General features: G+C 38.2%; 2 protein-coding genes across 3 annotated transcripts; one reads left to right on the forward strand and one right to left on the reverse strand.

Moving 5' to 3' along the window:
- Nucleotides 1-9,458: 9,458 nt before the first annotated feature.
- TDRD15 (tudor domain containing 15) lies at nucleotides 9,459-52,199 on the reverse strand. Of its 2 annotated transcripts, XR_014953552.1 has the most exons (3): nucleotides 51,920-52,199; nucleotides 20,638-50,299; nucleotides 9,459-20,542 (listed from the first exon to the last, which is right to left on the reverse strand). XR_014953552.1 is itself a non-coding variant. In XM_021525459.4 (2 exons), the coding sequence occupies exon 2, from the start codon at nucleotides 50,292-50,294 to the stop codon at nucleotides 44,415-44,417; it is 5,880 nt and encodes a 1,959-aa protein (XP_021381134.4). In that variant the 5' UTR covers nucleotides 50,295-50,299; nucleotides 51,920-52,199; the 3' UTR covers nucleotides 9,459-44,414. The 2 variants fall into 2 exon arrangements, 1 of the variants encoding a protein (XP_021381134.4); XM_021525459.4 differs by having other exon boundaries at nucleotides 9,459-50,299.
- Nucleotides 52,200-90,059: 37,860 nt separating this feature from the next.
- Nucleotides 90,060-125,114, forward strand: APOB (apolipoprotein B). Its single transcript, XM_021525334.4, is given in 31 exon segments — nucleotides 90,060-90,214; nucleotides 91,619-91,654; nucleotides 94,281-94,396; nucleotides 95,236-95,381; nucleotides 96,383-96,536; nucleotides 96,727-96,882; nucleotides 97,864-97,988; nucleotides 98,177-98,262; nucleotides 99,011-99,230; nucleotides 99,998-100,225; nucleotides 100,395-100,512; nucleotides 100,682-100,828; nucleotides 101,692-101,903; nucleotides 102,244-102,481; nucleotides 103,013-103,189; nucleotides 103,473-103,664; nucleotides 104,406-104,573; nucleotides 105,754-105,965; nucleotides 106,477-106,659; nucleotides 106,877-106,998; nucleotides 107,553-107,763; nucleotides 109,015-109,190; nucleotides 109,321-109,508; nucleotides 109,779-109,924; nucleotides 111,504-111,880; nucleotides 112,773-120,353; nucleotides 120,804-120,918; nucleotides 121,905-122,088; nucleotides 123,136-124,746; nucleotides 124,748-124,847; nucleotides 124,850-125,114. Coding segments are annotated over 31 exon segments (13,881 nt in total). The 5' UTR covers nucleotides 90,060-90,156; the 3' UTR covers nucleotides 124,948-125,114.
- The last annotated feature ends 19,065 nt before the right edge of the window (nucleotides 125,115-144,179 follow it).

Raw genomic sequence — 144,179 nt, forward strand, 5'->3', positions numbered from 1 at the left:
TTCTTAACTACAAAAACTTTGTGGACTTGAGTTTTTGTTTTGATTAGGGGTTATTTTCTTAACACATTTTTTCAAGGGAAATAATTTTCATTTTCTCATTAGTCCAAATAAGGAACATCCTGTGGTTTGAAGAAAAAGCATTTCATTTCTCATTAGTCTCTAAAACATGAAAATGTGCATTCTGTATCATTCTTCGATCTTTCTACTAATATAAGTCCAGATGGAGACAGGGGGAAACTGAAAATGCTGATACTTTAACTGAAGGAGAAAGTGCTGTGTTTGGTGTGAAAATAACATTTTATATAATATAATAGTGGTAGGAGTTTCTCCATGGTTTTGCTGAGGGTCCTTTGGAAGGCTATACTTATACAGCTAGGTCAAGATTTCACTTATATTTATTCTGAATGCATCCATATATACATGACAGGTAACACAACACTTCCATATTTTGCCGCGCTCCCGCCCCAGACCCTCGGTCTCTCTAGCCCCGGCTAGCTCTCCTTGGGGCGAGAGTGGGCAGTGGAGACACCCCCCGCTGCTCCTTAACAGGGTTTGGAGGGTGCCTTTGTGGGTTCACGGGAAGGCGCTGGCAAGCCTCGTCAGTTGGAAGGAAAGGCGGATCCAGTTGGGGGCTGAATCTTCTTTATTGAGGGCCAACGGGGCCAACCGCACAGAAGTGGTGCCAGCCAACTGGAACCCTTGGGAGGGGTCTGACACCAGGTTATATGGTCTCTGGGAGGGGAAAACCTTGGGGGAAGGATATTGAGGAACCAATGAGGTGAGGGAAAGGGAGTGGCTCCGGGATGGGGTGATCTGGCCTGGTCCAATGGGGTTAGGGAATGGGAGTGGCCCCAGGCCCTCGCCCAATCACTCGGTGCCCTAAGGAGAAGTTTCTGGATAGAGGGGAAGGAACACCGAGTGACGGACAAGGCACCTGGGAGGGGATAGGGGAGTGACTCAGCACTTTCCAGGTTGATGGATGGGTACTGGAAAGGCGGGAAGGGAGGACCAGGCGGGAAAACAGAACAAAAGGATGTACCAACTGGGTAATAGGGGGAAACCGGGACAAACCATTGGGGAAATACAATTGCATAAAACCATACATAAAATATATAAAAACACACCACCACATCTCCCCCTTTTTTGTTTAAAAAGAAAAAAACGGGAGGAGAGTAAAAATAAGTCTTTAAACTGGGGAGTTACAGTTCATGGCCTCGTCTTCGAACCATACGCTTTCTCCGTCGGAGAGATTTTCTTCTTGCTGTTCTTCCTTGGCGAGGGGTTTTAGTTCAGATGGCTCGGTCAGCGTGGCGTGATTGATGCTGATGGTAGAATTTATGGCTTTTAACAACAGTTTTTTGATCACGCCAAAGCCGATGATAAATGCAACGAGACCCAGCAACAGCATTAAACCAGTTTGTATGATGGATTTGATCCACCCGGAAAGTCCCCATCCTTCTAGAAGAGAGTCCAGCCATCCTGCAGTTTCCTTTTTTAGATGATGGATCATGTCCTGCATTTTAGTGATGGAGGTGCGGACATCTTCGGCTCTGGAACTCAAGTTCATACAACACAGGCCAGCAAATTCTTCACATTTATGGTTGTGTAATAACAAAAGGAAATCAATTGCGGCTCGGTTTTGAAGGGTTGCCTGTCTCGTGACTTCCTCATCTGTTAGGAGGTTGCTTAGGGCAGTTGATGTAAGGTTGGCTTGCTTAGCTACCCAGCATTCAAGGCCGGCCAATTCATTGAATGCTTGAGCGATTCCTATCCATGGTAAAAATGCAATGGTAGCAACACTCTTTGCTTTAGACCAATGGGTGACTTCATCATTACAATTTTCGTCCCAATCTGTGAGCCCAGTATCCCTCTTTTGGCGAGCCAATTGACCTGTTTGATTTAGATGTTTCCAATGTGCTATGTGTGTTTTATTGGGAGTAAACAAGCTCAACTGCCCGAATGCGCATGGCCCTCCGACTAGGTGAGGGGGGATGCCTGCCCAAGCCCGATTTCCACAAATTAAAAACACACCTTTAGGAAGGGAATGGGGCTTGTTGTCAGGGGTTGAAAAGTCTGAGATATAGATTACCTTTTTGCACCAATTTTTATCCTGGTATTCTGTGATTGTTTGTTTGATTATTCTTTTGGGATGGACATATGGGTTATAATCAAGGAAACGGAAGCAGGTATAGGCCAGGGAAGAGCCGAGTAGTTCAAGTTCCTCGGGCTCTTTTGCCATAACCGGGAAGGTTCTGACCCACGCCCTCCATGCATCTGGTGGGTCTAGGGGTTGGGAGATAAAGGGATTGGTGTCATTTTTTATGCGGAGGACGGAGGAGTTTAAAGGGAGGGTAAAAGGAAACTTAACTATAGGATATGGGATCCCCACGAGACAGGACAGAAAGGGATTGGCAGCGGAAGTGGTTGACAAACATAAATGATCTTGATTAAGGGATTTTGCAAGGGTGGTCCAAACATTTGCTGGCGGCTGTGGTACGATCCAGGCTTGCAGGGGTCTCAAGGCGATGATGAGGCCGAGAAGGATGAGGCTCAGAGATGACATCGTGCCGGGTGGTCTTTTGGCGGAGTGCGTGTCTGGGGAGTAACTGAAATATAAATTAATACTCGAAATCGGGGAGGTTTAGGTGGGAAAGGAACAGAGATTCCCAGGAGCCACGGGAAGGAGAGGAGAAGTTGGGTAAAGGGAACTGGGGATCGGGTGAGAGGGACTTCCTCCGCCGTCGGAGGGCGGCGTGCCCAACCTGAGGACTGATCGGTTCGTGTTTTTGGATCTTGGGGACATACGGCCGGACGAACTTGGAAGGGACCCATCTCAGGCCTGAGGGCGTGGATACGCAAGCGTATCCCCGTCCCCAGGTGACTAAGTCATAGGGTCCTTCCTGCCGCCAGGTCTCAGGATCTTTAATGAGAACTGGCGGCCTTTCCCTGACCTGGCTCTGTTCTGAGGAGTTGAAATGCCTAACAATGGGAGGGTTGAGGCATTCAAAAGAGCAATTAAGGAAATTTAAGGTGAAAAGGGCCCGCGATAGTTGAACCTGGGGGGACTCATTTTTTGATGCTGAGTGCTGTTGTTTTAGCATCTTTTTGATGTTCTGATGAGTCCTCTCCACCACGGCCTGACCTGATGGGGAATAGGCGATGCCGGTTTTATGTTCTATTCCCCATTGCTGCAGGAAGCCTGCGAGCTCCCTGGAGGTGTACCCGGGGGCGTTGTCTGTTTTTATTTGTTTTGGGACGCCCAGCATAGAGAAGGCTTGTATTAGGTGTTTCTCTACATCTTTGGCCTTCTCTCCTGTGTGGGCAGAGGCGAAAACTGCTCCGGAGAAGGTATCCACGGAGACGTGGACGTACTTCATCTTCCCGAAGGAGGGGATGTGAGTGACGTCCATCTGCCACACCTCGCAGGACCTCAGACCCCTGGGATTAGCCCCTGCGCTCACCGATGGTAGGGGGAGCGACTTACAGGACGGGCATGTGGCCACAATGGCCTTGGCCTGGTCCCGGGTTAGATGGAACTGCCGGACCAGACCAGGCGCATTTTGATGGTAGAGCTGGTGGCTGATCTTGGCCTGTTGGAACTTGTCCGGGAGTGGCGTCAGCTGTGCGGGGGCGGCAGCGAGGGAATCGGCACGCCGATTGCCCTCGGCCAAGAACCCCGGCAGGTCGGTGTGTGACCTGATATGCATCACATAGAATGGTTGCTCCCGGTGGGAGACTAGCTTTATCAGCTTAGAGAGCAACCTGTTAAGGGCATCGTTGGAAACACCTTGCAGGATGGCATCCTGTGCCCTAGACACTACACCTGCTACGTAAGCCGAATCAGTAACCAAATTAAAAGGTTCAGAGAACCGCTCAAAAGCTCTGACGACTGCGGCCAACTCAGCTACCTGAGGGGATCCCTCCACCTCAACGACATCTGCCTCCCACCGCTGAGTTTGAGGATCTTTCCAAGTCACTACTGACTTGTGGGATCCTCCGGACGCGTCTGTAAAAACTGTCAGAGCTTTTAAGGGTTTTTTGCTCTGGATTTGTTTTGTAGATAATGCAAATTGAACGTCCGAATTGAAAATTTTGTGGGCCGGTCTCAAAACAGAAATTTTCCCGGTGTAGCTGTCTAGCGCAAACTGCAACGATTCATTTGATTGCAGCAGGTGTTCCAACATTGCTTTTGTAAAGTGGCCCGATTCTAATTGTAAGGGAATGTGAATGCATTCGAAGTCACACCCTGCCAACTCCCGGATCCGCATTCTAGCTTTGCAGATCAGGTCCGCCACCAGCTCCTGTGGCTGCGTCATTCTTTTGGATCTAGAGTGACTCAGGAAAACCCACTCTATGATGGAGAGTGGGTCCCTTTTGTCATGATCCTTGCCCTTCTCCAGGGTGTCTGTCCACTGGAAAATGACTCCGTGGAGGTGTGGCAGTCTGCCCAGTATGATGAATTTGAAGGGCAGGCCCGGATTACACCTGTGGGCCTGCCTGGCAGACATCGCCTCTTGGACCCTCTGCAGAGCTGCTTTGGCCTCTGGGGTGAGCTCCCTGGGAGAACTAGGCTCGTCCCCCCCTTTCAGTAAATCGAAAAGGGGGGCTAGGTCTTCGTTGTTAATACCTAACCAGGGTCTCACCCAGTTTAAAGACCCACACAGCTGCTGCACGTCTGCTAGATTTCGGATTGAATTTTTAATAGCCAATTTTTGCGGAACAATGGTCCGCTTGTTTATTTCCAAGCCCAGGTACTTCCAGGGTGGCATCTTTTGAATCTTATCTTCTCGCAGCTCGAACCCTACAGCAACCAACGCGTTGGTTGTCAGTTCAAGCGCGTGTGTAAGTAAATCGCTGTTGGGGGCACAAATTAGAATATCATCCATATAATGTTGGATGATCACGCCCTCGGTGGCTGCACGCACAGGGGACAGCAATGAAGAGACGTACCACTGGCAAATACTTGGGCTGTTCTTCATGCCTTGAGGAAGTACTTTCCAGTGGTATCTCTCCATTGGGGCTTCTCGGTTGATGGAAGGAACCGAGAAGGCGAACCGTGGCGCGTCATCAGGATGCAGGGGAATTTGAAAGAAACAGTTCTTTATGTCAATTACCGCCAATTCCCAATTTTCGGGCAACATCGTAGGGGACGGCATCCCTGGTTGGAGAGGACCCATATCTTCGACGACATTGTTTATTGCACGGAGGTCGTGGAGGAGGCGCCACTCGTCTTTGCCTGGTTTTTTCAAGACAAAGACGGGGGAATTCCAGGGAGATGTTGTTTCCTGGATGTTCCCTTTGGCGAGTTGCTCCTTCACGAGCTCCCGGAGCGCTTTTAATTTCTGCTTATTGAGCGGCCACTGCTCTACCCACACTGGTGTATCTGTGAGCCAATTGAGCTTTTGGGTAGGACGCTCCTCAGTGACCGCTGCCCGAAAAACCTGAGGGGTCGGGATGTCAATTGTGACCCCCCATTGGGCCATCAGGTCTCTCCCCCACAAGGGTTCCGTGTAATCTAAAACGAACGGGCGTAAATAAGCCGATTGCCCGTTCGGCCCCTCAAATTTTACGATGTTTTTAGACTGTTTGGCCAATTGAGAACCCCCCACACCTTGAATTTTTCCCGCCACGTTTTGCAATTCCCATCGTGACGGCCAGTCTCGCTCGGGGATGACCGTCACGTCTGCCCCTGTGTCCAGGAGTCCGTTAAGATGTTTGAACTCCCCATCCTTCTTCATGTAACAGGATAACTTTGGTCTTTCCTTCCCAATGACCTGGGCCTGGCACACCTGGTAATCTTGCTTAGCTGATTTTTTCCACAAATCCTCAGGGTGTACCGGAGGCCCAGAGATCGGAATGGCTTGGGCGATGATTTGGCCCTTGGGAAGGAAGACTGGAGGATGGGAGCAATGCAGCCACAAAACCAATTGTTCGGGATCTCTAGATGTTAGACAGGGTGCGATGGTAATGTCGAGTGGCGTGAATTTTGTGTCCCCAAGAACGATATACTTACTGCGGATGTTCCTCCAGGTTCCTGGGTCCCTTGTGTCGACTGTGATGAAATGCCAGTCGTCGTCCTTCAGATACAGAGCCTCAGTCAGGGCCAACCTATATGGGGAGAAGCCAGAAGAGGTGTTAAGGACCGGCTTGGGATGGTCGGGGTCCCGGCCAAGCCAAGCGGCGGGGATGAAATCAACATCTTCCCGCATATAGGTTGGTTCGCCAGCCTTAGTCCGATGTGTCGCGTCCGGTAGATCGTCCTCAGGTGGGCTTTGATCACAATTGTCCCTCCCCTCCTCCGTTGTTAGGGAACCCACCACATTTGTGTCTTTGCGCAGGGAGGGACTGCGCTGACTCCCTAGTTTTTTTGTTTCCCCCCAAAGTTGGGGGCACTCCTCCCCTGCTGCTGCTGTTGGAATTTGATAAATTCTTCCCTCATTGGGCATCGAGAGGCCCAATGACCCCTCTGCCTGCATAGGTTGCAGGCCTGCTGCGGTTGGAATCCCCTCGGGGGTGCCCCTGGGGGGCGGCGGTCCGAGGATGGCGTGGCTGGAGGCGTCACAGCTTCTGCAAAGGCTACCCTCCTGGCTGGTGTTCGGGGGGCCCTTTGCGTGTCCGGGGCAGGAACCGTCACCTTCTTGGCGCAGACCTGTAACATATTCTGCAAGGTCGGCTCAGGTTCCAAGGGGAGGCTGAGGATCGCCTGTCGGCATGCCTCATTGGCATTTTGCTTCGCCACCGTGGCAAGCATGCCTTCCCTCAGCCTCTCATCCGGGACCTGAGCCTCCATTGCGCGGTGGAGCCTATCGACAAAGGTGACAAATGGCTCATACAGTTCCTGTTTAATAGATAAAAAGTCAACAGCTGTTCCACTAGGTCTTAATTTTAGCAACGCCTTTTCTGCCGCCCTGGTGCTAATTTGCAACGCCTCCCGCGGGATTTTCTCCGCTTGCTTCCCCCCTTGTTGCCAATCCCCCTCCCCGCACAAATGGTCTAAAGATATTACAGCCCCATCCTCATCTCTGGAGCTGTCTGCACTGGCCCAGAGGTCGGGTAAAACTTCCCGAATCTCCCGCTTCCATTCGGACTCCCAGATGAGAAACTCTCCATGGGTTATCAAACAGGAGAAGAGAGTCCGAATGTCAGCGGGGACATGTTCGGCAGAGGAGAGGGTTGCTTTCAGCAAACCCCTGAAATACTCGCTCTCTCTGCCGAACTCCTTCTGGGCTTTACAGAGCTCCTTGATCGTTTGTTGAGAGATGGGGGACCATTGTGCTAGGGGCCTGCCCCCCCGCCGCGGGGTATAGGTGACTGGTGCGGCTGAGAAGGCAGGTAGGGGTTGGGATGGATCAGGGTTCCCACGCTCCCCCCTTCCGGAACCGATGGCGTGGGAACCGGAAGTGAGGTCGTGGGAACCAGGGGGCGGAGCGGAAGAGGCGTGGCAAGGGGCGGAGGGAGTGGTCTGGTGGGAATTCCCCTCCCCGGGGGTGGAGCTGAGGGGCGGGGTGAACCCCGCGTCACAGGGGGCGTGGTCAGGGTAGGGTGGAGGAGGGACGTGGGCGGGGAGGTCCGGGGAAGGGGCGGAGCCTCGGGAGGCGGGAAGGAAGGGATTGTGGGAAGAAGAAGAGGCACAAGTGGCGGGAAAAACCATGCGGTCTCCGCCATCTTGTGCCCTGGGGAGAAAGGGAGAAGGGGAGCCATTTTGTGGGACTCGGGGAGAAAGGGGAGATGAAGGATTTTCAGGGTTTTGGGGCACTTTAAAACGAACAGAACTCTTACGGGACAGGGCTGTACATTGCGGGGAAGAAGGGGAAGGGGTAGAAGCATGGGCAGTGCCTGCACTGCCCCGCGGGGAGTCTAGGACATTCTCAGAGAGCCCAGATTCTGCCTGCGGACGACGCCGGGATGACTGTCTGAGAATGCCCGACTTTAGGGAAGAGGGAGAGGAAAGAGGAGTAGGATTTTTCGCGCTAGTCGCAGAACTGGGGACCGGTTTGTCATCGGCTGGCTGTGGCAGGCTTTCATAATGATTTTTAATAATATCTCTAATTTGTAAAGCCAAAAGGGTAAATTTGGAGAGAGAAAGATCATGCTGTCGCAAGATCTCTCTCCCTACCTGATCCCAAAAGGGGATTTGATATAATTTAGGTGCCGAAACGTTGGGAAAAGCCTGCGACAGCCACCGGACAAACTTTTTAATCTCAGATTTTTTAACTTTCACCCCCCCCATTAACAGGATGCCCACAACTTGGGTATATAAGCCTTTCTGAGGCACGGACAGTTTAGCACCCATACTGTCAGTTGGGAAATGTGCCTCAGAGCGTACAGTGGGGGAAATTAACAACTAAAAGGAGAAGACTGTCCCTCCCGCTCTCTCCCTAAACCTTCAGCCTCCCGCCCGGGAAGGGAGGCACCAAAGAAAAGGGATTCTTTCCCCACCCCAGGGGAAAAAGAAAACCCAACCAAAGAGGGAATAAACCCTCAACCGGGAAGGATAGGGGAGTGCCGGGGGAGCCCAAATAAAGAGAAACCAAGGGATCCCCAAGGGAAGGACAGAAACGAAAAATCCCACTGTATCTCACCAACGAGGGGGAGCCGACTCCAGCGGTGCTGTCTGGAGCTGCCGGATCCGTCCCCCGGGAGCGCCGCCCACTAAAACGCAGGTCTGCTCCCACCGGGGGTAGCTGACGGCCACGAGGATAAAATCTTCAGGTCCCGAGGACCCTAAAATCCTCTGACGAGGGGTCCAGTGCCTAAAAACGGGGCCCCACGTTGGGCGCCAGCTGCCGCGCTCCCGCCCCAGACCCTCGGTCTCTCTAGCCCCGGCTAGCTCTCCTTGGGGCGAGAGTGGGCAGTGGAGACACCCCCCGCTGCTCCTTAACAGGGTTTGGAGGGTGCCTTTGTGGGTTCACGGGAAGGCGCTGGCAAGCCTCGTCAGTTGGAAGGAAAGGCGGATCCAGTTGGGGGCTGAATCTTCTTTATTGAGGGCCAACGGGGCCAACCGCACAGAAGTGGTGCCAGCCAACTGGAACAATTGGGAGGGGTCTGACACCAGGTTATATGGTCTCTGGGAGGGGAAAACCTTGGGGGAAGGATATTGAGGAACCAATGAGGTGAGGGAAAGGGAGTGGCTCCGGGATGGGGTGATCTGGCCTGGTCCAATGGGGTTAGGGAATGGGAGTGGCCCCAGGCCCTCGCCCAATCACTCGGTGCCCTAAGGAGAAGTTTCTGGATAGAGGGGAAGGAACACCGAGTGACGGACAAGGCACCTGGGAGGGGATAGGGGAGTGACTCAGCACTTTCCAGGTTGATGGATGGGTACTGGAAAGGCGGGAAGGGAGGACCAGGCGGGAAAACAGAACAAAAGGATGTACCAACTGGGTAATAGGGGGAAACCGGGACAAACCATTGGGGAAATACAATTGCATAAAACCATACATAAAATATATAAAAACACACCACCACAATATTTCTCTTTAAATTTTAAAGAGAAACATTACATTCATGGTGAAGAAGCAATAACTGAAATATTTGCTCAGAAAATTATTAATTTAATAAGTTCTGCCTTTATGCTCATGAATGTAGTGGTCAGAAAGATTAAAGATGACCATATTCATACTTACTCAATAAAACAGTTAAATGACACCAAGCTCTAATAACTCTATTTCAATTATTTTATTTACAATTTGATAATATTTTGGTACAAGAAAAATCAAAAGCATTCTTCAGGATTCCAGAAGTAGATCACCTGAAAAATCAAAGAAATTTCTTCCAAAGGCTGTTTGATCTATATGTAATTGCAATGGTTGGCTTTATCAGCTTGAAAACTAAGACTTTACTGCTGCAGCTTCATGAATAGCTATCCATATCATGCAATAAATACCATTACTGCTTCCTGACTATGTAACCTAATTGTGCTAAACCTTTTCCCACGCTGGCAAAAGTAACAGCTTAAATTAAATAAACCTTTTGTAAAGGTTTACATTTCACCAGCTCTAAAGAAAGTTTTACTTGAAAACATTTTCCCAGAAAATAATGGGAGAACATGCTGAACTGAAATCTATCTGGACAATTTTTCAGCAGCAGATTTCCATACTACCCAGTCATCCCTGTTAGTTTGTGGCACACAGTGTCTGACAACTGAAAAAAATGTAAATTGCTCTATACTTGTTATGAACACTCCTCCAGATTTTGTTCAAAAGCTGTAACAGGCTGGGCTGCTCAGCATAATTTTTTGAAGCATTTGCAAAGCTGATACGAGATCCTGCCCTCTTTCCATATGTATATCCCTCATTTGATTTCTGTGGAAGAAATGCCCATTTAGCTACATGAAGAAAGTCATTTAAACTCAACTCCATTTCCCTCATCTCTATTTTTGTCCCATTATATACACACCCTACACAGAAATTTTCAGACTTGGTTATTATTTATGGAGAGCTTTCAGGATTACCTTTTACAGCTGATTTATAAAAGTAATCACCTGCCTCAGACCAAAATGTAGCACTTGAACTTAAAATGCTGCTTCTGATTTGAAATATGTCATCTGCTTGAATAAAATCCTTCATTTGAAGCACAAAAAATCTTTTTGTATATAGAAAAAAAATCCAAAATTAATTTAAAATTCAGAATATTTCTTTTATTGAGCTCACTTAAATATGTACACAGGTTGCATTGACTAAATATGCACGTTTTAATTAGTTTTATAATGAGATATGTTAATTGTAAAAACATATATGTATATATTATTCCATTAGTTGTTATTTGAGCCCATAATACTCAGGGTTCAAAGCAAATACCATTCTTCAAGTGCATGCTTATGAGAAAACTAGATTCCACTGCAAAGAGAAGCATTACACTATGCAAGATTGATTCAAGCAATGTGAAAAACATGCTCAAAAATCTGTCTCTGCGATATCAAGGGCAGCTTTCAGACCTTGCACAGAGCTCTGCTCTAATGCTCTCTGCTCTACACTGCCCCTGGCAGAACTGCAAACTGCCTGCCTGGGAGAAGGGACAAAGCATTTCATCTCTGAAACAGGCAATTTTTGATCTTCACTCCCAGCTTTTCAGTTGGTTCCTTCCCCTGCTAAACCTCCATGAGTGTTCCAATGGCCACACCTTAATTTTTACTCTATTATTGCCTACTGCTTTGGGATCTGAAGAACCATCCAAATGGTAGAAACAACCCCTTTGTCTTAAATCAAACAGGAGGTCTGACCATACAAGTTTTACATTGTGGTTTATTTTTCTTCTCTATAGACAAGTCTGCATTTATTATACAACAGAAGGTGGCATTCCAGATTGTTTGCAGGATGTAGACACAAGGGTTTCGTTTTTAGCACACTTCATAAGTATTTTGCATAGACAGATGAAGATACACAACACAATGTAAGCAAAAGCAACATTTCATGCCTTCATTCCATAATTAGGCTTAGCTCTTAACAAGTCACATTCTAATTCCCACCAAGCAAGTATGAAGAGGGCATCTGATCTCAAATACCTTATTCATGCAAAGAATAGGTTCAGCTAAAGTGCAACAATGAATAAAATATGGGGAACGTATTTCTGAAAGGTTATTTTACTGTGTTACCAAGTTAATTCTGGCACAAGATGACTCAAACCATCTGTAGCTTAAACAAGAAGAATTAAACATTTTGACAGGCCTGAAACCTCATACTTTGATTTTCCATTTTTTAAAATCCCAGTTTAATTCCACCTCACTCCTTTTTTTTTTTTTTCTTTTTTTCTTTTTTTCTTTTTTTCTTTTTATCCCCTAATGGTCCCCTTGCCATTATCTCTCCATTAAGTCCAAGTGCTGGAAACCCCCCACTGTGTGACACTTTCAACCAGGGGTTGCTCAGGTTGATATGAATACATGGTAGTTATTCACAGTCTTGCTCAGAACTCAGGCTCCAGAACTTTTTGCAAGGCTGACTTAGAGCAACCTTAACATATTACCCATGTTTTGTGTGGGTTTGAAATGCAAATGTTTACTTTCTACTGTAACATAAACATGATTTATTATGCAGGGCACTGACACTTCTTATCATACCTCTAAGAAATGGTATAACTGCTGCTCTTAAACACATTTCTTAACACCAGGATGCTTGAAATTTATACTTTGGATAACAACAATGTACTACAGTGAATGCATAAATCAATATGCACTGATCCTCACTTGAAAATTTAGGCTCTAATTCAGGAAAAAAATCTGCGTCATATTCTTCTGTTTAAGAAAGCATTTTAATGTTGTCCTCTATGAGGATGGAATTGCTAATGCACTTGTAATGTTAGAGTGTGTCACTGCATCCCACCCTTATGGGCTTTTTTCTTTCTTTGTCCCTTTTCCTTGCCATCTGCCTTTCAGTGTTAATTACATTTATCTGTCTAAAATTTTGCCACATGCTGCATTTTTTATTGAGCCAAATGATACAGTGCACATGCATTTCACTGGCGAATTTATGGCTAGAGGGCCCTCTCTCTTTTTCTGTCCTTTATGGAGAGGAACAGTTCTAGTTTTAATGCTTTGGCACATGAGCCTTAATAGCATCCATGCATCTGCTCCTGAGCTCCTCACTTAAGCTCCCTGTGTACTGCCCAGGATGGAAGCTATAACACAGAGAGAACATTTCTCACCACTCCATTTTCACACTTGCTTCCCAATCCTTCTCCTTACTGCTGATCACATAGTTCTAAAACCTGACAGTTAAGTGAAGATGCACAAAAGGCTTCTCCATCAACCAAAAGCTTTCAAACAGTGAGATGAAGCTCCGACATCAGACACTGTCCCACCCAAAATTCATGTCTGCATTAGGAGGCTTAGCCTTTCCTACTGTTGAGTTTCTGGGCTCTGCATGTGTGAAATTATTTCTTTATGCTACTGTACTTCCAACCTTTAAATGACAACATTATAAAAATGAAGGGAAAATAGGAATAGACTTAGTCAAACAATTATGGGCAAATAATTTTATTTTTCCATTAAAATCTGAATTACATTATTCTAAGGTTTATTTGGGGCTTTATTATTTTTGTGATTGTTGCTTAATTTGTAGCTGGTAGATCCAAAATGCTTTTCCAAATTGGATGCAATTTGTGCACTAAATAAAAAGGCAGCATACAGTTTAAAGAATATTCTTTAAATGCACAGACCAATCCAATAATAAGTTTTAAGGAATAAAGCTATTAATATTTTGTAATGTCAACCAATTATTTTATTTTTGCAAACTATTATATACTTCTCTTTGATTTAATCACTTGCTAAGCAACTAAATAATAATTTCAAGCTAATGAGAATTAAAGTTGTTAGTATTAATGAGACATCACCATATCCATATTAGTGTTGCATAGTACTAAATATTTGATACCTCAGTTCACATTACTGCTTGGAGGATACTAACAGTAAACAGAATTATTAGTTTCATTTTGTCAGATAAAGCACAAGTTTTTACAGTTTTTAAAAGCAAGTATTTTGAATGTAAAATAAAACTACACATCATTATGACAACAAAAAAACCCCAAACCAAACCAGTCTCCAGATTTAGAAACACAATGCTGTATGCTTGGTTTAAGTCCTTAAGAGTAGGAAGGACAAAATCATAAGAATTCAGTGGCAATCTGAAGCACTCAACACTTCCTAGGAGATTATCAGCTTTAGGCATAAGCTCTAGAGAAATTGCTTCTTTCTTTCATGCAAGATCTGCCCTATTCTTTTCCAAGGAAAGGAATGCATTTTTTGCACGTCTCAAGATTGAGCTCATCTTCCGGTTCATTGGAATTTTAAATCACTTTCTAATTTGTTGTTTTTGTAATGTATTTGGTGTGGTCAAACAGCTTTTCCATTAAGTTAACAAGAGTGATTAGATGGCACTTCACAAACTGACAATGATTTCACAAACCCTAGAATCTAAAAATTCTGGAAAACATGAGAATTAATGCTTCTGGTCCAAACAGTGTTACAAGGACATCACGGGAACACAGTGAGCTAAGTTCTCCTCTGTTTATAAATCACCAAAATAGTCACTGCAAAAGAAGTCTGTTGATTTACACCAGATGAGAATATCTGTAAAATGAATGTAACTATCTTTTCATAACGTTATACCTTTTCTTTTAATGTTCTATGACTTAATGATAAATGCGCTCTCTTCTCTTTCTCTGCAATCTGCAGTAGGTTATCCCTCAATATCAAATGATTCTCAACATACAGCCTAACAAAATTAATAACTTATTTTCTTGTGATCCAGACAACATGCCTGGGAGTAGTAATCTTGTAGTTTTTGTAACTTTCTGAGGTTCAGCTTATTCACCTCTGTGTTTCTCACATGTTATGAATGTACCATGCTAACTGTCTTTGGCAGTCCTAGACAAGCTTCTCAAGGCAGAATTTTCCAGGCAGTTTTTACTTATTTTTCAGCTTAGTTGTGGTTGCAGGCCAACTCTGGCCAGCAGCTGAGCACCCACAGCCACATGCTCATTCCCCCGCAGCAGGATGTGGGAGAGAATCACAAGGGTAAAAGTGAGAAAACTTGTGGGCTGAGATAAACACAGTTCAATGGGAAAAGTTAAAAATAAAGGCAAAAAGAAGCAAAGAAAAACAAAACCAGGGGAAAAAAAGCTGTGCTCAAACCCCAATCTCCCTCCTCCAGCAGACCAATGCCAGCCAGTTCCCACGTAATAGCAGCCCTGACAAAATCTCCCCTCTCTGCCTTTACTGCTGAGCATGATGTCCAGTGGTGTTTGGTCAGCTGGGGTCAGTTTTCCTGACTGTGCCCCCTCCCATCTTCTTATGCACCCTCAGCTTCCTCACTGGGAGAGCAGAGACAGAAGCAAAAGATACCTTGGTACCGTTCACTAATAACTAAAACTGTATTATCAGCACAATTTTCATCAGAAATAAAAAACACAGCACAATAAAAGCCACAATGAGGAAAATTAACTCAATCAGCTAAAAACAGTACAGTGGTACAATTTGTGGTTGGCATGGTTTTCTCTGCTTTCCTTGAAAAATTATTTAATGGTCTATCCAAACTCATTGCAAGGATGTTTTCCTTTGCTGTACTCTTCCATCAGTAATTCTATTCCCTTCTGAAAAAAAAATTCTTAAATTCTGAATGTCTTTCCAAGGTTCAGTCTATCACCTCTACACCCAAATAACCTAAATTTTATGTAGTCGGCACTTTTATCTGCAATCACACTTCCTGTGGCCCTACAACTATTTTGTTTCTTTTGACAGAAACATTTTCTACTTTGATATCCTTGGTGAAGATGAACTTGTCATTACACCTGACCTGGTCATGTTTTCTACAGAACTCTCAGCTACCCAGTCATTTTACACCTACATATTTCCATGGGTAGGCACTCTGTGATTTATCTAAGAGAAACTGTGTCCTATCTTTCTAGCACAGGATAATGTTGTTCTGCAATATTAATAAACAAACCCACAATAGTCCTCTCCATGCCCACAACAAAAATGCTCCCTTGCTCTCCAACACATTTAAACTGCCAACAAGGAATGCTCCATGGCACAAGTGCACTCCTAAACCATGCCTAGGAGTAGCCTGAACAGCACTGGTTAGCTCAGGCCAGAATCCTTGTCCCACACTGCAGCACAGACAGCCAAATTACAGTACCTGGTCCCTTGGCCTTGAATCAAGCACTTGGACAGACTAACCATAAATCTCAGAGTTCAAAATATTTCTTCAGTGTGAAAACGTGTGTCCTCATTTCTGCTTTTGGAGGTCTCAAAAATTACAGGCTTTCACAAAGAAAAAAGTGCATCAGGAAATGTTTATTCACACAAGATGTACCTGAACAAAGAATAGGGCTCATGGGAATCAGAGTTAGCAGGCATTGGTTTTCTTCACACAAATTTAGAGGTCATATTTAGACTCACATTACCATACTAGGGCCTGGAAAGAAGATTTTTTTAGAAAACTTTCCAATACTCATAACCCCCCCAAATCCTGTTTAAAAGGAAACTATTTAAATCAGCTGTGTTCCTCAGACCATGGTGAACTCAAGCCTATCTATACTTAAAAAATATCTTTCAAAATCACTCAGTTATGATCAAAAGAGTTGCTATATTAGGGGAAGGCAATGGTCCCTGTGGTTCAATACACAGATGCCAACAAAAACTAGCTTTAAAAATATATAAGAGTGCACAAAACAAGGCAATCATGACATACTTTCTCTTTTGAAATAGTGTAACCTACTTGGACTATGCTTGGAAATGCATCTTCTGGATCACTTTAAACACTGGTGTATTGAATGCTCTCATTATCCATTTATCTGTCCAGTCTGTGTCTGAATCAAACTTAATTTTAGGAGTTTTATAAAACTAAATAAAGATAATTACAGGTTTAAAGAAAAAAATAAATTAATAATAAAAACAAACAAACAAAAAACCCCACACAAAACCCCAAACAAACACCACATCCCAGTGAAAAATATTTCTCTAGAAACATACTTGAGTACCTTTATATTTTTTAGTAATTTAAAAGTATTGCTTTTAACCAGAATGAAAATGTTTTCCTTTATTTTGAACAGTAATATTTCATTCTGTCCTTACTATCATTTCTTTGTTTTTATTTCTCATTCATTCTTTCTAAAGTAAAACATGGATATTAACAAAATAAGTTTTGGTGGATACTTGGGAGAGAAAAAAGTTATTTATAATTATTTGATAATAGGAATGGAAAATTATCTATTCCTATCTCTTAGTGCCTTCCTTAGGTTTCTTTACAATAATTTGAGATGTGTCCTACGTGGTAAATTTTTAGAGACTTTGTACATTACTGGCACACTGTGGTTTTTTTAATGGGAATGGATTGCTATTTAGGGAAAAGAAATGTTTAAGAGAGCAGGGAATCTTTGCAGAGGAAGAAATATTAAAGGGAAATAAAATTTCAGTACAGTTCTAAGAAAAGTTTTGCCTGAATAAAGATTTAATGTTTTAACCAATTTTAAACAGGAACATGGGACTGGAAGGGATCACCTGAGCTACTGAATCCAGCTGATGTAATGGAGTGTTGCTATCAATGCCCTACAGCACTGTTGTTATGTAGCATTTATTAAATAAAGATTTACCATGACTCAGGTTCGACCTTCTCTGTCTAGCTGCCCTCAGATTAACTCATTTTGTGTAAACTCAGACAAAGCACATGAACTGAGAATGCCAAGCACATCCCACAGTGGGGAAGAGTAGGTTAAAATTAGGATCTGCCAGCCTGAGCAGTCTCTTGAATATGCAATGGCTCCAGAAAAAACACGAGGCGGATATTGCTGGTTTTGCACAACAATCGGGGAAGGCAAATCTCCCCACACAATCCTCACTAGTCCTCTCTGGATCAGCAGGGAAAAGTCCTCCACACCAGCAAGCAACCTCCAGAAGGAGGTCATTAATATAGAAAGTGATTGAGATATAGTCTTGTGTCAGAGGCATCAAACATCCAAGGAATTGTTCATCCACAGCAACCTTAAACTTTCTTATTTTAATATGCAATCCCTCTCAGTAGCTTACCAAATATCATCTTAAAACAATTTTGATTCCTTCTCCAGTTGGCTGTTTGGAACATCATTCCAGTAATTCAGCCTGTTTTTTTTTTTTTTTTTTTTTTACCTTACACTTCATGAAGATCAAATTTAATTTTTTTTAATTTCAGAAACTTTTTCCTGTTTGATATTTGTTCTCCAAAAGTATCTGCAAAAAGTTATCCCTTTTGACATTCAGTTGGTAAGGTTAAAAAGGCAAAATATTTTATTCTGTCAACTAAGGTTTAAATAGTGCTTTTTACAATGAGAAACACCTGAAGCCAGTAAATTCCTTGGCAGCTCATAGCCATCTTCCATCTAATGAATGATCTTTTTTAGTTTCCAATTTAGAAACCCTCTAATTACAGAAAAAAAAAAATGCTATTGAGTATTTTGAGTGCCAAGTATTGTAATTTGAAACTCTCAAGTTTCATCTCATGCTTTTCATTTCAGTAACCTGAGTCATCTGATCCACCCTGCCTTCTTTTAGTGGATGATTCCTCCCCAGCCCTATGTTTCAGCCTTACATCTCAGGTTTATGATCAATTCTGAATTTCAGAATTCCATATTTAGTTCCCTAAATTTAATTAACAAATACATTGAATAGAATCTGTTACAGGTTGATCCCTTGAGGATACTAACAGTAGCCTTTCTTTGTCTCAGTATCCCTTCTGCACATTCTCTTTCTAACAGCCCTTCAATCCACCCCACATTCTCCATTAATTGCCATCATCTCCATCTGCAGAACCAAATTTCTACACAGGATTGTAGAAAGTGTTTTTTTCTAAAATTTGAAGGGATAAAGCCACTGCATCACCTTAAAAAAACCCAACTAAATTAAACTAAGTTAACTAAATGAAACGAGGATAACAGACTGATCACACAAAAAATACCTTTGATTACAGGTGATGTTATACAAAGCTTATATTTTCCTTCAAAATATTTTTAATACTTTGACTAGTAGCAGGATTGGTTTCAAGCATAATCTTGGGAGGCAGCTGCCAAGGGCAGTTTTGGTGCTTGCTTTCTTTGTCCCTATTTTCTCTTATTTCTGCTCCCCTTACAACTTCCCTGACTGGGATCAGGAGCTGAGAGAAGGGAGAAGAAAAATGTGTCACTTTCAGCCCATTTCTCCATTGTCTGACCTGCTTCTGCTCTCAATCCCAATTGATAGGTGGAGGTACAGGAAAGAACACAGCAGAATGGAAGGCTGGGAACAAGGTGAAACCTGAGAGGGTTCCAGTGTGGACACTGGTGAAATCCTTCTCCTGACATGATGAAAAGAACAAGAAGGTGATTTTAGATGTGGTGTAGAAGACTCTGTCTTTTCCTGTTATGGACTGAAGAATGAGGAACTGAGCCTGAAGGAAAACATCCTGTGGAAATAAATCTTTTGCTGGAGGAAAGTAAAGGGTTAGGGGAGGGGAGGGAGGGAGGAAAGACATGGTAGAGACACAGATGTAATCTTTTTAATGGGCTCTGTGGAAACAAAAGAAGCAGCTCTGGGGAGCTGACAAGCCTGGGAACTATAGTTCTCACTTCCCACATCTAGCAAAGTGGGATCTATGTCCTGAGTATGTGGCCTGTGCTGAGCCTGGGCCAGCATCCTTTCCATGGGGTGAAGGTTCTCTCTGGGAGGGAGACACCAGAGATTTGGCTGGCAGGGTAGGGACAGAGAAAAAGCTCCTCAGACCAGTCTCTCCCATTTGCCATTACTTCACTAGAACTTTTAAAAGTTCCTTCAAGCCTGTTGTTGTTGCCTACTCTGTCCTCCCGAATCTTTCTTTGCTCCATGACAAAACTGGAATGTCATCCCAAAACAATAATAAATAAATAAATGTCCCTGATGCTTACGCATGCAGAGACATCTAAGAAGCCATTTCATCTAAGCCATTTCACCACATTTCATCTAAGAAGTCCTGAGCTGGAGCTGATGAGAAGTAAGAGAGCAGAGGTTATGGGGAAAAAGGTAGGGTTGTTTGTTTTTTTGGTTGTTTTTTTTTTTTTTAATGTTACTGTTTTGATACTCTCTAATTATACAATCTTAAAGTCCGTTTAAAAACCTTTCTGCTGGGCTTGGCATTTCCTGCACTAGATTCCTTCAGCAGTCTAGAATGGAGATGATCTGGATTTTGTCACACTTAGCAATCTAATATTTGCTTCTTAGAGCTCTGTTCTGCTGCTCCTGCTTTGCTTAGAACTACTGAGGGTAGAACAGTTAAAATGACTGATTTCTAATTATATCAGAAACCATGTACAATGCACAAAACAAAGGGTTAACATTCTAATCTTCTTGCATTTGAACAGAAACACCCCAGTGGAGCCAGACACTGGGATAATGAAATTATAGCTCAACAGGAAGATCCTGAGAAAGGATTGTAATGGTTTCAATAAACAAGAATTCCTAAAATTGGGGAGAGAGGCTTTCTGGAGGTTTAATTAATCAAAACAGCTAGGGAACACCTAAGCAACCATGATAAATAGTGCAAATAATTGTTCTTTATGTGAGTACTTTACCAAGCCAGGATGTAACTTCCTAATTTAGCTGGAATGATATAGAGAGTGCAGAATAAAGAAAATGTCAATCGGTTCATAAAATCATAGGCATGTTTTAAATTTTTTTTTTTTTTAATTATTACTCTGTTGATTGGCTAGGAAATGTGGTTAGGAAAACAGAGCCCATAATCTGAACAGAGATGTCTGTTCTACCATTTTCCTGTGAGGGACTGTACAGTAAGAAATTGTATCTGGATGTTGCATCCAAAGCACTTTATAAAAGCTGGGACAGAATCTCAGATGGCATTTTTTCTTTCAAGTTTAATAATTTGTGATTGTTCTATCCTGCAGGAGGAACGAGTCACTCAGACAAATACGTGGTTCAGAGCAGCATTTCTTACATGTACCCATGTGCTCTCCATGAGAAATGCATCACTCTAACCACACTTTTTATGAAATCCTGGCGTCAGCAGAACCAGCTGTCGAGGCTAATGGAAGTACACAATCTTGCTGATGATTTCTGGAATAATCCAAAGGAGAAGATGATGACAATTACCTTTGAGACACCTGCCTCTAAAATAGCACATGCTCATTTTAAAGAGCCTGTAATCTCACCTTGACTGACTGCCAGGCTTCATTTGGATCCTTCATGTTTAATATATTATTTAGATTGCATGGGTTTAGGCCTGAAAGGAAGCAATTTAGATTAAAATTAGCAATAGAGTGTGGAATTATACTGACAGTCAGTGGAAATTAAGACAGTTGTTTCAGAAATATCACTCTGTGCCCTACATGTACCTCTATGTTACTAAAAATGTTTAGATAACATTAAGACATCACAGTTAAATGCTCAAAAATTACAATTCTTAAATTAAGGAATCAGACTGTTGTTTTGCTCCCTTCTTTCTTTCCCAGTGCATGACAAACACCAGTGTCACACCCACACCTCTGGCTGAAGGCTGATGAAGGAAGGGAGAACAGATTTCATGAGAGGTAAGTAAAGGAGGGCTGGTTGGTTTGTTTGGTCAAATGAAATGTAAGTAGAAGCTGATTAGAAATATATCCAAGATGATTCAGAAAAAAGAAAGGAATAACTATTTATATCTGAAGAATAATCTTGGTATGAGATCACCATAGTAGAAATCTGTCACAAATAATTTGACGCTGAAACACTGCAAAACACTGACCGGCTTCCCATTTTAAATCACATGAAATGCAACCTTATGTCCTTTAAGTCTTGAAAAGGGAAGAGTTGTGATGATTATCTCTTTTTTATATTTTTCCTGCAGAAAAACGGGTGAGGGAACTTTCAGCCAAACTGGCAAAAGTTTCTGAAAGTAGAAGGTAATCAGGCGCACTTTGACACCCAGATATAAATCTGCTAATGGTGTTCACTATGTGTCATGATATATGGAATTGCCATTCATCTTAAACAGCAGGCAGTTATTCAGGGGAAGTACAATTTGCAGACACTGACAAGCTCTCATGCATGAGTTCCAGCTTCATTTCTTTTACTTGCTGGGGACCACATACCAAAACCACACTCTTATAAATCAGTCACGTTAGTCTAATCTTGAGGTGACACTGCCATGGACATGTGTGGTGAGACTTGGATAGAAAAGAAGCAGACAGACTTGCCAACACTGGGATTAGTTGCTTTTCCTACTCCAATAGTATTGTTTTGTCAAAATGTAGCAAAATAGCATTTATTATTTAATTATCCATCCATGCTCCTTACAATGGTTCTTACATTATTATCTATGCGCTAATATTAGTTATATCTCCCATATGCAGCTTTATATTACATAGTTAAGGTCTACAGAGATTGGAGAAAAAAAAAATTACTTACCAACATCTTGCAAAATCTTTTTCTACTTTTTTTTTTTTACATACAGTAGCTTCAACTGCTTTTTTATTTTAGACACATATCTTTTCAATCCAGCCAGCCTTCAGTGGCAGTGTATATTTTTAGGGAGCTGTACAGCCATCTGGAAAGGTTTTATTTTTTGTTATGTTTATCCTTTGCACTTTTCAGATTTCTGTCAACGTCCATGGTAACAGCTGCTATAATACTTTCCATTCTTGTGTGGTTTGAGAGCTGCACAATCCAATGGGTTTGCAGTCTAGACTTCAATCAACCACCAATTTGTAAGACCAATAGTGGGGGAGTGACTTTGGAGAGTATTATAAGCTGCCATAAGTGTAATTTCTGTGTCCTTTTTGCTTATGGTTTATTTCAAGGGTCGTTGATCAGAAGACTATGTATTAGTTGTTCATACGCATGTGTGCATATATATATTTATATATATAAAAAATCCTGAAAATGTTGACATTTGAATTACAGGTTTTGTGTTTGGTTTGTGGTTTGGGTTTTTTGTTGTTTGTTTTTGGTTTTGCTTTTTGGTTTTTTTATTTATTTTATTATCCTTTATACTCTTCTCATCCACTCTGTAAATTAAATTATTTTCTTTGCTTGGGAGAGTGTAAACTCTAAAGTGTTCTGTTCATGTATGGTTCTATTTTTTTTCTCATGAACAGTAGTAACTTGCATAGGTATAACATTATTCAACTCAATGAATTAAAAAAGATGGTATCACCTGCAGGTAAAGACATAATAACTGTTTCAACAACAAAAAAAAAACCCTGTAAAAACAACTGTAAAAGCAGTAAATAAACAATTTTTTTAAAAAAAGTAACTAAACCTGAAGGAAATATTTGTGAAGATGAAATCTGATCTGAAACCTGAGTTGCCCAGAGTGTTAAAAGTAAAAAAGAAAAAAAAATACTCATTGATTGCATAATATTTTGAAAAAAGTTCCCCAAATATATGTGGAAATTACTGGAAAGAAAAATATTCTAATAATTTCCTATCTTGAATTCAGGAACCTTACGGTGACCTACATTCAATTACTTGCCAGACTTTTAGGTGCTTACAGCCCAGGGAGCATCAGCAGCTGTGCCAAGGATGTGTGCCGAGCCCAGAGCTACCCCAACACCCAAGAGCAAACACCGAGGTGGCACTGCTGCCTGAGCAGCTGCCTTCTGGGGGTTTGGTTTAGATCTAAATTAATCTTGTGCATCTTCAGAGCCATGCAAGGCAGAGCCTGTTCTAAACTGGAAGCTGATGCTCTGTTTGTGGCCAGTGGAGAATATGCAGGGAGAGACTGATCCTACCTTAAGACCTGAACAACCATTCACGTTAAAAAACTGTATATTTAGATCATAGAATGTTAAGGTTGGAAAAGCCTTTCAAGATCATTGAGTTCAACCATTAACACAGCACCACTGTGTTCACTATTAAACCACGTCTCCAGGTGCCACATCCACAGGCCTTTAGAACACTCCAGAGATGGTGATTCCAACACTTCCCTAGGCACCCTGTTGCAAGGCCTTGGGTATTAAAAAAATTAATTACTCTGTACTTGAAATTTGGTGTTTCATTTCAATCTCCTAAAATCAAATTTTGCACAAACACCTGTGGCCTGGGACATCAGTCTCAGAACACTATCTGAGCAGCAAGGATACAAACATTTCTCTTTCTTTCACATGGCAAGTTCAGGAGAAAAATATATTTCTGTGAATTATTCAGATTTTGCAGCAATGGGCAACGTAGTACCTAAGCAAGGTCTTTACATCAAAGGAAAACTGAGAGTCTGTAATTGGAATCTGCCTTACAGCTAATGAGCTCCTCAGTTCACCAGTGAGGGCTTTATCCTTCCCTTTCACAACCTAAACAGAAAAGCCAAACTGTAGCCAGCAAATTTTCATGATCTTATTCTACCTCTGTATCACAAGACCAGGGTAGTGCCTCTGAAAAATCACATGGGTCTATGAAGCCAAATCTTCCTTAAAACATTTAACTTTATGCAACATTTTACTGGTCGTAAGGAATAAGAGAGGGAGGAAAAAAGCCCTGTGAAAAAAAGCCCAGTAGAGTGTGCTGAACTGTAGGACCAGCAACATCAGCATATCAAGAAAAACAGCTCTCGGGAATTCTTAACATCATTGAGCAGAGAGAAATTTTGTATATGATGTAAATATTGGACTGCCTGTCTTTCTATACTGTTATTGCTAACTTCTTTACTTTTTAAGCTATGTGGTATGGTAGTTGTCAGTCTCTGTTGTACCTGAAAGTTCCTATAAGCAAACAGAATTATTATAAATCTCTTGAGTTTCCCTGAGGCATTTTTGCTGCTGCTGCAAACCTGAGGTCAGTGTGCAGTCAGTCCTGCAAACATCCCCCTTGACTATCAACTAGGACAGCAATGAGTCAGGATGCTGTGACACTGGAACGTTTTAATAAAAAACTCACAATACAGAGCTTTGGGAATCAGCATCTTTAGGAAGTGTAAAAAATCTTTTTGTTTCTTCTAAGGATCAGGGAAAAAAAAATCATGTCTATCAAACCACCAAATGTGCAGAAGAAATTGTCCCTGAGCATACTCTGTAAGTGCACAGACACATCTGGCAGTGAGAGTCCTGCTACTTTATCGTGACCCACTGACAATTCACACTAAGGTGCCTGCCTCCTTCAAGGCTCAAGCTACAAGGAAACTAACTTCCAGTTTGAATTAAATACACAAATTAATAAAATAGGACATCATTTTTTCACTTTAGAGGCTGGAGGTCAGACTCAAACAGACTAACACCCAAAAATGACACACCAAGATTTAGTGTTACAGTTCAGAAAATCTGAGTTATTCATCTTGGGCTCTTAATGCAGAGCTGCTTCCAAGGGAGCCCTCGTAGCCTGTACTCCCACTGTGGAGCAGAGCAGCAACTGAGTAATTGTCCTGCCCAGCTCAGGGCTGTATGCTAAAGGTAGGATACAACCACCCTAACTTAAGGCATCTAGGGAGGTTTTCTGTCTCTAAACTACCTCTATGGTCCACACACAAAAGCAAAACAGTTAAAGCACCTCCCAGGACACCTATTCCACAAGATTAAGTACTTCCCTAGATGTGTTTGTCTCCACTGGCTGAGAAGATAACTTTTGAATGAGCCTGTTTCAGGGAGATGAAAGTCATCATAGCTGGCTTAGCCCATTTCCCATTTCCCAGTTTCATGTACCAAGATATATAAGTTAACATAGAAGCATAGTACTGTAAGAAAGATGACACTTTTTTGCACTGACTGGACCATTACCATTACGAGTATTACTAAAGTTCCTATTTGCCTATTAATTTATCTGTGTCTGGTTATTTATTCTTAATGTGAACCAAGAGAAACAGCCTGTGTTTTCTCAGTTGTCAGTTAAATTCTGTATTTCTCGAAGTATGTCACCGTAAGAGAAATACTGGCATTCCTGAGATTACAACTCATGAGAGTTTTCTGACATGGACAGGCAACAAGTAAATTTTTCTACATGAATCACATTACTTTATTGCAGTGGCCAGTTTCAATCAACACCTGAATGCTGTGGTTCTGTTCTCTTTGTACCCTCTATCACAGCCAAATCAAGATCTCTGCTTAAAATCAGAACCCTCTCTTGCAGCTTAGTTTTCAAAATTTTCATATGTCAGAATGACACCTCACATATGTATGACAAGTAATATCATACGACACATCATTACAGGTATGAAAGCATGAATATGTTCTATTTACAAATCCTAACCATGAAAAATGAAACCACAATTACCTCAGTTTTCATTTCTGAGACAGGCAATTGAGAAAACTTTATTCCATGTGGACTATATGGATTTGTGTGTAAAGAAAATACTATTGTTTACTTGCAGAAAAACACTGAAAAGCTTCCAAGGACTTTAAAAACAGTCTTGCTTTCAGCTACATTAGATCCTATAGGAATAGGAAGAAGAGAAGACTTTTCTTGTGCCATTGTGAGTACATCAGCAAGATCAGTGCAAAACTGTTCCCATTTCTCTGGATGACTCAGAAGAGCTGGAAGATTAATTTGAAAACCAAGGAAGACTCATTCAGTCCATGTTTGCAGGCTAGCCTGGCATAGAATGAAATACAGAATCTCCTCTGAAACTCCTACGTCTCCCAGAGTAAATCTGTGAGGATTTGTAACACTCCATTGCCCATCCACCTCTGTGTCCTTGCCCCCATCAGCAGGGCCTCCTCAGGCAGCTACCTGGGAAGCAAAGCTGGAGCCTATACAGACAGTTATACAGCCAGTATTTGTATTACATCTGCTGGCAAAACTTGCCACAGACCCAAGACCTCCACTGTGACTGTTCACTGCAGACCATGTCAGCCAAGGGTGGTACAGTCAAGTACCTCTCTCCAGGTTTTACAACCATTGAGGAAGAAGAGGCTCATAAACAATACATCTCCTGCATATATAAATGCTGTTGTTTGTGTCTCCTGCCTATTAAAAGGTGTATCTTGTTCTTCATGATCCAAGAAGGAAAAAAATCATGCACACAAAGAATATACATGTATCTTTTTTAAAATATAAATCAGAATATCCTTTCTGTTTGAATCGGGTTTTGTCCCATAACACAGGAAATAAGAGTTTTTCCTGAAAATGGTGCCATGCATATTTCTAATACTTATTATCCTGACTGAGATGATGAAGCTATTTTTGTTCTCCATACAAAAGTGGGTGCAGTGAAAATTGTGTGTGACTTGCCAGCACATTTGTGTTTTGAAGGGTTATTGATGTGAATAGCAGGTGAAGTGTAAAGAAAGGCTCCAGCTGTTTCTTGTTTTGAATTCTTCCTTGGTGCAAGCACCAAGAGTAAATACTGGAATGGGAAACATTAAACTCATAAGTGTCTCTGTTACACTCAAAAAGAAAAGAATTAAACCCCTTTTCTGTTGGTGTGCTATGCGGTTCTGCAACATTGATTTTATTCACACATAGTGCACAGCTGTTTATTGAGTCTGACCCTTGAGGGGAAGCTGAAGAAACACTGGAAATGAAACCACTCAGAAAAAGACAGTTTTCCTTTCCTGTTTACTTGATAGATATTTTTTATCTAAAAAAACAAACAAACAAACAAAACAAAACAGAAAAATAATGAAGTATTTTTATATAGCAGTGACATGCAAATCATTGGTTTGAGTATTAGCATAATTATTTCAATATTTGTTTATTTGTTTTCCCATCTTATTCTCCAGAACATTTGCTTTCACAAAAAATTAAAATAGTGGAGAAGCTACTGTTGTTATTGTTCAGGAGACTATACAATAAAAAATAAGCAATGTTGTTCTTTATTAGAATGATTTAGTAGCCGGACCAACTCACTTTTTTTATACTGCCTTAAATGCTACTATAACCAGCCTTAAATATGTCATTCCCATTCTCTCTGATTGTTTTGTCAGAAAAAGAAATATAAAATACATAATGGATTCAAACAGAGATTGAAATGAGGTGAACACATTAAAATCCCTGAAGATCCAATTTTGTGAGTAGGGAGGATGACTGGAAAGTTGCCACCTGAGTACTTTTTGCTAGACTCCTGCAGAACTTTCTTTACTTAATACAATAATTATTGAATCAAGCAGTACCACTAATTGAATATAAGAATTTACATAAAATAGTGAGCCGTCCTTTTGGAATTGAAACTTTTCTTTAAATTAACAACACTAAAGACAATAAATGTACAAAAAAATGATGCCTTCAATCCCCCTTTCTCCTTAGGTGCCTCTAACCTTCCAGTGGCAAGATCTGCCCAGCTGAAAGTGATTTCCACAACCATCAATTTTGTATTCAACACTGGGCAATTCATCACAACCAGATAAAGCTAAATTCTAGCACCTTGAAATGCCATATATCTATGCTTTGAGACTTTTAGAGAGATTCAGATTAAAGAATTCCTTTAGTTTACTTTGTATTGCTATAGACTCAGCTCTAGTATATATGTGAAAAGCTGAAATTCTAAATGTTCTTCTCCTGAAAGACAGTGTGATAAAATCATAAACTACTGTGAGGATGTTACCAGCAAAATGAGTGTTTGAACCTCAGGGAGGTTTAAAAAGCCAGGTCAAGGGGACTTGACAGAACACAGGATCCAAGATACAACGAGAGACAGAGCTGTCAAGTGCTCTGAAGACAGTTCAAACTCAGTGCTGCTTACAGAAAGAACCAGTGGAAGATCTGATCAATGAAACAACTGATATATCAGAAGGCAGATTTCTAGATATTTTGATGAGGAATGCTGAATAAATGCAGAATGTTATTATTTTCCATCAGGACAGTACACTGGCATCAAAGGGCTGGAATGAGAAATGCAGATTTTAATTTAAAAAAAAAAATGCACATCCAGTTCAGAGTTAGGGAGAAATATTTCCCAGTGTGTTAACTCTCAGATTGCTGCACCAGGACAAATGGGTACAAGTTTTTCTTCCTCATTTTTAAGCCATCTAAGCTGGAGGTCAAATGTTTGGATAAAAGTAAGCCCGTGCAAATTTTCCTTTTGTTGTATGTGGACTATCTTTTCCTATTATATTACTTCTGAGTTTTATGTTAAAGTTATAATGCTCTTAATCTTCTCCTCTGTGATATCTACAGGAACAAGGACAATAGTGAAAACCTTCAGCCTGAATAGTTCAGCAGCTTAGGCCAGCACATGAATTGATCGAATGCAAATAATGTCCATGACAGTCTAAGTTAGTCTGATTTATTTCAACAAATCTCAAAGCTGTATTAAAAAAAAATCTCAATAAGGGGCTTAATATTTTTCTGTAATTAATGCTATTCTTTGGCTTATGCATAATGGCCAATCACTAAATAAGCTCTAGCAACCTCACTGCCCTTTAAAAGAACTGGCTAAAACTCTTTTGCTCTGAAATACATAGAAGAAAATAGTATAAATTCAAAAAGAAAGGAAAATACTAAAGCACACATTTAAACCTGCAGGTTATGTAACAGTCCTCTTCTATAAATCAAATCTCAGTAGTATAATCAAAATTTCACCCTGAAGAACTGTGGATTGCACCATCATAGAAGATCTAATGAGGATGAACCTCACAGATGTGAGCACAAGCTTTCCCCCACTTAGTATTTCATACTAACAGTGGCACCCAAAGAACTGCCTTTCACAAATGAGGGACATCAGGCAGTTTCCAGATCTTATTTTGAGTGCTAGATTCTCCTCCTTCTAAGCACATGGAACTATGAGTCCATATGAAACAAATGGTCTTCTCCAGGAGAACCTGCCCTCAGAGTGCCGCAAATCCCTCATGTGCAAATAGCACTAAAGTTTTATCTTTAATTATGGGGCTCTTTTCTTTTAGTCTTTGTGAATCATTTTTTCTAATGATTCATAATGAACTCCCTAGAAAGCCAAACAGGAGCACCAAATACCACCAATATCTGGAAGATAAAAAAGGCAAATTCATAATAAAACTAAAGATCCACATTTCTAATGACAAATGGTCAATTATCTATGATGAATGAACTAATGTGATGACTTCAAATTAAGATGAAACACTTTTTCAAAATTTGTTCTCTATCTCAAAAAAAAAAAAAAAAAAAAAAAAAAAAAAAAAACCACCAGAAGATAGATGTGGATAATGGGGGAAAAAAAGTAGTTCTGTACTGAAAACTGAAAGCTCATCCAGATCAGCTTGCCTAAGGCACCCTGAATCTTTTCCACAGCACACAAGGGATGAGTGTGGCCTAGAGGCACATTTAGGTGCAGCAATAACCACAGCAGAACTCACTGGGTACCCTCACAGCTTTATAAGTACCTGCAGGTTTCATACCAAATCAAAACCTGTAAAAAACTCCTCAACTGTTCAACTCCTATGCACTACTTGATCCTAAAAGTCCCTTGGGATCTTTAAAACTGTTTTTCTAGTACTTATTTATTTAAATATATTTTTCCTTTCTTTTAAAACAGTAATCATTTTTCTGCAAGACCATCTCTTTCCATTCCACAACTCCCTCTCTCTGTTACAGACAAATACTGTGTTTATCCCCAGGCCCAAAGCAGATGCCACCAGCCCTGGCTTAGGCTTTAATTCCACTTGTTCTTTCTTTCAAATAAACATTTTTCAGATATATCTGCTGATGGAATATGCCAAAAGTAGCAACAGGATTGGCATCCCTTCTTTTTACCTATCTAGGATCAACTCATCCTCTCATCCTCCTTTTTTTTTTTTTTTTTTGACACACTCCTGCACAAAATAATCTGATTCATGATACCAGCCTTTTATTTCCTTTATTCACTTGCAACTCAGCCCCCAGATTTACTCACATATCTCCCTCTTCCAACTAGTCTGTAGCTGAAAAATTTTATTATTGCTGATCAGAAAGGGAATGTTTCCTGCCCCATTACTGAACCTCTGCAGACAGATTAGTTACAGGGCAATGAGTCCTCACCTCTTTCTGAAGCCTCTTCATTGTATAAAAATGTAAAGAAATATGGTGGAGCTCCAATTTAATATTACTCTCCTCCATATTAATAAATAGCTAGCCTGGAAAACCAATTTCCTCCATAAATTTGCAGATTGTTATAGATGACACTGTCTATTAGTATTTGCATTTAGGGACTTCCACTTACAGAAAAGCATGCAATTATGTCTTTGCTATTAACTATGCTACACAAAGATAAATGTTATTTAAACCTACTGCAAATTCTAAAGGCCAAAGAGTTTTTATAACTAGGTCAATTTTAATGACAATAATTCGAGACTGGTCAATTCCCTGCCACTTAAAAAGAAGAATCAAGCAGATAGAACATATTTAACTTTAGCAAATTCCATTATTTCATGAAACAATTCAGCAATATATTGCTAGATCTTATACTCTATGCTTCTCTCTTTTTTCCATAGAATTAAGGCTTAGCCTCCTTAGATCAGCTTGGGAAACTTTTCATTGCAAGAATTATCTACAAGAAGACCTGGAAAATAAATGGGATTATTTTATTTTTGTGCAAATGGCTTCTTAGGCTGATATCTTCTTTTGCAGCTTTGGTTTAGAAAAAGTTAAAGCAAAGTCTCCACCTGGTGGCCAGACGTATCTTAATGAAATCAAAACATTTTGCTGCCTGGTCAATATAATGTTTTGATCTCTTTCCTACCCATTAAAGCCATTGCTTCAAATTTAGTTGTTACCATTAAACAGAGGGCAAAAACTGGTTGTAGAAACAATATCCCTAATATAGTGAGTATGCAACATTATTCATCTATACCTCCTAGGTTTGTAATTTTGCAGATTATCCCCATTTTTGTATGTGTATGATCACACAGTTTAATACACACAATCCCAAAGTAGCCAGAGCAGGTAAATAAAAATGTGGAGAAGGGTTCAACAGGATAGTGAGCAACTTAAACTGAAAAACTCTGCAAGTATATTCTGTCAGAAAAAAAAATATTCATAGCAGATTTTCATATAAGGAATGGGACAACCTCTGACCTAAAAGAAAAATTAAAATAAAATGGCAATTAGAAGATGAAGAGAGATGTCCAAATAAAGCTCAGTGTGGTGGGTTGACTCTGGTGGGGTGCCAAGTTCCCACCAAAGCCACCAATCCTCCTCAGCTGGGCAGGGAGAGAAATTATAATGACAGGCTCACGGGCTGGGACAAGGGCAGGGAGAGATCCCTCAGCAGTGACCTGATGGGCAAAACAGACTTAACTTGGGAAATTTATTTAATTTATTACAAATCAAATCAGAGGAGGATAATCAGAAATTAAACCAAGCTTTTACTTCTTTCACAGGAGGGTGAGGAATGGGGCTGTGGTTGGTTCATCACACATTGTCTCTGCAGCTCCTTCTCCTCAGGAGGAGCAATCCTCAGTGTTCCTCTGCTCCAGTGTAAGTCCCTCCCACAGGAGAGAGTCCTCAAGGGACCTCTCCAACATGAGTCCTTCCCATGGATTACAGACAGACCCAAACTGTTCCAGCATGGGTCCCTCCTATAGGATGCAGTCCTTTAGGGACAGGCTGTTCCAGCATGGGTCCCCCTCAGAGTCACAAATCCTGCACAAGTCACAGCCTCCTTTGGGCATCCCCCTGCTCTGTGGTGGGATCCTGCACAGGCTGCAGGTGGATCTCTGCTTCCCCATGGGCATCCATGGGCTGCAGGGGCACAGCTTCAGCAGGGACTGCACCAGGGGCTGCAGGGGAATCTCAGTTGTGGGACTGGAGCATCTCCTGCATCCCCTGCCTGTCCTCCTGCACTGACCTTGGGGTCTTCAGCGTTGTTGCTCTCACATATTCTCTCTCCTCTCTCCTGGCTCAGGAGAGAGTGCAATAACTTCTTTCCCCTTAACTCTGTCAGAGGGCTGCCATAATCCCTGAGTGGCCCAGCCTCGGCAGCAGCAAGTCCTGTTCGGAGCTGGTTGACATTGGCTCTGCTGGACATGGGGGAATTTCTGGAAGCTTCTCATAGAAGCCACCCTTGTAGTCCACCCACTACCAAAACCCTGCCATGCAAACCCAGTATAATCAGAAAGTTCACCTAGCAGTACCACTGGAAGTGGTGAGATTTAATCACAATTTTAAGGAAACCTGTTTGTGCATGTGCCATGCATGATGGAGTAGATAACAATATAGTCTCTGATGATGAAGATATTTTTGTATCACAGGAACAGAATCTACACAACTATTGACCAAAGAAAATAATTCCAAGTAAAAAATAACAATCTATGAATTGTTTAGATGTGCTATAAACTAGGGGTGTTTTTCTTTATGAAAGTATGAAAATTATATTGTAACATTAATGCAAATTCTACTTTAATATAGTTCAAACGAAAACTTAATTTCCCCTTGAAATATTCTGTGCATGGTCCAACACTTCATCATTAATCTTCTGTTTTGAGCATCTCTGGTCAGCTAAGCCAATCACTAGTACAACTGTTCATTGGTTTTGACAGGGACAAAAATAATAGTGTGCCATAACCACCAGGACAGCTTTGGATCTAATGATCCAAAATTAAATTAATGTCTACACTCCCTTTGGCATCAGCTATCAAATCATGACTTGTTGGAACAGATTCTGTGGATTCACACTGCAGAATTGTAAATTTATAGGCCACTGGTTCTTTAGTTACTTTAAGTTTCTACCCTGATTGAGTACTTGCCAAAAAATTCAAATACAGTACATAAAAACCAGCAAATTCTTTTGTTTAGTACAGAATCTTTCCTACAGCCACTGTAGAAGAAACTTTCTCTTTCTATGTAAGTAAAAAATACAAATAAGGAAAGTTCAGATCACATGTGACTTATGAGTTTATAATGGAGACTAAGTTAGGAATTAAAAACAAAAAAAAGTTGAAGAGTTTTCATGTATACACATGGAAAATGGACAGAGAATGTCTTTGAAACTGTTCCAGAACAGCAGGTGAGAAAACCAGACAGCCACTCAGCACTGCCTATGCATCCGTTCTTCCACATCCTTTCGCTCTGGGGCTGTTCCTCTCGGGATGGAACATCCACACAGCACCGACACAGAGAATGATCACAGACAGATTTGGGCTTCTGCAGAGCTGCTGCACAGCCACCCCCTCCTGTACCCCTGGGGACTGTGCCTCAGCCCTGGCCATGGCCTGAGGTCACCCCAGCACACAAAACACACCCTGCGCTCACCAGGAGAAAGCGTCACAGTCACAACAACTTTCAGACCACTCATGGATATGCAGAGTCAAGGTTATAAAGACAACCACCTTAACAGCAAATTTCTAATGCTGAAAGAAAAATTAAGGAAGTATCCACACACTTCTACTTTGCCAAGTTATTCCTGATCTTGTATTTAAAAAAAAAATATTGTTTTTACTCAATCAGTGTGATACGTATCAGTACAAAGACCTATAAACTCCTGCAACAGAAAAAAAAAAAGTTAATTTTTAAAATCACAGAGGTATTGTAGAAAGAGGAGTACCTACAGAACATTCCCACATACAAACATACAAGACTTACCAAGACCACATCACTGAATAAAATATTTCAGAAGGAAAAAATACCTCTGAGGTAATCTCCTTCAGCCTTACAGGAAACAGCCCAAACTTGCTCCCTTCAGGCATTTCATCTAATCTAGTTTTAAATAAGCCATATAATGAGCCTTCTACAACTTCCCCTGGGAACTTATTCTACAGTCTAATAGAACTCGTTTTCAGGAAGTTTAAATTATTTTTAATTTCCTCCCATTACTTCTAGTTATATATATCATATTATTTTTCATACAGTAAAACCTTTTTGAGACACAGTAAACAGTAATTTTTCTTTGTAAAAATCTAACCCTTACCATCATTAATAAGCTTACTAACTTCAACAAGGTTTTCTTTTTCAAACTAATTTAATTCTCTTGAAAGGTTACAAAGTGAAAACTGACTAAAAAGATTTCATTCTTTATAGGTACAGATATAGATATATATAAAGCATAATAATGTTGAAAAGTATCCTATAAACATGTCCCACTCAAAAACTAGGGTTATTAGTATCAAGATGATACATTAGGTGAGTGTCCATTCCCTTAAATTGAAAACCTCCTTGCTGAAAAATACTTGGAGTGTTTGGAATAGCAGAGAAGGGGAAAAAATCTCAGTGCAAATTCTTACTGTCTAGATGAAACAGTCATTGTCAAAATAAGCTACTTGTTTATTAATAAACCCTTCTAGCTCAGCCTTATTTACTCTCTTAATCATATAGATTTATAGAAGGCACATGCTGGGAAAAAGCCATTACACCAAAGATACGTAAATTTGAAAGAAATAATCTAGGAAAAGGGCTTTTTCGTACTGTAGTATATTGTTCAACCACATAATGATGGTTCCTTGTAGTAGATGGTTCCTTGTAGAGAGTAAAGGATGTCTGTATCTGGAGAGTGGCCTGGAAGGTCACTGGGTATGTTTGTACTACCTGTGTGCTATATCACCATGTGAAGCAGCTGGCCTGAATAGAATATAAAGTCTGGTACTAAGCACTAATCCAGTTGTCCAAATGGGACCAAGCTTAGTTTCCACAGAGAAACCATCTGTTCCCAAACTGAGTCACCTAAAAGTAGTTCAGGTCTGTGTACAAGACACTGTGCTAATCCAAGAAAATAATAGTTATCAAAGAGTAAGCAAGATTGGACTGGACCTCTCAAGGCCATTTGGTGTGACTCCTGCTCAAAGTGCTAGGCTAACCTGTGACAGCAACCTGTGCTCAAGGCAGGGGCAGCTCCAAAGCCAGGACAGGCTGTCCAGGGCCACGTTCATTCAAGGGTTTGTATCTCCAAGAAATGGAAAAGCCAAAGCCTCTCCAGGCAAACTGGAGTGCTTATCAGTCAGTGCTTAATCTCCTCACACTGGGAATAGTTGTTTTTCTTGCATCTATCTGAAATTTTCTTTGCTCCAAGTTGTGCCCATTGTTCTTCCACTGCACACTCCTAAGAAGAGTCTGGTTGTTTTCTCTGTACCTTCAGTTTAGGCAGCTAAAGACTGATTAAACCCAGCCCAGTATATGGGTAGATGTCCTTACCACACAGGCACAATGCTCACACACAATCAACCTATAATCCATCAGAAGCACAAACGTGATTTTAGATACACCTCCCTTTTTGCTGCAAAGCTGCTTTCCAGCCAGCCAGTTCCCAGCTTGTACTATTGTATGGAGTTGCTATGATGCTAAAAGAATTTTTGCTTTTTATACATTGCAAGTGTTCCTCCATTGTGTGTGTCCACATTGCTCAAAAGTGGTTCCTAATCCATCCTCAGATATGAGAAAGTATCAATTGAAAAAAATCCCACCACCAGTTTTATTTTAAAAACACACCAAAATATTTTTGAAGAAAACTAACTGCATGAAATAGGTTGCATGGACTAAATGTAATTAAATCTTACAAGCAAGCATTAAGCAGAATTGCATTGTCCACGTTCAAACTTGTTATTTAAAAGAACTTGTTCAACAGTTGCTGTACCTAAAGGCGCCTGCAATTACATACTGCCTCCCTATCTGATTTTCCAATTCTCCAGGCATCAGGAACTATAGTCCCAAGCAGGGACTGAACTACTTAACTACTTCAGTGTCACCAGCTCAGTGCTCCCACATACACCCAGCTGGAATCCAAACATGGGCTTTTTTCACCTGACATCCTTTAGGGGACAGACACCAAAAAGCAGATGTTCTTTCTGCCTCTCAGGGCTCCCTGGTTATGAAAAAGCTTCTCTGAGAGACCACTTTGCATAAAACATGGGCTAGAGCTCCCAACCTATTTTTTTATTTTTAAGAGCAGAGAAGAGGGTAGCAAACACAAATCAGCAGTTTACCAGTTAAATCATTCACCTAGAAAACAATAAATGTTTTCAGATTGACAGTGTCCAAAAACATATGTTCCATCACCAAGCCATAAAGGCATAAATAACCTTTTCATTCACTCCTCTTGAAACTGCTCTACTGAAGATGAAGTAAGGAACAGGTCAGAGAAGCAAGCATTTAGAGCACGTACCTTAATCTCTCTAATTCCGTACCCTAGCAGCTAAGCTACCAAAACATACCCTTTCCTCTTTTGCACAAGGAATTCCAAATGCCTTGCTGCACAACTTCAGAAAGAAGGGAAACTGTTCTCTGTTAGTCTGTAGGGGCTCTCTCTGGATTGTGGCTATGGGCTTAGTAGGAACTTGTTATTGGAACTCACAACAGCTGAGGAAGTGATGTAAACAGCACACACTGTATGAAAAAATAGCATTATCTTAACTGGTGGATGTGTTTTATGAATAACTGTTAACTGTGTTATATGAGCTATTTTCAGATATACAGATCAGGGAAAGACTTCATAGACAGGTGTCCCTGCTTACATCCCACACATAACACTTTGTTCTAGAAGGGTGCAAAACTTAAAATACATTCTCATCCTCATGTTTTTCTATGACCAATATGTAGACTGTCTTAAATCCCACACTGAGAGATCAGACTTTCCCCCATACAGACTACAGGAAGCTTTCATATTCCCAAAAGGTTTCTGTGCCTGGGACACAAAACCCTAGTGTTAGATCCTGTAGAAGCCCTTTGCTGATCTAGTGCCTTAAAACTTTTTAAAAGCATTACATCTCATTAGGCATAAAGTAAGGCCTACTAAGTTTCACTTAACTTCTCCATCTGGCTATCAGAGGAGATTCCACAACCCATGGCACAGGAGAGATGTTTTGGCATACTCTCTTAATAACTCAGGAGTCCAAAGGGAGAAATGCTTAAATCACCCAAACAGAAACACTGCCTAAAGGCACCTGAGAGGCCACCCTTCTTTAGCCAACTTATGCTGCAGGGAGGTTCTTCCATCCACTCATTCACAGTCCTGTAGATCCTCATAAAACTAAAGTTTAATTTGCCTCATACTCTACTATGCTTTATCCTTTAAAACAGAAAATGAGTATACATTGTACCATGAAATAGGCTGCTACAGTCAATCTAAGTGAAGAAAATGCAAAGTTAATTCTCTATTTCAGACCAAAGTTGGTCTTTCCATTTTCTTACTTTTGTTTTTAGTTTCTTTCAGGTGTGTGGTTTAATCCAAGAGTTATCAGCCATCTCCTCTCTCTTGCTGAAGGTGTCCTGCTTTGCTGAAGAGTTCAAGATTAATTAGGGGAAATAAAGTATGCAAAATGCATTGGACATGACAGGATTATGAAACTCCCAATATCTGCTCCCACAGTATCATCAATGAGTTGTTCATATAAAAATGCTTAAGAATCCCTTTGAGGAGAAAGTGGAGCATAGGTTTTCCCCTGCTCAAGAAATTGTCTAGTTACTAAGCTTGACTCCTGCAGCTAGAGAGACATATCACCATTCTTTAATACGTTTTAGTACAGTAAAACAGCTTCAAGGGGGTGAGTACCAAGAAGCTTTTAGCTTGAAGGTGGGAAATGAGAGATGAAGGCTTGAACCCTCGGAGGCAGAATGGGGAATACTGGCTTAATGCAAAAGTAAGTGAAATTCCATGTTATATGGAATGTCAGATTAGAGATCAATGGCTCCATGGCTTAAAAGAAAATGAACATAATTAAAGGGCTTGATCATATATTATGTGTTAAGTTCAAACTCCTATGAAATCAAGGTGATTAAACACTAAAGAATTAATCAGAATCAAAGTCTGTCAAATAGTGTTTTCCTTCTTAACACCATGGTATTCCTTTAAAGTATAAAATAAAAAGAATATTAAACCCATTTAAACCCCACTTTTATTCCATTTCTTTATATTTGAAGGAAAATAATTTCACAGAAGTAGGCCTAATTATATTTCAGGGTCACCCAGTAGGATTTATAATGTTTACTGCTCACTCAAAATTATGCTGCAATCACCATTTTAATTCCTTCATTATGCAGATCTAGACATAGAAGCCCTAGAAACTTTCTTATTAAAACTATAGAATCAGAATAGCTGTCCCTAAAGTCAGTTCAGAGCTGACTAAATATTTCCATGATTTTGTTTCACAATGTTTATTATGATGGAAAAATTGATTCTTGAAGAGAAATAAAAAAGACAAGATTTTAAACTGTGTGTAAACAGTTGACAAATAGAAATTTAGAAGGTATTAATGGAAATGTGAATTTTTAGGTGCTTTTGAATAACCAGCCTGCATATTCAGCATCTATTTCTCTGCAGATAACAGGAATTCCCCACCAAACAGTTTCTTTTATCAGGTGTCCTCTAAAATAGCATCTCCAACCTTTTTCTCCTACTCTGCCTAATCATCAAGAGACCTTTAAGGCTCATCTAGTCCAATTCTCCTGCAGGAATATTTCCAGCTAGATTATGTTGCTAAGAGCCATGTCCAAACTGCTCTTAGATGTTTCCAGGGGCAGGGCATCTACCACCTCTCTGTGCAAACTGTGCCAATGTTTCACCACCCTTGTTGCAATAAACCTTTTCCTTATATCTACTCTAAGTCTACCTTCTTTTAGTTTAGAACTTGCCCTATTGCAACAGGCGCTGCTAAAATGCTTCCCCCCAGCCTGATCATTTTTATGCTTCGGGTACTAGAAGGCTGCTATAAAATTCACATTTGGCCTTTCCTTATCCAAACTGAACCCCAACTCGCTCAGCCTGTCTCCACAGGAGAGGTGTTACAGCTCTCTGAGCATCTTCATGGCCTCCTCTGGACCTGCTCCAACAGGCCTATATCCTTCCTGAAACGAAGAGTGGAGAGCTGGATGCTCTGCTCCAGGTTTCACCTTTTCTCAGAACATAAGCAGACAGTGCTCCACTTACAGAACATTTAAGGCTGAGGTGACCCCCGCAGGTACACCAGGAGCAACCCCTGAATGCACAGGGCCAGCAGGTGCCAGTGCAGCACCCAGGATCCATCAGAACAATCTGCCTCCCACACACAGGCAGGAGCAGGAGCACATCTCTGTGTGCCTTTAAGGACACTGCCACCATACACACACCTCCCGGAGCAATCAGGAGAGCAGACAAGCTGATATCACAAACTTCTCTCATGTCAAATGTTTCCTGCTGCCCTGCACACACTGGATGCTAAAAATTATTCCCAGCTGTAAATGGAGTGGATTTCACAGTCTCTGCTACTCCCACTCTCAAATCAGCCAAGTAAAGTTTTTTACATTATCAGAGCTAGGTTATTTTGGGAATCTCTGTTCCCCAGGACTACTCAGAAGGGATCAGGAGATAACTCCTTGGCTTTCTGACCAAGAAGTCTTTTCTGCCCTCTTCTTGTACCTCCATGTAGCGCATAACACTTCACAGCATCACAGGAGCTGTCTAGCACAATCTGACAGGGAAGAAGTACCCTGATCTCTTCTGAGTGGTCAGAGCAAGGCTTTGGTTATTCCTAAGATACAAAGAGTAGTTGCAGCAGTAACAGTGAAATTTAAGTGAAGAGAGGTACCACTAAAGTTCCCTTAACCTCCTGCCCTGAACTAAGTCATCTGTGTGGTCAGACCAGGTTTCTCAGAACTTTATCCAGTTGGGTGATGCCAAGTACCAAGAATGGAGACTGTCCTATCTCTCCGGGCAACCTTCTGCAACACTTTACTGTCCTCATTCTGGAAAGATCGTGCTTTCCATCCTAAACCTTTCATTTAAATTTATGGCCCTTTGTTCCTGTTACATTTCATTGTGTTTCTACTGACCTGTTTTTCCAGCCTCTCCCTCTGGATTGCTGCCTGTGGACCTTGAGGTGAGTCAGCTAGCTCTTGCAACTTTGTATAATGCACAAACACTCCATTGCTTCCTTATTGCAGACAGAGTGATGCACTTCACTTGTAAGAAAGCAGAAATAAAATGTTTACAGATAAAAAACATTTGATAATTTAATTTAAAATCTGATGGAAAGATACATTGATTATTTATTGCATAGAGATCAGAGTCAGACAAAATTGACAGGGAAATCCTACTGTTGAGTCATGAGCTTCAGAAAGGGCCCCCTGCTTTCCAACTCAATCTAAGAAAGGAGTTTAGCTGTAGCTGGATCCAGCCTTAATCTCAGCCTTGGTCCATGGTTTATGTCAAAAGGTTTGCATATGCACAATCAACCCTTTGTATCGCATATATCGCATAGCTAAGATTCTGAAGTTTAACACGACATTATTCACTTACTGAGAAGCTGCTACAGGAAGCGATCTCCCAGCCACAGGAGTAACCATGAGAGATGTCCCTACTCAAGAGGAGATCCTGGCACACAGCTTCAAAAGGCCCTGGGCTTTGCACTACTTATGGAGTGAGATAATTGATTCATGGTCTTACCTGCATAGCAATGACAGCAGTTAGTTTTTTCCAAACCTGGTTTGAGTCCAGCCTTGACCAGCACTATGGCTCAGATTAGCCCTTGGCTATTGTGTTGTCTGTGGACTCATGTCTGCTATTTCAGATGCAGCCATCATGGCCAGATGCTTCCATTACATTTAGGACGGGCTGTTTATTTGGGAGGGATGTGGGCAAAGATAAGGCACAGGGGGAGTAAAGAAGCAAGGACAGGAATAATGAAACGTGTCCCCAGAGCTCCATGTGCAGGTAACACAACACCCTCAACCACAGACACACAGACCTTTACAGACATTACAGGTAATTAAAAACACTGTCAAAGGCTCTTTTCCATCCTTACATTTACCTTTATGAAACCAATGATAATCTGTTAGTTTCTAGGAGCTCTTCTTCAAACTCTACACTCCCATTTAATTTCCTTTTTACTGAAAACTAATCTTAACACACTAGTCTAGCACTGAAGCCTCAATTTCTGCCTAAAAACTTGCACTTTTATGCTGCCTGACCCATACAAACATTCAATAACTAAGTCAGCCCTTTCAAAGCACCTGAACCACCCATCTCCTACCCCCAGTGAAGCCTTTTCCTTCTTTGCCTCTCTTCCTACATGAATCCTCAAGGATCTTGTCTCCAACTGTCAGGCCTACAACTTCTAGTGGCTCAAGTCTGAGCACATTTCCTCTGGAGGTAGTGCAAAGTTACTCCTAAATCAAACAAAATTGCTCTGGTGAACACTTTTTGCTGATTTTGCTAAATCAGCAAGAAGTACTTCTCCTTAGAAGTCCCATGCAACACATACTTACATAGCTTCAGATATTTTCCAATGCATTCACCAATAGCAAAGGTCATAGAAAACTTCAGAATGTCTTAGGTAGGGCAAGTTTCACAGAGGAGATAAGGATTTCATGTATCATATTTAGTGTTTATTTTATTTATGACAAAAAGGCAGTATACACCTGAACATTTTGAATTCCAAACAAATTAAACTGGTTCTCTATCACTTTTATGGATTAAAAATAATCACAGTCATCAATGATACAGTATAAATACAATAATATAAAAAAGATAAACATTTCAAATTTAATTTCAGCAAAAAAAAAAAAATACTACTACAGAAAGTACTGCATTTTTTCAGCATTATGCTCATGCTAGAACAAATAGAAAAACACACCTAAACTTCTACATTGTAAATAACTTACAACTTCTTCCAACTAGGTTCTGAGTATAGATTCTCCTTACAAGAAAAATGTTTTAACAGCAGAGGTACACACCACAGAAAGAAGACTGGGCATAAAATACACAGCCAGGCCTCCCAGCAACTTAATCTAACGATCTTAACACATCCTTGTAATGCACTTCTGAGAATCTGCCGCAACAGTGGCAACAAGGCATTCTTTATATTTACAGATGCAGTATAATCCTGAAATACTTTCAATTATCTAATTTTTACTTGAAGCATTTTGAGTATCAGACCTTCAGTAAAAAAATTACTATCACGAGCTAGTCTCATTACAAGTTGAAAACAAAACCTAAGTTCTTGCAAATAAATCTAACTTTTGCAATTTGCGAAACATAAAAATAGTACACACAGCCGTTTATTTTTTTCTCATTCATACATCATTTCTAGGCTCCATTTTGTAACATTAGAGAAGCAATATTCTACAACTACATACAAGTCAAAGCACAATATGTATAAGCAAAAAAAAAATCTACTTAAAACATGTAAGTTGTCTATTACTGTACACAATTTTCTGCATTTAGGATATACAAATGGTTTTTAAAAAGAACAGATGCCCAAGATGCTACTTTTGCAACTGAAAGACAGCCAGAAGTTAGAATCAGTGTTAATTAATATGTAAGTGTCAGTGTCTCTATGTGGCACTACAATGAACCAGCAGAGCAAGTGTGAAGTCATCACTCAACATGAGTAATGTTGCACAATACAACCTTTGTGTTTCACACTAACAGCCAGCAGTATGTCTAACTATTGACAAAGAATGTGCCAGGTAAGCTTACAATTTTAGCAGGAAAACCTTGAAATCCTGAAATATAAAGAAACAATGCAAGGAATATATAAGGAATATAAGGAAAACAATCACAAATGGTTACAACCCCCATCCCTTTTTTTCTAATAACTATATTAACATAACATTACTGATATTTTAAATAGTATTTACTTGAATTTTATCTTACCCACTTTCTGATTTGTTAGTAATGGGCATTTTTCACTTGTACAATGAAAATATTAAAAGCTTCAAGAATAATTCATCAGCAGAATGAACTTTACTGTAAAGATCAGCTGGTATTGTCTCACCTCTTATTTATTTGACTTTCCCAGATATGTCCCCATTACTGAAAAAATAAATCTGTTTTTCAGATAAAGCTTTCAGGTTTTCACATAAATACATCATGATATGGAGGGGGTGGGGGGCAGAGGGGCAAAGGGTATATGTGTTGTAAAATCTTGTTTACTTCTTGAGATCAATAAGATATGTTTTCTACCATTAGGGTTGCATTCATTTTCTCACTGAAATTCAAACAATCACAGAGCATACAAAGGAAAACCCTCATGGCTTCAGGACTCTTCATACTTTGTCCAAACAAGGGAGGAAGGAGGTGAAGGCAAAATAAATAAATAAATAAATAAATAAATAAATAAATAAATAAATCAGAAAAACAGCAGACAAATTCTTACCATTTCAGATTAGATACTGAAAAAACTAAGAAAACTACTCTTCTAAGTATTACCATCATTTTTCAATTTTTAAATTTTCTGCTCCCACAAAGGAGAAAAAAAATAAAAGGTTCTGAATGTTTCCCTTTAAGATATAAACAATATTCTGTGTAAACTTTACAGTGTAATGACTAAGCACCTGGAGAAAACTGCCTCTCTTCATTCTGGCAGATGGGGAGGAACATGAAGTATCAGTGGAACACACACACACAAGGCAGAGTGAAAAATCCCAAAATGATGCAACTCAGATACTAAGAGAACCTTCAGTAGGGGCAATAGCACCTGTATATCAAGAACTAATTAAAAACAACCTAATGCATGTCTCTCCCATAAATGGAGATCCAGATTTTTGGCTTAATCGTAGTAAACATTGAAACTTTTCTCATGTGGAAACTCTGGAATCAGAACCAAAGAAAAGAATGTCTGGCATCTTTGTTTTCTGAACATCCAAAACATGGAGACATCACCCTGTAAACCATATGTTATTGCAAATAAATATTATATATATATATATATATATATATATATATATATATATATATATATATATATATATATATATACAAAATCTCAAGAGTATTCCAACAAAAAGGCTGTTTGGTTTATTCTGCTTTGAAGTAGTGCTTTTCTAACTGCAACCTACTGATCATTCAACACACTGTCTTTTCAGACTGTAGAACATCAGAATCACAAGGCTCAGCCGGTGTTTCTGGTAGCAGATTTGTGTGATGACTTTACTTTTCTTGTCATCATAATGCTGAAAAAATCCTGTCTTCACAGTACTGTCCATCTTTTGTAGGTTTTCCTTCCTTTCAGTGATATGGAGTTGTAAACTCAGATCCTTTGTTAATGATATTCCAGCAGCCACTTTACCACACTCTCTTCTTTTAAACTTTTTTATATCTATTGCTGTGCTTCAAAAAGCTTTTTTGCCTGAATTCTGTCAGCAAAATCAGAGCTGTTATCATAATTATATTCTGGTTCACAAAGGGAAGCATAGTAACTAGAATCTGGCCACTTCACTTGCAATTCTTTTTTTCTGATTAGAGTCCGTCAATTGCAATGGGACAGCACCTACTGTCAGAGCAGACTGCATGGCCTGCAGCAATTAAGGCATCAGACAGACTGCTATCCTCACACAAAACATTCACCTCTAACTTCATTTCAGAGCCATAGTGGATAAAATGAAATATTAGACCTGGTTTATGAAGAAGCTGCTGAAACAAAAGTATAGCTTCCTCACTCCAGTGATCCCCCTTGTCAGGAACAGTATCATGCAAAGAGCAAGAGTGTGCCAAGTGTGGCAAGTGTAACAGACTTTCTGGAACAACTTTAAGTTTATGGATATCAGAATAAGGTATGGTCCTCAGAAAGCCATAGTCAATAAATGTAAGAACAACAGACTGACCTGTTACTTCACTAATTTCTGCCCTGTACCACTCTGCTTCCTGCCCAAACTCGATCAAGCAGCTAGCACCAGGAATCACAAGTTCTTCTGGCAGAGCTGGCAAGTTGTCAGGAAGGTCACAGAGAAGCAAGGACAAGTTTCGCATGCAATCAAAGAAGATTTCTAACTGGATGCTGAAGTTTGAAGGATCAGTGACTGCAGTTGCACACCCAGGATATGTTCTGCCAGTACGCAGCAGCATCCACATGACTGAATTTATCTTGAATGACGTATCAAACTCCTTACAGTTTGTATTACTACATTTTTCTGGTCCAGCAACTGTCCAACAATGACTTAAGAGCTGATTCAAATACTCCTGAAGTGTAAATTCCCCTACTAAAATATCTACCTCCCACATATCAGATGATTTCAAATATCTCAAAAACAAGATCCTTATTTCACAATCTAGAAGTGCATTTACTACATGGTCAAAGTGAATTTTCTTCAGGTTTTTAGAACAAATCCACCTACAATAAACAGCTTGTTTAGGAATACTTTTAATCTCATCACTGAGCATCTTTGCATTATTTAAGGACACCATCTCACACATGCCATAATCCATGAAAAAAACTAGCATTAACTTTTCCCTGACAAATTTCTTTATTACTTTTGATCTATTCCATTTTAAGTTCCTTTCAGATTGTGTAATGCATTCCAGTCCCTGTTCAATGTCATCCACTCTAAGCGAATCACCTCTTTGTGCTTCTTTGTCAAGCATTACTTTTAACTCATGTAGTATTTGCAGATTTTTAAGTAACTGTACATAAAAATCTCCATTCTTTGAAATACTAACTACTTCTGCTGCTTCTACTTGTCCAGAATTTAAAACCTGATGAAAGAGACTTAAGGGTTTTACAGAAGTATTTTTCATCCCAGCAGCTTTGATTTTATTTTGGCCACCTAAACTATTCTTAGACCTTTGAGGATTATCATTTTGTTTAGGCTTATTTTCCAAAGAAAATACCCATGTGCTGTTACACCTTATGCTGTCTATTTTATGCAAAAGGCAGTTAGACAATGACTCTCCATCACAAATTACATCTATTTCCCATTTTTCTCCATGTTGCTCTAAGAACTTGCAAGCAACTGGCTTGTCAATTACTGTTCTTGCAAAATATGCAGCACTTTCTTTAGTCCAGCTTTCACCAGGAACACTTTTTACACTGCTAAGGAAACAATGAACACTAAACCTTGGCAAAGTTAAGAACTTTTCTGGAATCCTGCAGATTTTTGACAAACTTACAACTGCAGCATTACCATAGTCAATGAATTCTACCTCATAGGAGTTTCCTGATTTTAGAGTTTTAATAACTGCTCTATAGTAAAAACAATCAGCATAGTGCTCTGCAACAACGAGATCCCCTACCTTGAGTTCATTTAAGCAATTTTCCCGACCTCTATTCTCCAAGCTCTCATTTAAATCGTCTGCTAGTTTTATTATTAAGTTTTCATCCTCTGCAAAGTGAACATAGAAACTTGATGGACTATTCATGTGAGAAATATAACCTGCTACTTCAGTATTCACCTGGATATCACGTTGAGGAAGACTGATTAATGTTGGTATATTTTTATTACTCTTTTCCTGTTGACCTGTACAATTTGGTCTTTCATTCTGAGATTCAGAGAGCGCATTCACAGTTATTTTCTTTGAATGTAAAGCAGAATAAGACAGGGAGTGAGAAGCAGGTTGTCCAATCCAAGATTCCTCTTCATTCTCCAGAAGGGCACTGAAAGTATTTCTAAAACCTTGCTCTTTGCTGACCTGTAAAGTTTGCTGTTTTGAGAATCCTCTACACAACTTTGGTGTGCTACATGCAGTTTGCTCTTCATCTCTGAAATTCTCATCAGTATCTGCCTGGTAATACTCATAATAGGCTTGGCATTTCACTTCAGTTTTCAATTTAAGTATTTCAGGATCTTTATCATTGACTTCATTAATTTCTTTGTCATCTTTCATGTGACATATCCCTCCTTCATTACTTCTAAATTGTTCCATACAGCTTTCCTGTGCCAACTCTTCCAATACCTTTTCTTTAATTTTCTGACTTACTTTGAGCTGTCCATCATACAAGTCCACAACAATCTTTCCATCTGGTTCTCTGGATAAAATTACAGCCTTCAGCAGTTTACCAAGGAATGTTTTCACAAACCATGTAGTAATTTTTGCTGGAAATTCTGCCCCCCTAAGATCTGATAGACAGAATTTAATAGCTTGCATGGGTGTGAATAGTAGGTCAGTGGCAGAATCTGGAATAGGCATCAACTGGTCTCTCTCCACCATATTCATATTTCCAAAATCCACATAGTCAACCAACAGAAAGGATGTTGACTCCACAGGAAAAGCCAAACCTCTGTAAAAGAGACCATCTTCCACATATTTGGCTATACACAGTCGCATATTGCCATGATAATTTGCATTACTTGACATTTTACTTAAGTCACTAACCTTCTTCATCAATGCCTCAAGAGTTTCAGAGTTGCGGTTAAGCTGACAATAGAATTCTGAAGGACTATTTATGTGAGTTATATAAACATCCTCCTCACTTCCAATTTTTATATTAAAAGATGAATAGCAAAAACTGTACAGAGAACCCAAAGATGAAAGGTTTCTCAGCCCAACATGTTCAGGCTGGGTGAGATTACATTCTCTGAGGAATTCCTCTACACTCTTAAGTGGAGTCTGTAAGTCAACTACATTGCATAAATAGTTGGGGCTCACCAGAACAACAGCATATATGGTGCAAGTCAGTGGTCCTCTAGAGGAAGAAAGGAAGTCTTCAAATCGTCTTTGCACTTCTTCAGACCAATTAACTGAGTCAGTCTGTAAGACTACATTTTTAAGGCCACATCTAAATGCTTGACTCTCTAGAGTTAAGAAATCTGGAAGAACACCCTGTACATCTTTAAGTGAAATTCTTTCCTGATAACCGTAGTCTACAAAAAGCACATCAACTTCATTTGTGGATACCTCCTCCACAACAGTTGCTCTATACCACTTCCCATCTTTGGGATACTTAACAACACAGGCAACCTGTCCAGTTTTGTAGGGACTGGTATGATCTTTATAGTATGTTTGAATTTGTCCCATCAAGTTATTTAGCTCTGGCAGCTTGCTTTGCAGTTGACATGAAAAATCTGCTGGGGAAAATATGCAAGAACACACCACTTCATTAACAGCTCCTGGTTTAAACACAAGCTCCTTATAAACTAATTTTTCTTCACATACTGATTTATACATTTTAGAGACAGTACCTTCCCCTAAACAGGATGGCACAACAGGTTCTCTAGGCATTGGCAGCACATTTAATGATTTTTCCTTCTGAAGTACGTCTCCATTTCCAGACACTTTGTTTTTGCAAATATTACTGTTGTTCTCTGCACTGATTTTTTCTTTTTTACATTTGAGGTGCTTCCCATTGTGCCGCTTTTTTGCTGCCTTTAGAACAGAATCTGGTGGCTTTAGCCGATATTCAGCATAACCAGCTTGAACCATACACGTGGCAACATTTCCTTGCAGGAAACCAGTATGACACTGCACATTAACAACGTACTTGTTGTTTTGCTTTCCAATTACATGAAGTAGCACTGGTTTGTTCAACACCACATTTTTAAAGAAATCAGTTTCTTTTTTAACCCATACACCATCAACAGGAAATGTACAAGCAAGGGAACAACACATAGCTAAAGCTGGTAAATCAGAAAACTCGGGAAGCAATGTTTTCACATGGTGATAAGGTATAGTATCTGTATTTCCAAAATCCAAAAAGTAAACCATAATGCTAACACGAAACACTTTTGTGACAACACCCCGGTAATAACACCCATCCTTGCTATACCGGGCACAGCACAGCAACCCAGGTTCTGGCTTTTTAAGGACCATCTCATCATCTCTACACTGACTGTATCTGCAGGCAATGTTTTTCATCAAGGCATGAAACTCATTCTGGTATATACATATTTGAATCCAAAAGTCAGATGGATTTATGACATGTACTACAAAAGCTCCATAAAAACAGTTCATCTGCATCTCTACTCTCTTGCAGTGGCTGGAGAAAGAAATGTCCCATTCAGGTAAGCAGGTTTTTTTATCTTTGTTTCCAGAGCAATTCTTAGATGAATTGCTTCTCTCTGAACTTAGTTTGTGGTTTAGTGCAATACTTCTGGTTTTTGTTTCCAAAGGTGAGCCGCATGGTGCAGCTGTCTCATTCTGGTTTTCTGGATGCTCAGCATTAATTCCAATATTTTGTTTCTGCAGCGTTATATAATACAAGCGTTCAGTATTATTGTATAAATCAACTTGGACACACACAGAAGTTTGTCCTATTAAGGCTTGTGTAAGTTCCTTGAGCTGAAATTCTATTACTGTTTCATCCTGACTACCAAAACAAGACAGTGTACATGGAAATGAAATCATTGGTAATACCATGAACTCAGCTTTCAGTTTCCAAACACAACTAGGTGGCACAGCTTCAATAATGCCAAAATCCATAAACCAGACCTCCACGTGATCAGAGAGAAGTTGTTTTATCACTCCTCTATGCCACTGTCCATTTTGCCTCTTGGCAGCACAGAGCAGTCCAAAACTATCACAAGATGTGGTATTTTCTCCAACAAGAGCTTCATAGTACAAATGCATAGCTCCTGTCAAACATTCCAGCTCTTTCAGCCATTTCTGTATCTGACAATAAAATTTATTTGGGCTTACTGCACCAGTTATTTTTACATTTTCTTTACTACCAACAGGTAAACATGGAAAGAGCTGATCTGGAATGTGCCAAAAATCTGTTGGTTTCTCAGAATTATTTAAGGTAAGTAACTCCCTGAATGGATACTTCTGTGTCAACAGTTGTGGTATTCTCTTACAAAGTATTCCTTGGGGCAATGCTCTTAAAGTCTCTACAACAAGACAAAATGAATCTACATCAATAAATTTACCTAACTGCAGCTCAAGAACATCAGTAATAATCTTACGCACTTCTAGAATAAACAGCTGATATGGTGTAACAGCCTTCACATGACCAGTGATCTGTAATCCTACCAGAGATGAAAAATAGTTAATGGCTTTTGGACTCCATTTTTCTCCAAGAGGAAGTACACTTGCAAAAACACCCAAAACCACCTTTGGAGGCAGCTGAAACAATTTATCACTAGCAGCAGCAAGATGTGTTTCCTCAACAGCCAACACAAGCCCAGTGTCTATAAGAAAAGTCTCACAGATATTCCCTTTCTTGCTCAGAACTCTTCCTCTATGCCATTCTCCTCCTGTGTCTTCCACCAAGCAAGATCCACCAACACAGATGTCATCTTTTACTTTGAACACACGCTGTATTTCATTTTGTAGTATGAAATAGTCAAGCTCACATCCTACATTGTATTGACCCTGGAACATTATAACCAAGCACTCAGGATGGCATTCTACATGAGTTATCTTCAATTTCTTATCTACTGAGTCTGGTGAAGGAGTCAGAGATTCCATCTTGTCTGCAAAGAAAAAGAGTATCATCATCTTGATAGTTTTCTGTTTTTTTCTTTGCAACTAATTCCTTACATGATGTTTGTTTTCAAAATAGTTTAACAGCATGTTAATAAAATTCTGGCTAAAACATATACTAAGCATTTAAGAATGTCATGTTTTAGACAACTTGAAATATATATACTCCACGCAATTCTTTCAGTAAAGACATGCTCAGATAACATGAAAAAAAGTACCCCTGGATGGCAACAGACTGGTTTTATCACCTGAGATTAATTTTTGACCAAAATGTTGCTCTCACAATAATACCAAAGTATTCCAGTGTGTTTCTCTTTGCTTTTAATATGCAAAGGACCAAGGACTCATCCCCTACTCACCCTGCATTTTCTGTCTAAATCACTTCTTCAAATCACCGACAATTTATAGCACTATGCTCAACTGTTTACTCTGGCTGTCTGTACCAATACCGTATTTAAGGTTCTCATAATTGCAAGGACATATTGAAACTGTCATCTCTGTGCAACATTTCTGCACTGCTCATCAAATAACAACTGTGCCAGGTGTGTTTTGTATGGTCTCAGCACACCAATTTTGATAGTTTAAGTATCTTCAAAACATTCAGATACTTTTCTGATCTATAATTCAGTCTTGAAGCTCAATTTCCAGTTTAATTCATATGTCAATGATTCAGTGAATCTGTGACTTTACATTGTTTAAAATGGCTGTGTATGACCATAATTTAATCAAGCAATTCCATTAAATGAACTGCTGTTATAACAAAGTAATTCGAGGTAGACAACATCAAATGCAAAGATAGTGAATAAATACAAAGGATAGTCTGAACAAAGATAACCTTGATTTATGAATTTTTATGTAAAGCTGGAACTTAGACTTTCAGTTTCAACTATAAGATTTTAGGGCAAGATCCCCTTAGCCTGCGAAAAATCTTCAGTGAAACAGTCATGATAGTGTTCATCATAACCATACATGAAGTAGTTAGTAATACACAACCTATCTTCAGAAAAAAATATTGATCTCTATCATTCTAGCTCACAAAAAAATTAACCCCCTCCCCAAAAAAAACACAACCCCAAAAAACCAAAACAAACAAAAAAACCTAATAAATAAATGAGCACCCCTACCATAAAGCAGTAGGGCAGACAAATAAAGGATGCATAACTTGTAAAACCAACCAAAAAAAAAAATAAACCCAAAAAAACCAAAACCACTGGACACACAAAAAAAAAAACAAACCCTCAGAGTAAAAGCAGTATCAAACCCAAATCTGAAAAATTCCTGCTTGTTGTTCCTTGAAAATAAGGCCCCTTTTTTCCACCTTTCCCTGTAACAGAAACTGAAAATCTGGGTGCTTTTAACGAAAGAAACAGTCTTAAGGAATTGGTTCTGTCTGCCTGGAAGAAACATTTGATCACTACAGAGACTTAAATTTTAGAAGGGGCCTGACTTGATCCCTTTTTTCCCCCCTTCACTGAAACTATGCCCTATTTGCATTAACACATAACAAAATAAAACAATTTGTGCATTAATGCCTGTCTGTTATCACAGCCTGAGTAACATCACGCTGACACAGCCACAGTTGACAAAATGGCCTTTTGCTGTTTACTCACCTTTCCACCTTCATTAGTAACACGTCTTCTAAAGGAAACACAGGCCAGTAATGGACAACTACGTATCTCTCTATGAGAAAGAATTGTAGAAAAATCATTAGAAAAATACACATCAACTAAATTCTTGTACTACTTCTCTTACTGAGAGCACCCCTCAGGATAAAGTCTTTGTGGTGTTTGTTGACAAGAAGCTCAACATGAGCCAGCACTGCCCACTCACAGTCCAGGAAACCAAACACAACCTGGGCTGTATCCAAGGCAGCGCAGGCAGCAGGTCCAGGGAGGCGATTCAGCCCCTCTGCCCTGCCCTACCGAGACCCGACCTGCAGTGCTCATCCAGCCCTGGAGTCCCCAGCACAGGCAGAACAGGGACCCGTTGGAGCAAGCTCAGAAGGGGCCACAGAAATGATGAGAGGGCTGGAGCATCTCTCCTATGGAGATAGGCTAAAGCAGCTGGGTTGTTCATCCTGAAAAAGGGACAGTTCCAGAGGCACCTTACAATAGCTAAAAGGGATGGAAAGGGACATTTTACAAGGGCACGGGAACATAGGAAAGGGGGAATGTCTTTTAACTGAAAAGGAGTACACTTAGATTAGATATTACAAAGAAATATTTTATTGTGGAGGTGGTGGAGCACTGAACAGGTTATGCAGAGAAGCTGTGGATGCCCCATCCCTGTTAGTGTTCAAGCCTCTGAGGAACCTGGTCCAATCCAAGGTGTCTCTGCCCAAGGCAAGGGGGATGAAATTGGATGAACTTGAAAGTTCTTTCCAACACAAACCGTTCTACAATTCTCCAAATCCTCTTCCTGATAAACACACCTTGGAAAAGTTCCTCATACTTAGTTGAACTACAATCTAAAGATTACAAAAAACAAAATTACAAAACTGAAAAAATTGCATCTACCCTCCTAAAATCATGCTCTGGCTATACTTCCATCACTGAAGCTCAAAAACCAAACCCATCAGAAGAACACCACAAAAGCACTTACCACCTACTTCCTAAGCAGGAGCGGTCACACATTTGTATTTCCTTGCAACTCTTCGGCCACCAAAATGCACGCTTCTATCATGCACCACTAACTTAAAGACAAATCCAAAATAAAAGGACTTTTAAATGCAACCAAATGCAAGACACAGAATTCAGGTCGAGCTGCCTGTGCTCCACAGCAGGCGCTCTGACCGGTGCTGTCTGACCCTGCACTCACCTAAAAGGAGCCGGATTACGGGCAGGCGGGCACGGGCAGAGGGTGCGGCCGCCCAGAGCGATCGGGGAGCGGAGCACCGCGGAGCACCGCGGAGCACCCTGGAGCACCACGGAGCACCACGGAGCACCACGGAGCACCACGGAGCACCCTCCAGCCGCCGCCGCCGCCGTCTCACCGCCCGCGGGCAGCACCCACCGCACCCGGCAGCGCCGCACGCCCAAAATGGCGGCGCGAAGCGCGGCCGGAACGTGCTGCCCGGGAACGCGCGTGCGCAGCGGCGCCGCCCGGCACTTTCGCGCCTCGGGCGTGAGGCTCGGGAGGGCCCGGGGGGAGTCCCGGGAGCGCCGGTTCGAGTCCCGGTCCCGCCTTCCCGCGGGCACTGTGGCCTGGTTCGCTTTCCTTCTCGAGTTGTGTTTTATTTATTTGTTTGTTTGTTTGTTTATTCGCCTGCTTGCGTCTCGTTGTTTTTCCTTTGTGTATGCACGTTGCAGCTGTCGTAGTTTTAGGATGTCGCCTGACAAAAGTGCCCGTGGGTCCCAGAAGTTACTGGAGCTGCCTGAGGAGTATTTGAGAGCTCTTATCCTTTCCCGTTAGCAGAAAGAAATTCTCTAGGCTGAGAAAGGTACATCTTAAAAGAGGGCAAAGTGCTGCCTCACTTGTTTTTGCATGTATGTCAGATTTTATTTTTCTTAGGGGCTTTTAGGCAGTGTTTCTTTTATTTGGGGTTATTTTACAAAGAGTATAAGCTGAGGTGGTCTTAACAAGAAAGCTTGATATGGAGTATAATCCTGTAAATATCAGCATGATGGTATGTCTGTAACTGCATTCTAGAAAAAGTTCAGGTGTATATAATAATTTGTAAGGGTTTATCTTCAGGTTTTGTGCTTTCTTTTCTCAAAATGTCAGCACTGCTGCACCGTAGTTACACTTTGCAAAGTTAAGAGAGAAAAGCTGGGTTTGCAATACTTGAAGATGTAGAAATCCCCAATGCTATCGGTAGCTGTGGAATTATTGGTTTTCACTATTTTCACTTTTGCAAATTATTATTAATTACAATAATTTTGATGTAATACAGTTTATAATTACTTCTAACTCTTTTTTGATATAGTATAATTTGTCTGGTTTTGTGGCCAGACCTCTGGCCATGTGTCCCAAAGACAGCTATTGAATTAAAATCTGTATAATATATGGTTAAAGTGGTATGTAGCTACTTGCGCTTACCCTGAAAATTACAGGAGCTCCTAATTTGATTTTGTGGGTAAACCATAGTGTTTATCAGGGTCAAGAATTTGTAAGAGCAAAGGTTGTAGACAGCTGTCATTGATGGAACTTCAATTTCATTTTTCTGGATAAAATGTCTAGTTTATCTATCTAGTTTTGCTTGGTGTCAGATGATCAGACTTTACATGCATAGCCTAGTTAGTCAGAGTTATGTAAGAATGGGCTTCATTTGTACCATACTAAGAAAGGAAAGATAAAACTAGATATTTTGAAGGAGTTAGATTCTTGCAAGATTGGAATGTCGGACTGAAATCTGGAACCCAAGGTTCTATATTGTGTTAGCATTTTCTACACTGTGAAGGGAAAGTGTTGCCTAAGATTGGGCAATTCAGAAGCCTCAGGTACTGGATAAGGAACAATCTAGAATTTCTGAGTACAAAATACTACAACAGGCTGTGGGGTATGGTTATGTTTTTCCTGGTAATTCAGGCTGAAGTCAGTCCTAAATGCTACCACTGCTTTTTTAAAGGCACCTACATTTTTTCCTACTAAAATTACAGTGGTGATGGCAGCTGTAATAGTGACCTTCTGGTCAGAGCACTCAGAAATGAAATCTTGCAGCTTGATCTGCTTTTAAAAATATGCACCATTTCCCTTCAGTGTGCCTTAACCAGTTACTCATGGTGGAGCACAGCGTGTCCGGCTTGCCTGAGGTTGTGCTGGGATGTAGGATGGGGATGTGGGGGGAAGAAAAAACAGAGGTTATAAACAGACAGTCTGACAGGTACTATAGGATGCTGAAGCCTTCTTGCATTTTCTGAAAGGAAAAAAAGAACTTTTTTGCTAGTTATGAGCTTGTTCCAAAATTTATGTAAAATTTGCATAATTACAGACAGCAAGAGAGCATGTCTTTTCTGACACTGGAGTGGGGGTGGTGTTTGATACATGTTGCTCAGGAGTTGTATGATTTTTAATTTATTTTTTTTTTTTCCCCAGGCTTGATATCCACATTGGAAGGTGTCAGGTATGCCAGATGTCAGAAGTGAGGTCCTTCAATAACATTTGAGCCATGAAGAGTCACTATAGGTCATTGGAAGCAATCAGGAAGCATGTAACAGCCCAGAGCAGAAATCAGTGTTGCAATATCCCAGAACATCCTTATCAAATATTTCAGCAAACTTGCAAAACCTACTCAGTGTTTACATTTGGATTGCAGATGTTTTAAAATGCTGCTGCAAGTACACAATCCACATTGATTAATACTAGATCTAGGGGGGATTTTCCGGGCATTGTGTACTATGAAAATAATGTGGTTAACTCAGAGTTTTCATCTTTTTCAATTTCTTGAACTTTGAAAATTTTGCATTGTTGTTATTCCCAGTGTTTTCCTTCCTCATCATTATTGTGAGGAGCTCATTAAATATTTTTGCTGTTTTATCCAATATAGAAGGTTAACAAACTCTAGTAAGTCATTTTTATGTTTCATTGATAAAAATAAAATACAGTGGAAAAGTAATTTTGCCATGTGGGGCTTTACTCTCTTAACAAATCTTGACTAAGATAAAACCCCAAAAGTGAACCTCAGGTTGTTCTTTGTCTATATCAAACTACTGAATAGAATGTGTTCCAAAATATATCTATGTCCACTCAGAAATGCTTTCTTACTGGGAAAATTCTGCTGTGACTCTGTATATGCTTTGAAATAGCTAATGAAAACCTAAAATTAAAAAATCCTTCTGTGCTCATGGGAGGGTGAAGTATAGTTTTAAGAAAGTAAAAAATTTCTTCAGAATATCATAAATGAAGCTCTGCTGCCAGCTGCCTGCCAGGACGTAGAACATAGTACTGTGTGAGTGAGCACATTGTTGAACTCGGATAATAGCTGATCACCATTCTAGCTATCTTCCAATATCTAGGAAAACTGGTTTGCAGGGCAGAGAACAAAAGGCAAAGTTGTTATTTGTTGTAAAAATTGAGAGGCGTACTGAAAAATAGTACCCAAAGGGTGGGTTTTGGATAATGTGGACATTCATCACCCAATCTAAGCACCAAAAGTAGTCTGCAGACTTCTTAAATTTTTCTTGGTAGGTAGTAAATTTGTGTTTGTTTTATTTGAGCAGTAGAAAAATGGCAGATAAAAGTTGTAATCTGTAGGATAACATATAAAAAGGAGGAGAGGAATAATCAGCATCTCCTCTTCTGTTAGAGTTTTGTTTTAACTGAATTCTGTGTGGGGGAGAAAACTCCAAAATCAGGTAACCACCTGTTTCCAAGGAAGGCAGGAGGCACAAACTACAAGAGGATGAGAGTATCTCCCCAATGTAGAAATAGGAAAGGGTTTAGGTCTTAATCTTCTCCTTAATGATTCCTTGTGGGGTGACAAGAAATTCATGACATTTCTGTGTTTTGAAAATGAAGAGTGAAGAAGGCACCTCTGCCTAAGATAAATCTCACAATAAATGGGTTGTTTTGTCCAAATCACACCAAATTATTTAAACAGTATAATTTATAGTTAGAAGTTAGGGATATGAAAATAATAATACTGTTCTATTATGTTTTCCTGGGAAAATTAGTGTCTCTTCTGAAACACATAACAAGACATGTATAGCACTTTTTTTTTCCTGAAGTTAGTCTGAAAGTTTTGCTGCTTCGTAGTAGTAGTCAACAGATTTGAAAAGTTAAAAAAACTTGAAAAATCCAGCGGACTCAAAACAGTAATCTCAAAACAAAAGTTTGCGCCCGTTTTCCTAATTTGTCCTTGAAAGCGTGTCCTTGATGTGTTCTTAGTTTGTGTTTCTGTTAAACTGAGCAGTTGCCACGAGGTGGCAGGAGCAGCCACAAGTTCAGCGGGATAATTGGAAATTCACTTGGGTTCCTTCGGTAGAAGGAAGGAGCACAGGAATGATCATTTCAGGGTGACCTACAATGAGATATGAGGTTGCATGTGCTGCAGAGTTTCACCAGAGGGGCCATCAGATTTATCACACGGTCTGAAGCCAATTTAAGTGTTTTCAGGTAACCTAAAGTAACTATTGAAATACTTTCAACCTATTTACAGCACCTATTTACTCAATACACAGTCAAAATTTCATTTCAGATGGTTTACTAAATCACAGGTGAGTTTTACCACCTCCAATCTTTTAAACTGTATCATCACTGATATGAAATTGGCCACTAATTCAGCAGCTTACATATCAGAAAGCAGAGGGTAGAAACAATTTTTACGAAATACTTTTCAGCAGTAGATGATTGAATCATAGAATAGTTTAGGTTGGAAGAAAACCACCAGAGGGATTATCAAGTTTCTCCCTCTGGTCATGGGCAGGGACACCTTCAAGTACTTATTGTTGCTTCTTAAAATAGACATTGCACATTTCAGTGACAGTAAGTGTCAGAGCAGAGAGGTTTGCCCTTTAAGTCAGAAGATGTGTCTATTTTACAGATGAAAGAACAAAGTGAGAGTTGTTAAATAGTGGGACAAAGTAAAAGGTAGAAATTATGTTAGTAGAGGCCTTCCAAAAAGATGAGTTTTGCCATACAGATATACTACACTGGTGCTGCTGTGCAGATAAGGACCCACATTAGTGGTGAGATTGAGTTTCTCTGCTGTGCAGTTTGTATGAATGGGGCTGTGGGGTAAGTTCACATCACTCTGTCATCTAAAACATTATTTAGGCCCATAGTGCAGAGGAGTGCTTAAGAAAACCCTGCACTACAGTTTTGCCCTGGTACCTGTGTCTGCTGTGCAGGACGAGAGACTCCTCCACATCAAGAGCTCCTGGCACAATCTGCACAGAGCATGTCTGCAAAGTTGAATGTGTGGTGCTGGTGACCCAATATCCAAGTCAACAGGTTTGAAGTGAGGGAGGATTATTTAAGACTAGCTCCAGTGTAGTCATATGGCCTGCATGTCTGCTAGCATTTGAGATAGTTTCATTGCAAAGAATTTGTGTGCTGCAGTGCTAACCAAAGCAGGCTAAGTGGGAATGGCAGGGAGATTCACCTCCTGTTCTAATGTAATAGCACCTCGGAGGGATGCTTAGACTTAGGCACTCCATGGGTAAATTCTCCTTTCTTCAGCATGGCAGTGCAGGAGTAGGGCTAATAGGACAATTTAATGATCATACAGGAAAAATAGAACTTCAGAATAGAACTATAGTAATTTCAATTATTCAGGTTCATATAATTCCATTTTGTATTGCAAATACTTATTTGTGAAGATCTATAGATCAAAAAGTTTGGTTGTTTAGTAGGAGCTGAGAATGGAAACAAAATCTGCTAAATCATCTAGTTGTCTCTGAAGAGACAAACTCAACAATCTTACAGGTTTTTAACATTATTCATTTCTGTGGTTCATATCAGTTCATTAATTTCTATCCCCAAACCTGCAGGCTATTATGTGAAGAAAAAGCCACAGCCTCTTACAGACTTTAATGAACACTCTGGGTGTCTGTGCAGGTGCACATTTTGGATTATGCAGATCTGACAGCATGTGAGTGGTCTTAATTCATACTCCCTTAAAAATCTTACTAAATCTATGTATGAATTTTAGACATTCAAGGAAAATCAAACTTAGCAAAACTTACCACCCTCTCAAGAAAATAATAATTTTTTGCTCAGGACACTGTCCATGCATCTGTGCACTGGACACATAATATTTAAGGAATGTAGTCTTACCTGGAATTTCTATGCACAGTTTTCATTTAAATGTAAAATCATAGGTCAGAAAAGAAGACTGGTATTTTTAAGTTTTTCCATCTGAGAGTGCAGGCCTATAATCTGTAAAAGGCCTTTCTGTTCAGGAATGTTGAATGTCTCCATTTCCTACTATAGCAGGGGTCAAAATCTTTTTGATTTAGAACCATGTCTTAAGCTAGTCCAGTATTTCCTTTTTCTCAAAAGCCTTACAATGTTAGACTACAATGTTAATCATTATATACACCTTGTTAAATATTTTACATCTTGTCGCTGTTTACAAACAGAATGAGTTCTCTAAAACTCTTTTCTGATATTTATCATGGGCCATTTTTATGAAATTTGAAATAATAGTGCAAACAATAAGATTATGGAATGGTTTGTGTTAGAATGGACCTTAAAGATCACAAAATCATAGGATAGGTTGGGTTGGAAGGGACCTTTAGAGGTCAACTAGTCCAACCCTGTAATGAACAAGGACATCTTCAGCTAGATCAGGTTGCTCAGAGCCCTGTCCATTATGACCCTGATTGTTTACAAGGGTAGGGCATCCACAGCTTATCTGGGCAACTTGTTCCAGTGCCTCACCACCCCGACAGTAGTGAGTTCCTTCCTTATATCTAATCTGAATCTTCTGTCTTTCAGTTCAAAGCTGTTAACCCTTGTTCTGTCACAACAAGCCATGCTGAAAAGTTTGTCCTCCTCATTATCAAAGGCCCTGTTCAAGTATACAGTAATGAAGGCCACAATAAGGTTTCCCTATCTCTTCTCCAAACTGAATAACCTCAACTCTCCCAGCCTGTCTCCATAGCAGAGGTGCTTCACCCCTGTGATCATCTCTATACGCACTCCAACTATGTCCTTACATTGAGGGCCTCAAAATTGAATGCAGGACTCCAGGTCGGGTTTCATGGGAGTTGATTGCTTTCCTGAAAAAGCCTGCTTTCCTGAAATCCAGAGTACTGGATTTCACTGCCCTAAGAGGCTCAAATTCCACCATTTCTTTGTCACTGCAGTCCAGTTGCCCTTGAGCTTCACATTTCTCACCAGTCTCTCCTTGCTGGTTAGAATGAAGTCCAGAACAGCACCTTTCCTTGTTAGCTCCTCTGTCACATGGAGAAGGAATTTGTCATCAGTGAATTTCAGGAACCCCCTGGATTATTTAAGTCCTGCTGGCTATCATTCCAACAGATAATGAGGTGGTTGAAGTCCTCCATGAGGACCAAGGTTTGTGAGCATGAAGCTGCTCCTGTCTGTAGAGTACCTTACCCACTCACTCTTCCTGGTCAGGTGGCCTGCAGCAGACCCCCACTATAATGTCACCTGTCCCTTCCTTCCCTTTAACCCTGACCCCTGAAGTATTGGATACTCCTCATCTGAGGCTCATGGCTGAGCTCTGTGCACTCCAGCTGGTAATTTGCACAGAGGGTGACTGTCCCACCTCACGTCCCCTGCCTGTCCTTCCTGAAGAGCCTGTATGCTTCCATTCCAACACTGCAGTCCCAGGACCCATCCCACCATGTCTCCATGATGCCAGTGAGGTCACAGGCCTGCAGTTGTGTGTACATCTCTAACTCTTCCTGTTTATTTACTCCTCCTGTCCTATGTGTATTTTTATAAAGGCCTTTAAAATGAGACCCTGGTGAAGCAGATTTACTGGCTGGAGTCACAGAAATTCCTTTGTGCTGCTCTTCAGCTGCTCTTCTGCTGACCTGTGATTGCTCTCCAGCCTCTTGGCATCTCTTGTTGGCACTGTAATTGACTGATAAGAATGGAATGGATTAAGGTTCCCCTTTCCCAGCAAATCTCAGCAATGTTCATGACAACATACACTTGCTTTTCATGCTTCCAGCACAACCTTTCATATTAGCATGTGAGATGTTCATATTTGTGTATGTCTGGACTTTAGCACTAGTTCTATTTTTAATGAATGATCAAATCCTACCTTCAGATAGACAGAGGAAGCAACTGCATACTGAGATACCTGCCTACATATTTTCATCCATTTAGAGACTCCTCTAGAAGTAGATTTTAAGTTAAAAATATCTTAAAACTGTTTGCGTTTGGGTATTTTTTTCTGGTAAATTTTAGTTATGGCACATAAAGTAAAAAATATTTCTTCACTATGGTCTTTCAGACAATATACTGGGTAAGTATGATATACTACAGCAATTTTAATTACTGCAGGGTGCTGATCCATCCTTGGAATGAAAGTACAGGATTTTGTCATCACATGTATTAAAGGGAAAAAGACTGGCTGAAAATCACACCAGCCCTGGGAGAAATTTTCGTCCTTATTGAAGTCGGTGGCAAAACTCCCACTAAATTCACTGGGGCAAGGATTTCACTCCATGTATTTAAACAACAAGGAAAGTATTACATGTGTTATTAATACTGTGTGGATAGTAAAAAGCAGACAGATTTTCAGTGTCTGTCTGTCTCTTCATTGTTTGTGCTGCAGATTGATTTTGATTCTCAAGTCCCCAGAGCAAGAAAGTTTTCACTTTGGGTGTCTGCTTGCACAGGCAGACTTACACGAGGGCATCCATGTGCCTGTCAGCATCTCATTGAAATTTTCAGCTGTGAATTTGTTTGTAGGATCAACACCCCAATGACGATAGTGCCAGAGTTGAAAGACAGTAGCATAATTTTTCTTTGGAGACTCACTCCCACTTGACCCAGTGCTTGGCCACATCTAGAAGATTATGTAAATTGCACCTCTCAATCCAGGTTTTGTGCTAAGCTCTTTTCCCGGTATTCAGTCTACTCTTAAGTTTTCCCTTCTCTGTCATGTAAAGTGGTATTTCTGGGCAGGTGGAGATTTCTGCTTCAAATACATTACTTTTCCTTGCAGTCTAAGCCACGTAAAACACATTCAGACCTTATACACAGTAAGTTTCTGGTGCCAGCTCAGCTGCCTCAGTGCAGAAGTGAGTCCCATTATGCTCTGCATAGATATGCTGTGAGGGTTGCCTAAAATAGGCTGAACAAACCTGGTTCCAAACATTACCCCATGGATTTCCATGTTAATTCTTATAACAATACTTTTTTTCTGTGTAAATTTTTTTATACAGTAACAGGGAATGTTCTAAACTAAGAACTCCTAAGGAATTACTGGGTGTTGTTAACAAAGCATTTCACTTGTAGGTTAAGAAACAGGTTCCAAGTACTGAGGCAGCAGCTCATCTTCAAAATGCATGCAATTCCAAGGTGCAGTTATCATGTACAACCCCTGTGTGCACAAAATTAAACCACTCTTTAATTCCCACATGCTGCTGAACATATCAGTTTGAAATCCTTCATGTGCTGAGACCAGCATTTAAGATAGCCAGTGTGGTCTTAAGTAGTAAATGGTGATGATCTGCTAAGATTGCTATTGCTGTATCCATGGCATATGGAGGTAAATATGAGCTCAATAAAAAAAAAACCTCATCTACAAACTGCATTTATACTCTATTGAGGTTTTTTCAGTCTTCAGGAATGAAGAAAATATAATACTGATAATGAATGCTTCTGAGAATAAGGGCTTGGCATGGAAAGGAACCTCCTGATCTATCAAATCTAGTCTGTTGCTTTCACCAGCTGTCTTACACGTGATTCAGTTCTTACTTGACAGGATTCATATGAAATTTATTTGGTTTGAAGGTTTTTTTTTTTTTCTTCTGCTGGTTTTCTTGAAATGTTCAGATACAAATGTTTTTGGTTTTTTTTTGGTGTGAGATAAAATATCTTTACCCTACTTGATATTTGCATTTATGGAACAATTAAATTTAATTTTGTTTAAAATACAGCAAATAAAGTCATATTAATTTCAATTACTTATCAGTTAAAGAAAATTCACACTTTTATAACACCATTAGAAAACCTACTTCCATCAGATAAAAAATATAGTAATATTTATAATTTTAATATACCTTTTCTGTCTGGATTTTAGGTGGGATTTGTGAAGCTTTCTTTTCCTATGTTTGATACAATGTATTTTCTGCTTCATTAAGAGCTTCCAGTTAATATAAACTATTGTTCTCTTAGTCAATGCATTTGTAAATTAGCAGCAAACTAATGGTACTTAATCTGTGTAGGAAAAACAGGTCTGTATTTATTACAACTGGAGGTTTTCAGATCTCACTACATCAAATTATTGTTGATGCCTGTGTGTCAAAACCTGTCTGGTTTTGAGAATGAATGGAATATTGCAAAGCTGTTATGAATACTTTGAGACCACAGATTACAAATACTTTATATTTAACAAGAATCTTATTCATACATATATCTGAATCAGAACAGTAATCCTGAATAACTTATTTTTCAAATAATGCTATTGTGAAACTCTATGAATCTGCCTTCATTTTGTCTGGAAATGACACAGAGTGGTTTTTATAGATATTTCATTGGACAAACTACATTGTCACTTCCCTAATGTAAAAGGACGGTTATTGAAAATGGAAATTGCACATTCTCCTTGCAGTTTTCTTTGTTCGGTGGGATAATGGAATTGGAAAAAGTAGGAGGAGCTTGAGGGTCGCATTCATTCAAATGGTCATAGCAGTTCATGGAAGTGAATAATTTTCTTTCATGTGCTCTGTGTCAGGGTGATCTTTCAGATGAACAGGTCAGTGTGGTCTGAAATTGAGTATTATCTGTTGATCTGAGTCCTGAAGTGTTTGCTTTGCCTAATTCTTATCATTCTCCATGTCTGTCTATCTGCACCCTCCTCCACTTCAAGAATTGCACAATGTGCAATACCTCCAAAAGGTCTTATCAGGAATCTTTTGTAGTGAGAATAGTCAAATCCTAAAAGGCAGAAAAATAACTAATTGACAAAATATAGCAGTATCAAATAACTATATGCCTCTGTGAGCACATATCCAGCAAAACAGAAATCAGAATATAAGTATGTATTGAATATAAGCAAGTCTATAAGCACAGTAGCTTTGAACTGGCTACCATGGGTAAACAGGAAAGAGGTGATTGCACAGACTTCACCATGGATTGTGCAACTGCATGGGGGACCTGAGGCACATGGTTCCTCTCCTACTCTGACATCATCTTCAAATAGTGTATTTCGTGCTTCCTTGGACCATTCTCCCCTGCAGTGACACATTCAGTTGCAGTGTCAACAGACACAGAGAAAAGCTGCTGTGAATTCTCAAAAATAGCAAGACTGAGTCAAGCTATGTACCAGGTCTTTTTAGTCAGAAAAATGTGTGAAGAAAAAAAAAAGTAAGATAAAAATTGGAACCAGAGTGTTTCAGTGAGAAACGTTGTTTTGAAGATTTACGTTTTTCCTAACAGCTTTGGCATTTTTGGGACTTCCCCCTCCTCCCCACCCCCCAAAAAAACCCCAACAAAGCAAAACATAAATTGTAGCAAATTGGTAGCAATTAATTTATTAAATTAATTCATTTATTAAAGCTGAAAATCAGGCACAAGTATAAACATCTTTCTTTAAAATCTAGAACTTTCTAGGAACTTCAACAGACTTGGGATATTTTCTGCTAAATAAAGTAAAAATATTATTAGGAATTTTTTTCCAGCTTTAAATTTTCAGTGAATAGCAATTAATAGCTCTGAACTTCTGACACTTTTTCAGAACTGTGTTCTGCTCTGCCTTTCTCCTTGGCTTCAATGCTTAGAGTGAGACACAGAAATGTTGGTCCTAAATGACGATAATGTACATAATACACTGACACAGGTTTTGAAATTACATAAAACTTTGCAACTTAATGTGTTGAGGTGGCACAGAATTTCCATATTTCTCCCTTAAGCAAATTAATCCTGCCTATTGCACCTTAAATGGCCACTTGTCTTTATGATATATTTTTTCATTTTTTTATTATGAAGACTAATGTTTGATTTCTTTAACAGTGCCACATCAAACTTAACATTTATCACATTATTTGCCTTAAAATAAGAACATTCACGTAGATGCCATTGAAATCACAGAGCTGAAGACAGCCTAGTTCTTATAAATTTATTTTCATTTACAGTTCTAATACATAGCCAAAAACTTGAACTATACTTGGAGTTGACTTGGAAATCTGATTTGCTAAATAAGGCATAGGGCAGCACTGATGCCAGTGGTTCTCTTAAGAGAAGTTCATCTCAAAAGGCTTCCACCTTCATGAACTGAGTTGAAATTGTGTGTCAAAATCTTTATTTCACCCTAAATAGAAAAAAAAATCCTATAGAACTAAAAGCAAGTGATGCTTAGCACAATGTAAACTGGCACTTGTCATTTTCTATCAAACTAAAAGCAATTTTGGGTTGGGAACATCCTTTTTCTATGTCTTTGTTTCCAGCTTCTTCAGAATTGAGGAAGACTTGATAATGGGCATCTCTTAAGTGTTCCTGCTCTAGGAAAGTCTTACTGTATAAGAAATTCATAGCTGCTTGTGATGTATATATTTATTTGATTATTTTATCCTTCCCTCATAGGAGATGGTGCTGATACATGCTACTTAGTCTGTTTGCCCAGATGAACTGAGGCCACATTTCAAGAGTATTCTAAAAACTAATAAAACAGTGGCTTGAGAAAAGGGGCCTGCAAACAAATGATTGGCAAAGATATATTTGTAGTTTTCAAGGGAAAAAACCCAAAACTTTTGCAGATGAACTTCACCAACAGGACTACAAAAAACAGGCTAAAGAGAAATTATGCTAATACATGTAACTTTCACATAACCTTGCCTTGGAATCAATAAAATAAGTCATAGTCATGGTACTTTCAGGAAGTAAATCACTGAAGATAGACAATATAATTGATGCAATGATAAAGCAACAAAATATAGCTTAATCTGCACAACAGATTTTGCATATCTAGAAATTTAAAATTTAAAAATCGAAATTTAAAATGCATGTCTAGAAATTTAGAAATTTTAAATCCTGAATTTGTGTTGAAGGTTGCTATATTGCTAATGATTGTACATTATTACCATGCCATGCTGTTAATTGTATTCATTACCTTCCTGGGCCTTTTTAACCAATAACTTACATTTTTCTTTATTTCTGGGTGAGACATATAGGTATTATCTTTTATCTTACTTTGATTTGATTGTATTTTTTTCTCTTTGCTTACTCAGAGCACTGGTCCATGTCTACTAAAGAATTTCTATTCATTGCAATACAATAATTTTGGTTTGTCACAATTAGATATTATGGAGCTAAAAACATGTATGTTGCCCTAAAAATTTACACATTGATATTGTGACCCTTACATTATACATGTGGGCACTCTTTGCTCATGCAGTTTATTCTACAAATACTTCTTGGCCTATATTTATTCCAGGAGTCAGACTAATGAAAAGAGCTGCATTTAATCACAATACCAGGTCTAGGGGAATTATTATTCCTTTTCATATAGTATTCTTAAAACTACATCTGAGATACAGTGGCCTGGGGCTCTGAAGTAGAAGAGAGGGACTGAAAAAATGAAAAGCGTCTGGAGGAAAGCTGATAGCAGGGTTGGGACTGTGGAGCATGTGATGTGTGGTGTGGCACACAGGTTTTGTCCAGCCTTAGGAAAAGAGAACTACACAGTGGTCTTGTTGCTCCCTCTGACTGCCTTGTGCATGCAGCTTTGAGGAAGTGGAGCTGCACACTTCCCAGGGGTGAGCAGTGAAAGACTGAGGGAGATGAAGTGCAACAAGGGAAATTCCAGTTACCTGCAGAAAAGAAAGTTCGGCATGATCAAATGGTAGCCCAAGTTTCCCAGAGAGACTGTGAAATCTCCAGCTTTAGGGAGTATTCAAAAGTCATCTGGATGTGGCCCTAAGGAGCCTGATCAGACTTTGAATTCAGCTGTGTTTTGAGAAATGGTTGTACCAGACAGCAACCTGATTTCTCTGCCAGCCTAATTTCCTGTGCAATTCTGTGATCAAACCAGTAAACCTTTCAATGCTTACCCTGCCCCATAATTTCTGAACTTTCCTGCAAAAATTTTGGATTTTTTTCCTACCACAAATAATGACAAAACATACATAAAGTATCCATAATTGTTAAACTAATTTACTTTCTGTGTAAAACATATGAAAACTAAAGTTCAACTGGATAAATAGCACAGAATCCCTCAAAAATATAAAGGAAAAATAAAGTTTATGCCACAAATTTACATAACATTTCATCTAAGTTGATATCAAATATGAGAAAGAAATGGAATTTGGTTGGTCCAGATTCAAAAGATATAGCTTTTGAAAACATTCTTTGGTTGTCTCAATTGGATGCTTTTCAATCCCTGTAATGTCACAGAAATATTTCTGTATTCTGAAACCAGTTTTAAATCATTTCAGAACATAGAGGTATGACATGGAAATATCTTCTAACCTTAAATAGCAATATCTTCAAACCTTAAATTGCAATAACTTCAATATTCCTAACAGTATTATCATTCATGTCAGTGCTTTTTAAGCAAAATATCCAGTGTAGTGTATTTTTTGTGTACCTATTAAAATCCTAAATCCTTCAGGGATTAAATGTTCTTAACTGCCAGTTCTATGTAGTCATGATAGATAACTGCCTGCCATATGAAGAGATTCTGGAAGAGAAGATAATTTGCCTTTGGCCCTTTCCAGACCATTGCCTGTCCTTTTGGAAGGCAGAAACCAAGGTGTTATTACTCTGTTTTTTCTGGTTATTTTCTTCCCACCTGAGATGAAGGGAATGAATATGCACTGAACTTGCCCATATATAGTGCTAAAAAACTGGCACTGGGGAAGAAACAAAACTGAAATCCAGTTAAGTCTGTCATAGTTTTATACATCAGCACATATCTGAGCCATGAAACTGTACTGGGCAGAGCCACCACTGTGTCACCAGCCGTCACAAGAAATTAAAGGGAAACTACTCTTTGAAAGGAGAAAGATTTCAATTATTTATAGAGTATGATGATCTTGCAACTGCAACAATTAGCAACATTTACAGTAGCAGCTCTGACAACTGAAAAATGGGCGTGATAATACTGAGATTGTGATAAATTTGTACTGGTTCCTGGAAACATTGTGACCATTATCTGGGAGTAGAACGTAAGTGATTTCTATACTTAGTCAGGAGTGCATTTAAACTCCTGTTGATGAGTGTATACTTGCTCACTTGTTTATTTATCATTTTCTGTCTGGAGTTTATAATTCCCTCTGTGATTTTTTTTTTCCTCTTCTTAGTTTTATCATCCAGTGGAGAGTGAGGTGAGAAGAGTACTTGTGATGTCTAGTTCATAGCAGAAAATGGAATTACCCTAGATACAATGGTCGAGATTTAGTTTTATTGAAAACATTCCCAGCACTATCTCCTGGTACTTCCTCTCAGTTATGTCGATGTGGAGGTGCCCAGGCAGAGTCGACACTGTAGATGCAAGTGCAGCGTAGTAGGTTTTTAGCTGAAAATAACTTTGACAAATAGCCTAGTGGTTTTTCTCAGCTGCAAGGCCTGTGAAGTATTTGTACAGGCAGCAGGAGCCTTATCAGCAGTGCTGACTCCAGGGCTGTTTATCAGTATTGCGCATGTAGGTTAAAACTGGAGTTCATGAGTGAACGAGCTCGAGCCTGAAACCAGAGACTGCCTGTACCTCCTGTTTACCCCAGCCCTTATCAGAGAGGTTATAAAGGAGCTGTTCTACCTGAACTCATTCAGATTATGAAGAAGCAGCAAGAAATACCACTTAGCTTTAATTGCTAAGATGCCAGATACCTGAACTTTGCACATAACAAATCTCTGCTGGCTGCAACCTTTGCACGGCACAATAAATATGTCTGCTGCGTGGCACTGAGCTCACAGAGTTAGTAACAGAAAAACAAAGAAATTACTTGAATTTAGTCATGTAAAATTACACTTAAATGCAGACGGAAGCACTGCTCTACAGAAAATGTCTGGTCTGATTTTTTGAATAAAGAAATTAATAGAGGAAAAAAGTCTTTGTCTTTCAGTATTGATAATTAATAGCAGCTTTATAGCAAAGTTTGAATTTTACTCAGACACAAAAGTCAGATATAAATAAACAAAAAAAATAACCTTTTACCTAGAAAAAACACTTAATATGTGCCAAATCTAATGCTGGACTGATACGCTTTTTGTAAAACTAAAACCAGATAAGTAATTCAAATTATATTTTATTTGTTTTCACCTGATTTTTTTTTCTCCATCCCCCCTCCCCCCCCGGAAGAGCAAAGAAAATTAATGTGATATTTCAATAAATTTCATATTTGCATTTTTCAGTCAAGTAAACAGACCTAATTTTATAGTTTTAAGAGTTGGAATTTTAAAGAGGCCTGCCCTGGGAAGACAATTCCTTAAGGCATCAAGGCAGTATAGTATAAGTGACATAAGTGGGATTGCTTGAAGTAGTGGCATAAATGGAAAACATAAACTAGTGTTTCCATTAGGTGCCTTTATGTATCACAAGATTCTTAAATGCATTTGTAAATTAGCTGTAGCCATTGTTCTCTTTTCTATGGGTTTCATTGTTTTAGATTAGAAAAACAGTGCAAGCTATTAGCAAAACATTCTTTAAAACAAAGCAAAAAAAACCCAAAACAGGTGTAAATTTCAGAAATATTCACATTGTTAATTCCCAGTGTTCAAACTTCTCTGGTTATTTTTAACATTAATGTTTTACAGGGAGATTGTGTAGAATACTGTTTATGGAAGTGCATTGGAATAGCCCAAAGCCTGAATTTCATCCATTTGCTCTCAAAGGGCAAGGAAAAAAACACCTTTGAGTACATGATATTGAATGCAGTTTGGATTTTAATCAACTGCACTCATTAGAGTTATTTATATAAATCTTACCTGGGCACCTACAGTTTTGTGAGTGCTTATTATTTTAGTGAAAACTTAATTTGGTGCCAAAATGCTTTATGTTCCCCGAAGCATCACTGTCTTGGCTTCTCCATTCAAGCTGTTTATGATTTGCAAACAAGGCATTTCAACCTCAGCTTCTCTGGGAGGTCAGTTCAACCAGTGGTCTCCCGGCACCTCTAACACACATGGACAGCATTTATTTCAACACAAAGTAGAGCAGTCACAGACAGTTTCATCCAAGAGTACAGCTGGAGGAAGCATCAGACTTGTGTATAACAGTCTAGAGAGTTAAACCAACAGTCCAGGAAAAGGGAGCTAGTATTTCCAGACTCTCCATGTTCTATCTGACTTTTCTCAGCTTTCAGGTGACTGCTCAGCCCCTTAGCTGTTAGGCAAACATGTAATGCAAACCAGTCACCAGTCCTCTTACTCAATAATTAAGAAAATTAATCTGAAGAAAATTTTATTTTTTACTTTTATTCAGCTATTCAGTCTGTGTATCACAGCCCAGCATTGCATGCTGTCTCAAAATTCTTACCTAGATAAGCAGTTGGGCAAGCAAAGAATACCATGCAAAGCTTTGTTTCTTACAAAGGTAGGTAGCATTGACAAAAGAAAGCTAACACCATCTTTTCAATTTCTAAGGAAGTGGTAATGACAGTGATAACAAACTGATTCTTTGAATTAACCTTAGCTTAAAAGACCACTTAATACTTAATCTTACTTGTTCTTTAGTAGAGAATACACCATAGCCCTTTTACTTTCCTAAATCCACAAAATAAAAGCAAAGATATTAAAAAGAAGCAACCAAAATAAATAGGGAAAAAAACAACCAACCAAAACAAACAAAACAAACAAACAAAAAAAAAACCCAACAAAACAAAACAAAAAAAAAAAAACCCGAAAGAAAATAAGAGGAAACAAAATCTGCCATTGTTTCAGGGGTAAGAGGACAAGACACTTATTTTGACTATTATTCTGTCTGTCTCTATTATGAGGAAGAGACAGGAGAATAAGTGGGTTGTGGTGCAGGTAGATACTCTAAAAAGGAATGAATAATTTCAGATGATCTGAAGATGCAACTACATTCACTTCTTAACCTGGAGCAGCATGTGGTCCCAAAGAAAACCTCCCCATTACTCTGCTTTGATTCACATTGGAGCTGTCTTGGAGTGCACAAACTGGATTCCTTTGAAATGAGGTTAAAGCAGGAGCACACCTTAAGATCTCCACTCCTTGTATTGTCTGTGGGACCAGATCAAAACTGGTTTGAGGTCTGCCAAACATGCCTGCTATGGCTACTAAGTCCTCAGCATGGGCAGTTCTGCTCTGTGTGGTCACTCCTTTGGGTATGCAGCACTTGCAGGTGAAGAAGTAGAATGATAAATGCCCAAGAAGAAAGTAAATATTTCTAATGTTTATAATTGAATCTCAAAATATTTGCTAGATCAGTGTCCAAAATCAAGAGGCTGAATTGGATTTGTTAATCTCAGGAGTTTTTTCTACTTTTGTGTTAGGCACCACGTAAGCCTGCGCCTCCTTATTGTCAGTGTGTGGCAAAGCCAAGGTTCACTTGCAAAAAAGTAACATTTTGCAAGATTAATATGAAGTTCTTTCTATCCTTAGTATTTGTTATGCCCTCACATAATTTCTTTTCCTGATAGGAATGTGTTGACCATGTTTTACCACTAATGGAGCTTTTAGGAGTACTAGATGTAAAGTGCAGATAGAGCATAAGGATTGTAATCAAAATGTGGTCCCCTTAAGAAATCCCTGACCAAAATACTGTATTTATTAAAATAAAAATACTAAATATTAGTGTTCAGCTTTTAGCTCCAATAATGACTCAATATATTCTGGCTTTAGAAGTTATTTCATGTCAGCTAATCTGATCTTGCTGTTGACATACATACGCTTAACCCTATGGAGATGTGAACTTAACCTGACATTGAGTTGTGTTTGCTGCAAGCTGGGAGTGAGCACATGGAGAATTACTCTGGTAACTTGGCTTTTCAACTAAATCTTCATTCTATTCCTAGTGGATAAGCATTCAGTGATATGAAAGAAAAAAAAAAAAAAAAACCTACAGCCATGTACCTTGCATATTATTTCTTTTCTTTAAGGTATTAGGAATTAATATGCTTCATGGTTCACTATAGAGCAGTAGGAATGGTTCATGACCTAAACTATATTAAGCTGCAAACCCCAAGATTTTGAGGCATGAAAACTAGTTCTGCAATTTATCTTTAACAGACAGTACTTCCTTTACACCTCTTTGTAGTGTGGTACTCACTGGCACTCATAGAAACAAATGGTTAATGGTGAGGATAGCAAAATAAGCTTTGGAGAAACAGTGGTCACCAAATAAATGTTTAACTAAAATAAATTTGCCCTAGATTTCTTTGGCAAAATAACCAGGACTCTGAAAAACACACAGAAGTTTTCCCAGCACCTTTCATTCCCTTTTCATGGAAAACAATATTTTAAAATTGAAGAAAAAGAGCTCCAGTCTCAAAACACTTTGCTTTCTGTTAGTATCTTCTAATGAGAAATTATTCTTAAATCTTTAGAGAGTTTTCTATGAAAAGTTTCCTGTCTTTAGAAAGTACTCTAAAACTCATCAAAAACATGGTGAATTTCAGTTGAAAAGATATGAGTTCAGTGTTTTGCTTTGACTTTTTGGGTAGGTTTTTAAATTTTAGTTTCATATTTTGTTTTTGCTCTTTTTTTTTGTGGTGCATCTTTAAATATTTGTGGCTTCTGCATAGTGTTGTAAGGGAGCAGAAATACAAAACCACCACTGGGAGGGTGCATGACAACATGGCATATAACTACTTTTAGCCAGAGGATTGTAGAAGAGATGTAATAGATCTTGAGTGTAACTTTGGGCCAAAATCTCTATTTCAGTAGCCTTTACCTGCTGTCACCTCTGGTTTGAGAGTCTCAATCTGAGCATGTTCTATGCCATACCTTGTCCAAGTCAGGGATCTATGAGTGTGCTGATAATACAAAAATTGAGAAACTGGGATTTTTTTGCCTTATCTCTTCCCTTTTTTTTTTTTTTTTTTTTTAATGGATAAGTTATGAAATCTTACAGGCCTGAAAGGTTCTTGAAGGCCCTCCCTAAGGCGAGCTCTATTGCTCTCTGTGAACAAAAACTCAAAGGATGAAATCCTGGCTCTCTTATACTTGATGGCAAAACTCCCATTGACTTCAATGGGGATAGGATTTCTTCCAAAGTGCACAGAGTATTCCCAAGTCAAAATGTAAGCACACTGGCTTATAAATAAATGCACAATAACAAAGCAAGCCAAAGGCAGTATAAATACTTACACCGAGTGTGATTCAGTATAAATGCCAATAACAGACTTACTTTTGGAATCTGTGAAGGATCCAGATGCCACAGTTAAGATTTCTCACGTTCAAACATCTGGATTCACTGATTGCTATTCAAAAGGAAATAATTAATAAAGAAAAAGTGGCAGAGTGGTGCTATATATCTAATGGCACAGGACTTTAAAGTGATTATGAGCTTTTTTCTAATGTTTAAGTAAGTGAGAACCAGATTCCTTTTCTACAGTCCTTACTCTACCATTTTCCAAGAGAAAGTGAAAAATAACAACTGGAGTTAACAGAGTGCAATAAAAATGTCAGAAAGTTTTAAAATTGCAGTTCAAAAATATAAGAGAATATGAGGATTTTAAATAATATGTTTTCCATTGTATAGCTATCTCTACAAAATAGCTGGCATTTACGTCTGAGTTAGAGATCAGTATCCCACTATTAACTGCTTTATACAAAAAAAAAAACCCAAATCATACATGGTATGGGGACATCTTTCCTGTATGGAGTTAACTGAGGCTGAGGGCAGTGGTCTGTTCATTTTCTCTCTGCTTCAAAGGAGCACATCTGCTAATTAACTTGATGCAAATAAAAAAATTGTCTTATAGAATAGTTGAATTTGCATGTTAATTTTCAATGTCTCTTATCAAAGAGGAGTCTTGAAAAAGTCTTTCTGTAAGGGCCACAGAAAAGATATTTCATGCCTTAGAGAGGAAGAAGTCTTTTACATAAGCTGTTTTTTCTGTTTTTTTCAATCCTATCTTTCAACCCTAACCTGAGGCTGCAGCAACAACCTTTAACAGTGGTCTGATAAGCCTGTGAAGTAATCACCCTTTGTCTAATCAATTCCACCGCCACCCTGTAATGAAAGCATTTGCAAAGCAGCTACTCAGTAAACATTTTCTTTGCACTCATTGCTACATGATTTTTAGTTTACAAAAATTATTTTTTACCAGCTAGTATAATCATATGAAATGTATCATACTAGGACTGCACTTGTAATTCTTACATGTTCTTGTGACACAGGCCTTCAAGCAGTGCTCATTTTTATACTGCAGATCTCAAACACAAGCAAATGCTGGCTTCCTCTCAGTTGTAATTTATGTTGTGTGGGCAGTGTCACACATGAGCTCTGTAGCTTTTTACAATGACTTTTATATTTAGTTTCTTCTTTTTTAATGCCTTCATTATCTGTTAGGTTAACAAGTTTATGCTGTCTTTGCTTTGATCTTTCTTCATTTTATCCCATGTACTTTGTTCCTTGAGCCCTGCCTCAGAGACTGAGCTCAGCCTGGCATATATCTGAGTGGCAAGGGCTGCAGAGCATGGAGGTGATCTTGAACTCAGTAATTGTGGTTCTGTTCTCAGGCAGAACCAGCCCAGGGCAGAGCTCAGAGCACCTTTGCTGCCAGTCAGTCACCAAGCTTCTAAGATGGGCTTTGCTGCTTCCTTGTCATGACTAACCACAAGCTAAGATTGCCCTTCCTTCTATTTTACTGTTAAAAGCTACAGTTGATATTTGGATGGTAGCAATACACTAGGAAATTAAAATCTTAGCAGATTTGCTGATGCTGCAATAATTGATGTTGTGTATTTCTTTAATGTCTGTAGCTGCAGAAATATGTTGAGCTGAATTGAATGCAGATACAAAGACAAAGTGTTTCTGATGACACTGCTTGCTTTCTCAGAGGTATTCCATGGAAGCAGCTGCTGCTCTGGCCAAGAAGCAATTGTTCTAAGCCTGTGCCTCTCTCCAGGGTTTCACATGAATTCCCAGTCAGCACAGGACACACATTTCACATGCAGTGAAATTGTATGTCAGGAGTTTGTATCTAAGCAATTTCATATACTTGAGAAAATTTCACCATTGTGGCTAAGAAACTAATTTATTACACAGTTTTTCAAATACATTAGTGAACAAAAAGCATCTCACTAGTGCCTTTTAAAATGCACCCCAAAAAAAGAATGAAATGTATCACCAAACATCTGTAAATTATTAAGTTTTTGGCCAAAGAAGGTCGGACATTTTTTAAAAAGTTAATTTTTTAAAAATTTTATTTATTTTTTAAAAGTTAAACTGCTAAGTCTGTAATTAATATTGGAAACTGATTTTCATTCAATTAACTTTTTAATCAACTTTTTAAAATTTAGTGCAGGCTACTTGGTTCTGAAAAAAATCTGTGTGCTGCTTACTTTAATTGGTTAGCTATGCACTCTTACTATTTTTCAAAATCATTTGCATCATTACCTTTTATGAGTTTGTCTATTTCTATATCAGATATATAACTTAAGAATGTCTGTCTTTTAACTGTGTTCATGACATAATGAGTTTTTCACAGTTGAATTTATGCCTGTGCTAATGAAGCACAATGTACATGTTTTCCCCTCACATCACCTGAATATCATTTCTTGATTTACATAAGTAGCCATCTATATGCCAATAGAAAATAAATCTTTAAAATAATAATTAGTAATGGCAGCATAATAGAGTAATACACACACAATCCTGCAAATGTGAGAACAGTCACTACTTTGTACCAGTAGTGTCAACATTCATTTACAACTTTTAGTACTTTATTAAGCTCTTTGCATTGCCATCATGTTTCCCAAATTATAACCAGAAAGATAAATTTAAGTTTTGTGAGAGTTTTGTGAATTAATTGAACAGTTCACTGAAATGCTGTCTATTCCTTAGAATTCTTTTCTTGCCACAAAATGGTACAGATTGTCAAGTATATTCTAATAAGCAGTGATCCAGAAATTTGTTTTTCTTAATAAAATTTCTTTATAAAAATTGCCACTGAAGGGAAAAAAAAAATTATGAGCATTTTGGAAGAAAAGACAAAAAGGGCAAAATGGGACCTGGAAAGGAGTGACTGTCAGCAGAGGTGGCTAAACCTTCCTGCTGAAGGGAGCTGGGATAATCCATGGGAATGATTGTCTTTAAATCCTTGCTCCAGACCTTATTCAATAGTTCAAAGGAAATGATTTTAAACAATATTCCTCTACATTAATTAATAATATGAAATGTTTGATAAGCACAGTGTTTCATGCAGGCAGTGTTCTTGGGAGCAGGCAGACTGACTTGTTTTATTAGAAGAATAACACTGTCACATTCAACTAGATACCTTACTGAAAACTTCTGTTTCAGTCATTGTAGAAAAACAGGTCTGTTTTAATAATGTTTTGCATTATAAAAGCATTTCTTCTTGTTGAAGGTGTGATGAAACTAGTTTCTTTCATCAAGGCAAAATTTGGCTAAAGAATTTAAGGGAAAGGAAAAGACATATCCAATTGTAGAGCAGTTGGTCTGACAGAAGTCCTAGATTTATTGCTATGCTTGTGTGCATTTTTTGTATATATCTGGTAGCCCTATGTACATCACTAATTGCAGAAATTATGGAATTTATTTGTAAAGGTGTAATAACCCTTAGGCACCTGATTTCCATTGATAAGTTCTTAGTGCCTTTGAAAATATTTTTTTAATCTTCCTCTCTGGTTACGCATTCCCTGGTATAATCATGCATCTAATAATGAAACACAAACATTGGAATACTGGACTTGAGTATTTCAGTGTCATAAGACTCTAACAATGTGTGTTTTTCTACATTGTTGTCAGCCATAGGCATCTACATTTTTTTATTTTAGAAGCATTCCTGAAATCTTTGGTGTAGGTTGTTAGTAGGATTTTTTGTCTTTTTGTTTTTCTAAAAATCCATCTGTGTTGGAGTGACTGAAAAGCCATCTGATGTTGCAATGAGTGACTTCACCTTTCAGGGTAATGTTTAACTGTAGGTGTAAATGTGCGCAAACAGAAAAGCTTTTCTGTAAGAACCCTGTAGTTTTAGTCTAAGAAGCAGAGAATGTGTATTTTCATCATTCTCTTAATTATTTCTGCTTAGCTAAGTTCTGCAGCATTTCTGAAGAAAAAAAATTGAAAGTACTATCAAAATCCTTAGGATCAAAGTACTACTTCCTGTCATAAGCAAGTGTGTTTTCTTTATGCTGGTCATAAATGTATTAAACTAGGCTCTAAAAGTATTTAGGTTTGGTTCCTTAAATGACACTGTTTTTCTGCAAAGGCTCATGGACTAATGCATAATTTCCAGTCTTCAGCCTTGATGTACCATTGTCTGCTTTATTTTGTGCCTGTAGCAACACCACCCTTAAGCTTATATGGCTTTTCTCTTTTGCTGTGGATTTACAGGGATCAGTAATCGTCCTCTTAGACTTTTCCAGGATAGAAGTGTCAGGCTGCTTTCCCTCTTCTTGAAAAAAGACTTTTTCCTTCCATATTGATTTGCATATTCCTTCCATTCCCATCTAGTTTGAATTGATGTTTGCTGAATACAAAGAACAAGAAGTGCTTAGAGTGTTTTACATGAAATCCCAGAAGTACCAGGGAAAATAAACAGTGATTACTGTTATATTCTAGTGCATAAGATACCACCAGTACAATACTTTCAGTTCCTCCTATCTGCTACTGAATGAATGACCTTTCCCTTTTTACTACAGAAACTGATTCCTAATATTCGAATTCTTAAATTAATTTAGTTCCTTCCCAGGCCACTTTCTGATCTCTTCCATGTTGACTATAGCCTAGATCCACAGAGAGATGTGATAGGATTCAGTCTCAGCTTTAGGTTTGCTCTTTGCTGGGATGCTCCCCATCTCTGATGGCAAAGTCATTGTGAAGTACCTCTCTTTATCACTAGAAAGCATCACAGCAGTTCTGCCACTGTGTGTGCCCCAACTTTTGATAGAGAATTGAGTTTAATGCAAATTTAATTTTCAGACCAAGCTTAACAGTAGCTTTCTGTCAAATACTTTCTTCCTACTCTTCTTTTGCTATTTTTTCCTTGTAGCATTCATACATTCCCTGTGGAGTTTTGACATAACTCCGTCAATGTTCCAAGACAGAAATTTTTGATTCTCCTTTTCTTAGTCATTGTTAACACTCTGTTTATTTTAACAGTATTTTTTGACATTTCTGATATGATTTATTCAGTTAGGCTGGGAATTCTTGATTTCAAGTTCTGTCCTCTTATTTAATATGGAAATTCTGGAATAGTATTGCTCTAAAGAAATTACATTCTACCTCCATGTGCTGCAGATCAGTCTCTTAATCTGATATTTTTCCCCTAACAATATTTTCTTTTCATAAATGCTTATTGTTGACTGAACATTTCTCTGATTACTAGAAATTAATAATCTACCTATTTTCCTTCCCTTTTCAAGTCTTTATTCTCCTCCTTTGAATTAAAAATCTCTGCAATTGCACTAGAAGAATCATTGGACATAACGCTTTCTTGACTGTTTTCCCTAACCTAAACTAAGTAGACCTGCGTAGTATGAAACCAGCAGAATCATTGCTTTCCACTTCATTACCTAAAAATTGATAGAACGTTTTCCAGGTTTCCTCAGATTCATATCTTGTAGCCTTACTTTTGTCTAGCATTGCATACTTTTATTCACTGCCTACACTTTGATGACAAAATGTGATGATTTGATGGTTTATTGACTAATTCTAGGTAAGCTGCTTCCCAGATTTCTAGATCCTACCTCTCCTAGATTTGAGAGGAATGCCAGCATTTCTCCTCCCTGCTTTTCTTTGGTCCTTAGGTCATGGCATTCCATTGCAGTGCTCTGTATATTATCTTCATGTCTCCTTGGACTCTACTCTCCCAGGCTACGCCTACACTAGAAAACTAAACAAAACAATGTCAATTGAGCCTTACTTTTTCTCACAGCTAAATAGCAGAGTCAATAGCAGGGTTTAGTGTCCAGGCACTATTTCAAACTTCTCTCTTGTCATCAAGGAATCATTCCCAGTACACATTTTGCATGTCAGCATCTCATGTCAATGAGAGGATTTTACTTGATGGACATGGACTGTGCTGTGACAGTCCACTTGATGGACATGGACTGTGCCTTCAACTCCAGTGCAGAAAATTATCCTTGGCCCATTTTATGTGTGAGCTCATTTTTTAAGTACAAACAAACTCAACTGTCCTCATCACCCCTTTTCCCCTATAACTAGTTTAATTTCTGTTTTTTGACAGACACTACAGCAAATCTATTTGTCAAAGCAATCTTTCTGTGGCAAGGGGTGTCTGAATTTCTCTTCATGCAAGTTACTATCTGCATTTCTGGGCATCTTTAGTTGTGTGAATATTTGAGCATCACATTCACTCTCCTAAATTCTTTGTTCCATCCCTACTTGAACACTATCTTTCCACTCCTCAGAAATTTTTCCTCTTATATTCTACTTTTTCAAATGTGTAGCTTCATCCAAGAAGTCGTCCAAAGATAATATACGTTCTAGCTTTCTGGACCTACTCTTTCCTAACCATCATCACCTTCTCTTTATGGTCCCAAACTTTAAAGAAATAGGGGGAAAATCCCATTAAAAAAAAAAACCGTTTGTGGACTGTTTGACTGCTGACCATTTGGTGTTTCAATCTAATCCTACTTCTGTGCTTTGGCTGAGTTGGATGTCCATCAGCAGTGATTAAAGGCTGAAAATTTCCAGAACTGGTTGTCGTAAGAGCTGGTAAGCCCATATGTAAATTCACCTCAGAATAATATATTTACCAAAGTGTAAAATTGTGGAAGAATTTAAAGCACTTTCCCAACATAAATCTCAGGTAACTGAAATTCAACATTAGGCTTGATATAATCCCATGAAACTGAATAATAAAAATGCCAAATTGAAACTTTAAGCACAACTTCTATTTCAATGACTTGGAGAAGCTTTACATTCTCATATTTACCTCCTTTAAACTCTGCAATCCATCAACAAGTAACTTCATTCTATCCTCCACATTCTTCCTCAGTCTACATTCTACACTTTTGAGTGCATCAGGAATTATTCCACTTAAGGTACAGAAAAACAAATGCTTAGCTATGTAAGTCTGTTAAGAGAAAATTCTATATGAGGACATAGGTGAATATTTTAAATTTATTTCCCAGCCCCACTAGAATCAGGACTTATGAATTACTATTTAGACTGATAGATGGATTTTTATAGAATATAAAGTAGACTTAGAGAAACAGCTACACTCTGTCCCTAGCAATGTAAGGTGATTCAGAGAGGTATGCTGGAAACTATCAGAAGGAGCTGTAGAATTACCTTCCTCTGAAGGGATATTCTTAGTTCTCATGCTTAAGCATGACAATTTGGGTCATTTCAAAACTGTTATCTGTGATGTAGGTGACTGCAGGTAATCAAAATGTTTACATTTGCGTTATACTCTGTGGAGATCTAAATGTTTAATCAGATACCTAATGCTATCTGAGTTTCTTTGTGTTCCTCAATAATGGCAGCTATTTTATCAACAAGTGGTTCTTAAACTTTTGATGTGGTAGCTGGAAACCAGACAAGATTCTGTAGGATATGAAATTACTTAAGGTGTTGAAGTTTGCAAATGCATAAATGACATCCTTCCTGTATTCTTGCATTGTTGTATCTGCTTGCTTCAGTATCTTTAGGTTGTATTCAGATCACCAGCTCAGTCAAGAGAAGTCTTCTTTTATGTCTTTGAAAAACAGTACTTCCAGTCCAACCAGAATAGGACTTCCAGGAGGTAAACAAAACCAGGAAATACATTGATAAATATATCTAAATCAGAGATCTCAAAAGCTACCTGTGGGTCATACTTATTCTTTGGTTTTGTTTAGTTAGATTAGGTTTTGCATTCAGATATATTGCCACCTTACAAGTTCATTAAATGAAAGGCCTTTAATGCCTTTGCATCTAGTATACTTTCATCCATAGTGAATTTTCTTGTTTGAGCTTCAGTTGCTAGCTGAGATGGCTGCAAATCTCCTGTAAAATCCATATATTATTTCCTTTCACCATACAAGTGCCCTTGATAGCCAAGGAGCTAAAAATACATTTGGCTGGCACTGTGTCAGGAATGAATTTCATACACCAAGAAGGCACCCTCCAAATGTCTTTCTAGTTATTATTTTTATTATTGCTGTTGAGAACATATCATTGCTTGCATTACTACAGTACTGATATAATATTTTAACACTGTTCTCCATTCTTTTCCTTCATTGTGTTACTTTTCTTTTTGCCCACCTCTACACATTGACCACAATCCTCAAGTGCTCACAACTATATGCATGTTCTCTGCCCACCAAATCTTTACTGTTACAGTGGAATTCATCTTACCTGAATTTGACATCTGAATATTGTAGACCTGAAGTCTACTCTACACTAGGAACAGGGCACAAATTTTGCATCATGAGTTTAGGAAATGGACAGAAGGATGTTTCAGGAAGCCCCACAGTAAAGCACTCTGAGGTTATGCATGGTTTAGTGCCACAAAAGTGGGCACTTTAAGAAGTGGTGTATGATAAGAATCTAGGTTGTCCTATCAGAGGAATTCTGGAGAGGATAATGGATTACAAGGGCTTAGTGAACAGGGAAATGAGGAGATTTCAGCAGTATAGCACTAGTGCAAGACTTAGCAAAATTCTGGAAGTAAAGATAACAATGTGATAGTGTGTAGTATGGGTAATGTGCTGAAACAGAAAATAGGAAGAAGAAATGAAAGAACAACATTAGGAAATAAAATTCTTTAGATGTAATTGTGGCAAAGAAAAATTAAACAGAGGTACTGGATAAAAGGTGAAAAATGGTGAAAGGTCAAGGAATAGAAAGCAAAATGTGAAGCAGTCAACAGAGAAATAGCTGCTGAGAACATCAGATGACAACAAAGATGCAGCTTTAGAATAGACCCCAGTCCTCATATCAGATAGATGACCATAACTCCATTATGGCCATGATGGAGTTTGTTCTTAACAAATTCAGTGGAGTTCATTCAATGACCTATTTATTCTTGCAGATAAAGTGACTCTTAGTGTTATGTGTCTCTTCCTTTTTCATTAAAACACACCATAATTGGCATGCTGCTATGTTGGAAGTATATGCCAAAAAATCTAATTAAGAATCTTCACTCTTGCCAACAAAATAGTTAGATATTTTATTTACCTTGACTAAGCATGTTTGCAAAGAACTTTAAAAAAAATTAACTTCTGAAAGTTTTCTTTCTGTTACTAAATAACATCTGAACTGAATACTATTTGAACAACAGGATGTTCCTTTTTTTTTTCCTTTTCTGAGCTCCAGCTGCTATTGAAAGATAAACCTTAACCTATCTTCGAAGCTTATACCTTATCTTAGTGTTAAATGAGGTTTGGTTTCATTTGAGTGATCAGCATAATGAATCACTACATTGTTGATAGCAGAGACAGTTGGACATGCACAAACATAAGACAAAATGCTCCATCTTCACTGAAATCTTTGAATAAAGGAATTTTGACTTAAGTGGCAACTGTCTGCAACCCACTATTATCCTGAGAGGCATGTTGTCCACAGATGTCATGGACTGATTTTCAAGCCTGCAGACCCTAAAACAGAAGCTCTATACAGAATCCTGTTATGATGTCAGTCTAGCCCCTGGGACATCATCAAATGTATAGGCAGGGCCTGCAAGGGGTAGCATGCTTATTTCCAGCACCATTCTTTCTGACTGTGTGGTGGAGTTAAAAAATAACAGATTTTACTGAAAAATGTAGTAATATTGGAAATAATTTTTAACCAAATCTTTAGATTTGGAACTCCCTTGATTTAGTCAGAAGTCTGTATTAATGACTGTATAGAAGTATGTATCTGTAGAGGAAATAACCATTCACATGTAAGATGTTTACAGTAGGATTCCCATTTGCTGTGTGAAATAATAGCGACAAGTTACTATATTGAATAAATACATCTCCCTCATGATGATTTATATTCCATCAAGGTTATAGTTAATCAAAACTGAACTTCCTTTGCAAACATATAACTCTTACTAATATGGCTTTTAGGAGACACTTTTCCTTCAGAAATACAATAGCAACAAAAAAGTCTCATCCTACTTAGAAGACCAATAATTTTTTTTGAAATCCAAACTGATAATAACTGAATCATAGAAACACAAAATCAAAGAAGTAAATTAAAAAAATTATTAAGTACAGGAAATGCTTTTCTTACAAAAATATATTAAAATACATTGCAAATGTTTTAGATTTGACAGCACATTTTAGATGTCTTGCTCCTGTGAAAGGAAAATGTGTAGTATTTTTATGCACCACAGTATTGTCTCATATATTGTCCCATACAGGTAAGGATACAATTATTTCATGCACTAATGTGTATTACCATAGTATTAAAATTATTAAAATATTGTGTTCATTCCTGTTAGTTGTATGTTAATCTAGGCTGGTATATTGAGTTTAGAAAAGACCTCAGACAGAGGGTAAAAGGTCCTTTCTTCTCAGATGCCTTCTAAAAATGAAGAATCTTGGATATCATTAGTAGATTTGTGCTGTTTAATCAGCAAAATACTCAGGTGTATGGGTAAGTCAAGATACTTCAATTATAAAATCTATGTTTAAAGATAAAAGGCAGGATTTTTTCTCAAATCTCTGTGACTCTTGGCCTGTCCTAGAATTTAAAATCACAACCACTATAATAATGTTTCTAATTTTGAAAACATTTTTACCCAGGGAAGGGAACTGAACCCACTGTTTATTAAGGTTACATTTTCAAAGGTGACCAGAAAGTGAAAAACCTTTGATGTCAGTATCAATCAGATGCAGAACATGTCCCCCTTCTTTCTAACTTTTCAGAGCCTCAAGCCCAACAGGTGCAGTTCATCATCCAGGAATGAGAATTATAACCTGGTCAATATAGAGATTAAAGTTCAGTCCCCACCTGGCAGCCATATCTGCTGTCGTCACTCTTGTGGCTTCACATGTTTTGTTTTCGTTTCAGGTAACATCATGCAAAAGCACTGACTCATTTTTTTTTCCTTCCTTGTATCTCATCTGCCCCTTAGTAAAGGGAAAAAAATATGTATAGATACCTCTTTCTCCTCCTCTGATGAGACACTGGGTAAATCTATTTCCTTAGCTGTCATGTGTCAGTTCAGTCCACAGAGACTTCCTTGTGGCCTGAGCACCTGGTGTGTAACAGGGGCATCTTCTGCAGTATTAGTTATCGAACGTTAGCAGAAAGCTGATAGTGAGGGCTTCCTGTGCTCTCTAAGGCAAGTTAGTCTGCTTGTGATCTTATTCCCTGTTACTAATGTGAAGATGGATTTTTTTTGCCCTCTTCAAGAACAGCGTCCTAAAAAGACTCGGGAATGATCTAGTAAAGTTCCATATAATATTGTGTAGAAAGCTGTGTTGCACAATATCAATCAGTTGAAACTGATGGATCAAATTGATGGATCAGCTCAGAGAGAGTGAAAGCCACCTGTCAGAATCTTTGGCTCTGAATGATTACTGAACAGCCCTCAAAAGCATAAAGAAAAATTAACTGCTCAGAGTGAAGGAAAAAAATGAGCTCCCAAAACAACTAGAAAAAATTTAACATTACTCCTCAGTGTATTTGTGGGCAGTTGAAGCCAGCAAAAAGAAAAACAGCAAGACACAATTACCATTAAGGATAATTCTTACATTCAAAACTTCCATTTATTTGAAGTGCAGAAGGCTATTTTACAATGTGTTTTACTAGTGTGATTCTTTGAGGAACATGGTATTCTGTAGAAAATTGACATGTGACAGATAAATATTTGAAAAGAAATAATAATAATATTTTTTAAAAAACCCAAAACCTAAAGAAACTGTTTCTATTTTGATTAATTCAGCTTGTAAGTCTGGAAAAAAAATTGCAGCTCTGACAAGTAGCTAGATGCAGAGATGAGGAAAAGCATCATAGAAAGCACAGTGGTGGTATGAATTAATTTTGGGAAAGCAGCTGGAATTTTGCAGGCAGGGATGGCATCCTGTGTACATGAAAGCCTGTGGAGACAGCTTGAGCTCCAGCAGTATGAAAATGATGGAGAGCTGAAACCATGGGAGAGATGAAGCAAAAAGGTGCACAGAGTTTCAAGTTGGAGCTCTCAAAAACCATGGCTGACTGAACCACTTCAGTCATGAATACAATGTTTTGGCAGGGGAAGCAATACTGAAGCATTACAACCTGGACAGAAAGGATGACAAAATGCCACTGGTTCAATGGAAATTGCTGGAACAGCAGCATATAATTTTTACAGGAAATCCCCAGATTGTCATTCTGAGAGCAAATGGGTTATTTCTTAGCCTTACCTTTTTTGCAGATGCACTGAACATCTGTACCAGAAACAGTATTATTAATACTAAAAGAGACAATACATGATCAGTTTTCCAGTGGTGAGCTAAAAAAAAAGCAGTCATTTATATAGAAAGTAATGTCAAATAAGAAAGAAAAAGGGAAAAAAAATACTGGTTTGGAAATACATCAAGCACTTCATGATGTCACCTTGTTGATGAGAGAGAATAAATCAGAGATTTGCAACATCTTTGTAGGAATGTCTTGGGAAAATTCAAAACGGATTTTAGGGAACCAACCTACCACAGTTTTGAAAAGCAAATTTCTTTGCCTAATGACAAAACAAAATGAAGGAACTGAGGAGGTTTAATACTTTGAAGGGAGAATACAATAAAAGGTTCAAAGGATTCAATACATTTTCTTGTTAGTGCTAAAAGAAGTCAGACCTTTTTGCCCAAGAATATACTCAAAAGAACTAAATAAATATGTAGAAAGGAAACATTTTCCACTACCTACAAGGAGAGAAATTCTGGAGGAGATGGCTTATGCCAAATACTTTTCAACTCTTGATGCCTCAGCAGGCTTCTGGCAGCAATTCTTAGACAAACAGAGGGTATGTTTGTGCACCTCCAACACCTCCTTTGGGAGACACAGTTTCCTCCAATTGCCACTGGGTTATAGTTAGCACCATAGGTGTTTCACCAGAAAATACAACCATTTTTCTCTGATGAGGGACATGCTAAGACCTGAACAGAAGACACTGTGAACTGGGAAACACAGTAGAAGGCTACGACCAATGTTTCCCAAATTAAAGAGTGCTGAGCCTTGACGTGAATGAGATAAAAATAAATGTGAACGCCACAGAGTGGGTATGTTTCTTAGAAGAGAAAAGAAGAAAGAAGGAAGAAAAATGACAGTCAAGAAGGAAAGAGAGAAAAAAGAAAAAGAGAGAGGGGCAGAAGGAAAGATAAAATGATTATTTGTAATATAAGTAGGAAGGAACATAAGGAATATAAGTAACTTACTACTAACCATAACTGTTCTATAAACTGTTTTGTTTTCTTGCAAAAGTTATTGAATGAAAATGAGATAAAAAACTTAATAAAATGTTTCAGTGAGTTAATTTAAAAAGTCTTATCCTAAGACTATGCCAAAACCTCTCCTAAAAGTACTGTCAAAACATCTGAGCAGTCTCCAGAGAGACAAAGTAACTCTCAGTATCACCAAGCAGAAAAAAATACTATATTCTATAATATATTATGCCATATATAATATTGCACATACATAATAGATACAAAATATTTTTATAGATACACTATATAATATATAATTAAAGGTTAATAAAATTTCTCTAATTATATCAGTATTAACAAAACTATTATTGCCATTTCCAAAACAGGCACAAAAAAGTAGCTCCTCACTAGAAGACACAAGTGTAGGAAGGAGTGAATTCAGATGAATGATTTGATGCAGATTTTTCTGTGCAGTTATGAAAAAAGGAGAAGTCTGAAGACAGAATTTCATAAAATAAATTGTTCTTTTAAAAACAAATCTAGAATTCTGACTGTCAGGAGAACTACAACTAAGAGTTTTCAAAAAATAAGGTGTTAATGAACAAAATGGTTTAGAAACAAAATTTAAACCCAAATCAGTTTAATAAGCTTGGTTAAAGTTTTAATGTTAAATGAGCTTTTTGTTCAATTCTATACATTTAACAATTCCACAATTTCTAAGGCTTCTACAGCATGAAAGAGATTTTGCACATCCATAATATGCACCCACAAATTATCTCTCTGTATAAAATTCATTCAGCATATCAGAAGTATTGTCCTGCTTCCTGCATTTCCTAAGACCATGGACTCAGTCCATAGACAGTATATCTGAGGAAAACACAAACAATGGGCTTTGTGGCCCAGAAGTATTGTAAAGAATAGGAGAGAAATAAAACCCAAGGGAAACAAGTGATGCCCAGTACAATTTCTCCCCACACTCTGACCAGTGCCCAGCCCATCCCTGAGCAGTGATTGGCAGCTCCCAGACAGCTCCCCCAGCTCATGCACCAGGCATGATGTTCCTTGGTGTGGAATATCCCTTTGGCCACTTTGGGACAGCTGTCCTGGCCATGCTCCCTCTGACTTCTTGTGCACCTCCCCACTGGCAGAGCATGAAAACTGAAAAGATCTTGACTTTGGGTAAGCACTGCTTAGCAACAAGCAAAACTCCAATGAGTTTTTAACATTATTCTCATGCTAAATCCAAACCATGGCACTGCACCAGCTACTAAAGAAGAAAATTAACTCTATGCTAGCCAAAACCAGGACACTAGGTAATACAGCAGTATAAAACTGTCACAGCAGATTGTGCACTCATTACCTGCATGCTTATGGGCTGAGTAATAACTTTTGTAACCTTTTTATAGCCATTCAACATGATGTTAATACAGTCAGGCTCAACTTCAGCCTGAATAACCACGTGAAGGCAGTGAGGAGACACAGGCAAAATAGGGAAATAGCTAACTCTGAATGCTGGGCACTGCAGAGCTCTGTTTATCTGCAGTGCTACAGTGAGCAAGTAAATAGATTTGAGGAAATAGTCAAAGCTGTTATGTTTGCATGCAGAAATGAATCAAATGCTATGAACAACATACTATCTTTGTGCACTCTCTTTGGTACAATCATACTATAAGAAAAAGTCTTTTTTACACATCACAGCACATATTGGGGCAGCTGTGGACACAAAAGTAAACAAAAAACTGTTGCTTTCTGGAAGTAAAAAAAATTAAAATCTGTATTTATTCTCTCTGCGATTGATATAAGCCAAGGACAGAAACCAGTAAAATCAAAGAAATGCTTTCTTTCTGGTGTCACAAATAAATCCATGAAAGGAATTTTTTGCAGGAAATGTCTATGAAATGGCATGCTTTTGTTAATGTCATCAGACAAAATTCTGATTACAAGAAGGTTGCCTCCCTTATTGGAAAATACAGGCCATCCTGCATCAATGGTTACCATTTGGCTGAGCTGATGTTAAGGTTTACATGATCTCAGTGCACCCTGGGAAATGTAATCCAGCTATTAAGTCCAAGAGGGAAAGGGTATGTAGAAATATGAGATTTAGAGATAACTACCATGATGTATGGTAAAATAGCAACATTGCAGGGTTATAGAAATTACTGCTTAGCTAAGCCAAAATTTGATTTTTGATTCAACAAGCTAAAGGAAAATATTTAAATATGTGAATGTCAAAACATTTCCATTCAATCAGATATATGAAAAATTAAATTTACTGAACAAAATGTTCTTAAATATTTCTATAGTCATTTTTTTTACTGCAGTTAGCTTTAATAAATATGAATAGAGAAAGAATTCAAACTAATAGAATTTCTCATTACATAAACCCTGTCTTTTTTGCCAACACACATAACCCTAAAAAGAGGAACTTGTTTGCATTTAATCAAATTTATTTTCTTCATAGGTTTATCTTCTTCATTCAGATAAAATCTATCATCTAGTTTTCATATTTTTGCTGTTACTAGCAAACAAATATTGAACCTAAAAATAAGGAAACAAAATAATTATGCAGAGCTTACTTTCAAAATAGGCGCGACCTGTTTTACCTGAATATTTTAAGTCAAAGTAAAATATTTTTTAAAGGCATATGACAAATTTTGTTCCAAAGGAAAAAAAAAAACTTTCAATCTCCTGCCAGCAGTTGCACAATACTCTCATTTTGTCAGGTACTCTATTCTTGAGCTTCTCAACATCTGTTCTAAAGCACGATGCAATGATAATTTCTTCCATCTCTAATTTATGCCTTGTAATCACTTATGTAGATGTGGTACATTTATTTGAATACATTGTTAGAGTCTCTAGCTGGGGGATTTGGCTCTTAAAACTCTGCTTAAGGAAAAGACCAGTGAACTGGAAGTGACTTATCTCCAGCTCAGTCTTGTGCCTTCAGATAAGCCTGGGGGCAGCATGCCAGTGTTTGAGGGACCATGTCCTACCGCAGCCCCCTGATCTGCCACCTCAGCAGAGGTGGGGCATGGGGACCCGCTTTTGTGGCAGCAAAGACACAGGAGTTGTTGATGTGTTACAAACAGTGGATGCACCTGAGAATCATCGCATAGGAATTAGAGCTTCTCCCCTCAAAAGGTGGCAGGACCAGAAGCACAACTCGCGCGCGTCTACACCAGCGCACACGGCGTGGGAATCACACGGGAGGGGCTGGGAGCCGCTGTGCAGCAGGGATTCTGTGATGTGAATCTTAGAATCATGGCCATCCTGGGAGCACGGTGGGATGACTTGGATTATTGGACAGCCATAGGGGAGGGCTCTGAACGCTTCAGAAGGGACAGGCAAGGAAAAAGAGGCACTTAGATAGCCCTGTATTTTAAGAGTGTTTGGATTCATCATGAAATCAGAGTTCACAAAATGGTATTTTTTGATTCTCAGAGGAGGAAGGATGAGGAGCTAGCAGGAGTGCTCACTGAGCCATTGTCAATCATTTATGAACAGTCCTGACTAACTGAAGAATCCCGAGTTTACTGGGGGTTAGTTCAATGATCTTAGAGGTTTTTTCCAACCTAAATGTCTCTGTGACTATCAGTAACCAAAGCAGGACATAGTGTGGAGTGCAGTGAGGATCTGGGACTCTCACCTTTGGACCTTTGGCAATTTGCTCTGAGCTTTCTAAACTGTTTGACTCAGCTGCTTGCTACAGACTATATAAATGGAGGTCCAAGTCAGAAGGCTCACTCTCCCTGAGGCAGCAGGGAAGACTTGAAGAGAGAAGAAAAAAGAGATAAAGAAAGAGCAGCAAGAGGGACCAGGGCTCACCATGGGCCCTGTGCAGCTCTTGCTGCTCTCCCTGCTGCTCAGCAGTGGTGTTCTCACACGTAAGTATTCTCTTTTATGTCAGTGCTCTTTACTGCTTTATTTATGAGCCCATTAAAGCAACAATATTGAAAAAAAATCAAAAGGACCATGGCTTATAGAATTAGAAAGGTTGCATGTGGCAAAGATATAATTTCTTCCCTTCATAGGCATTCATAGGAGAATCTCAGCGTAGAAAAGTCATGAATGTTCCCTGATGGCTTTTGAACAGATTTAATGTATTTTGCAACTTGTAAGACATTCTCTGTTTTTCTGCAGCATTGTCTTTTTAAACCCTTATGGAGCTACTATAGCTTGGAGATACCATGCAGACTTGGCTCAGCTGTTGCTAACTATTTCGCAGCAAATGTGAAGAGAGAGAGCAGTAAACCAAATTGTATTTGGCAGGCAATTTAAATGCAATTTTGCATTGAAGGGACACAGTCATCAGTAAAAGAAGTGGTCCAGTAGAGGGATTTTGTTCCTAAGATCAGAAAAGACAACTGAGATCAATATGATGCTATGGATTGTGGGTTATCCTTGCTTCCCAAAAAGTGGCTTTTTAGAATACAGGTCTGTAGTGTTACTTAAGGCTTCAAGGAGTTTAAGGAGATAAGTGAGTCTAGAGGTAATTATGCAGGTCTGGTTTTGTACGAAAATCTAATTCATCATATGTACATCTTTGTTGAACTAATATTCTCTTCCTGACTGATATTACACAAATGTATTGCTATACAATAAACATTGTTTCTAATTGTTATTAATGATATTATTAATTTTATTTTAATAGCAATAGTAGTATTTCTGACACTGTTGTTACTGTGACTAATGTTACAGTCTATTTCTATAGAGTGGTCTACTTAGAATTTCCAGAATGAAAACTTAGAAAGTGTGCAGGGAACCTTGTGGAAAGTGCTGGCCTTCATGTGTGATATCCCAAACAATAACAGAGCATCCAATAAATGCAGAAAAAAAATTAGTAGATTATGTTTAGTTTAATTTAGTTTTATTTTATTTTATTTTATTTTATTTTATTTTGTTTTATTTTATTTTATTTTATTTAAATAGAGTAATATCTAAGGAATAGGAACATATCTAAAACTGATTGGAGCAAATTATTCTTCTTAATTTGAAACTTGAATAGGCTTCCAACCAGTGTTCTTTTCCTCCAAGGAATAAACTCTCAATATTCAGAAAAGGTTTATTGGCAGATAATTTTTGCATTAAACTGCAAAGTTGTCCTATTTTAAACATACAAAAACCAGCGTATAGCCATTCATCCATTTTGCAGCATTTTTGTGTGGTCAAATAGACTAAAATTTAAAAGTAAAATGTGTTATATGGTGCATTTCATCCATCTTGTTTTACAAATAGTTTTGTAAACAGCTTTTCCAGTTTTTAATGTTCTTTGTTTGGGTTTTCTACAGAAGAATCACCTGAAAATGCAAATCCAGGATGTTCAAGTAAGTGGTTTTTTGCATTTCCTTTTGTTTACTTATGTCACTATTTTAACTAAAAACATCTTTCAAAGCCTGAGTTTTCCTAGTTTTTTATTCTGAAATAACTTAAATGAAAGTGATGGTAATATTCTTAAGTCCTCCTTGCCATTTATTTTAAGTATTCAATTATCCATTAGGCTTGGTTCAAATAATTTTAAACGTTTCCTAAGGTTGGACAAGCTGAGGTTAAGTTTCTGAACTTTCCTAAAGTTCCCATTAAGACACTATTTTCTGTTGGGTTTCTGAGTTTGTTGTTTGGTTGGGTTTTTTTAATTTATTTCTTAATTGTCAGGTGCAAATTCCTTAATCTAGAAATCCCTGGCTACTAAACGCAAAGCTTGAACAGTGAGGTTAAGTACACTACACTTCAGTGTGGACTGAATCTCACCTTTTATTTACCCTTCACAGCTGCTGCTAAGCCCACATAATTGCACTTAGATTTCTAACTAAATACCTGTAGAATAAATCATCAACTCTGTCAGCAAGGACAGCAATTTATTTAAACAAGCCAAGAGTCAGGAAATGCTGACTTTATGCTCTGTCTTTGTCATGAACTCTGCCTGGTGCTGACTGCTCGGTTAGATACATAATGTTCCACCACAGGGTCAAAGTACTGAATGTGTTAGTTTGTTTTTAGTCTTCAGGGTTTGTTTTATTTTTTTTTTTCTTTATTGGGTGCTTTAGCACCATCTCCAGGCAATTTGGTTTACTTCAGATGGCTGAACCACCTCAAAGACTGCTGGGCTTCATTGCCAATTTCTTTATTTTTTGATACAATTACTTATTTGTCATGTGTATTTCCAAGCTTATAGTTTCTCTATTCCTTTTTCATTGATTTCTGTTTAGAAGCAGGATATGAAGCAATAATTTTCACTCTAGCAATGTAGATACCAGTGTTGCAAATTTTTCTGAGTACAGTTAGAGACTAAGATAGTCAAAAGTGATAGGATTAGTGATTAATCTCTTAATAGCAGCTAATTCTAGAGTTAACTAGATAATTTAATTAAGTTCTCAAATGTTTTTAAGATGCTGATTATTATATGACTGTTAGTTATTATTGAAATAATTCTGTTTAGCAATTACATGAAAATAATCTCAGCTAAAGTATGTAAAGCTAATAAAAGTGATAGTGTAGTGAGGAAAGGAGATTTATAGGACAACTATTTTTTTGTCCTCTCTATGTATGAAATGGTGTGACATAAAGGGCAATGTTAACATTTCCATTGGCTTCTGATGTGACAAAATTTGATAAAAGATTGAGCTACATTTCTGCAGGCAGAGGCAGGCAAAGTCATACAAATTTGATGGTGGGTATTTGGGTTTTCACTAGAATTAACTGTCTTTGGTTTTTCTGTAAAAGTAGATCAGGACTGTATAAGGTCAGGCAGTAACAAATAACCACAGAGAAGCAATTTAGGAAATTGCCTTTCATTCAGGATCACAACAGAATCAGTTCCAGTGAGTTGCTCAGTCTAAACCAAGGAACAGTAATTTTTGCTTCAGATTGACCTGGATTGTTCCAACACACAGACTTCAAGTGCCTGATTATCATCTTTAGTTTGAAACAATGCCTGCAGTTTTAGTGGGAGTGAATTGTGATTGAGGATATTGTTTGGCTTATGTTACTCATTCCAGACACCAAATAAATATCTTATACTCCTGTATTTGACAGAGAGACTATTTCTTTCTTTATATTTCTATATTTATATTTCTTGCTTTATATTTCTTGCTTTATAATTCTTTCTTTATATTTAAAATTACAGATAGTTGAGTTTGAAGGCAACAGGAAAGGTTAAATACAGGTGGAATTCATTATTTTGAGGAAGCCTATTAGGTTTTGGGGCTTCCTTTGATAGAAAGAAGAACACCTCTGGAAATACTTCCTCCTGCAATAGTCCTAGTCATAATTTAGTGTTTTTCCCTTCTTCTGGATGTTCTTTATATAACTAAAGCTTATATCCATTAAAAATAATCTACCCTAGTAAAATTTTATTATCTAATAAGTGAATTAATCATATTTCAGAGAGGCTGGGGCAGAAAGATCATCCATAAATTCAGGTTAAATTGTATTAAGGAATGGTAGTTTTGGTGTGTTGTCTATTTTTATGTTTTTTTGCTTTCAGTCATGTGATTGGTAAAGCATCTCTGTCTATTTGCATTATGATGGAAAAATCTGAGCTGAAAGGAATCTTTTTTATTACCAATTTGAAAATTACAATTTGATTGGCTCAATTTAGAAGCCATAGGGTAGTTTTTAAACCAGTTTCACAGTTCAAGTTTTCTCCTGTCTTTCTCATTTCTTTTTGGGCATGATTTGAAGGACAGGTGGGGTCACAGTGTCAGATCCCATCTGAGCAGTGGACCCCAAAACTTATGCTGTTCCTAGAAATTTTGTCTTATGCAACTGACTTGAAGGCATCACTTCTCTGTCTGAAAGATATTCTGTAAAAGGAAATTGTGGGAGCATGGGTCTTCAGGCTTCCTTTTTCTGGCATTCATTTTAGTTATACAACATTAAGCACACACTGTAAGGATTACATATGTATATCCTACCCAGGTCATAAAACCACTCTTGTTTCCCCAATTGCAGAGGATGCAACCAGATTTAAGCCCCTCAGAAAATATGTTTATTCATATGAAGCAGAGACATCAAGTGGGGTCACAGGAACAGCAGATTCTCAAAGTGGCTCAAAGATCACTTGCAAGGTAGGCAAAGAGGAGTAAATACATCCAGCTGGGGACTGTGTACTTAACAACAGGGAGCTGGCAGCTGTGGAGAACCCGTCAATGATTTTCCAAACAAAATCATCCTTTTGAAGGGCACATATTGAGAATTATGAAGACTAAACCTCCCCTGTTCCAGAGAGAGGTACTGAGGATGGCAGAAGTCCTTCATACCTCTGTGCCCATGCATTTCAATGCCAGTCTGTACTTTTACATGAGAAAGGGGCAAGACCTGGTACTTCCATTTTCCCTAGCTCCCAGGTTCAGTCTACCAATGTCCATCAAACATTCTAGAAGTTGAATTAAAATCACTCACTGATGCCATGAAGGACACATGAGAGCCTGCTGATGGTAACTCAAGACAATACCAGGCCTGTAGGAGTAAAAGGTCCCATCTGCCCAACATCACCTTACCTTGCCCAAAACTTTCTCAACATGATGTTGGTTTTGAGGATTGTTTTTTTCCTGAAATAGAGTAACTGTGAAAAATACTTCTATTTAGCACATACTGTTCTAATAGAGTCAAATATTGATCAGTGTAATGACTCAACTTTTCATACAGTTCTAATACTCCAAATTCTCAGAAACTAAGTTGCTCATTTAGTATGATCCATGCTATTAGCCAAGCAAATACTTGCCCTCTTATCTCCTTCATGGAGTTACCTTAAGCTGTTTAGAGCATTTTGGAGTCTTTCCCAACAGCTGATAGCAGGGTGATCCTCACACTTTACAAAACCCAAGGAAATCTCAAAGCAGTAGCAGGGTGATCCTGGAAATGTGATAATGCTAAAAAGAATAACACATAATATTTGTGTTTTCAGGTTGAACTGGAGGTACCTCAGCTATGCCGCTTCATCCTGAGGACAATGCATTGCTCCCTGAGGGAGACATTTGGTGTTGACACTGAGGGAAGGGCTATTCTGAAAAAGTCCAAGTACTCTGAGGACTTTGCAAGTGCCATGTCAAAGTAAGCAACGTCAATTATCATCAATACTTGGGACAGTGTAAACAGTCCACCCTGATTATGTTTTTTTAGGCATGGAACACCTTTAATGATAACATGGTAGATTTGTAAGCTGATTCCACAGCAAAACAATCCCTGATACAATTTAGGGTTAACATAGTTCTCAATTGCCAGTAGAGAAGGGAATTTTACATACAAAATTTTCACCTGGAATTATTTCTTCATTTCTGTCATCTACATCAGGAAGTTATTGGATAGTCCCTCAAAAGATTATTGCAAGCGTAATTATTATTCCTTCTTGTAAGTTGATTCTCAAATGGCTGCACTCAGCTGGTTTAAGATAATTTTCCTTTGCTAACAGACTGTGCAATAGAAAGGCATTTGAGACTGATGTCCAGAGTTCCAATCCCAATCTCTAATGGCCTGTGTAGCCAATCTTGTCCCTACATATTTGCTTTTGTAACTAATTTCTTCTGCTCCCTCCACCCAGCTAATCTCTAGTGCTTGTCAGTGCATATTGTTAGTCATGCACCTTCATGCTTCTTTCAGTGCCTCAGTAGTCCTCTTGTCTCACTAGCTATAGATATAAAACCAACTAGAGACAGTGTTAAAATATGTTTTACAGAAAATAGTTAAGGTTTTCTTTAAAGACTCAGACTAGTAGTGAATCCTTCCCATTATTTTATAGTTTTTTGCAGTAGTTAATAATTATCGCATTGTAAAAATTTATCTCCTCTCCAAATTTATGCAATTCCATCTTTCAGACATTGCTCTTGGTATTTGTTTGCCCTTAGATGATGTAATTTGGCAAAATCAAAATGTTCTTGGCTAGAATTTTGCTGCTTTAATAGTAGTACTTTCTGTTAGTAACAGCAGTGAATAGTAAATAATAGACCAAGATAAACATGATGCTTTATCTTTAGCCCAGTAGGTTATTGATAACATGTTCTTTACTGTGTGGCTTTAATATGATTACATACTAATGTTGTTTTTCTGGGGGGCAGGAATGAGCTAAAATTCAGCATTCAGGATGGAACAAAAGTCAAGCTGTATCCAGAGAAGGATGAAGCTCTGAATGTACTGAATCTCAAGAGAGGTATCATCTCAGCTCTCCTTGTGCCAACAGAAACAGTGGAAAACATTAAAACAATTCCAATGGTAGGTTAACTTTTTGTGAAAGTTAACTTTATTGTGTTAACCAATGGAAAAAAAGCTCACCTATGCAGAGTTATTCCTGAGCATCATTTTCAAAAGGCCTGGACATTCAGATCAGAAAGGGTGCCTTTCAGGTAGCTCAGAAGATGTCTGACAGCACGATCAAAGGCACTGACTTCTTTCTTCTTTACAGGATACTGTGTATGGAAAGTGTGACAGTGAAGTTGAATTCAAATCCAGAAAAGGGAATGTTGCAGAAGATATTTCAATTACCAGGTACCTGAAAGACTGTGACAACTTCAGTCCCATCAGAGATCACGTCAGCCCCATTGCCATTGTAAAAGGACTAGTAAGTATGCCATTAAAAATTATATTGTGTAGCATTTTTCACACCAGCACTTAAAATGATAAACAATCACTACCATGACTGCTTTTATATTTATTTTTTGAAAACATAGTTTTCTTGCACCCTTCCATTTGATCAGACTGTGATATTGTTGCCTGTCAATAGAGAAAAATAGATACAGAGCAAGAGTGTAATTAAATTCTTTCACGTTCTTCTCTATTTTAAAGGAGATCTTTTCATGTATTGAGTAGGTACTACTGATTATTGAATAACCTATCAGAGCATAGCCAAATTTTAGTTTTGTTGGTCAAAATTTTCAAAATTCCAATTTCATCTAAAATATGTAAACCTTCAAAACTCTAAAGTATATGTGAGGTCCAGGAGGATAGGGCTCTAGAATAAGTGATTTGACAAAATGTTCAATCTACCTGTTAATCCGCAATGATAAGATGAAGTTGTTTGCATGAATATTGTCAGATTTCTTTCTGATATGATGACATCTGTGCTTTTGTGTGTTATAACTAAAAAAAAATGGTTTCATATAATGCTAAAAATAAATTTTATAATTTCTGCCACTTCTACAGCTTTTTTGTAGAAATCTTTAAAATTTGTGTCATGAGACTGAAATTAAAGAGAACATCACAGCTGTTACAAGGGGACCGAACTATTCCAAAAATTACAAATTGGTTTTATGAAGAAGCCTTTGTTGTAGGCAGCAGGGGATCAGTCATGAAGTAACTACTAACCCAAGCTCCTCAATAAGGCCTGAGGGAACATTTCAGTGGGATTTTTGCCTGAGAAGAGACTCAAGTCCAAAGATTGTTACTGGCACAATTTTGTCTTTGTGTATGAATGGTTCCAGTTATGCACCTTCTTTTCCAATATGTAACTGTTAATCTTACAGTAAAACTGTGTCAGCTTTTAAAACTATGATTGTTTCCTATTCTACTCAGTAAGGTGATCATCAAACGATTTATTTTACAGAATACCCCATTATCTGCCCTTCTGAAGAGCACTCAGTTCTGTCATTACAATATTGATGCAAAGAAAAGGCACATAAGAGATGCTGTCTGCAGTGAAAAGCACCTGTTTCTGCCTTACTCATACAAGTAGGTTGTTCACTATTTATCATTACCCTATATTTATAAACATCCATTCTAAATGGTGATGTATCACATTCTGCCCTGACTTTATCCCTAAATGGATATTTTGTTTTTTAAGAAGGCAGGAGGCCTGTCAAGACCTTGTAAAGGCACTTGGACTTAACTAAAGCACTGAATTTTTCTTTCTTTCCTAGAAATCGCTATGGTGTCATGACAGAGGTTAACCAGACTCTGAAGCTTGAAGATACCCCAAAGATCACTAACAAAAATTTTGATGGAGGTATAGCTGCAGTTCTCAATATTATAAATACAGGGACAATATATAAATACAGGGACAATTTTTTTGCTAATTCTTTTTATAGTGAATTAATTAAAGATGAAAGCACCAAACAAATTCATCATTTTATATGAAATTTTATCAACTTAGTAAGGAAAAGTTTGAGTATAAAATGGGAAAACCTGAGAAGTTTAAAAACACTGCTAATTTTAAATAATTTTTGTATTTTACTTTTAAAATTATTATTTAAAAATTAGAAACATATAATTTGCTTAAAAAGTAGTTTTATTCTTATTGGAAATTAGTTTAATGACCCCTTTTCAGCTACCCATAATTTCTTGTGCATCTTTTAGTTTCAGTGCCAAATGTAAACAATCCATTATTACTACATATTTTGTTCTTAAACATACTTTTCAGATCTGCAGCTGTTAGTCACAGTCCCAATAACATATAATCCCAATAATATAACATATATTTATTAGAAGTTAAAAAAGCAAACTTTGTTAATATGAGAGGTGTTAAGAAATAATCTTAATGAGAATATAAAAGAATGTATACAAACACTCAGCTTTGGGACAATTACATTAAATTCCATACCATTATTTTTGTAAACTGTTCAGCTGTTAAACTTCAACAGTTATATTAAATAATGTACAGACTTTGTATCTATACTGAATGTATGACAGAAGATAAAAATTAACATAGCTCCCTGATAAAGACATGAAGAGTGAAATTGTTTTCCAATTTCTAGATGCACTGGAAGAGAAGGGACTTGCACTGGAAAGTACAGATGCCAATCTGCCCAGGCAGGGCGATGCTGTTCTGAAAACTCTGCTGGAAATGCAGAAACTTACAGCATCCCAGGAGAACCAGCAGAGAGCAAGACTCTTTTACAGATTTGTTTCTGGGCTGAGGAGTTTACATAACAGCACTCTTGGCTCTCTTGTTCCAAAGATGATGGAAACCTCAAGGTATGTTTCAGCACTTCACACTGCAAGAACAACACAATGCCATGGCAAAAACATGGTATAGTTGATGATTTGCTGCAAATAGTTTTAAATTAGAGGTGTATTGGATGTAATGAGTGTCTCTCAGAAAGATAAGTGTTCTGAGATCTATGCAGAAAGGGAAATAAGGAAGGGAGCATCAAGTCAACTGTGTGTGCCTGACAAAATCCTTTGGATGCGTTTTTATAGCCAAATATCATTCATGCAGCTTTGCTCAAGGACAATGGCTGGAATTCCAAACCCCCAAGTGTGACTTATAGCAAAGAACACAGTTTTGAGTATGAGACTTCAGCTGACATGAAGAGTGCTATTGTTTGGTCTGATCCTGCCCTCCACTCCACACCCTTACTCTTTTGTCTGGGCTGGACTTGAGCCAGGTTACATATACTTTATGTCCTCCATCTGTAAAGGAACTTGAGCCTCAGTCTGGGTCAATATATTACATGATAATACTTAAAGTTTTGGAGGAAAAAAAAGATACTTCCACGTAATGGTCATATTGTTAATACTTACTTGTTCTAATTTAACTGGGTTATTAGTATAACTTGTAAAACCAAGAAACTTCTTTTTGGTAAGAATTTGCATAATTTGCTTCCAGACACACATAAGCTTACATCACTGATATTAAAACACCTTAATGAACCTACCTTATGTTTGTTTCAAACAGTCAACATGCAGCAATAACAGCAAACAGGGAGTTAATTAATAAAAGTCATCTCTTCTCCTTTCAGCTCCATTACTGTCCAGGCCCTGGCCCAGTGTGGAACTCCAGAGTGCTACAGTGCAATCCTTCAAATCCTGAGAATTGGAAATGTGAATCCACTCGTGGCAGACCTGGTCACATACACCCTGGGGGTGTTGCCTTCTCCAACTCCACAAAGAATACGGGAAATTCTTAACATGGCCCAGTATCAGCCAAGTAGAGCTTCATTTTATGGCTTGAGTCATTCTGTTACTAAGTAAGTAATGAGAGCATGCAATTCTACTAAATTACAGTGCTTAGAGTAAACCCTAAGAGTGTTCACTTTTGGAAGATATTCTTCTCTTCATGTATTTGCTCTTTAGGAATAAAATATAGACATTTCCTCATTTCATCTTCTGTTTCTGATGTGTTTATCTCTTTTTTAGGTTCTACAATGAGAAGAAGATTGTGACAGAGGAAATAGCAGATGTTGCAGACTTCATGGTATCACTGCTTGGCACTGATTGTTCTGGGGAAGATGAACTCACATACCTCACACTTCGGGTATTTTTATTTCCTTCTTTCCTTATGCAGGCTATTATTATAATACTAATATTGCATTATATTGTACTATAATTGTACTAATATTACATTATATTATCACATATATTACTCTACTTCTCTTGGTGGAGAGGAAGTTTCAATCATCTTTCTGTGTTTTCATCATTGCCAGGCTATTGGAAACATGGGTGCAGTAATGGAGAAAGCTAAACCCAGTGTGAAAGCATCTCTGAAGACCTGTATCAGAAATGAAGCTGCATCACTTCCAGTTCAGAAAGCAGCCATCCAGGCATTCAGGAAAATGACAATTACTGAAGAGGTAAATTGATCAAAAGAACCAGGATAAACTGTTCTCAGTTCACCTTGGCTGTTCACAGGACTTACTGAATATGCAAAGCTATTCCCATTGTTTCAATTTTGCTATCTCTTCTTTTCCTAAATTGAATGATCTTTTTCCCAAATTTTGACAATTTTTCTGCACATATGATTCCCAACAATCAAAAATTGGAATTCTTAAGTAAAAGTATAACCTGGATGAATAAGATAAAAAATAAAATATTTTTTAAAAGAGGCAAACAAAAAAATAGGGGAAAAATAAATTAAAAATATAAGAAAATAAAGAGAAATTATTTACAAGATCATTTAGTGACGGGACAAGGAAGAATGGGTTCAAATTAAAAGAGAGTAATTTTAGATTAGACATTAGAAACAAACTCTTTACTGTGGTGATGGTGAGGTTCTGGCTCAGAGAAGCTGTGGATGCCCCATCTCTGGAAGTGTCCAAGGCCAGGTTAGAGGGGGCTTTGAGCAGCCTGGTCCAGTGAAAGGTGTCCCTACCCATGGCAGAAGAACTGGAACTAGATGGTTTCTAAAGGTCCTTTCCAATACAAACAATTCTGTGATCCTCCGATTCTGTGAGAATCAGTTTTAATAAAGCCATAACTTCTATGATATTTCAAGAAAGTTTAGCAAAATATCTTCAAAGAAACTGTTGTGATAGACTGTAGAAATAAGGTACAAAAATAGGTATGCAGTCACTAAAGACTTGGACTCGGTGATCCTTATGTGTCCCTTCCAATTAAGAATATTCTGTGATTATTTCACCCTATGTGTTCCCAAAAGGGTTTAGCAATATCATCCATGAGCCAGTTCATCAATGCAAACCTTTCTCTATTTGTATAGGACCGTTCTGCACTTCTCAAAGCATTCCAGGAACTGGATGCACCCACAGACAAACGTCTAGCATCCTATCTCCTGGTGATGAAAAATCCTTCCCCAAGCGATCTTGCAAAGATTTTGAGAGTTCTCACAAAGGAGAAGAGTGAGCAGGTGAAAAGCTTTGTTGCCTCACACATTGCCAACATCCTGGTCTCTGAAGAACTGGGCATCGAAGAGTAAGTGAAATTTAGGTGTTTATTGGTCTCATTGGAAGAAAAAATGTTTTGACCATAGTTGCAGTAGTAGTTACCTAGCAGAAGAGTTTTTGACTGGTTTTTCTGTTTATTTGAACAAGCACATCAGCTGAGTAAACTGGCTTTGTCAGGACAGTGCCAGATTATGGTCTTTCCCTTAAGTTTTATGTTTACTATTAAATATGTGCAGAGACCTATCCACTAGCAATCAGCACAGCTGTATGAATGTCTGCAAAAGGCATAAAAAAAATCCCTTAATTAAGACTAAATGAGTGTTTGGAATATATACTAATCATATTTTAATTGCTACCCTCTTCCCTAGTCTAAAAAGCCGAGTTGAAGAAGCTCTGAAAGGAAATCAGCTCCCAACGGCCAAAGATTTCATAAAATTCTCACAAAATTATCAGATTTCAAAAAGAGTTTCTGTACCTGGAATTGACCCCATCTCTGCCAAAGTGGAAGGAAATGTGATATTTGATTCAAATAGTTATATTCCTAAAGAGACCATGCTGAAAACCACCCTGCATGCCTATGGATTGGACTCAAGTGATGTCTTTGAGGTACAAAAATTATCAAAAACGTTTGCTAGTAGTATTCAGCTGCTTTCTTTCTCATTTCTGTTTTCTTATAACAACTTTCTGTGAAGAATGTATTTTTTTTACAAGCCTTGGGAGAAATCTAAAGATCACTACAAAGGGACTTTGATTTGGTCTCAATGGGCTTTAGAGCAAGCCATTTGTTATGTGATGTCACTTGCCACTGACTGGATGGATGACCCTGATGAAGTTATTAAAGGGCTCAGGGTAAAATGAACATCTGTAACAAATTGACTTTGTGCTAATGAATCATCACTAGCACACTGAAGTACTCATAGTAGATTTTAAGTGAGATATAACCTATGCATAGGTGTTTTTTTACAGAGATAAAATTAATTATAAGATATAGTATTCCATATCTTCCATTAAGAGTCATGGGCTTCTATGATACACTATAAATGCATTTTTGCTCCTCAGAAAGTCTGTTTGTTGTAAAGTTCCAAAGAAAAGGAAGAAGCTGACTCACTTATGCTTTGTCCTTTCTGTTCATTTCAGCTTGGCTTGGATGGAAAGGGATTTGAACCAACACTGGAAGCATTGTTTGGAGAGAATGGATTTTTCCCAGACACTGCAACCAAGGCCTTGTACTGGGTTGATGGCAAAGTGCCAGAGAAGGTTTCCAAGGCACTTTTTGACTATTTTGGCTACTCACAGGATGGCAAGCAGGATCAGGTACAGCTTGAAAACATTCTCTGTGCAGCACAGCATTCCTATTTTAACACAGTAATTACAGCACTTAGTGCTTTACTCAATGTGTTCCTTCTCCTCTATGGTGAGATTAACAGAAATCCTTAATATTATTTAACAAGATGTTTTCCTAATTGCATTTGGAGGTGTGTTTGTGTGGACAGAATTCTTTGCAGAATAGCTGACATTCACAAAGTACCTGTTCTAGATATATGATCTTACATACCTCTTATAAATCTGTTTTATTGCTTCCTGACTGAATTTTCAGGATATTGTGAAAGGAATAATACTTAACCTTGAAAAACTGATAAAAGAATTGGGCAGCAAAGAAGCTCCAGAAGGAAGAGCATATCTAAGGATCCTGGGAGAAGAACTTGGGTACATGAAACTCAATGATTTTAAACTGCTGGGAAGCTTGATTTTAAAGAGTGCTAAAACTCTTCAGACAGTTCCTGAAATGGTACGTTTCTGATGCAGCAATGTACATTATAAACTTTTTTGTTTTCCAAATTTTTTTTAAGATTTAGATTGTATAACGTAAAAATATTTGATACTAGCATGAAAATAAAATCATTTAAAATAAAATATCCAGGCTTATGTTGAAGGACTCTGGGAAATCTATGAAGATAACCTCAATAACCAGGTGGCATCCTCTTGGAGGATTGGTGAGGGAAAGGAAAAAGTGAATTTGTACTATTGGGATATCTACTGGAACAATTTCCAAAACTTTGGTACTGGCTATTAAGTTACATGACTAATTTTTTAATTATTAAACATGTGTTGATATTAAAAATGTAATTCTTAGCATGTTAAAATGAAAAGATGTAGTATATTTTAGGAATGTTAGATAATATCCTTCTTTCATTGAAGTAAAATAATGCTTTGCCATTGACTTTGGGGAAACCAGAATATTACCTGGTATCTAAACAAATTCACCTTTGTATGTGTATGCTAAGGGAGATAACCTGTGTGTATCAAGTCTGGTAAAAATTCTGGTATTCATTTAAAGTTCAGATTTTGTTGACAGTCTTTCGTATATTTTTTGAAGCAGTGAATCTGTGGAAAGTAGATTCTTACTCCATATGAAATTAACTTTTGGATTATAGAGTTACAATCATTCTCTGATCAGTTTGAAAAGTACAAAATGTGCATATTGCAAAATGTGGACTTGTTAGTGTTCATTTCCTTGTTTAATTCCCAGATTGCACAAGCCATCTCAAAAGGTGTTGACAGGGATCTATTTGTCCACTACATATTCATGGACAATGAGTTTGAGCTTCCAACTGGAGCAGGTTTGCAACTGAAGTTTGGTTTGTCTGGAATAGCAACACCAGGGGCAAGAGTAGCTGCAAAGCTTCATCAAAAAAGCGTAAGTCTCAGGAGTTGTCTATATTTTTTCTTCTCCTAATAGTCTACATTTTCATTTATGGATAAAACTGTAACGCTACAAACATTTTAAATATTAGAAAATGTTCTCTATATTAAAAAACCCTAACTCATTAGAGGTCTTTAGTTAATTTGAGGATGACATTTAAATTAGATTAAGAAATAATGCATGTCATAAATTACAAATGAGACATAATAAAATTTATGAATTAAAACTCTTTCAAAAATAAAACTTTTGGAACTGTTTCTTTCTCTCTCCCTGCACTCAAAATACAACAGTAGAAAAGCTACAATATGTGAATTTTCTGTTCAAGCCAAAAAGTTAACAAAACATTTTGTTGTGGCCAATTCAAAGAGAAAAAGATTTGATTAGCAGTTAAAAGAAAGATTAAAAATTGAGTCAAGTAAAATATTTTTTCATCTGAGAGGAAACATCTTAAAATTGAAGCAAGGAGAAAGCATGTGACACAAAATTAATAATCCACTTAAAAGAAAATAAGTTTTTCTATTGCTTTTTACAGTTTTAATAACTACCTTGCTCTAACCTAGTCAATATTACATGAAAATTTCTTGGTAGCTTCACTTAATCTAAACTTTTAATTTTCTACCATATACAAGATCTAAATAAAAATAAAAATAAATCCTCAAATTTAGTACTTTTTGCCCTTTAGTTAGCTTGGAATATTTTCCAAAATTTTGCATTCTATCCCTCCTTTCTTAATGGCCAAAGCAAAAGTTTGACAATAAGCTGGTGTGTGTTTAGAGAAATTCAAATCTTGGATCCATTTCTTTTTTGTCAAACAATTTGCTCATTGTCTTTGAAATTTGCTAATTTTTTTTCTTACAATGGAGAACTGGCTGTTGTTTTCAGATTTAAAAATACATACAAGTAGCTTCACATATAAAATCTTTCTGAAGCATGAGTATTTTTACATTAAAGTAGGTAGGGATCCTTGATGTTAACATCTTGCTGGTTTTTTATACTACAGTTGCCACTTATGTGGGCCATTTGATTATGTGACTTGAGAATCAGATTTTTTGAATAGCAAAATCAATTCTATAAAACTTACCTTTGTATTAACAGGAGTGGTATGGGTTTTTTTACATAGCCAGCAAGAAGTGTATTTGGAAAATAAATACCCCATTTTGTTTTTATTCAATAGATGCAAGCAGATCTCATTGCTAAACCTTCAGTAGCAGTTGAGTTTGTGACACACTTGGGAATAAACATGCCTGAATTTGCTGGAAGTGGTGTGGAGATGAATTCTAATATATTCCATGAATCTGGAATAGAAGCACATGTTAGTGTAAAAGCTGGACAATTGAAATTCAGCATTCCTGCTCCAAAGAGTCCAGTAAAACTCCTCAGTATCAGGTAATGAGAACTGAATGAGAACTTTCAAGGCTATGTTCTTCCTTCTCTTCTTGGTTTTTATTGTAGTGGAATTGAAATCTAGGGGAGACATTTTCAGTTCAGAAAAATCCCAGACATTGTAAAACTGGGATAACTTCTGTTGTAAGACAAGCAAATATGCCAGATAAGTGATGGCTTGGAGTCATGGTTTACAGATTATTTGTCACTATTTTTGAAATTTTATAAAAGACTCCTACAATTTCCATTATTTTGTTTTCTTTCACATACAATTATTATAATAACAATATATATTTTAAATGGAATTTAAATTAACTACTTACATTAATTGTAGAGAGAGCAAATGGCTCAATACACTAAATTATAATTATCAATAATAATACCTGTATCATTTAAGCCAGATGTTATTTCAGTTAGCCCTACATTAATAAGCAAGTTTTATTCAGAAGTAAGTGTCTTAATAGGATGTCTGAGCACCTGTCCTGGGAATAAATTACTGACTTTTCTGTTCCAGCAATACGCTGCATTTGGTGTCTCCAGCCAAAACTGAAGAGATTCCAACTCTGATAGAGAACCAAGAAACCTCAACTTCTTGTCAGCCTTTCATTACTGGTCTAAATTTCTGCACCAAAGTACTGTACCCTAATTCCACTGATGCAGAGGCAGTTCCATATTTTCCCTTGACTGGAGAATCCAGGTAAGTCATGTCAACTTCAACTATGTTTATTTTGTGCTAGCTTCCTTACCTCTTAGTCTCCAGTAGTCTCTCATGTCAAGCTTACCTTTAAAGATCTTTCAAAACTTACTGGCAGCAGCAGCTCAGAAAGAGAGCTGTTGAGAACTGTATGATTTCTTCTGTTTGTGGTCATGGACAAAAAAGTCAGTCACAAGGCATTTGTTTACTCCTTCCATAGATTTGAGGTTGAATTAGTGTCTACAGGCAAAGTAAAGGAATACTCTGCAAGTGCAAACTACGAACTGCAGAGAGAGGGAAATGACCAGATAGACACCTTAAAATTTGCTGTCCAGGCAGAAGGTAAGAGTGAAAAAAAAAACCTGTGTGGTTTTTCATGGTTTTAAACTGTCATTTTATAGAAAATATATTTTTATTAATAAATCTTAATAGTATTCATAACAGTGTAAGATAGAATACCATTTTCACACCCAAACAAGCCCACAATTTAACTATATTTCCTTTCATGCAATCCCATATTGTATGATTTTCATGATGAGAGGCTGATTTTGTATTTTGCATGATTTTAATAAAAGTGTAATGTTGGTGAATGGAAGCAAGGATGTTCAGGGGGTCTGTATAAGCATGAGAAAAATATGTTTCTTATGAAATATAGAATGAAAACGTACAAAACATCTGTGCTGTCATTTAAATAACAAAAGTATTGATGGGTTCGTGGGTCAACCCATGGTGCATTTAGAAGACAAGAAGAAAAAAGGTGACCCAGTTGCTAATCAGACTCATTAAAAGATCTTTAGTGGGATATAATTGTCAGCTGATTCTTTTTTGTTCACCTTTAAAGAAAAGTCCAAACAGATTCATAGTTGTGAATAACCAAAGTACATTATATTTTCTAGGTGTAAACAAGCATGAGGCCACGCTGACCTTCAGGTACAACAGAGGCAAAAAGATTTTGACCAGTGATGTCCAGATTCCAGATGTTGGTGTTGACTTTGGTACAAACTTCAGAATTACTGATGAATCCATTTCTGGGAAGAAAGCATACACCTTTGTCTTAGATATCAACAACAAGAAGATTACAGAAGTTACTCTTACTGCACAGATAAGGTAACTCAGGAAAACATTTAGAATTTAACAGCTATCTTTGAAAAGGTTTCACTGGATGTAAAAATTTGGCAAAATTTTATCTCATTTTGGAAAAATTTCTTAACTACAGAGACAGATAAACATGCCATTGAAACCCCATTTAAAAAGCTTTTAAGTATTTTATTTTTAATGCATAAAATGCATATATATAACACATTGATTAATCTTTCCTACTATATGTGTCTATATATATATATATATATAATTTTTATTACAAGTTCCTTCAGGTAGTCCTTCCATGTTTGCACACACATGACTACAAGAATGCATGTACTACTGTTGTTGCAGGTGTGATAATCTAAGGATATAAACAAGGCAAGGTTTGTTCAGAGAGGTATTATCTTTTACTGGATATGCTTGGCTCTAAAAAAGTTATTATATCTCCCCATGAAAAAATCTAATGGCACTCAGTAAGAAACAAAACCAAAAATAACTGAGAGCTTCCTGTAAAAAATTCCCACGCTTCTCGATGAGAATATTTCCGGGAACATCTACAGGGGAGCTAACAAAAATGTTCAGCCTGCCAGGGTTTCTAAAATTATCTGCTTCACAAGCCCATGGTGAAATGGGCTGATCACATTCTTTAATAAACCTCAATCTTCCATGGAATTCTGTGATCTTGATGGTGCCCCAGGGAGTCTTTGTCTTTGCTGTTCATGTAGAATTGCCTCTGATATCAGTGGGAGCTTTGGACAGATGTCAGAGACCTCAATTCCCTTTCATTTGCACTAACATAACATTAAAAGTTTGCTCGAGTCAACAAAGTTACAGAGATATAAAATAAATGTGAATAAAGAAAAAATGAAGCCCACTGGCATAATATATTTTGCCAAGTGTTTTGTTTCTATGTGATTCATGGCCACAGTCTGTATCCTGAGTAGAAAATTCAGTTTGAGTAAGCCATTTAGAATTTGGTTCAGTTACAACTTTACCAGGACAGGTACATATTTTCATCCTTTTCACTCCTATGAAATTAACACAGATTCATTACTGCGAGTATCTGCACAGTAGCATTATAATAGTCTACTACAGATTTTCCAAACTAGCAGGAGCTGAAAGTATTCATTGAATTAGAGCAATGTTTACAAGTGTGATTCAATCTATTTTTTTTATAGCACCTATTATGCCTTTGCTATAGATTTAAATGCTGAAATTGCTCCTGAAGAAATACGATTAAATATTTTTATTCACATATATTTTTTTCTTTCACAGATATGCAGGAGTGGAAGAGGCAATGTTAAGAGGCACCATTTCTTTTCCTCGCCTGGAAACTGAACTTAGAAGTGAAGCATTGGTTAATTATTCACCAAACAAAGCATATCTTCAATTCAGCTCAGCTGCAACAATTTATGGAAACTCGATTTCAAAAAGAGTTCTTCTCAGATATGGTAGGGACAAAAAACATGATCCACATACTCAGCATGTAAATTTAAGCATCTTTTTACATTAGTTCATAATATTTCTCACAATAAGAATATTACTAATTTTACCCTTTTCTTTTAAATTTGTGATTTTTAGATGCTGAGAAAGTTGAGCTGGAGTGGAATTCAGGTGCCAGTGCTGCTGTGAAAAAACTGTGTTCTGCCTTCCCAGTTGACTTCTCAGACTACTCAAGAACTCTAGAAAGGCATACCAATGAACTTCTGGATCAGAAAGTGGCTCATACTGACATGACACTGCGACATATCGTATCACAATTTATCGTGGTATGGTTTTCAACCTGCAGAAGACATTACAGCTCCAGTACATAGCCCTGGGGAATTCTTGCCTCCCCCATGAAAGCCAAAATAAGAACTACTTGTAAAATCACTCATCAGATTGAATAAGCTGTGTGTATTTCCAGCTTTAACAGAATGAGTCACTTTAGCAGATACCTAGACCCCAGTATTTGGGTAGTTCAAATAACTGTCAGATGCATTCATTGAGAAGTTCTAAAACTTTATATTAACTTTGAAAAACTTTTATCCTGATTTCAGGCAACCAACACCTGGCTGCAGAAGACATCAAAAGATGTCCCTTATGCTCAAACTCTGCAAGACAAACTAAGTGCACTGCAGGAACTGAACATTCAGAAACTTAACCTGCCTGTTATCACCATTCCTGAAGAACTTTTCCTGAAAAGGTAGGGAATAAAATTAGGATAGTGAAACAGGTAACTGAAAATAGGTATTTGTTCACATTTTAGTGTTACTTTATTTTACTTTGGTTTTATAAAACAACATGGAATTTCTGTAAATATTAGCATAAAATTGGAATCATAACAAAGAACTTCAATGTGGGAGAAATGAAATTATATGGAGGAACTGATGCACATATTTAATACAGATTTGACTTCATGTAATATGTGAATAGATCCCAGAGTGTTGTCTTATCTTATAAGATGTACTGAATAAAAATACAGCATTCAGCAGTCTTTAAGCCACAGAACTACTGAAGCCATGTTTCTCATAGCTGGCACTTCAGCCATAACCCTCATAGCTCTACATTTTGTTGTGCAGTCCCGGTGGACAGTTCTTCCCATTCCTCTACACATACTGGTTAACCTCCACCAGGAGAGCAACCTGACCTCCTCTCATGCCTGACATGCTCCGAGGGAAGTTGTACACATATGGGCTGGATGCTGGCACTAATTTGGTCCCATCTCTTCTAGCTAATAGAGTTTCACAGGACTTGTATGAATGTCATTACCCTTCTGTTAAATTTTGTAGTAATGAAATGCTGAAATGAATGCAAAGGACAGCAGAAGCCAGTGTAAGATTGGATTCCAAAAACAAATGGAGAAGAGTTTTCAATTTTGTATCTCTTAGATCTGTTTTTCCATGTATTATCTTTCATTGTGCTAATAAGATATGATGTGTTAATGATACACATCTCTATTGCTTCCATTGTGCTCAAGAGCTAAGTATAAGCAAGGAAGAAACTGTTTTTTTCTCCTAGGTTCTTATAATCTGTGCTAATAATAATAACAACAGTGTTTTCTACTGCTCTTTTATATAGCCTTTTAAATCTTCTGATGTAAAGGAGTAAATTTCAAAAGCGTTTGCTTAATTTTCATCTTAGGATGTAGCTCTTAAGTGTAAAAAATTCAAGATTTTGCAATAGAAAAGGCCAGTTAGGAAACAAGAAAATTATCTGGGCCAGCTTATTGTTCATTCAGAAATTAAGGCCAAGTTTCCTTCTGTTTTGCCTTTTCCCAATTATGCTTTTTCTGCCAATGATCTATTTTCCAGTCCTAGTTCCTGGTCACATGCTTAGATTTTTATTTCCTTTTATTCAGAATAAAAAAAATTATGAATATTTGTATGAAACTTCTGAAATGCTTATAACAAGAAAGACAGATACATTTTTAATGCTAATCATGCATTCCTATAAGAATACATCGCTTTTTGAAAAAACATAATTGCCTTTTTCCGGTACTCAGCATCCCACAAATGTGCCAGTCCCTTTGTTTATGAAATAAGAGGTAGAAACATTGAAACAGTTCCATGATACCAAAAATACTTTCAATACATTTTGATGAATGAGTGCTTGAAAGTGTTGACATTAAAGTTTGACCATTACATTTCTCTCTAAAACTAAAGTCAGGACATTGATATAAGCATGTAAGTAAGCTCAGTATCTTGGGCAGAGGAGGAAATCATGAAAATTCCTGTATATGCAATATGAACTTAGATTCTAACAGAGTTATCTTTATTTTCCAGTGAAGGCCGGGTCAGATATAACTTGAATAAAAACAGTTTTGTAATTGACATTCCACTGCCATTTGCGGGAAAATCATCTGATGAGATATGGATGCCGAAGACTGTTAAAACACCTCCTCTGGTAGTGGAGTCCATGGGAATAAGTGTGCCATCTCAAGAATACAGAATCCCATCATTTACTGTTCCAAAATCCTATCCTTTCCGTGTGCCTTTGCTGGGCAAGTTAGAGGTCTCTGCTAATGTGTACAGCAACTATTACAACTGGACAGCCGCCTACACCGTGACTAACAGCACCTCAGCGAGAGCAACCAGCGTGAAAGCTACCTATAACACAAATGCTGATTCAGTTTTTGAGCTGCTTTCCTACAGTGTGCAAGGTAAGAATGTTTACTAATACTGCAATGTTTGCAAACCTGCTTTAATTATTTTGTATCCCTTATATCAGGTACAGTACATTCATTTGCCTGCACTTATTTAAAGTCAGGTGTTGTGTGACCTCGAATCACTTTCCCTTTGATTTTAAAGATATTACATGTGTCTGTTTATTCAGACTCTGAAGGTGAAGTCAGTTTAATTCAGTAAAGGCTCTTACAGTCCATGTTTTCCTGGTTGTTCCTTACTGAAGAAAATGTCCTTCAAAACTGAAAGCATGATTCTGCAAATACTTGTGCAGATGATAAATCAACTGTTTTCAAAATCAGGTGTGCAAGTGTATAGGTATATGTATACCCAAAATTTATTTTTCAGTCTATTAATATGAGTATATATGTATATAAAATTGTCTTATTTTTTAAGGCCATATATTGCCATAATACAGTTATCTTTAAGTTAGTTCCCCTAAAATTGCAGTTTGGGTTCTCAAACAGCAAAACCTGATTTCATTTTCTTCTAAACTCCTCACCATAACTGAGGCATGATAAACACTAAAATCTAGGAATGTTAGATATGGGCTATTCTTGAGTTCATCTTCTTAATTTAAGTTTAAATTGTGACATAATTTTATGTCATTTCACATTATTATATTTAGAGTAGTCTAGTGTAGAAACTTAATTTATTTGTAATTCAAAACTTTAACTTCAAATATTAAAATAGTAGCTATATTTACTGAAATAGTCAGTACTTTCCAAAGCACTTAGGCCTTTAAAACAAAATGTCATAACAGTAATTGCAATTCAAGCAGTGGCATAGAAGTTCAGTGGCATCAGACAAGTTCCCAAAGATGAAAAGGTATAGACACACTTACCTTTTATCTCTTTTTTCCTATTTAAGGTTCTGGAGAAGCATCATATAACAGAAATGGATTCATCTGTGCATATGAAAATCACCTGAAGCACAGAGTCTTAACATCAGTTTTTAAGCTGTCTGGCAGAAAGAGTTATGAACCTATTCCACTTACAAACTACACCTTATCACTTACAGCATCAAGTACTCTGGGTCCTCAGCTTTCATTTTCCAGTGATATTGTTTCTGAAAAGATAAATAACATGAATACCAATAATGTCAAAATAGACGGGCAGCTGGAAGTGGCTTCAGTGTTTGCAAGAAGCATTTACACTTTGTCTACCACATACAATGAAAAGAGACGGGTTTTAGAAGGCAAATCAAATCTGAAGTTGGATTCTTCTCACCTTCAGGCTACCAATCAGATATCTGGCAGATACAGTGATGGTTCTTTTTCCATTACTTCAGTTTCTGATGTACAAAATGGGCTATTAAAGAACACAGCTTCACTGAAGTGTGAAAACAGTCAACTGAAAATGTCATCTGAAACCAATGGGAAGTATCAAAATACTGCAGGTGTCAATAAGCTTGAAATAATTTTGTCAAAGAAGATGGCAGCACTTCGATCTGAATACCAAGCCACTTACAAGCAAATCCAGTATTTTGCCATGTTTGCAGGTTCTCTCAATTCCCAGGACCTTGTCTTCAACACTGATATCTCCCTGACTGATCAGAAGAATCGAGCTGCACATAAGTCATCACTCAATGTCAATCGATATGGTCTAGCCAGCAGTGCAACCACCAACGTGCAGTTTAGTCCCTTGGCAATGCAGAGTGAAATTAATGCCAAACTTGACACTGCTGGAGGCTCCATGTCACTGTCCTCTTCCGGGCGCTATGGGAAAAACAATGCAAAATTCAATGTAGGTGGAAGAGTGAGCCTAACAGAAATAACACTGGGAAGTGAATATCAGAGTACAGTTCTGGGTATGGACAACAAACATATTTTAAATTTCAGAGTTAATAGAGAAGGACTCAAGTTTTCAAATAATTTGCAGGGATCATTCAAAGAGATTAAGTTGGAGTACACAAATGATTTGAATATTCCAGGCTTATCCTTAACATTTGTTTCAAAATTAGACAACAGCTTTGGCTTTGACAAGTTCCACAAACATGTTTTTAACCTTCAACTGGAACCTAGCTCACTAACAGCTAAACTGAGCAATAATCTTAAATACACTAAAATGGAAGTTTCCAACAAAGCAGAACTCCTTCTCGAGCCTCTGAAAATGAACTTGGGTGGCAATGTCAGAGGAGCCCATGAAGCAGATGAAATAAGGCACACTTACACCCTTACATGTGCTGGCCTAACTGCAGACCTGAAAACAGACACCGTGGCAAACATTCAAGGTGCAGCAGTGAGTCACAGAGTTCATCTGGATGTGGCAGGACTTTCTTCGTCAGTTACCATGAACACAAACTGTGATTCCAAACCTCTCCGTTTCAGCAATGCTGTGCGTTCCACTCTGGCCCCATTTGTCATCACAGCTGACGTACACACCAATGCTAATGGAAAGCTGGTTGCTGTGGGTGAGCACACAGGAGACTTGTACAGCAAATTGCTGTTTAAAGCAGAGCCTCTTGCTTTCACTTTCTCCCATGATTACAGAGGCTCTACCAGCCATAGCTTGAAGTCTAGAGGAAGGTACACTACCCTACTTGACAACAAAGTTCATATTCTTTTTACTCCATCAGAGCAGTCAAGCGCTTGGAAATTGAAAAGTCAGCTAAACAATAATGTATACTCACAAGTTTTCAGCGCTTACAATAATGCAGAAAAGATCGGTGTGGAACTTAATGGAAGAGCTTTAGCAGATCTCTCTGTAATGGACACATCAGTCATACTACCATTAACATCTGAAGAAGTTAATTTAATTGATGTATTGGGTCTCAGGAGCAGCATATCGGAGCCTCAAGAATTCAGCATCTCTGGCTTTGTGAAGTATGACAAAAATAAAGATATGCATGTTATTAGCCTACCCTTCCTGGAAAATTTGCCGGTTTACTTTGAAAAACTCAGAGGCACCATTCTATCCACTCTGCAGGCCATACAAAGTTATCTGAAGAACATAGACATAGAACAACACATGAAAAAATACAAGGCAACTTTGAACAAACTGCCAGAGGACATTAACGATTACATGGACAAATTAGATATCAAAGGCAAAGTTAGCAGCATGAAAAATAATTTTGTTGCTTTCACAAAGGACTACAGAATAACATCTGATGATCTCCAAATGATGCTGGAAAAAGCCCTGGACAATCTTCAAGAAATACTGTCTCAGCTGCAGATTTATCTGATAAAAGTTGAGCAGTACATCAAGGACAGTTATGAGCAGTACGACATTAAAGCACTTATTGCACAGCTTCTTGATCAAATAGTTGAAACAATGACAACTCTAGATAACAAATATCAGGTAAGAACAACTGTAATCAACATCATTGAAAAATTGCAGATTTTTTTCCAAAAATATGATCTTAACAAAATCGGAAGCAGCATTTTGGCTTGGATTAAAAATGTTGATGATGAGTATGGGATTACAGCTAAAATTCAGGAAAACCTAGAATTACTCAAGATTCAGATTCAGAATATCGATGTCAGAAGCGTTGTGGAAAATTTGAAACTACAGATTAAAGAGTTTGATGCTAAAGAATGTTTAGAAAAATTTAAGCAATCTTTGCCAATCAAAAAAATCAATGAAATTATCGAACAAATCAAAGACTTTATTCTAAATTGGATAGAGGAATATGAATTATCTGAGAAGATCAGCGCTTTCCGGGGTCATATGCACAAATTTATTATAAAATATGAAATTGATAAGCAGATATATTTTTTAATTGACAGAATGATAGAACTGCTTAAAACATACAGAATAAAAGAAACAGTCCAGAAACTGACCATCTACCTGCAAAATGTTGATATGAAGTCATGCTTTGATAAAGTTGTTGCTTTTGTTGATGATGCTGTCAAGAAAGTGCAAACCTTTGATTATGAAAAGATGATAAAGCAAGTCAACAAGTTCCTTGATGTGGTTGTTAAAAAGCTCAAGGCTTTTGATTATGACCAATTTGTAGACGACACAAATAACAAAATTCGAGAAGTGACTCAAAAAATAAATGAGGAACTCAGAAATCTAGAACTTCCACAGAAAGCTGAAGCACTGAAACAGTATATAAGAGACTTTAGATCTGTGATTTCAAAATACATGGAACAACTAAAGAGCACGAAGCTTGCTGCAGTAATTAACTGGCTCAGGGAGCTCATAGACTCAACAACATTTGCTAATCTCAAAGCCAAGGTAAATGAATATCTGGAAGACCTGCGAGAGAGGATTTCTGAAATGGATATCTCTCAGGAACTCCAGTGGTGTCTTCAGAAGATAAGCCAATTCTACAATTCAGTTGTCGTATACATCTCTGACCAATGGAACACAGCTTCCAAAAAAATCACTGCATTGGCTGAAGAGTATGATCTAAAAAATTGGGCTGAAAATGTAAAACAGTTTGTTGAAACTGGATTTAAAGTTCCTGAAATCAGGACAGTTATAGTCACTATACCTGCCTTTGAGGTTAGTCTCCGAAGTCTTCGGGAAGCAACATTTCAAACACCAGAATTCATTGTCCCACTGACTGATCTCCGTATCCCCTCCTATGAAATCAATATTAAGAGACTAAAAGACATGAAAATCCCAATGAAATTTACTACCCCAGAATTTAAAATTCTAAATACCTTTCAAATTCCTTCCTTCACAATTGACTTGATTGAAGTTAAGCTTCTGATTGTGAGAACAATAGACAAATTCATGTCTGCAGAATTTCAGTTCCCATCTATCGATGTCTATTTGAAAGATCTGAAGATGAGAGATATGCCTTTTTCTGACATTTCTTTCCCAGAAATACACATGCCTCAGTTTCAAATACCAGAATTATTGATTCCAAAGCTAAATCTAAATCAGCTCCGGATTCCTAACATGAAGATACCAGAGTTCCAGCTCCCACGTATTCCACATACTGTGACTGTCCCTACATTTGGCAAGTTGTCTGGTGCTTTCAGAGTCACCTCTCCATTCTTCACACTGTCTACACAAGCTGAGCTTCGTAATACCACAACATCTGCAAACAGTCCAGAATTTGTTACCTCCATTTCAGCTCAAACAACATCCAAATTAGACTTCCTAGTTTTTAGTATTATTGCAGATTCACGTCTCCTGGCTCCTGACATGAAGCAGCTGAACCTTAAAAATGCCATGAAAGTCAACCATAGGTTCCTTAAAGTTGATCACACCAATGAAGTTGTATTTTTAGGGACCTCGGTAGAAGGAGAAGCTGAAACTAGAGCAAACTTAAATACAAAGAAAAATTCAGTAGAACTACAGAATAATTTCATGGTCAAGCTGCAAAGAAAAATTTGGATGCAGAGTGGAATGGCATATTCTCACAGACTGAATATTCCACAAGCTGATTTCTCCAGCCAGGCTGATCTGATCAATAACATGACAACAGAGGTAGAAGCAGGATACATATCATTTACCTCTGCTGGTAAAGGAAACTGGAAATGGGCTTCACCTAATTTCTCTGATGAAGGCACTCATGATTCACTTGCCACTTTCAAGATTGAAGGCCCCAGTATTACATTTTCTGCCAACAACAGAATAAATGATAAGTATCTGAAAGTCAACCAAGCTATGAAATATGAATGTCATTCCTTAATGTCTGCAGTGCTTCAGATTCAGTCTGAAATTGAGTCTCAGCGTGTGGGACGTAGCCTTCTCAATGTGCAAGGCACAGGAGAGCTTCTAGAAATGAAAGTAGAATTAACAGGCTCTCACAATGCTCGGCTCCATGGACGGATTACTGGAAATGTAAATAATGATCTTTCCTTCATTGCAAACCTTTCTGAAATTCATCTTGCAGCAAACAATGATGGAAATGTGAAAATCAGCTTCCCAATGAAACTAACTGGCAAAATTGACTTCCTGAATAACTATGGCTTTACCCTCAGTCCTTCTGTACATCAGGTCAACTGGCAAGCTACTGGCAGATTCAATCAGTACAGGTATTCCCATAATATATCTGCTGGCAGCAATGATGACAGAATTGAAGCTCATATTGAAATGAATGGAGATGCCAACCTGGACTTCCTAAACATTCCTCTAAGCATTCCTCAGATTCAGATTCCCTACACTGGAATCAGAACTCCTCAGCTGAAAGATTATTCACTGTGGGAACAAGTAGGCCTGAAGGAATTATTGAAGACAACAAGACAATCCTTTGATTTAAATTTTAATGCTCAGTATGAGAAAAACAAAGACATGCATGCAATCCCACTTCCTTTAGCAAAAGTGTATGAAGTACTTAATAAGAACATCCTTTTATTCAACAAGCATTTTGAGAAAGGGAGAAATGCAGCTTTAGATTTTCTTACAAAGTCATATAATGAAGCCAAAACAAAACTGGACAAATACAAAATACAAACATCACTGAACAAAATACCACGGACCCTCACGATTCCAGGATACACCATTCCAGTTGTGAATATTGAAGTTTCTCCTTTCACTGCCGAGATGCCAGCCTTTGGTCTCACGCTTCCAAAAGAAGTAAGCACAAGAGGATTTACAGTCCCAATAATTGGCTTTTCAGTTCCATCTTACACATTAGTCGTACCTTCTTTTGAGCTTCCAGTCCTTCATATCCCCCAGGATCTACGCACTCTAAAGCTTCCTAGATTCAGAATCAACAGCTCAGCAAACAACATCTTAGTTCCTGCCATGGGCAACATTACTTATGATTTCTCATTTAAATCCAGTGTAATCACTTTAACTGCAAATGCTGGGCTTTTCAATCAGACAGATATTGTTGGACATCTTAGTGTCTCATCCTCTTCTGTCATTGAGGCTCTGCAATTTAAGCTGGATGGTTCAACAAGTTTTACAAGAAAAAGGGGATTGAAGCTGGCCACAGCATTGTCCCTGAGTAATAACAAATATCTAGGAGGAAACCATGATAGCACTATTACTCTCTTAAAGAGGATCATGGAAGCTTCTGTGGAAACAAATATAGAATTTGACACACCAGTTTTAAAAATGAATTTCAGCCAAGAACTTTCTGGAAATACAAAATCTAAACCCACTCTTTCCTCAGGGGTAAAATTAATATATGATTTTAATGCTCCCAAATATGGTACCAGTGCTAAGGGAGAAATTGCTCACAAATTTGCTTTAGAGACCCTTACATATTACATATCAGTAGAATCTTCTACAACTGGGGATATTGATGGAGTATTTTACACTGGAAATGCATTTTCTGGGAGTGTAGACCATGAGGCAAATGCCTATTTAAATGCTAATGGAGCTCGGTCATCCCTCAGATTCGAGGCCCACTCTAAAGCAGATGGACTCTGGATCATTGAAATCAAAGAATTACTTGCAGTTGAAGCATCTGCCCGTCGTATTTATGCAGTCTGGGAGCACAATGGGAAGAATTATGCACGATGTACATCTCATTTCACAACAACGGGGACTCAGAGATGCAAAGCAACTTTAGAGCTGGCTCCTTGGGATGTATCAGCAGATCTTCAGATTCAAGCCATTCAGCCAAATCCCTACCTGGGCATGGCATCAGTTAATGAAGCTGTTGTAGTGAAAATCAGTCCTGCAAACCAGAAAGCTGGCTGGAAGGGTGAAGGCCAAATTCACTCACTATCTCTCAGTCATGATATGCAGTTATCAAATGAAAACTCAGAGGCAAAATTTGTTATTTCTGGATCTTTGGAAGGATACATGGAATTCCTCAAAGTTATCAAGTGTCCCATTTCTGAGAAGAGCTTGTGGGATATTTTGAAGCTGGATGTCACTACCAGTGCTGACAGGAAACAGTACATTAATGGCTCGGCATCCCTCGTGTACACCAAGAGTGAGGATGGTTACTTTTTCCCCATACCTGTGAATAAGCTGACCGATGGCTTCACTGTCACTGTTCCTGGGTTGCACCTAAAGGCTCCAAGCCCTGTCCTCAGCACTCCAGAGTTCAGCCTTCCTTTCACCACTCTCCAGGTCCCAGCATACACCATTGACTTGCGCAACATAAAAATTCCACAGACACTAAGCTCAATGCCATTTGATGTCCATTTACCCACACTGCCAAAACTAAGATTCCCCAAAGTGGATGTAGGAGCAAATTATATTACATTAGAAGAATATAAAATGCCATTTTTTGAGGTGACAATACCTGAATACCAAATAGCTATGTCTCAATTCACTTTACCAAAGAATGTTTCATTTGGCAGTTTCTCTGTAGATCTAGACGAAGTAGCTAATAAAATTGCAGATTTTGAAATGCCTACAATTACCATTCCTGAACAGAAAATTGAGATCCCCCCTCTGAAAATATTGTTGCCTGCTGGAATTTACATCCCATCATTTGGTGCCTTGACTGGATCTTTCAAAGTTGTTTCCCCTTTGTACAATGTCACCTGGAGAGCAGACTTGACAAATAAGAAGGACTCTTTTGAACATTCCATTGACTCTACCTGCAGCTCAACATTGCAATTCCTGGAATACGACCTGAATGGTAAGACATTAAAATTCTATATGCCATGATTTTGAGGGAAATAATTATTGTAGGTTGGGATTTTCCAGATATTTTTTCCCCAGGGCTTTGCATATGAAGGTGTTTCTGTCTATTAGCATTGATGTAAAATGATACTTCTTTTATCAGCAGTGGCATTTTTCCATAAATTACTGTCAGAGTCCCAGTCTGCCACCCTGAAGACTAATGACTATATATATATATATATATGTGTGTGTTACATCCATGTTGAGATATAATGTGAGTTTTAAAATTCTCCAGTCAAACAAATGTTTTCATGTTGTTTTATTTGGGACATTATGGGCATTCAGTTTCTTGAAGCATAATTTGACATATCAGTGCAATACCCCACAACTGGCCATCTAACATACAACTGTATATGTCTTTTGCATTTTTTGTTGGTAATACACACATTTGAAATCTTTTTCACAGTTGTTTCAAACTATGAATATAAAGAAGGTGTGTTTGTTATGAAGATAACTGGCAGCTTTTCACATCGTGACCTGAGTGCAAACTACCAGGAGAATCTAACTATTTCAGGAGTTTGGTAAAGATTTGCTCTAATAACATAATTTATAATACACATAATTGCAAATGATGTGTTGTTGCTTTGATCTCTGATGTCACAGCATGCTTTGCAGTATGTATATCTACCTTGCCTTTATTGACTGTGCCCTTTTCCCCCTCAAGGTAACTTCAAAGCTGTTCCCTCAGGGTTTCTAGAAAAGCTTTTCTCACCAGCCCCACGTCAGAAAACCATAAACACAGTATTTTATAATCAGAGCAGTTCTAGATCTAACCATCAATGTAGTTAGGTTTCTTCCCAGTGGTTCCCTCTGTCACCACAAGCCAGTACAGAGTAATTTTTATTCCCAAGTGCTCACACCAGGGATTAGACTTGGCTCTCTTACTGCCTGTCTCGATCTGTATGTGTTGTGTTGATATATCCAAGGGACAGAATCAGTGAAGGCAAGTACAAATGTAGATAAACAATTATACCTATACTTGTGTTGGTGAAAAAATTGCAGTCAGTTTGTAGAAATCTGTAGAAAGCTGACCATGGTACAGCAAGAGGTTTTGTTTACCTGCCCTAATTTAATGAAAATTCACGTCAAAGCTCAATATAGTTTTATCTAAAATGGGAAAATTGGAGTGACATGAAGTTTTGAATGTGTCTTTTCATCATAAAGGTATTGTTTACTTACACATATCTATATCTATCTATATCTATCTATATCTATATCTATATCTATCTATATCTATATCTATATCTATATCTATATCTATATCTATATCTATATCTATATCTATATCTATATCTATATCTATATCTATATCTATATCTATATCTATATCTATATCTATATCTATATCTATATCTATCTATATCTATATCTATGTCTATATCTATGTCTATATCTATGTCTATATCTATATCTATGTGAAATTATAGGTGGTACTAGGTTCAGACATACAGCATTGGGCTTGTGCTTTCTGCATTGCTTCATAGCTGTGTATTTACTGTGGTTGCAGGGAAGCAGAGGACAGTTTATCACTAGACATCATCAGCCCAACTTTCACAGATGTTCATGTGCGTTACCAAGAGAATGAAAGGAAATCATTCGGCTCAGTATCCTCACCCTCAGCTGGGACCCTTGCTTATCTCGTGGAAGTGGCCGATGAAACTCTCCTTGCCAGAGTTTACTACCAAACTCAGGTAAGCTTGATATTAGCAGTGAAAAGCAAAAATGTTTTATGTGGTCAGAGAAAAAGTTCCCTTTTAAATTTTGTGTGTGTTTTTATGTTGAGCTATAAATTAGCCAACAAATAAAAACTATATTATAATTAAAGGTTTTATTTCCTACACTGGCCTTTCCAGTACTAAAAATAATATCTATGTAAAGAGGTGTTTTCAACTCCTTCACATAGGTTTTTTTTTTTTCCATCTCTTATGGTCAAGAAGGCACACCCACTGAAAGGGAAGAATGTACAAAGTCAGTTTTAGATAAACTACCCATCAGGTTTATTAGATAGCCATCAGGCTACTTCGAATTACTGCATAAGTGACCATTATAAGAATAAGGTGACTAGAATAGGTCAGACTGTCTGTGAAGTGCCTTTTTTAATCCATTCATATGTTACAATACATGCTCTTATTATTGGCATACTACAATAATTTCTGAATTAAAATCTTACCTTACAAAATTATACTAATTTAAGGATCAGAAGCAGCTCATAATTCACTATTTATTATTATAAAAATGGAAAAAATATACATGTAAATATATTCTCATTTGAGGATTTATTAAGTACTCTGAGTAACTGTCTGAATTATCTCATTTATTTAAATGATTACAAAATTAAATCCTCTAATAAAAAAAATAAAAATATGCTTTTTGAATTCACTTTAATTGATTTTGGGAATGAGTAGAAGGCTCATTTTCCCAAATAATTCACCTGCCTTATGAGATATGATAGGCATTTAATACAAAGGAAAAATCTTATTTGGAGTCAGATATTAAAGGCCAGACTAAGTTGTGTTCTAGTCTTGCACTTTGAAGAAGCTTGAAGTAGCTTGGTACGAGATAATTTCTTCCAAGATAATATTTCAAGATGAGAGAAAACAGACAGCAAACAGACAGTGGACAAAAAATTGGAGAGTGCTTATCTTAATAAATTTTAAAATTAAAGATGCAATAATGAGAATGTTAAAATATGCTCATAACTAATATTGGAGTTTTCTTACCCCATTTTGTATTTTCAGTCTGCTCCCCAGAACGACATTGATATACTAAAAGGTGAGATATCCCTCAAAGAACCTGACCAGATTCAGATGAAATTCAACTGGAACGAGGATGCTGCCAAAGACTTGTTGTTGGGTCTGAAAGAAAGAGTGCCTAAAATGACAAATGCAGTCTATAGGTATGTTAATCGGTACCATAAGGAGCATATGGGACTGGAAATTAGTGCTGCCACCTTAAAGATGAAGAATATAATGCAGAATAATGCTGAAAAAGCATACACTTTTGCTGCAAATCAAATAGATGAAATAGATGCTCAGCTTCGCACAGCTGCCAATGAGGCCTCTGACAAATATCAGGAGCTGAAGTTCAAAGCTAAACGGCTTTATCGAAGAGCAGCAGATCAGGCTGAACTGTTTGACTATCAAAGAATAAAAGCAGAACTTTTAAATGTTTTAATTGACATAATAGAAGAGTACCACCAGAAAATAAAACACGTAATTGACTCAGCCACTGAATTCCTGAAAACTACAAAATTTCAGGTCCCTGGGTTGTCTGAAAAGTACAGTGGTGCAGAAATATACCTCATGACTACAGAGAAGGTAGCAAAAACTGCTGATGTATGCCTTTCAAAACTTCAGGAGTACTTTGATGCCTTGATCGCAGCTATCAATGAGCTGGAAGTCAGACTTCCTGCTTCTGGAACAATTCTTAGAGGCCGTAATGTACTTGATCAAATTAAAGGAATGCTGAAAGATTTGCAGAACAAAATCAGGCAGATATTTGCTACTCTTCAGGAAGCTGACTTTGCAGGAAGGCTGAAGCAACTGAAACAAGCAGTGCAACAAGTTTTTCAGAAGATGGAAGAAATGGTTAGAAGCTTGCAATCCAAAACTTTTGAAGACATCAAAGTCGAAACACAACAGCTCTACAAAGATGTAATGGCTTCAGACTTTGCCCAGAAGCTGAGATCCTTGACAAAAGATGTTAAAAAATACATTTCTCAGTTCAAAGACTTTAGCCAGAAGACATTCCAGGACCTTTCAAAAAAGCTGCACCAGTTGCTCCTCTACATAAAGTCATTGCGGGAGGAATATTTTGATTCAATTAGACTTGGATTGTCAGTGACATACTATGAGGTGGAAGACAAAGTATTGGGATGGCTGAAGAATATCATAGATCTTCTCACAGATTGGCACAACCAGTATGTTGGAGATCTTGCTGGCATTGCTACACGCCTGACAGACCAAGTAAGAGAATTGGTGGAAATCTACAGTGAGGAATATTATGGCCTTATAACTGATATTGAAGGAAAAGGAAAACAGAAGATCATGGAACTCTCATCTGCTGCTCAGGAAAAAATCCGATATTGGTCTGCAGCTGCTAAGAGGAAAATCAATGAATATAACAAGCAACTTAAAGAAAAACTCCGTGAGATCTATGGGCAGCTTAGTCAGTCCCAAGAAAAGCTAATCAGTGAAGCCAAAAGGTTAATTGATCTAACTATAGAAAATTACTCTGCTTTCCTGCAGTATCTCTCAGAGCTTCTTCGCTGGCTTGAGCAAATAACAGCTGAGAGCATAAAGCCATATGTAGCTGTTCGTCAAGGAGAGCTTAGTATACAGGTGCCCATGTGACAGGCAATCCATTTACCAAATACCCCAAAAAAGCAGACAGGCACTCTGGAATAAAGTGGAAATGACACACATACTGATTCAGCAAGGTATTGAGAAAGGCTCCAAGAAATGCAACACTTCACTAATGAACAACTTGATACTGAACAAGTGAGTCCTCAGGAGATTATGGAAAATATTCAGCAGCTCATGAACACCTGAATGGGCATGTAGAAGTAACAAGTTTCTACCAAAATGTATTTAAATATAACAGCAATCAGTATACTGGAGCTTCAGGTATATATGTTTGAATCTGAATTTGTAAATGAAAACTTGATAATCTACGCTAGGTTATTTTAATAAGCTTAATAAATGAGTTCTTTATTACATTTTTGTGTCATTCATTGCAACTATTTTTACTTGAAGCATAAGGCTTAATCCAACCATTTTCAAGGTCAATGGAAAGTTAGTCTTTCCTGTAATTTCACAATATGTTGGACCAAGTTAATAATGTGCAATGCATATTGTAAATAGTCTCAAAAGCTATGGAATACATAGAATAAACAGGTTTTAAGGTAAAGGTCACATTCATAAGCCAGTTGAAGGAAGACTTGGAAACACATCTAATTCCCAGACTCCTGATACCTTAATAGATAAGTAAGGAAAAGAGCATGTATAAAAAAATGAATTCAAAAAAATTGTAAATTCTTAAAAATGGCATCAAAAAATGAAAATTAACATAGAAATATGCAGAAACATAGAAATCTGACTCCTGGAAAATTGCAGATAATAATACAAAGGTTTTTTTCATAAAAATTAATGTATGCCTGTGTCAGTTTTCAGACAACTATGCCAAAAATTTTATATTAGTTTTCTTTCTACTGGCTAATTTATATTTCAGAAATATAGGGTTTTCTCACCTGTTTCCCCATTATATTTCTGGTTTCACTTTAAATTATCTACGTTTTACTTATTATGAGTTTAGTTAAGTGTCAAAGTTTCATGGACATCACTGTATATGATGGGAGTCAAAAAGTTTTCCCCTCTTAGGGAGAAGCCTAGACAATTTAAATGAATTCTCAGTTTAAAAGGTGAATTTATGATGCGGAAGAAGTTCCTCACAAAATAAGACTGTTTTTAAGTGAAAAATATGTTGAGCTGCAGTGGTGTACTATATAGACAGTCCTAGAGAAATGCATTGCTCGGGCTGAAATAATGTTGCCTCTTTGAGAATAAACTTTTTGACAAACAACACTAGAAAGTTTGTGCACATGTCTGTTTTGATACAATCAGTTCACTCTGTAATATGGTTCTTGCTTGTTCATTAATGGGAAAACAGAGAATCTGTTTTTATTCCTTGGCATGACACATGAAGCAATGGAGCACCCAGATTTTGATATCCCTATTGATAGATAATATTATTACCTGAGTAACTTCATCAGTAATGATTGTCATCAGATTCTTATCAGAGTCTTATCTTTAATGCAGAAATCAGAATCTCACAAGCATGGTATTATACACACACCTATCTAGCTGTCAGCAAGTGGTTATCTCTTAGAAAGTAAGGTAAATCCATTTTCTCTTCAGAGCTTTCAGCCATCACAATTACAGCAAAAATTCTCAGAATAAGAGATAGTCTCCTGTGAACTATAAAATATGTTTTGATTCTGAATAGAACTAATCTGCATATGTTGCCCTGCCCATGGGAACCAAAGGTATAAAAATCCCTGTTTACATGTTCTACTGAGCATCCCAGTAAAAAAATGCAGGCTGCAGAGCCCTTTTACCTTCATTCACAAGAAAACTGAAGCCTATTGGTCACCTGATCTTTATTGGATGTCAGATTGCACAATTCATTTCCCTGAATTTCACAAATGTTTAAGCACAACCAGATTTCTTGGACACTGACTGATTGTTGCTTCCCTTCGTCATGACAAACAACCCTGTGAAACAAAGGACAATAGAATAAATTATAATAGTTATGGGAGAAGAGCGATTTAAAGTTTTGTTTTCATTTTCCCCCTCATGTCTACTTATTTCTGTCTATCATCCATTGTTCTTGGAAGGATTTTAAATGCTAAAAAAGGATTTCTTTATAAGGAATGGGTTAACCGAACAATAAATATGTCAAATAGTATAAATGCTGGCTCTCATTGGCAAGAGTGAAGCTTCCCAAGAGCAAGCACAATAGTTTGCACACTAAACTGTGGTTAGAGGTTAGAGGAGATTTCCAAGTCTCATAGCAGCATTGCTGCCAACTGGATTACAGCTCTCGATCCTGTAATCGATGTGCCATCTTGCAGTCATCCCACAGTTGGTCTGGGGAGGGCCTGGAAGCAGAACACTGCTCTCAAAATTGATATTACTGGAACTTATCTGTTTTGTACATCTCCACACCAGAGAAGTCATCTCAAGCACTCCTTTGAAACTCGGGCAATATTTTGCCGCAGGAAGAGGTTGTTTATGATTGTGTGGGTACATCACACAAGCACATGCAACCAGGTGTCACTTTAATTTCCATTCCTTTTCCCATTGTTTGTTTGTTGTTGCTGTTTTCTTTCAGAATCTAGAAAATTTTAGCCTTATTTCCCATGTAGTAAGCTACAGAAATATAGACAAAACCACAATTATTCAAATTGTGTTTGAACTTATGACATATTTGTAGTATAATTATTTGTAATATTATTCATTCTATATTGGCTTCTTTTAAGTCTACTTTATATAATAGGAAATATTCTCTTTCATTAAATCAAATTGTGTGGGAGATAGCAGGGAATCAACAACTATCTAGGGCTCAGTGACACTGCTTCTTTTTTTTTTTTTTCTCTATAGTCTTCATCATCTGAATTCTCATAAATGCCAGAGGAGTTTTTCTTCATAATTTACAGCAGGTATCAGACATAGAGCAGAACTGGTTGTAAAAGTTTAATTACGTGAAACATTTTAACAAGAAATTGAAAGAACAATATGCCCTGCTCTAAGTGATTGTAGAAATAACACTGACAAGAAACGTGTGTGTTCCTAAATGAAAAACTTTCGCAGACGTAGGACAGCAAAAATGTTCCAGAATTTTAGATTATGCAACCAACTAGAGCTGATTTTTTATTAAGTGATTTAAAAGTATCCAGTATCTCTGCATATCCAGAGATTCTACTACACTTATCCACATCCACACACTGGATCTAAATTGTGCTATTGATACTTTTAGAGAAAGTGCCATTATGGCCTACTGATACCTTTCAAAATTTATATTAAAATATTTAGTTGTTCAGTAAGTGACACCAAAATTTGTACTACTCTTCTGCTGGCAGATTTATTGCCCAGGTGGGAAACCAGAATTTATTAAAGTCCATGCAGACATACAGGATTGCTCGTATTCCATTTCTACACAGCCAAATCCTGGCCCAAATGAAATCAATAGCAAAATGTCTGTTGGCCTCAGCAGGAGTAGGCTTTGGCCTACTATAGTTAGGTGTATAATTTGAGAAGCACTCTGGGATCCTGTAGGACAAAGCTATATTATTATCTATTAAAATCTACACAAAAATATCATTGAAAAAACATGCAGACAAGAAAATTAATCACTAACAAATTTGAGCCAGATCAGACTGAAGCTTGTCTGTACAACATTAACCAGAGCTTATTTACAATGTTTTACCCAGTATTACTTAGTATCACAGAGAAAACCTGTCAGGCCCAAGAATTCTAGGTTCTGGTCCCAGGCCTTAGACATGTAAATATACACATACATCTCATCACCCCTTCCCTCGTTCCATCATCCATTCAAGGCATTAAGGGAATCTGGGACCTTACAGAATAAAAACTTGTGTTGATGTTTGCAAGACCCAACTAGGCAAATTATTGAGCAACACAATCTGATTTCAATCTTGCCTCTGTTTAGAGAAGTAGGTTGTAGAGACCTCCCAAAGTCCCCTACAACTTGAATTGCTTTGTGATTCTCTTACAACGAAACTGATATGGCTTTAGGTTGTCATCTCTAAGTCTGTACCTACCCTTTGGTAAATGGTTTATGAGCAATTTGCTGCATCATTATTGTAATATATCATTATACATAGACAGAAAGGTTTTGTGGTATCCCTGCATGTAAACATATCCTCATTCTGATTGAAACCATGAGGTCTACAATGGTCTAAAATTCCCTGAAGCATTCTAGCAATTGAAGCCTTCTCAGTTGGTTCTGCATCTTTCCTTTTCTATGCTTTTCATGTGAATACCTCTGCCGTACCAAACCATAGAGGCTTTCCCAACATGCAGGAACTGATGTTATGATTATTACCATTCATATTCTGACAGCATGATTGTGGTAGCTGTCAGAAGAGTACAATGCACATCTTCTCAGGGTGGCTGAAGAAGGGTCCTCTGCTAATCTGGGCATTGTCAGAGTGAGAGGATCTAGTACATAAGCAGCAGATCCATCACAAACCTGGGGAAGGTCAAATGCCTACACCACGCATCGGTTTGTGAAGAATTTGCCAGGTATTTGCTGTAAGCAGAGACCTACCACAAGTTATAGCCTCATATTGATTTCCCAGCAAATTAATTCAAGGGGACATGTTTAAAACAATCTTGAATTTATGGATAAATCTATTAATCTACACAGCCTTTGGAATTTAAGGAGCAAGTTCTAGTCTCTGAACAAGCAATACAAACTAGCTCAAACATTATATAGTATATAGGAAATAGGGCTTGGAACAACTCTCTGTTCAAGTGTCCAAGTTTCCTCTAAGAGTGAGCCAAAAGCCATACACAGCATAGGTGCCTGGGGGACCTGAGACTCGATCTGAAGCAAGGAGTGAACCAAATGCACAGCAGAGAGATCATGAAGAATCAAAATATTCACTGCATCTACCAGACAAATGGCATGGTTAGATACTTAGAGGAGGCCATTGGGATGAGTAAAGATGGTCTTAATTAAGGCCATGTATGGGGAAAAGTATCAGACCTACAACTTTTTAAGTGCTGCCTGCCACTGCTATTACGCTACTGAAAGAGGCTGGTGACTCCTGGGTTTCTGGGCAACCAGGTTATTCTTACAGGGGTAATATTCTGCTCTGGTTTCTGTGCAGCTTTGACTTTAGGATGGAAAGGAAACACTTAACCTCCATACCATACTTTTCTTTCCCCACATTTTCCCTGCTACCACTACCTCTGCTACAGTTAAAATGTATTCCAATGTTGGTGCCAATTAGAGGAAAATTGTTAACATACTTGTTAACTTGTTATTTTGATGTAGTATTCTTAATGACTACAGAACTTTATTTCTAAAAATATTGATACTGCTTTTATTCAGAACTGTTTTCTGTGGAAAGTATTTTATGAACATCTGTATTCAGTTCTACCACTGCTCTGAAAGCAGTGGTAATTGTAGTTCTCTTGGTTGCTTTCATCTGTGGAAGCACTGGAACCCTCAGAAATCTCTTTGGCTACTAACATGTTGTTTTGTCACTAGTCTCATAAACAGCCCCACACTGTGCCAACCAGTCACTCTGAAAGATTATTTGTTTCTTTCCTTCCAATACCTGTAATACTCTTAAGTTTTAAATCAGTGGCTCTACTGGCTGGAAGCAAAGATCGAAACCCAGTTATAAGATGCTATTAGGCTCCTACACTAAGGCCACCAGATCAAACTTCTTCATTTAGCAAGAAACTCCCCATTTCCTATGCATATGGAAACTCCTTTACACTTCACAATCCCATTGAGACTGCATTATATTATTCTGCTAAAAAGGAAGAAACCTGTCTCCGAGGTTCAGCATAGGTGTTAATTTAAATTATGTCAAGATTACTACCTTTGAATGTTTTGAAAGAGAAGCTGGATAAAAAAAAGCTCTCACCTCTGTGTTGCATGACACTTTGCACAGATATTTCCCATTTTTAGCAGGCTGTTTGTCCCTCCATAATACTCTTTCTCTGTTGTTACTATATTTGTTTATTTAATAAGCCTTTGTTTTTTCTCTATGGAAATTACTGGCTTATAACTACTTGCAAACAATATAGACAGTTATGGAAAAGCATTTTATTTTAAAGCTGAAGAGCAGAAAATCAGCCAAATCTGAAGGAACACACATCTTTCACACATAGCCCATATTCCAGCAGTACAAATCCCACAACATCTCTCACACAGGCACATCTGTCTATATGTGCAAACATCCATGCAAACACACACACACCTACTATGTACATTAGTGTCAAGTTAAAAGCCTAAAGTTAATCCTTAATCCTTAGGTCATCCCCTTTATTTCAGCACATCGAGCCATCCAAGCTTTCCCTACATGCCTGTCAGCAGTAAGGTGATGTAACTCTTCCCACTCAGGACCCATTAATCCAGCAGTTTCACCAGTGGTGTTCCACCAGGTTCATCTTCCAAAAATTCAATTTTTGTTTAAACAGAATATGAAAGTTACAGGTTTGGGGTCCAGCAGGGAGACAAGGAGACAACTTTCCTTTTTTTTTTTTTTTTTTTTTAATTTTTGCATTCTATTTCAGCTGAAATGTGCTGATGAAAACATTGCACAATTTTGTAAAGTGATACAAGCTGATCACATTCAACAATGGCCAGTTCCTCCTCCAAAAGATTTGAGCTTAAATTTTCCAATCCTTTTAGAAACACACTTTTTTGAAGAAAAATTTTGTTTATATTTTGCTAGCCCAGTAATGGCCTGGTGACTTCTTTGTGACCATGTGTATGTGTGTCATCTGGACTCTGTCATTCCTCTTCAGGTTTCCACTGAACATCAGGGTTTTTTTTTGTTTTTGCAAATCTATTTGATGTATATCCCATTCCTGGCTTCACTTATAATATCTTACCCATTGAAGAGACAGGTTCTAATTTTAATAACTCAACTTTCTGTATTGGGGTTCAGTTCCTAGGCCAGTTTTTTACCCACTGCATCATTCATCCACCTCATTTTCTCATATATTAGTTTCTCATGAGTTAAATGGTATTTATACGTCTCTGCTTTTCAATGGAATTGTCAGAATGAAACCAATTCATGACCTGGAGATAATCTGATAAGTCTTATAGTGCTGAAGACCATGAAGTAGATAGACCATGAAGTAGATATTGACTTCTCTCTCCCATCATCATGTTTATTGTTTTAGAAACTTGGAGTTGATTTCATGTGCTAAATCACTCAGAAACACTCTAGTCCACCCCAAAACCATCATACATACCAGGCATCAAACATATAACACTCTCATACAGATAAATGATCCGAGGAATGGACTCAACGGCTGCTAGCAGTTAATTTATATCGTGGTTTCACCATAAACTTTTAACTTTGGAAATAATCTGCTGCCCATTTCAGTTTTTGGCTGCCACATAATGCACCTTTGTGAAGTCACTTTTCTGTCTAATAGAGATATTTCTTTTTACGGGTGAACATTTGTTTAAAAATAACAAATAGTAATCTCATTTACCGTGCACAAAGAGCATGCTACTTAACTGTATGTAACCAAGTCCTAATTCGTCTGGTTTAATGTTTAGCAAGGCATGAAAACTAGTCGATATTACAGGGAGAAGATTATTTATTTAATAAAATTACATTCCTCTTTTTTTTCCATTAAAAAACCAAATAATTGTAACCAGAAAAAAAAAAAAGTGTTTAAAGTAGAGAAGCATAGCCTGCAAAGATTGATACTGAAAAGTCAGCACATATTAGAAAGTCTGATGCTAAGCTCAGCTGCTTCTTTACCCCCACTTCTGTTCTGGGTCTGGTGTGCAGCCAATCTGTGTTTCTGAAGTCAAGTACTCCCATAGTGATTACTGATATCCACTATAATGTAGTTAGCAGATAGCCCATTTGTTCTGCTCTGGATAAGGTTGCAAGAGAACATTTTAAGCCCACTTTGTCCCTCTGGGGAGGATAAAATTTAGGATATATATAGATATAATATGTAATGTGCAATGTCTAATATATGTATTTCCATGTTATTTCTACCTGTCTGTACTCTCCTTGTGATAAGAAGTTGAACAGGAATCAGCAGTATGGTCTTTTGCCCAAGAAGGCCAACCACGTGCTGGGAAGTTGTAGCTAACAGGTCTGTGAAGAGATCCTTCTCCTTTCTTTGGCATTTGTGAGCCCACATCTGGATTACTGTGTCTGGTTTGGGGATCCCCAGTGAAAGAGAGCCATGGACATACCAGAGTGAGTTCAGCAGTGGCCAGCAACCTACTCAGGGGGCTGGCATGCACAGCATGCAAACAAGCAGTAGATGGATGGGTTTGCTGAGTCTTAAGAGGGAAAGACTAGAGAGAGACATTATTTCTGTTTTCCATGACCTGTTGCATGGTTATAGAGAAGACAGAGTCAAGCTCTTCTCAGAGCAGAAAGACAAAAAGCAATAAATAAAAGTCATATGAAGGATTAAAAAAATTGCCCTGGGAATAATCAAACCCTAGCACAGATCCAGGAGAGGTTGTGGAATGTTCTTCTTTGGACATGTTCAGAACTCAGATGGGAACATTCACAGACAACTTCATTTGACTTCAAAATTCAACATAACTTCCAAGTTAGTCCTACATTGTGTAGGGTATTGGATCAGATGATCAAAGGAGGAACTTCACACTTATCATTTCATGATAAGACCTAAACCCTTTTTGGGGTTTGCCTACCAAAACCACTGAAAAGCTGCAAATTCACACCCCTTGAATGACAGAGATTTCCCAAATAAAAGCTTAATTATAACACATTTGTGTTGCATGGTTGAACGTGAGTTCCACTGGAGGATTTTCCTGTGTAGGACATTAATAAGTGTGAAGTTCCTCCTGTGATCATGGCTTCAGCAATTCTTGTGCTCCCAAAGCTATTCAGTGTAATGTAAGTGAACTGTTTCCTACTAACATTTCAAGTCACAGAAAATTGCCCTACACAACATTTAGTAGTCATAGAGTCCCTGCTTTGCTGCTGTTGTTTACCTTCAACACATGTAGAAATTGTTTTGGTGGAAAGATGGGCCAGTGAATGTGATCTTTTGTTTTGACGTAATGAATTCCTCTTATTCATTAGATGCCTTTTGAGATTAATCTAAGAATGTTGCTCTTGCAGTCAACCAGATAACACTTCCTTTTTATTTTGGGGAAGGGAGGGATGGGATGTCTACAATTTTTTTGGCTAGAGCAGCTCTGACACTTTATGCATTTGAGCCTTTGTTCTTAAAATAAACACATAAACTTGGCTTAAAGTAAGAAGTAGTAGAATTTGTTATTAGAATGCAGTTGTGATTAGAAGAACCATTAAGCAGCAGCTGTTCTTATGCTCTGTGTGAGACGACCACACTTTCCCTACATATTTTGGAGGGCAAGAATGGTATGTGCTATGATGCTAAGGATCTCACAAATGTCAAGGATGCCTTTTAAATGACATTTATTGCTCTAAGTTTCTCCAGCCAAAGAAGCACTGTAGGAAAACAAGGAGACCTTGATCAAGACAAAAAGCCTATGTCCAATTATTTTTACCTCTGAGCTTGCCTTTTGCTATCAGGTTGTCAAGTATAATTTTTTTGAGATTTTTCCACTCAGAGAAATAATACACAAAAAAAGACCATTCATGCAGACATGCATATCTTCCTAAAATTGTCTGTAGCACTGCTATGTGTACACCACAGGTCATGAACCTTTTCCAGAGCACTGTAATTTCTTCAGTCTCTTCTATTTAAAGATTTTTATGCCCTTTTCATGTCCATTCACTTACAGCCCCAGAAGTGTCTGGTAGGAAGCCATGGTGGATTTCTCTATATTTTGCCCTTTGTTGGCAAGTGGGCTTGACCTTTAAGATCATTGAGGTCCAACCATGAATCTGACACTGCTAAGTCCACCACTAAACATGTCCCTAAGTGCCACATCTAAACGTCTTTTCAATACCTCCAGGGCTGGTGACTCAGCCAACTTCCCTGGGCAGTCTATTCCAGGGCTTGACAACCATTTCCATGAAGAAATCTTTTCCTAGTAGCCAAACTAAACATCCCCTGGTTCAACTTGAGGCCATTTCCCCTTGCCCATTGCTTGTTATTTGGGAGAAGAGACTGACCCCTTCCTGGCCACAATCTCCTTTCAGGGAGTTGCAGAGAGTAATAAGGTCTCCTGTGAGCCTCCTTTTCTCTAGGCTAAACACCCGCAGCTCCCTCAGCAGCTCCTTATCAGATTTGTACTTCAAACCCTTTGTCAGCTCCTGCACCTTTAGGATCTCCCTGTTTCAGAATATCCAATCTTCCTGCAGTTCTTTGCCCTTCAGGCAGAGACATAGGCCCAGCTGGTACCATCGTTGTAGTGCTACCAGCAGCTGACACTTCCTCATAGCCATGCACCACCTTGCATCTCTGTATCCCACCACAGTGCTCCTGGCAGCTGGAAGCTCTATTCACAATAAACCTACCTGGAACAACTGAACACACATCAAACTAATGTCTTTAAACTAATTATCTACAAAGCTAATTTGTCTCTAAAGGTAGGAGTGACTGCATATAGGGAAAATATAATAGATTTTAGGGTGCAAAACTCTCGCACAACAGTCACAGAAGGACAGATGCAGGAAAAACAGAGAAAAACACAGATTCACAAAATGCAACGCAGCCCATGAAAGCTAAATAGTGGCTCTAGGACAGGGTCATTATCCAAAAGGTCACTCATGATTAAGAGCATCCCGTGCTGAGGAGTGAGACAGCAACAGCACCAATGAGAGCTCTGGCCTTATGTTTGGCTCTATAAATACATGGATTCAAGGCGTGGTGAAAGAATCTTAAACAGATCTTTTCCCCATATTCAGTACATGTACAGACCTCACATTGTGGCTTGACCTTTACTGGTCCTGAAACACTTGAAGTACCTTTCTTTTGGCAGCTCTACAGTGGGGTCAGCAGCCTCCAGCAAGAGCCAGTAACAAAGAGCTCAGGTGCAGTAACATCTTAAATCACCACAGCTGCTTGTTTGGTGTGTGTGAGTCACTGGTCCAAGTGGATGAGTATAAAAACCTAAAGGTTAAATCTATATTAGTAAACTAAATAGTCTCAGGGCCATCAAGCCATCTGGAACAATCTGATGCATCCATAATATTAAACTCTCTTAACCTCTAGCACAGGACAGCTGCCTCAGCTGCCTGCTGGTAATGGTCCTCAGCCTGAATTAACTCACAAGCCATACCTAGGAATGTTTTGGGAGGTTGTTAGTTGATCTAGGCCAAAACCACATTAAGGACTGTTCTAACAATTGAAAAGTGTGGAAGAGTAAATCCCAGTGCCTGTGCCCATGCCTTGACACTGCTTAATTTACCAGAATATGTGTACCCATAGTTTTCTGAATGTGTCACTAATCCATCTGCAGTCTCTAAGTATTTTGGTCTTTGAATTTGTATATTTGAAACATATGCAGCCTGACAGTACCTCTTTACTCTACACACTCTTAATTGGTGTGTTGGCATACAGCACCCAAAATTCCCTCCATAAATATACATTTTTTTGATGACTGCAAATGAATACATCTTTACTTGGAATAAAACTCTCCATGTTTGGTCAAGCCAAGCATACGTTCAGAACTGGCACAGCCTGGACCGCACGTCTGGAATGTGTGATGGTGTTAAGAGATCCTAAATACCAGAAGAGCAACAAGTTGGGCTTCTGAACACAACACTTATATTTATTGCACTGGCTTTGATGGTCTCTGGTTGTCAAGCCTCTATGAACATCCCTGTGGTGCGAAGAGTCTTGGTGCTTTATAACCCATCAAATTTTGGTAAAATTCGGCAAGGTGTCTAGTTCTGGTCCCACAAATATGTGCCAAATACGTGCTTTTTGTACAACACTACTTCTGGATTTGCTTGAAGACTTTTCCATTTACTACCAAGGGCATCACTGGTTTCAGCACATTTCCTTTTCTACCCATCCCTGTCCTTTGTATGGACAAAAGCATGGGAAATTATAACTTAGGGATAGTAAGTGCAGAAACCTGAAAATCTGCAAAACAAACCCAAAACATAACTCTCCTCCTTTAAATCACTGGCTTCTCTTCACTTTAATCTGCTCCCCTTCCAAATAAAACATTATTTTTTGGAACACTACCATGCAACATGCTTTGTTATCATTCAGTTAGTCCATTCTTATTACCAATCTTTGTGTAGATCTCAGTTTTTTAGATATGAAAAAAAAAAAACACCTTTCACAGAAAAGCCATTGGCCATAGATTGCTTCCCACCTCTCTTCAAGAAGGATTCAGGAGCAGGAAGTTTCTACATTTTAATTTTTTTTCTCCCAGTTGTTTTGACAATATTACTTTTAATGTGGTGTCAATAAATCCATTCAAAGCAGGAATAATGTTGGCTTGAATAAACAAGAAAAATTTCAAAAATAACCTTTCTCCTGTATATGTTCCAAAAAATGGAGTCATGTTATACTCAATAGTAATTACAATGTGACCCTATAAATTATTACACAGTGATTCATGTTATTCTATAGACTTTAGGTCATACACTTCATTTCAAGCTGAAAGTGTTGCAAAGGATATATTAGGCTCTAGAGGAAACAGGGAAAGAATATAGTGTACACTTCATATTGGTATCATGGGAGACCTGGCTGTGAGAAAGCACTTTCCAGCAAAATATACTGAAATTACTGCAATGAACCTGAGCTGAAGAAGCAACTGCATGTTTCCCTACTGACTTGAGAGAGGGAGGACGTCAGGTTGTCAGCAGAAGTAGTGATTGGAATAAAATCTCTGTAAATTCTTTTTCTGATCAGCACAAGACAGAAAATTAAACAAAATAACATTAGCATGGCTTTGTTTCAGAACATGATTTATGGTGATGTGACATTGTATAAGAATTGACATACTTCATTCTCTCATAAAATTTTCTTCAGTCTACATGAAAACACTTTCTATAGAAGGCAAATAGACCTAAATTTCAGTGGTGGGAAACAAGCATGAGCCACTAAAAGTGAACTAAGTGTCCCACAACCACTTAGAATGGGGGAGTATGCTGGCCATATTCCATTATTCTGATTTTCTCAGCCATTTTCTCTGTACTTAACCTGTGTCTCCTAAAGGAATAAATGCAAACCTGTCAGGTCTGCAGCAGCTAAACGACCTCTGTTCAGCTGACTGACAAAACCTCAAACTCTGCAAATCAATAAAAGCTGGCAGAAGGAGAAAGGAAGCCACCACTAAACTAGAAAATCTAGTTTGTCTATCTCAATTCCTTTGATTTTGGAGTCTACTGATTCTGTTTTTTGCCTTTGATTTTCACTATCAAAAGAGGGAAGTGTCTTGTTCCAAGAAAACCTTTTTACCAAAGATGAGCAGGTGACTCCATGACCAATTTTCTCTCTACAAACACAGAGCACAACCAACCCTCTCTTTATCTCCCAAATTCACAACATTGAAAACAAGACTTTTTTCCTCATCAGTTGTGTCTGGCTGGTCCCATCTGTGGGCTGCCCAGACATTGTGGGTAATAATTTGCTGCAAATCAGGTCAAAGACACCGACAGATCCCTCCAGTTTACTCCAGCTGGTGTCCTCCTGGTTTTCTCAAACCTTTAATCACATCGCCAGGATTCTGGTGTTGAATATATGGCAGAGAAGTGGCTGTACCGAGGAGGGCACTTGAAGTGGGCTGTCCCAGAAAGAGCAGTTTGCCCAGCCTAACTCCTGCTTCCCACCCCAGAGTGTGCAGACCTAGGAAAACTGAGCTGTACGATCTTACCTGCAACAGCAGAAAGTCCTAAAGGGCGAAGAAGTTCAGGAAGACTTGGATATTCTGAAACAGGGAGATCCTAAAGGTGCAGGAGCTGACAAAGGGTTTGAAGTACAAATCTGATAGGGAACTGCTGAGGGAGCTGCGGGTGTTTAGCCTAGAGAAAAGGAGGCTCACAGGAGACCTTATTACTCTCTGCAACTCCCTGAAAGGAGATTGTGGCCAGGAAGGGGTCAGTCTCTTCTCCCAAATAACAAGCAATGGGCAAGGGGAAATGGCCTCAAGTTGAACCAGGGGATGTTTAGTTTGGCTACTAGGAAAAGATTTCTTCATGGAAATGGTTGTCAAGCCCTGGAATAGACTGCCCAGGGAAGTTGGCTGAGTCACCAGCCCTGGAGGTATTGAAAAGACATTTAGATGTGGCACTTAGGGATATGTTTAGTGGTGGACTTGGCAGTGTCAGATTGATGGTTGGACCTCAATGATCTTAAAGGTCTTTTCCAACCTCAATGATTCTATGATTCATCGCTTCCAGACAGGTTTACTTTTTCCTCTTCAGAAGGTCAGTCAGTTCAAGGCAGGTGTGAGAACTGTTGCACAAAACAGCCGAAAGGTTATATTGTGCACCTTTCAGTGTGTGGTCCCACCAAATATTATTGCATGGACTTTCAAGTTGGCCCTAAAATGATTTCCAAAACAAGGTCAAGGGAATGCATTGGAAACTACTGCTGCCATCATTCAAAGAACAAACAGCATCAAAACATTAAAACTGTGGAGTAAAATGTACCATATGTTCCTGCTGTAACGACATCCAGCCTTACCTCTGGGGCTTTATTAGCCTGACAGATCCAGGCAGCACGTGGAACACTTCAGCTGAAATGCACTGGTCAGTCAGATGATGGCACTACAGACCCAGGTCCACCAGCTGCACTCATTAAAACTTCTGCTTGGCCGTTCATTATTCTGGTTTCATTCTCTATCCCAGTTTTCCCCTGGTTACCTGGTTGGAAACTGTATCCCCTGATAATTCATATGCTGGTGCAGACAGCCCATGGCAAACGTTGCTAAGAGAGGGACTGCCACCTGTTAGGAATCCATGGTTTGGGGACGCACTGAAGTGTGCTCCTTTCCCACACTAGTATTTTAAAAGGTTATAGATCATGTGTGCATAATAGGCAGAACATTAGGTCACTTGTCTCACTTACAACAATAATCCGTTTTGATATGGGTCAGGTTGACACAAAGGGTCCACCCATACCAGATCTATTGATGAAACTGATCCCTTTCCCCCAAACTAATGAAATTTTCAACTAATGGGTACTTAAGTTAATAAAGTGTGCCACACATCTGCTAGAAGCCATTTGTAAAATAAAGCACTGGAGTTCAATTTTGAGAACATTGACATAATGTTTGAGTGGCATCCCACAGGGACCCAGCATGGCACCAAATTAAGGAAAGTAACACAATAAATGTGTGAGAAATAACGTTAGTATATAAACAGTAAGTAGGAGCTTCTCTTTCTTTAAAGGAAGCGTAATACTGCTTGGGGTTCATACCATCACTAATGAATTGAACGGGACAAATCCTGATCTCCCCCCACAGCCAATGGGTATTTGGACAATGACTTCAATAGCACCAGGATTTAACCTGGGGAATTATTTTGACGGAAATTGGCAACAAGCTGGTTCTTATAACTGAAAAATATCTTTTCACTGAACTTGTGCATGGCTCAAACTCTCCACTCATTTTATGGGCTTTTTTTTTTTTTTTTTTTTTTTTTGTGAAGGAAATTGGAGGGAAAAAGCATTTCAGCAGAGCCTGAGAGGTTTAGTTTTTAGTTCTTAAAGTTACCTCGCTTGATACAATCCAAGCTAAATGTTTCTTAGCAGAATCAAAACTCTCTTTTTTCTGCAGCTCTCTGCATAAAACACAGGAATCATTCTAGACTATCTGCTGAGTTTTAATTGTCCTTTTTCCTATGCCTCACTGCAAAACAAGAGGCAGCAAGGAATAGCAGTGACTGACGGATCATCATGAGTGACATTGCTCTTTTTTAAAAAGGTACTATTCAAACATTGCATTGTTATAGTTGGCCAACATTTTTGCATGAAAACATCTTTGATTTTAAAACTGCATTGAAAAAATTTTAAAAAGAAGGTTTTGACAGTACTACTCATAATCAATTTCCTTTTTAAGAAATTAAAACAACATCTGAAAAACTCAAAAGATTTTTTTGTAACAAAATAAAATTATCTTACTTTTTGTAGTACTTCTGTCATATTTTGAAGAGGAAAAATTGCTACATTAATAAAGCTAAAATTTTAATTCAAAAACTGAGAAGGATTTCCAGCTCTATATATACTAGCTACTCTTATCCTCAGAGTTTATATGGGGAAGAGATATGTTGATCTTATAAAGAAGACCTTTAAATCTCCTTGTTAGCATATTCCTAAAACAGTTTTCAGTTAAATGGGCAGTTGCCAAGTGATGTGAAAAGGTTATACTGAAGAATTAGCAGAGGTTATGCCTTGACTTTGATACACATTTATTGTCCCATGACAGGAAGAAACCTGGACACAGAAAAGAGCTCTAAGGCCTGCTTTGGGTTTGCAGATCCTTCATTTCAAAATGCTGTTAAACTGTGATTGCATTTATAGCAAACATTGGTCAATATTCAATCTATGTTTTTTACTAAAATAGCCCCTCAATTTTTAACCTTATTCATTAATACCCCACATAGATTAACATTGTAAATGTGACAATTTTCCTCTTTTCCCTCAGTTGTCTGCCATTTCAGCTTTTAGTTTTGGCAAACAGGAATAAAATGCTCATCAAGTTCATCAGTTGAGGTTAAACGTGGCCTTAATCTAAATGTGATTGGAGCCCCCTTAACCACCCTACACTGGAACACAGTTGTTCTCATCCTTCAACACATACATATGTTGTTCCAAGACTAATATTTCTCACAATATTCCTAAGCTTTCAAAACTGAGTTCAGTTGTATTCTACAGTACATATACGGCAGGGCGGGGAGGGAATAGATGAAGATGTGCAGAGGAAGATCCCACTCAAACATCCCTGCTGTGAGACTGGTTTTTCTGGTTCACTCCAAGATACCTTCATGCAGTAATGCTGTTTCCCAAAGCAAACCATTTCTGTATTCCTCATCCTGTAGCTCACAAATAAATGGGAGCCTTCTCAGTGATTACAGTGGGGTTTGAACTGCATCCTGCCTGCTCAATAAAGGCAACTGGAGTGGGCTGAGGGGTCTGTTGTGTCTGTGTGGCAGCTGAGTGGGTGGGTGAGGGGGTGAGCAGACTGAGTGAAGTTTAACTTCAGCCAGGGCCACATCCACACTCACTTGGGTCTCTCAGTTGCAGATCTCACTTGTTTTACCGTGCTCTCAAATATCACCCTGTGGTCTGTCTCTCCAGGAGTGAGCTCCTGTCATTGCAAAGTGAATCTGAACTTTGAGTTATCTAGTTCTGCTATGAATATGATAGGTTTTTGGGGAGGGTCGAATCTAGGAGCCCAGCTCCCACTTTCTACCATTTCTGAATCAGGCTTCCATTGCTTTTAGCTCATTTATACCATTACAAATGAGAGAAGAAGCCACCCTATAGGTTACACTTCTGCTCTCTACCAAGGCGTGACTTCAGCTGGTGTCTTTGGAGATGAAACTGCTGTAACTAAGGACATGTGGGACAGCCCTGTATTTGTTTGGACTAAGCCTGACAACTGAGGCAGTAGAAGGTAATCTTCCATCCCAGGGTGCAGAGTCATCAGATTACGTTTTAAGAAACTCTTCCTGAAATTGCCAAGTAGAGCTGCTAAAAAAAGAGAAATCTTCTCTATTTCAAATGTTTTTATTTTGAAGTATTTTTCTTTTCCATTTTCTTGATTCTTGCCCATATTTATAATTCAAAAAGCATTATGGGAACAGCCACCAACATTTTTCATTTATCAAATACAGAGATTTTGACACACGATATATTTTAACATAAATTTCCTTATGCTTTCTATAAAAAATGTATTTAAATAATACTGAGGAGATCACAATTATTTCCTGGTCAAAACTCATGCCAAAAAGTCTGCTTGCCTGTGCTATCATTTGAAGGAAATAAATTGCCATAGTATCTATTATCGACTTTGCCTTTTTAGGGAAACACCTGCGTAATCTGCACAGGGAAATCTGGCAGAGCTCCACTTCAGCCTCCTCATGTCTCAGTGTTACTCTTACAGCCTGAGGTTGAATTCTGCTGCCAGCACACATTTATGTTCTGGAAGCAATTTTTTGTTAACACCTATGGTAGCTCTTAGCATCAAGTTACTTAACATGGCAATTAATAGAAATCACTGCAGTGGTAGTTTCTTTTATGTCAAATTCCTACCACAAAACCAGAATGGGAATTAGCCGTATCAAATGAAGAGAAGAAACACCATCTAAGTATTGTTTGGAATGAGGGCAAAAAGGTGTCAGGCTCCATGAATGCTGTTAGAAATTTATTTGTGTGGGTGATTTTATGAGTAATGCTTAGATATTCCATATGCTGCATAGATGTCAGTGCATGTTTTAAAAAATAACTAAAATTCCTCTTTAGTGCTTCCTTTCTCCAAGGTTAGTAAGTTTTTGCATATCTGCAACTTTTACTTGGTCCCTATACCCTCACATAGTTTTTCATCTGAAAGGTCACATTTTTCCAAACAAATAATGTTTGCTATGAGTTTACAAGGAAAAGAACATTAGGTGCCTCCTAACAGAAAGTTATGGTTTCATGCTCAGCTCTCATGTCTATGGACAAATAAGGTATGACACAAAAAAAAGTGACATTTTTCATGTGTACTTGAAAATTTGTCCTCTGCACATAGAATCAAGTGGAGTTTCGGAGCTGTGACTGTGCAGTATCAATAGCATGCACTGCAGACCTCTGGAGTGTTTTCTATTGCCACACTGACAACACAAGGAGAAACCCCTCTGCAAATCCATTCCATTAACTAGCATCTTACCTTTGTGTAAAAAGTTGATTGGAACACTGGAACAACTGATCTTCAAAGAATGTGGTCACAATGTACCACTATACAGATCAAGAGAGGAATCTGGATAAGAGAGCAAGAGAAGGCATGAGAAAATTGGAAATGGGAAAGATGATTTGTTCAAGGGATCGGCAGCTGGATGCCATAAGGCAATCATAGCCTCAAAGACATCTCGGTACCTAAATAGCTTTGCAAATTTTCATGTCAGCATCAATGTTAAAAGACAGAAACTATGCTGAAAATAGGATTAATTCATAAATATCCTAATTAGACATGCATATGTCATAAAAAAAAATAAATACTAATTTCTTGGATAAGAACAGTGAAGGGACAGACACATTCTGCTGCATAGGGAACTGTAATCAGATTGTGCAAGCAGCATCAGCAAGCTCCATCTGTAATTGTCATCTTCCTGGTGGGCCACACCATCAAGCATCTCCAAGGCCTGTCATGGTCTCTGTGCTCTGTGGCGAGTAAGGATATTCATCAAAAAGCTCCAGGTTCCCAGCTCTCACACATGGGTGGCTCCGCTTGGGAGTGAAAGGATACAACTGTATTGGAAAATAGCCACATTATAAATCCAGCAAAGGAAGGGATTTTGTAATAAACAGGGAATATCAGAGACAAATGAGGAATAAAAAAGTAAAGAGCCCCCTCCAGTGTCACCACATACGTGATTAATGAGACTTAAGGAATTCTCCAATAGACTCTCCAAGCA

The sequence above is a fragment of the Lonchura striata genome, chromosome 3 (assembly GCF_050655825.1).
Source record: "Lonchura striata isolate lonStrDom1 chromosome 3, ASM5065582v1, whole genome shotgun sequence".
NCBI classification, from domain to species: domain Eukaryota; kingdom Metazoa; phylum Chordata; class Aves; order Passeriformes; family Estrildidae; genus Lonchura; species Lonchura striata.

Coding starts and splice junctions, on each gene's coding strand:
- TDRD15 (XM_021525459.4), bottom strand. CDS start 50,294: ATGGAATCTCTGACTCCTTCACCAGACTCAGTAGATAAGAAATTGAAG.